This window comes from Notamacropus eugenii, chromosome 7, assembly GCF_028372415.1.
Source record: "Notamacropus eugenii isolate mMacEug1 chromosome 7, mMacEug1.pri_v2, whole genome shotgun sequence".
NCBI classification, from domain to species: Eukaryota; Metazoa; Chordata; class Mammalia; order Diprotodontia; family Macropodidae; genus Notamacropus; species Notamacropus eugenii.
The window spans coordinates 2,621,876-2,766,054 of record NC_092878.1 but is presented as its reverse complement, the minus strand read 5'-3'; the positions used below and the strand labels follow the sequence as shown (position 1 = coordinate 2,766,054).

At 40.4% G+C, this 144,179-nt stretch overlaps 2 protein-coding genes across 14 annotated transcripts; both read right to left on the bottom strand.

Annotated features, from left to right (window-relative positions):
* Positions 1-6,844: 6,844 nt before the first annotated feature.
* HDC (histidine decarboxylase) lies at positions 6,845-35,862 on the bottom strand. Its single transcript, XM_072622372.1, has 12 exons — positions 35,625-35,862; positions 31,654-31,826; positions 25,534-25,647; positions 24,459-24,581; positions 22,708-22,842; positions 20,368-20,511; positions 20,029-20,095; positions 18,289-18,451; positions 18,108-18,198; positions 13,995-14,093; positions 8,785-8,886; positions 6,845-7,767 (listed from the first exon to the last, which is right to left on the bottom strand). The coding sequence occupies exons 1-12, from the start codon at positions 35,650-35,652 to the stop codon at positions 7,000-7,002; spliced, it is 2,007 nt and encodes a 668-aa protein (XP_072478473.1). The 5' UTR covers positions 35,653-35,862; the 3' UTR covers positions 6,845-6,999.
* Positions 35,863-49,334: 13,472 nt separating this feature from the next.
* On the bottom strand, positions 49,335-130,296 carry GABPB1 (GA binding protein transcription factor subunit beta 1). 13 transcript variants are annotated; one of them, XM_072622805.1, is made up of 10 exons: positions 122,223-123,005; positions 100,914-105,524; positions 83,415-83,522; positions 80,905-81,072; positions 79,072-79,266; positions 77,996-78,143; positions 77,579-77,692; positions 56,089-56,274; positions 54,891-55,006; positions 49,335-51,016 (listed from the first exon to the last, which is right to left on the bottom strand). In XM_072622805.1, the coding sequence occupies exons 3-10, from the start codon at positions 83,520-83,522 to the stop codon at positions 50,864-50,866; spliced, it is 1,188 nt and encodes a 395-aa protein (XP_072478906.1). In that variant the 5' UTR covers positions 100,914-105,524; positions 122,223-123,005; the 3' UTR covers positions 49,335-50,863. The 13 variants fall into 13 exon arrangements, with proteins under 13 accessions (XP_072478906.1, XP_072478907.1, XP_072478900.1 ...); XM_072622806.1 differs by having other exon boundaries at positions 100,914-101,051; XM_072622799.1 differs by lacking the exon at positions 122,223-123,005 and adding an exon at positions 93,525-93,638 and having other exon boundaries at positions 100,914-110,079.
* Between the last annotated feature and the right edge of the window lie 13,883 nt (positions 130,297-144,179).

Here is a 144,179-nt window from a genome sequence, read left to right as displayed (position 1 = left end):
AATTAGTGTTCCGACTTTCCCACATCTTCTTCAACATTTATCATCTTCCTGTTTTGTCATGTTAGCCAATGTGATAGATGTGATGTGGTATCTCACAGTTGTTTTGATTTGCATCTCTCTAATCAATAGTTATTTAGAGCATTTTCTCATATGACTATAGATAGCTTTGATTTCTTCCTCTGAAAACCCTGTTCATATCCTTTGACCATTTATCAATTGGGGAATGACTTGTATTCTTGTACATTTGATTCAGTTCTCTATATATTTTAGAAATGAGGCCTTTATCATAGACAGTAGTTGCAAAATTTTTTTCCCAGTTTCCTGCTTTCCTCCTAATCTTGGTTGCATTGAGTTTGGTTGTGCAAAACTTTTCAATTTAATGTAATCAAAATTTTCCATTTTGCACTTCATAATGTTCTCTATCTCTTGTCTAGTCAAAAATTCTTCCGTTTTCCATGAATCTGATAAATACACTATTCCTTGTTCCACCAATTTGTTTTTTATACCTAGATCATGTACCCATTTGAACTTTATTCTTGTGTACAGTGTCAGGCATTGGTCTATGCCCAATTTCCGCCACACTCCAGTTTTTCCAGCAATTTTTGTCAAACAGTGTATTCTTATCCCAGAAGCTGGGATCCTTGGATTTATCAAACAGTAGATTGCTATATTCACTAACTACTGTGTCTTGGGTACCTAATCTATTCCACTGGTCTACCCTTCTGTTTCTTAGCCAGTACCAAGTGGTTTTGATGATCACTGCTTTATAATACAGTTTGAGATATGGTAAAGCTACACTACCTTCCCTAGCATTTCTTTTCATTGTTCTCTTGATATTCTTGACCTTTTGTTCTTCCAGATGAATTTTGATATTATTTTTTCTAGCTGTAGAAAATAATTGTCTGATAGTTTGATTGGAATGGCACTGAATAAGTAAATTAATTTAGGTAGAATTGTCACTTTTATTATATTGGCTCAGCCCACCCATGAGCAACTGATGTTTTCCCACTTACTTAGATCTGACTTTATTTGTATGAAAAGTGTTTTGTAATTGTGTTTGTATAGTCCCTGGCTTTGTTTTGACAGGTAGATTCCCAGATATTTTATAGTGTCTACCATAGCTTTAAATGGGATTTCTCTTTCTATCTCTTGCTGTTGGGCTTTGTTAGTAATATATAGAAGTGCAGATGATTTATCTGGGTTTATTTTGTAACCTGCAACTTTTCCAAAGTTGTTTATTATTTAAAATAGTTTTTTACTTGATTCTCTGGGATTCTCTAAGTATATCATCATATCATCTGCAAAAAGTGATAACTTAGTTTCTTCTTTGCCTATTCTAATTCCTTCAATTTAATTTTCTTCTCTTACTGATAAAGCTAACACATCTAGTACCATATTGAATAACAGTGGTGATAATGGACATCCTTGTTTCAAAGGGCATTCTTTTTCAAAGTTCCTATCTTACCAGGGTGGGGGTTCCTGTTTTCACTTTTTTTACCCCATAAACCAAATATAAAGGATCAAAAGTACCTTGACTAATAGTGTGAACTTTAAAAAGCCTGCAGACAGAGTTGATTTTTGCATCCAAGATTAGAGATGTGGGAGCTGGCACAAGCAGAGACTAGGATATTTTCACAGACAAGTGGTGATGCACTGTAATGCTGAGAGGTAATCATGATTCCCCAATAGCATGATACCCAAGGAGAGTGGGCAGCTAGGTGGTGCAGTGGATAGAGAGCACCAGTGCAGGAGTCAGGAGGACCTGAGTTCAAATCTCACCTCAGACACTTGACACTCACTAGCTGTGTGACCTTGGGCAAGTCACTTAACCCCATTTGCCTCAGTTTCCTCTTCTGTAAAATGAGTTGGAGAAGAAATGGCAAACCACTCCGGTATCTTTGCCAAGAAAACCCCAAATCGGGTCCTGAAGAGTTGAACATGACTGGTTGTTGTTGTGGTTATTGTGTTTGTCCTTCATTCTCGAAGAGGACTGTGACATCAAGATGATGACATGACTTGCACTTGACTTTGATTTGAGTGAGGGAGGGCTGTACAAGGTCACCAACATCACTTTCTTCTCCTGACCCATCTGGGTCCAGTGACCAGATATCCATCAGGATGACTGGAGATGGCCCAGGATGCAACGGGAGACCCTGGCCCTTTCAGACTAAGGTATTACAGCATTCTCTCTTTGAGTGAGATACACCCATTCAATGAATAGGCTTCTTTAAATAGTTGCTCAAGGGATGGCCCCTTTAATAAAAAAAAAAAATCAAACTGGGAGTAAAAGACCTTCAGGGTTCCTGGGTAAAAGAGAAACAATCATTATTTAGGAACTTGACTGAACAACAAAAATTTTTATTGGAATTTATATGCAAAGCATTTTATATGTATTTATTTTCATCTGGTCCTTCCAACAACCCTGTAAGACAGGTATTATTATCCTTCTTATAGGTGAGGAAACTGAGGCCAAAATGAGATAAAGTGACTTGTAAGTAGCTAAGACGGAATTCAAATGTACGTCTTCTTTACTCCTGTATTTTAGCCACTATGCTACCGAGGAACCAGGTAGGATTTGAGCCCTGACTTGGCCTGTGGGTGAAGAGGAAGATCCAGCAAGCCTGATCTCCCACTGCTGGTTTCCATTCAGGGGCTGCCTTTTGGCTCATCACACCACTCAGAAATAGCTGGGTAGGCTGCCTGACAACCATCAGTAGACAGGAAAGCAGGGTGCCCCACTTTTCCAGCATTATCCATGATCTGGGGTATCTATCCTTCAGGGAAGCAAGACCTGAGAAGCACTTCAGCCCGTGTGGAGAACCTTGCCTTCTTTAGGACAATTCTGCCATCACCCTGGGAATTTGAAGCTTTGTCTTTGATGTTGTGCAAAGTTTAATGAAGAGCTCAGATGGAGTGAATGAGCGTGGGTCCATGGTGCCCCTGAAAAGGCTGAAGCTTTGCAGCACCACCACCATCTCCCCAACTCTGACCACTGAATCAAAGACCACTGCTCTAGGAGAGCCATGCCTCAGTTCCCGCAAGAAAGATGAAATTTCAAGAACCATGATAATAGAGTAACAGACTGGAAATAAAGAGAGCCTAACACTGACTCAATCTCTGCTTCTGTCTCTCAAATAAGAGGGTTGAACAAGGTAGTTTACAGGGAACTTTCCTTCTCTGATGCCCTGATTCTATGAGATTTGGTCTTCTTTGAATTCTGTGTTAGCTCAGTCTCTATTTAATAATAAATTTAAGAAGAAGAATATATATATGTATTTAGTATATTTATATAGCACTTCAGTGCTTACAACGTGCCTAGCCTGTTACCTCATTTAATCCGCACAACAATCCTGGCAAGTATGTGCCATTATTATGATCATTATACAGATGAAGAAACTGGGACTAAGTCATTTAAGGTCACACTACTAGTGATCCTCTGAGACAGGATTGGAACTCAGATGGTAATAACTCCCAGTCTATTCCCAGCACCACCAAGCTGCCCTCAAGCTGATTGGGTCTTCCTCCGTTTCTTCCTTTGTAAAATGAAAGAACTGGACTTGACAATCTGTGAGATCCCTTCTAGTCCTATCATAAAATTTTGGTTGGGGAGGAGGGGTGGCTTCAAGGTCTCTGAGCCAGGGATGTGCTGGCAAATGTTGGATAACCAGCTCTCAAAAAGAAAAAACCTACCCTACTCAATTTCCCTGTCCTTAGAGAAAGAATTCTTGGTCCTCGGCATAGTTTATCACAGCCACATCCAACACTACAAAGCAATTTCCTGGCAGTCTTACATCTTGCTCTTCTGGAGATTCATTTCCATCTTGGCATGCAAAGGGGTCACCACTGACTCCATGCTTCTGTAGAGTTCCTGAATCCTGTTGTCCTTCCAGCCTCCTATGATAGAGTCTGAGTGGGGTGTCCCTTGTTTCCCACTTCATTCACATGAGTCAGGCCAAGACAAATGACCTGAGACTATCAAGGAGATGTTGCCAGAGGAACAGCTAACTCCATCTCACTTTGTACTTTAATGCCAAGCGTGGTCCTGAGAATGATCAGAAGGAGTGTGGTAGGGAGAGGAAAGAGCAGTGGATTTGGACATGGGAGACGTGTCAAATCACTTCCTACCTGTGTGACCTTGAGCATGTCATTTTACTTCTCTAGGGCCTAGGTTTCCTCATCTGTAAATTGAAAGGGTTGGACAAGATGACCTCTAAGTTCCCTTCCAGCTTAGATTGATGATTCAATAGATGCTAGGACCCTACTTTCAACTCTGCTACTCCTGAGCACTGGACAGAACACTTGTTTCAGCTTAATGCTAGCAGTAGCAAACATCTTGTAGTAATTACTATGTAGAACACTGGTACAGTGAAAGAAAGCCTGGATGTCTTTGGCATCTCTTAGGATTCATCACTCTTATCAAAGGATGATATATCTATGACTGGAAAAGATCTCAGAGGCCACCTCATTTGTTTTTTACAGATAAGGAAACAGGCTTAAGGACCAAGGTGGCTTGGTTAAGGTCCTAAGGAGTGTCAGGAGTAGAATTAGAACCCAGATCCTTTGACTCCGGAGCCAGACCTCTTGCCACTATATTGCCACCCTCCCACCCTCACCTTCCTTAGCATTTGATAGTTTTGCAAGTTTTACTTTTGATCTATTGATATTTCGGGAGAATCTAAACTCAAACCAAAGAAAATCCTGGCCTGTGTTCTATTGAAGATGATTGGATGCTGCTGCATCACTGGAAATCGAATCAAACTGAGTTGCGTCCTAAGCAGGAACAGTCTACACCACAAGGTCATTCAGCAGCTCAATAATCACAAAGGGGACCTTTTAGCTGAGACATGAAAATGTCCAAACTGGGACAGGGCTTGGGACCCACAGCTTCAGGGGCATGGGCACTGACTACGCTCTGGCTCCTCTGTCCTCTCCTCCTGGACTCACTAGAAATTAGCCAAGCCAAGCGTCCCTACTGTGACTGACAAGGACTGTGGAGTACCTGAATTTATATGTCCTCAGTGCTTGGTTAACTGGAGGCAGTCTAGGAAGTATCTGCTATGTGTTTATTTCAATTGCTGTAATGTATTATACTCTCCCTACAGCCACCTGGCTTCCTGCTACCAGTTAGCTCTCCCAATCCCTTCCCACTGTGGCCTGTACCACACCTGCACACCTCTCCTGACTGCGGAAAAAAAAACCTCCCGGTGGGTGTATTTGTTAACAAGACTTCCCTAAGGATGGAATACAGATTTGGAGCTAGAAGGGACCATAGGAGCCTTTAAATCTAGCTTCGTCACTTTATAGATGGGGAAACTGTGGTACAATATAGAGGTTGAGTGATTTGCCCAGAGTCATACAGCTAATAAGTCAGTCAGTAAACAATCATTTATTAAACACTTACTATATACCAGGCATGTTACTAAGCACTGGGGATACAAAGAAAGGCAAAAATGTCCTTCTTCTCAAGGAGTTGATATTCTAATGGGGAAGGCAACATGCAAACCACTGTGCACACAAGACACATTACAGAGAAAATGGGATGTCGGAGAGAAGGCCGTAGAAGGAGAGCAGGAAAGGCCTCTGCTGAAGGAAGCCAGGACACAAGGGAGAGCTTTCTAGGCATGGGGGGAAAGGCGTGGAATTGGAAGATGGTGTTTCATGAGTGAGAATTAAGCAAGAAAGCCAGAGTTGCTAGATCTTAGAGTTATGCGGAAAGGAGTAAAATGTAAGAAAAACGGAAAGGTAGGAATAGGCCTGGTTGTGAAGGGCTTTAAAAGCCAAATTTTCATTTAGAGAATTTTACATTTGATCCTGGAGGTAATAGGGAGCCACTGGAACTTCTTGAGCAGGAAAGTGACAAGGTCAGAGCTGCACGTTAGGAAGGTCACTTTGGCAGCCGAGTAGAAGATGGACCGGAATGGGGAGAGGCTTGGGGCAGGGAGGACCAACAAGCAATGCCACCATAGTTCAGGCATGAAGTGCTGAGGGCCTATTCCAGGGTGGCAGATGCATCAGAGGAAAGACGAGAATATATAGGGTGTCACAAAGGGAGAAACGCAGGAATTGGCAATCATTTGCATATGGAGGGTAAGAGAGAGAAAGGAGCCAAGGATGACCCCTAGACTGTGAGCCTTGGTGTTGAGGAGAGGGTTTGAGGAAGGGAGAAAGAAAATGAGCTCTCCTGGAGTGTGAATGCAGATCCAGGCAAACACACTCTTCTCACTTTATCTTTCGGTGCATTTTTTTCTTTTTATCCTTCTTTCATGACATGACTAATATGGAAATATGTTTTACATGACTGCACATATATAATCTATTTAAAATCCTTAGGGAGGTAGGGGAGGAGGGAGGGAAGAAGAAAATTTGGAACTCAAAAATATTTTAAACGGAATGTTAAAGGATGGCACGTACATAATCTATACCAAATTGCTTACCATCTTAGGGAGGAGGGAGGGAGAAAATTTGGAACTCAAAATTTTATTAAAAAACGAATGTTAAAAATTGTCCTTACATGTAACTGGAAAAATAAAATACTATTAAAAATGAATATTAAAATTGTCTTTATATGTAATTAGAAAAAATAAAATACTATAAAAAAAAGAAAATGAACTCTATTTGTACGTGCTGAGTTTAGGATGTCTGAGGGATGTCCAGTTCACATCTAGATGCAGAGAGAAATCTAGAAGGGGCATTGCTGGAGTAGTGCGGTTATTATACAGTGCAAACTCAAAGCACACATTTTCTGAAAGGGAAACATAAACCCAAAAGAGCCTGGAAAATGAGAGTTTCCATGGGCTTGGCTCAGTTTCAGCAATCGATAAAGTCACAAAAGAAACTGCTTCACTTCAGGGACAAGCACAGTTTATTTCTACATGCGATCTCATGCCACAAGCTGAACCACAGAAGCTGGGGGGAGACTGCCTAAAAAAGCTCACCTGGGCCCTCCTACTCCCTCTGCCCACCCGGCTGGAGGGCACTGATGCCAATGTGCTGGCTAGTTTAAACGATGGCTTGCAAGGGGCAGCAAGGCAGTTGGATCCCGCACTGGATGCTGCACTCAGGGAAGCTGGGGACGCTGTAAAACTTGATCAGCCTTTTGAAGGCACTTTTCTTCAGCAGCATCATCTCTTCGGGAAACCTCGAAAGAAGTTTAGCCCGGCCAGAGCCCCCGCTCTTCCCAGGGGCTTCAGCTGGCCCTTGCTGCTGCTGCCCCGCTGGCTCTCGAGAGCCACCCATTGGCACACTGTTGCAGCTGAGGGACCGGACAGTCTTCTTCTTATTCTGAACAGACAAGTAACTGAACAAAAAGGAAGATAACTTGTGCTTGGTGATCTCAGGACCCTCCTCCGAAAAGCAGTCATCAAGGGCATCCGCCTGATTGTCAAGAGGTTGGCTAGCTTCTCTTCTCACAGGCCTCACTCCCGCGTGCTGAGGCTGTGCCACTATCTTTCTGGACCCTGCCATCTCTTCTCGCATGTTCCCCTGGGCTTGAGGGGGCATGCCATTGACCACAGCTCTGAAACCACTGGTACCTGGGATGCTACTCCCATCCTGAGGAGCAGGCTGAGATGTGCAGTGCTGGCTCAGGATATGGGTGGCAGCGTCTCGGATGAGGTTCCAGTCTCGCAGTATATCCTCCCTGGTGGTAAACTGAGAAGTCACAGTAAAGCGGATAATAAACTTGTCCTGGATAATGGCTGGGATGAGGAAAAGGTATCCAGATTTAACAAGTTCTTTTAACACTCTTTCAGTTAGACAATTAGGACCCTGTTGGGCGATAAAGAAAAATGAAATCTATGTTAATGCACTGACACATTCCTAGAGGTACTTCTAACAGTTCTGTAACCCCCTTGTAAGGCAATGTGGCACAGGAAAAGAACAGAAGTTCTGTCTGGAGCCAGAGGAGCTGGGTTCAGATCCTTCCTTGAGTACTACCTGTGTGACCTAGGACGTCATTTAACTTACCTAAGCCCTGTTATGCTCAAAGACACTCCATCTCTCTGCTCCAGGCATTTTCTCTAGCCAGCCTCCATGCCTGGAATGCTCTCTCTCCTCCATTCCAATTCCTGATCTCCTTGACTTCTTCTCTTTGGTCGTTTCTCAATCATGTCTGACTCTTCATGACCCTATTTGGAGTTTTCTTGACAAAGATACTGGAGTGGTTTGCCATTTTCTTCTCTAGCTCATTTTACAGATGAGGAAACTGAGGTAAACAGGGCTAAGTGACTTGCCCAGGGTCACACAGCTAGTAAATGTCAGAGGTCAGATTTGAACTCAGGAAGATGGCCTCCAGACCCAGTGTTCTATCTACTGCACCACCTATCTCCCCTGGCTTCCTTTAAGTCCCATCTAAAATCTCACCTTCTAGAGCAAGCCTTTCCTAACCCCTCTTAATTCCAGTGCTTTCCCTCTTTTAATTATTGCCTTTTATCCTGTAGATAACTTGCTTTGTATATACGTTTGCCCTTTATAATTCTATAAATAATAAAGATTCGTCTCCCCCATTAGACTGTTCGATCTTCAAAGACAGAGACTATCTTTTGCCTCTTTTTGTATCAGTAACTCTTAGCCTAGTATATAGTATGTGCTTAACAATTGTTTATTGAATACTTTGGATGAATACTATCTATACTATAAACTGTGGAGGTTGAACCAGGTTCATATCTATAATTCTAAATATTCCCAGTGAAATTGTAATTGTGTTTCCAGAAAACTGAACCTCAGTCCTCACTTTGGCACATGGAATAAATTTGGTCAGTGGAGGGGTACTAAAGATAACGTTACCTTTAAGCGAAATACCACCAAGCCAAGATGTCTTTTGGCAGGAATTTCAAAGAGAGGGTCATTTCTGACCAAAGATTCAAAGTATTTGGCCATTTCTGTACCCTGGAATATCAAACAGAGAGGGCAGAAACAAGGTAAACATTTCAGGGAAACAAAAAAACACTTCATCAACTTTCACACAGTAATAGCTATTAGTTTGATCACCCTCCTGTACATTAAAATCACCTTACACAAACCCTATTTCCAGCCTCAGAAGCCTACGAAGTCCCCACCAAACACTGCATCCCAGGCTGCCATTTTGTCATAACTCTTGACCATTAGCCTTTTCCTCCAGAATCTCTTATTATCTCTCCCTTCTCCTCCAAATTCTGCCACCCTCTGCACCTGGAATACTTTTCCGATTCCTTGGACAATACAGTTGCAGTTTTGTGTGTTCTTACGTCTTTTTCATGCATGTACGGGCTAGATATCCTCTTACCTATTATGCTATAACATACTCAATTTAACACCCTCATCCATCCACTTACCCAGCCCTAGAATTTAGTATAATGCTTTAGCACAGGGAATCTCACCCTTTTCTATGTCATGGATCCCTTCAGCAATCTGCTACAGCCCATGAATCCCTTCTCAGAATAATGCTTTTAAAGGAATGAATAAAAAACTTTATTTCAGTTAGAGGTTAGTATAAATAAAGATGTAATTTTTTTCCCATCTAAGTTCATAGACACACACACATATATGTATGTATGTATGTATGTATGTATACATATGCATGTGCTGTGTATCCCGAACCTCTAGCTGAAATTTAGCATTTCCTCAATTAAGAATGCAGGCAATAAAACATTATTCTGAGAAGGGATCCGTAGGCTTCAGGAGACTTCCACACACACAAAATGAAAAACTCCTGTTTTAGAGGTTCACAGCATATACTACTGGTGAAGTAAGTCTGCAGCAAACTTCACCATGGATTTCTTTTTCTCTCTACCCCATCGTCATCCCATAACAGCCTGTTTTCTAATCTTTAGAAGCTTCTCTGACAAGAGAAGTGGATTTCTAACACATTGTTTTCAGTTGTTTCACACCCTAGGATTCATAGAAACATAGATTTAGAGCTGAAAAGGACCTCACTGAGGTCCATTCAACCAACCTCTTCATTTAACATTTAAGGAAACTGAGCCTGCAAGAGGTTATATGCCTGTATCAAGGTCATACAGTTAAGTTACTAGTAGGGTCAGGATGCAGACCAAGTTCCTCTGCTTCTTCTCCTAGCTTGTGACAGCCAAATCATTGTTAACTTTCTGCATGAGCTATTTCAAAATATGGATAAGGAATCATTAAGGTGCCTCTTCAAATAATTCAGAACTGTCTTTGGACTATATCCTTGACGATGTAGATTCTCCCCAAGTCTCCCTCTCCGCATCATTTAGAGTTCTGTTAGTACCAAGACTGTAACTGTTACACAGCTCTCTCAGACAGACTTCCCTTCCAGCTCTGGATTTATGCTCCCATGATCATATGCATCTGCCAATTCTGAAATAATATTTGTACCCAGCAACATTATTTTTGTTTTTGCACAAGACTCTATTGTAAAAGTACCCATTAATAAATGCAGGAACGAACACCTTTCTTACTCTAACCTGAGTTATTTAATTTCCTTCTCACTGTATTCTCCTGCACCACTCCCCCCACCTCCACAACAAAACAAAACAACCTACCACAAACCCTTCAAATGGTAGCAGTTGCTAGTTTTACAGGTTAGTGATTTAGAATGGAAAGCCACCTTGCTAAGGGATACTCCCATCAATCTGTAGGCTAAATGTTCTGGGGTCTTCTTTTCCTCATTGTAGTAGCAGCAGATGGGAGGAGACAGACTGTGTGCAGAGCTTCTAGTCTGTCCGGATTATATGTCAGATATAGGGTAAAAGGGCAGGTAGGGGAGGTGATGGGGTGGTGGGTAGCTGAGAATCAGGAAAGCCTAAATCTGAGGTCCTTTCTAGCTTGAAATCTGTGATATTTTTACTTTGAGTACAGCTAAGAGATAATAGCCTTGGCAAGAATCCTGAAGGTGAACGGGTACGGTACAGTCTTATCCTCCTTCCTCTCCCCTTGCCCCCAAACCCTTGTATCTGCCACACTTAGAACAGTGCCTGGCACATAGTAGGTACTGAACAAAAGCTTATTGACTGACTGAATGACACAAAGTAAAACAATGAAATGTTGATCTACGACTAAGTATTTATTGAGGACCCTTCCTCCCTGCTCCTCCCATAAAACATACATTCTGTCCTGCTCAGGATAAAAAACAAGCATTCATCCCAGTCCTGCCCTCTTGCAGAAATAGATCTAGCAGGGACCTTGAAACATTTAAGTAGTCAGCTGTGTGATCTTAGCTAAGGATAACAGGAGTTGAGAGAAGGATTGAACAGTCGGGGGACACTAATACAGAGGGTGGACCCGACAGACGGGTAAAATTTGGATCCATAAAGGCATGGAGAGAGATCATGCTGGGTAGGAGAAACAGCATGAGTAAGGGCACGCTGCCTGTTCTGATGTAACCCTTGTTCCAAAGCTTGTTGGTATGCCCAGGAAGGCCCCTACAGATCAGAACATTCATCTCTACCAATAAAGAGGGAGTTTCATACCAAGGGGCTTTGGGACAGGAGTTACACAGGGAATCATTACGGGGCAGGCCTGGCTTTAGGAAAAGGGGTTGGGATGAAATGATAAAGAGAATGGGCAGTTTGATGAAAGGCCTTGAATGTCTGGTGGAGGAGTTTGAACTTGAAGTGATACTGACTTTATGAAAGCAGTGATTTAGGGAAATGAATCAAGATGTACATGTTGATATGGGTATTTCCCACCTGAGCTATCAATATTATAGGATTATAGATTTAAAGCTGGAAGGGATCTTAGAGAGCATTGAATCCACCCCCTTCATTTTAGAGACAAGGAAAATGAAGCCAAGGGTTATTAAGCGACAGCTAGTAAGTGTGGGAGGCAAGATTTGATCTAAAGTCTTCCTGAATCTAAGGAATGGTTAGGTGGTATAGAGGATAGAAAGCCAGGCCTGAAGTCAGGAGGACTGGAGTTCAAATCTGTGATCCTGGGCAAGTCACTTAACCCTGTTTGCCTCAGTTTCCTCATCTGTAAAATGAGATGGAGAAGGAAATGACAAACTACTCCAGTATCTTTGCCAAGAAAACCCCAAATGGGGTCACAAAGAGTCAGATACAAAAACTGAAAGACTGAACAACTTCCTTAATCCAAGTCCACCAGGCTTTCCTGATTCTCAGCTACCCACCACCCCATCACCTCCCTTACCTCCCCTCTTACCCTGCATCTGACACATGATCCAGACAGACTAGAAGCTCTGCACATAGTCTGTCTCCTCCCATCTGCTGCTACTACAATAAGGAAAAAAAGAACCCAGAACATTTAGCCTACAGATTGATGGGAGTATCCCTTAGCAAGGTGGCTTTCCATTCTAAATCACTAACCTGTAAAACTAGCAACTGCTACCATTTGAAGGGTTTGTGGTAGGTTGTTTTGTTTTGTTGTGGAGGCGGGAGGACTGGTGCAGGAGAATACAGTGAGAAGGAAATTAAATACCTCCTGCATTTACCAACAGGTACTTTTACAATAGAGTCTTGTGCAAAAGTGCAAACAATACTGCAGGGTACAAATATTATTTCAGACTTGGCAGGTCATAGGATCATAGGACCACAAATCCAGAGCTGGAAGGGAAGCGTATCTGGGACAGTTGTATAACAAGCATGGCCCATAACCTTCGGATTCCCAGAGCCACAGGTTTAATTCTATTATCACATTATCCAAACTCAGTTCCCCTCCTCCCAGCCTCTTACTCCCTGTCTCTTGCAACAAACCAACCCAACCCAGACACCATGTGGCCTTTGTTTGGTGGTCAATAAGGCGCAGATGGGCAGATGGGAACAGCCCTCAGGAGAGTCTGTGACAAGAGGCAACTTGGCGCTGGGTATGGAAACAATTTGTCCACAACACTCACCAGAAGTCTGGGTGACAGAATGCTTCCTTTAATTTTCAGTACTGAGTTTCCCCTAATTTGATTAGGTATGGAAGGTACAAGACAGCAATTTTTTTGGTACCCCAAGTACAACTGTCATTTTTCTAAATGTCAATGCCCTTTGAAAATTTTATCAACAAGAAAAAGCAAAAAAAACCCAAAAAACCACAAGACCAAACATTCTAAAGGACTGTGTAAACAAACTAAAATTCTATTCTGATGCCACATGCTGCCATACAAGTGAGCCTAGGTGAATGAAAGGTATGCCAGTGGTACTCAACCTCCGAAGGGTCCTTCCAGGTTGGAAAATCTTTGAGTACAAGCCTACTCTTCGCTTTCCAAGAACCAATCTAGCTAAGATTAGAGAGGCTCACTGTTGGAATATTGCCTATAGCAACTGATAAAGATTATCTCCTGAGACACAGAAAGGCGCATCTGCATCATGGCAGGATCATACTGGCATGGATGAAATCTTAGCTCTTTTAATACACTGAAGAACAAACAACATGAGAGGAAATCTGGTGTACTTAGGAGACTAGATCTGGAGTCAGGAATCCTCCCTCTGACACACACTACAAGACCCAGGACTCAACCTCTCTGGAACTCAATGAACATCCTGGGACTTTCTAAACCATAGGGAGTGGATCTGCACCAATGAAAGATCTACCTCTCTTTTTGCTTTCATTTGTATCTCCAGGGCTGAGCACAGTGTCTGGCACATAGTAAGAGCTTCATAAATGCTTACTGAGTTGACTTGGGAGTTCCCACACTAGGAGATCTCATGAAAAGTGATACAGAAATTTCCGTCCATGCCATAATGCTGGAATTTCTAAACTACAGAAAACAGCCTACATTTTACATTTTAATTTTGTCATTGTTTCCTTAATTTGAAAAAAAAACTTAATTATAAAATTGTTGGGGATATGGTTCATTTGAATACTGTGTTTCCAAACTAAAAGAGGGAGAGAGAAAGAAAAGAGGAGAGGAGAGAGGAGAAAAAGAGACAGAGAGAGGGCTACATTGAAAAAACACATCTCAGCAGTCTTCCGACACGCCTTCTGGTTCAGCTACTTTAGTTTTCCTGGTCAGGTTGACCTACAGTCAATTTCTGATTTATTTCCATGTTAGAAAGTAATGCAACATAGAGCATCATTTATGACCGACATACATGTCTGACGTGGGCTTGGAGATTCTTCACCCCAAAGGAACGGATCACAAACCAGAGTTTGATAGAACGAAATCGCCGGCTAAGAGGAATCTGCCAGTGCTGAAAAGAAAAGAACAAGCCCCCAGGTCAGAAACAAAGGCGGCCACACCCTGGCATCAGCTGCCTTCCTGGGGCATTCACTATCACCATGACACCGGAGGCTGCTGCCTCCAGGGAGGAGGAGGAGGCTTAGCCATCCACAAAATGAACCCAAACAACCTCTCCCAGAGCACTGTGGGACTGAATCCCTCATGGCCAGTGCAAGTTGGGCCCTAGGAGCCAGGTGGAGACAGTCACTGAGACTTCTCTGAATGTCATTTTAAGGCCCCGTCCTGTTATTTTCTAAGAGCCTCTGGATTGGTGGGGCTTTGGGGGCTTTCATTCACCTCTCAGAGTCCCTCAAAGTCCCTAAGGGAATGAAGCTCAAAAGCCATAGTCTAATATTTTCTTATGTAAGATGATATATGTGGGGGAAAATATGTTGAAAAGTACAAAGTATTATACAAATACAAGATGAAATTGGGCTACATTAAATGGGGCAGCTGGGTGGCACAGTGGCTAGAGCACTGTGCCTTCCTGAGTTCAAATCTGGCCTCAGACACTTCCTAGCTGTGTGACCTGGGCACTTCACTCTGTTTGCCTCAGTTTCCTCATCTGTAAAATGAGCTTGAGAAGGGAATGATAAACCACTCCAGGGTCTTTGCCAAGAAAACCTCAAATGCGGCCACAAAGAGTCAAACGTGACTAAAAAAAGGCCGAATACAAAACAACAAACTTGAGATTGGACCTGTTGTTTAACTGATACCGGGAACTTCCAGATGAGGAAACCCTCTACCAAGGCAGAAGGGCACCTTCTCTGCGATTTACCACCTCAGAGAGCTGCCTGGGGACTGAGATGAAGTAACTTGCTCAGAGGCACTAGCGTATAATGGAAGCAATACCTGAACCCAGCTCCTCCTGACTCTGAGGCCATCCGTTGTGCCATGCTGCCTCCAAGATCAAATAATGATATTTAAATCTCTGTGTCTGGGCTTGTCATCAAAGAACTCTGCTCCTCAAGAACAGGAATAGTGTCATTTCTTTGCAATCCCTAGCACCTAGCACATTGCTTGGCACACAACAGGCGCTTAACAAATGCTGACTGGGCAGCTAGATGGCAGTGGCCTGGAGTCAGGAAAATCTGAGTTCAAATTCAGTCTTAGACACTTACTAGCTGTGTGACCCTGGGCAAGTCATTTAACTTTATCTGCCTCAGTTTCCTCATCTGTAAAATGATCTAGAGAAGACAATGGCAAACCACTCCAGTATCTTTGCCAAGAAAACCCCATAGATTCACAAAGAGTCTGATGTGACTAGATAACAAATGCTGACTGACGGATTACTCAACCCATTCCCCACAATGATTTTCCCTTTGGTCTCTCTTTGAAGTTAACTTTTCTTAAGGCTTCCAGATCCTTAGGACTTTAGCCTTCTGTGCTTTAGTTTGTCTTAGAGTTTACTAATAACACAGCAAACTGTCCTTACGATGGCCAAAATCAACATAGCTGAAAGTTCAAGGGTAGTCCCTCTAACCTAACAGGTCATTTAACAGGGAAGATACAGCAAACCAAATGGGTCAAAGGCCTCGAAAACATTTGCAGATCCTTTGATAAGTAACAAAGCAGCTATAGCTGGATCAATGGTTCCCAGGAAGCACCCTCCAACTAGCATCCATCTGTCCCTCATCTGATCCCCATTGCTTCCAAGAAAATATTTGTATTGTCAAATAGCAGTGGAAGTCTGCAAATATAATTACCCAATCCTATCCCAGTTTTCTCACCTTTGTCCCTGGCTCCTTATTTCCTAACAGGCAAGTGGTTATGACATCTCTGCTTTGATTTAGAATGCGCTTATCAAGGGCAGTCAATATTGGGGTTCTAAGGAAAATTCAGACACCATAAATTCTCTATCCAGGGGCAAGCCAGTAGAGGGAGACAGAGAACGAGACTAATCCAAAAGGCTAGCCTTTTCTAACAAGTAAAATTGATTCTTAAATCTCGTTTGTACAGGGATGAAGCGAACATTCCAATTTCCAAATGGGTACAGTTTGCTGTGCTGCTTTAATTTAACAGCCATAGAGATATAAAGGATGTTGACTTTGCTTTCTTCACAATAGGCTCTGCTCCAAGAGCATCCGAACTGTAACTAGGGCAAATTGAGTGGAGCTTTTTCCCAGGACATTAAAATAAACATTTATTTTTAAAGATTCTGCAACTTGCAAGTGTGTTAGTTGTATACTGAGATATCATCTTTGATCTTTCAGTAGCATGGAAACTAATAAAGCTAGCACCTAATTTGAGAGGACCCCATGGGTAGTTTAACTGGCATAGGGAATTTCCAATGAAAAAACTCCCTCTGTCAATGCATATTGGTACCTACTCTGCATTGCAGTCTTAGAAAATTGCCTGGTCTGCTCAGGTTCACATAATCAATACATGTCTGAGCCCAGGTCCTCCTGACTCCAAGGCAGAATTTATCCAGTGTTACATGCTGGATAACAAGAAAAATTACTTAAAATAGGAAGCTACTAAATGGTGACTTCCTCCCCTCAGCCCCTGACCTGACCCTACACTGCTCTCCTAGAGGTGACAATCTTCCTCATACCAACCTGGTGAAGTTGTAGGGTGGGATGTATAACTTTAAAAAGGGCAGCTAGGGGCTTTATAAAAGGCACTGACATGGAGAAATGGACTTCCCCTACTCCCTCCTCTGTGGTAATCTAGAACATGGTACAAGGGAAAAGATAATTGAGTTGGACACAGAGAACCTAAGTTCAAATTCTATCTACACAACTTACTACTTTGATTAAGTTACTAATGTTCTATGTTCCTGAGTCTTCTCACCTATTAAATGATGAGACTGGACTCAATAACCTCTAAGTTCCCTTGCCCATATAACCATTTTTGCTTCTGGTTTAAAAAAAATTCTAGTTGTAGTTCTGCCTGGGGTATCTCCCAACAGAGAAGCAGGGACACTGGCCTCTGTTTTCCTTCCATGAGTCAGGGTCCTGAACTTCCTCTCCTGCTCAGCTGAATTTATTTTTTACATTATTCTGATACCATAAACTATAAAACTACTCAGAGAGCAGGTACAGTGCTGTTTACCCTAAGTGTCATTTCAAGCTGACTGTCCTTGGCACCAACATTGCTAGTTAGAACTCTGACCAGCATGACAAATTTGTTGTTTTTAACCTGAAATTAGCCCATGCTGATTCAACAGGATGGTTCTACAAACAAATCTTGGAGCCTGGAGCATGGATGAACAGATGGTTTTACCAAGGCTATTCCAGGTCTAGCTCTTCTTTGGTTTGAGTTGTTATGGGGTTTTCTATACCCCTTGTGAAACACAAGCACTCTTACACCAAAGGTCACTGGCCTGTGACACTCTTTTATGGGTACAAATCATCCCCCAAAGGCTTAGCTATGGTGCCTGCAATTCATTACTGCCATAGTGCCATAGTCCCATGGTGAGTAATGGGGTTTTTTTGATGTCAGAATACTCAGCATCAATCTTAGGGTGATAAGATACACTCTGTGGTCCCAGGGAAGCAAACTCATTGGACCATTGACATAAAGATGCAACTCTGAGCCTGTCCATATTGATCTACTTCAGTTCAACCATCTGAGTTTAAAAAGGAGCTCAGGACATTAATGAAAGCACCTATGGTAAAAGGTAAAGAAAACAGCTGTATTTTGCCCTGATCTGGGAATAGGAGCTTCATCCTAGAAGGAAGCCTGAGTGCCCACTTTCATTAACTCACTAGAGCAGAGGGTGATAGAATCATAGATTTAGAGTTGTTAGTTGTGGGATTGAAGGCAAGTATAACCTAATATTTTAAAATAAATACACAAATTATATGTAAGAAGGAGCACGTTGAAAATACTCCCAATTTGCCAGTTCAGTGTGGGCAAGTGTATGTTACTGAGTGAACGAATGTCTAGAAACACAATCCACATGCAGGGTCTAAGTTCCCTCATGGAGAAAATGACAGTTGAACTAGATCTCTGAGGTTGCTTGTGGCTCTAGAATTCTTACCATAAAGTCCGTGGCTGCTCCAGAGTTGGCGTGCCTGAGGTAGACGGGATTCACACTGAAGGTCTGCTGCAACTTGTACTTGTCTTTGACCCTGTAGGTAGTAAAAATGGCCATTGCTGGCTGAGGCCTCTTCAGAGGCAAATAATGATGCTGCCTACGGGGCTTGGCAAGCTGCACTCACCAGAAACCAGTACAGTCAAAGTGAACCATCATCCACTTGGAAGGATTGAAAGTGAACGAATCTGCGTACTCAACACCCTTCAAAAACACTCGGAATTCAGGGCAGAGGAAAGCAGTTCCTGCATATGCAGCGTCAACATGGAGCCATAGGCCCTCACTAGCACCTGTTGAAGCAAAAACTTATGTGACTCCAAAAATTCTTGAAATAAGTTATCATGGGTAATTATGGGTAATGCTACTATCAATATGATCTGTTTCTAACTTCAGCTCAACCATCTGAATTAAAAGGGAGCACACAGCGCAGGGCTCAGGACAAGACAGTAATGAAATTACCTATGGAGAGAGATTAAAAAAATGGCAATTTTTTGCTCTGAGCTTGGAATAGGAGCATCATCCTAGAAAGAAGCCTGAGTGCCTAGTGTCTTCAGTTCACTGGGGCAGAGGGAGACAGGGTCATAGATTTCGATTTGGGATCTTGGAAGTCATCAGAGTCCTGGTTTCACAGAGGAGTTTAAGGATTTCTCTCTTCTGAGGTTTGGACTTGGCTGAAATTTGATCATGGTCCAAAGTGGAAAGTGGAGCCCAACATATGTGTTGACTAAGACATTTTCAATTTGGGTCTGAAGCCAGAAAAATAAAGAGAAGGGTGGCAGTAGGGTAGAGGAGACATGATGCCCTCCTTTTTCTTCTTTCAAGAAGAACTTGAAATCATCCCTGCTTGAATCCCAGGGAGAAGACAGCCTACTTCCTTACTTCTTCATTTGAAATAACCCATAAACCATCTCACTGGGGAAAGACACCTTTAAGCATGGTCAGGGAGCCTCCTGGCCTGGGTTAGGACCTCCCTGGCAATGCCTACCCAACTCAAACCATTGTTGGTAGGAAAGTGCTTTAAAATATCATGTCAATATGATTTTTATTATTGCGATGATCTGTTCCTCCATTCCAGGGAGCAGAGGGTTAACACATCGAGTGGACCCTAACTTAAAGCACAGGAGAAATGTTAGTTAGCCTTCTCTCAGACAATCAAATTCTGAAGTCCAAACAGTGACATTTGGAGTTCCTCTCACTTTGCTCCTTTCCGTTCTCCCTTCCACCTCTACCTTCCTCTCGAATTGGCTTCAAATGAAGATTTATTCACTGGAGGCCCCATATACCTTAACCACTGGGGTTGGGCTCACTCAGGTGGAGGCACAGAAGTCCCTGAGAAGGGAACAAGGTAGGACAAAGCTAAAATTTCGTTCCTTTCAGCAATATTCACTGAGAGAACAACAATACTGGCTAGTTTAGCTACCCTCTGTGATCCTTCTGCCCCATGTTAAACAGGTCTTGGCTGGTCAAGGACAGGGAGGAGTAAAGCAGTTCCGCACTGACTATATTTCAGAGGGCTGTAATTTTGTTGGTGTGTGTAACTCCCCTCACGAGTTGAGACCACAACCCCTCCAGACTTAAATCCATAGTCTTGGTGAATTGCTATAACTCCTCTCCTCCCCACCCCCACCCCATTCAAAATAAATAAATACCAGTAATGTCTCTCTGAATTTAAGTAAGCTGGGCCTTGGACAACATCCATACAATGTGTCACCAGGGCCATACTCAAAGTCTTCCCAGCTTGGTAAGATCTTTTAGATCTAGTACTCCGCTAGCACAGCCTCAAGGAATCCAAGGTGACCTCCAACTGGTTAACAAATGTAGAAAATCATTGGATAAATTGTCTTAGCCAGACAGGACATATACTTACAAATAGGCCCCAGCTCTGCCAAGCAGTCAAATGCACAGACACCAGTGGTCCCTAAGGTAGCACACACCTGAAAAGAAAACAAAGTTAGGTTACCGGGGTAGGGGAGCTCAACGTATGAATCTGATTTTTTTAAAATGAAGCTCTACCCACAAATATTAATCTACCGGCTACTCTAGCATCACCCATGAGACTCAAATATCATTTCCATTCCTTTTTTTAGCAAATCACCTACGTTCTCTCAACCAAAGCCCCTTCCCCACATTCATTTCCTTTCATTCAAAATCAATCAAAGTATTTCCCTTTCATTCTCACGAAGTACATCCATTCGTTCCCACTTACAAAAATCGGCACCAGGCCCCGTTTTCTATCCTCTTTAATAGCTTTCTCAAGAGTTTCACCACGGAGAGAGAAATTTTTATCCACGGGTAGGAATTTCATCTTCACAAGCGAAATCAGACCAGCCTTTTCAACTGAGGAATGGGCCTAAACAGAGGGGGAATAACACGAACTCCTGAAACTTGGCATTTACGTAAGATCACAGATTTAGAGTTGGAGGGGACCTTAGAGCCCATTTCATCCAAACCCCACCACACCCCATTTTGTAAATGAGGAAACAGAGAGTCCAGGAAGGTTAAATGACCTGTCTGAGGTCACACAGCTATAAAGCTGCAGATGAAGGATTTGAATGACTCCATAGCCACTCCTTTCCACTGGACTACTTTACATGTTGTATGTACTTTCTTTACATATTTATATATTCAACATATTTGGTTATATGTAAAGTGGCTCCATGGATTTCTGCAAAGGACTTTACATACTTTAGCTCATGTGAGCGTCACATCACACACTCCGAGGTAACTTTCAACTACTATTATACCCACTTTATAAACAAGGAAATGGGCTGAGAGAGTTTAAGGTCTTACAAGCATTAAGTGGATTTGAACCAACTCTAAATTAGGGACTTTCCTGGGACCAGCTCACAGCAGAGTTGTACAATAACACATACACGTAGTCCTTTAAGGTTTGCCAAACACTTCACATATGTTAACTCACTTGATCCTCACAGCAACTCTGTAAGGTAGGTGCTATTATCCCCATTTTACAGGTGAGGAAATTGAGACACAAGGAGGTCAAGTGACTAGTACAGAGTCACACTAAGAAACGTCTGAGGCAGGTTTTAAAGGGAATTAAATGCCAGTTCAGAACACAGAATCTTGGGAATGTCAAATATTGGCTTAAAAATTCATCTGGAGCCAGAATGATAACTTGGAATTTCTGTGCCTGGGACAAATTCAGTTGAGTACAGGATGAGTGATGAAGGGTGGAGTAGGGCAGAGGAAGAGAGGAGGAACAGGAATTGGCAAATTCTACGTATAAGCAAACCAGGAGACAAGAAAGGCCAACATCTGAGAGTCTAGTCTTCATCCTCCATGGAGGTTTTTCATAGAAAGGGTATGACAAGGACTCTAGAGCAAAGACAACCAGCTATGGCCCAATCCAAATCTTGCTGGTTGTTTTAATACATATTTTAAAATGTAAAAACCATTCTCAGCTCACAACAAAAACAGACAACTGACCAGAATTGACCCTCAGACCATAGTTTGCTGACCCCTGCCCTAAAAGTCTCGGTGTAAGTCAAGAGAAGACCATGAGGCAAAGTATAAAGATGACAGTCATGGTGGGAAGGAAGGATCCATTCTCTCCTCCAGATGTGGGCTCCCAAAAGCAAAGCCAACAATGCCATTGGGGCCTATACCCCAATGATGTCAGAAAAAGAAGGAAAAGATTCATATTCAAGATATATATAAGAACATTTTCTGTTGTAGCAAAGAACTAGAAACTAAGGGTGTGCCCATCTACTGGGGAATGGCTGAGCAAATATAGAATATGAATAAAATAGAATATTACTGTGTCATATGACAAAAAGTGACCAATGACAGTGTGACAGATTCAGAGAAACCAGGGAAGATTTATATGAATTATAGGGAGTGAAATAAGCAGAACCAGAATCATTTATTACAAAGACTACAACACTGTGAAGGAAAACAACTCTGTAAGGCCCACAACCCTTGATCAGTACAATGACCAACTAAGGCTCCACAAGACTCGTTTTGTATGGGGTTTTTTTTTGCTTATTTGTTTTTGGGGCAACTGAGATTAAGTGACTTGCCTAGCAACTGCTGAGGAAGACTGACTTTAAATCAGACAGATGATGGATGGGAGGTGCAGAATTAGACATCCATCTTCAGACATGACCAGCACGTGCATTTATTTTGCTTGACTGTAGGCATTTGTTTTGAGGGAAGGCTTTTCTTTTCATTTTTTTTGTCAGGGGAAAAGGATTACGGAGGAAAGAAGAGGGGAGTGACAGTGATTAAAGAAAAACTTAATAAACATTTTTAAAATACAGAGAAGAAAGAGGAAAATTCAGAAGTGGATAAAGACAAGCAAGGCAACGTTAGTGCTACCAGGTTAAATTTAATATATACTTTTTTAAAAAGCTGAATCTAATGGATACAAAGTTTCATGTACAATCCTCATTCCTTGGTATTCTTTTGTATATCAAAATATCTGTGTTTGTGGATATTTGTCACATTCATAATAGTCAAAAAGAAAAGTTATTTTTCCAAGTCCCATTCACTTCATGCTAGTTACCTCTCTCAGTATAAGAGCTCTCACCTGGTCTGAGGCGTAAGCAACAAGCCGAGAGTTCAGGGCAGATTCGTCCACATCTGGCTCAGACACTTTCATGTCCAGGATTTTGTTTTTTCTGGCTGCTAGCAAAGCTACCAAGGTGGATTCGCTGACCGTACTCTGTGAAGGAAGATAGGTCATCGCTGGCAGTCCCTTTTTTCCTCCCCTTCCAAATATTTCAGAATTTTTTTTAGTTTGTTGTTTTCTACAACTATCCCCAAGAAAGAGCACAGTCTCTGCCTCAGGCAGTTCCTCATTTCCTCACATCATTCTCCAATCTCGGTCATTTTTTCCTATTTGTCCCACATCCACAGGATACCAAGAACATGCTGAACCTGGATATCCCTCTTACTAATTTGCTAAATACACAAAGGAAAAATCGCAATGCCAAAGGGATCGTTTTGAAAGGCGTAGAAGATGAGAGGAGAACAACCGTGCCCTGGAAAGTAATGATTAAGTTTCCAGTGGCAGGGGGAGAGGGCAGCAAAGGGGTAGAGGGAGAACAAGAGGCGCGAAGAAGCACATGGAAACATATGAAAAATAAAAAAGACACAGCATAGAGCTGCAAGGGAAGCAGGAAAGTCCTTCACCCCAGCTCAGCTAATGACCTGTCTCATGATTCACTCCCCCTCTCAAGGGCTCCATCTCTCCATCTGTAAAATGGATATCTTCTCTCCTTCTCAGGTCAAAGCATATGTTAGCTAATCAGGAAGGATTAAACTATGCAAAGAAGTGAATTCCCATACTAAGGGAACATCTCCTTACATTTCATTCTCAGTTCTCATATATTTCCTCATTCAATGTTCATTTTCAGAGCTGTTTCTTAAAGTCCTCAAGTGAACGCTCTGCGTTGCCTCATGTCCCACAAAACATGTAGGCATTCAGACTTGGGGAGGACAACAGGGCCAGATTCGGATTCTCTCCAGCTGAACTGTGTCAAAACACTGATTTTTATCCTGGTGTCTTAAAAGGGTTGTTGTATCTCTGGATACTTCCCACATCAGCAGTTTAATACCCAGGCTCTAGCTCCATTATTTTTTAGTAAATTTTAGAACAAACTGAACCATTTAAGCAACTTTGGCTCAGTGGATCTTAGGAGATAGCAACACAGGCAAAGAACAGAAAGGCTACAAGCTTCTCTTGCTCCTTTCTCGCTTCTCTCCAGCTTTCTAGAAGCTGTGAATTCAGTTTTCTAAGTCACTTAATCTGCCATCTTCCCTTATCCAGTCTCACCATATGGGCAGGAAGGGGTTTGTGTCTGTGTGTGGTTTGGGGGAGGTGAGGAAGGGAAATAGAGGAAGTGAGGTTCATAAACTAAAAAGTCTAGATTGGAATGATTGTAGTAATAGGATGATTTATGGATTTTCTTTTAAGGAAAGAAGATAGGGAAAAGAAAAGGAGACAGGGATAAAGGAGAGGGCAGGAAAGCAACAAGAAGAGAGAAGAGGGGGAAGGAGAAATATGAAAGAGAAAAGGGTAGGATGAAAGGAAAAGAAAAGGAAAGGATGAAAGGGAAAGAGGATGAAGGGGAAAGGAGAAGGAAAAAAGGGGGATATAGGAAGAGGAAGAAGGAAAGGGAAAGAAGTTAGGAAAAGGAAAATAAAAAAGGACATATTATAGTGAGGGGGGCAGACGGGACATTGTTGTAGACAGCTAGGAAGGCAGATTCATCATTCTTTTCCTAAATCAGCATTTTTCAAATCCCAGATACAAAAGCACAGCATCGTCTTTGGCACCTGTAAGACACCTCCTCCCTGGCTACTTGGGTGGTGGTGTAAGAAGTGTTCAGGGAGGCCCAACATTTTCGCCAGCCAATCCATGACATTCATCTCGAGCTCAGTGCAGGCTGGGCTGGAGGCCTGAAAGAAAAAAGAAAAGTCAGAACTTCTATCCAACCTGCAAGGAATATTCCCACCCACCCATCCCTATCCCTTGAAACAAGCTGCAACTCTGCATAACCCCTAATCAAACTCCCCTCCTTTACCAGTGGGAAGCTGAGATCTCTGTGAGTAAGAGATGGGTAAGTGACAGGTCAGCCCCCAGGCTTTCTCCCACCTTCCACCCTTCTGCTCTCAGGCATGCAAAGGGAAAGGGAGAAGGGAGCTTCCTGGCAACTGATTATCTCTTGGTTAGAAGACAGCTAATTGCTTAGCCATGCTAGCCAGGGGTCACCAATTCCATCTGGCCTGCCTACAGAGAATATGCCTGAGGATGATTTAGATAAACATGCACTTTCCCAGCCAATCCCATAACAGCAGAACTGCAGAGTAGTGGGTATGTGTAACCAAAGCTTAAAGCTTGAAACTTTTAGGATGTAAAATAAAGTATCAATATATTCAGGAGGTAGAAAAATATGTTATTACTCATCTTACAGAAGGGGTTCTGAACCCTTTTTAAAATTATGAACCCCTTCTTCTAAAATGCATAAAATAAAATACATAGGATTACAAGGCAAAGCAATTATATTTAAAATAAAGCTGTCATTTTTCTCCCATCCATATAACTCCTTGAAATTTATCCACAGACTGTGGACCTCCGGGTTAAGAACCCTTGTAAGAAAGATAATATAGATAAGTTCAAGGGATATCAGGACACATTTTGGTATGATGACAAGTGACAAGTTGGGGGTGGTAGAATGACGATGCTTCTCCATAGCAGAAAGGATTACAATGCTCTCTCATAAGACATTCTTTGTGGCCATCGTCAGAGAAAGGAAACAGGAAAATCGGCCACTAGTCTGATGGAACAGCCATGATTCCTGTTCATGTTCCCCCTTCTAATACCAGCTTTCTCCCTGCTTCTGCTACTTACCCAGGTGAATCCTAAGCAGTTAATAGCATCTGCTAACATGTCTCCTAACAAAGACGGCCAGGAGGTCAGAGCTGGGAAGTAGGCATGCATATGGGGACTCTGCCAGTGGACCACCTGGGAGAGAACATGCAAAGGATGTCAGAGGAGCACTGCAGTCCAGGTTTCTTCCACAGTACAGTGCAAGGACTGGATAGGGACTCTGTTAACTCTTCCTAAGCAAAATCCAAAGAGCATTTTTCCTCCATCAATTCCAAAGTCATCTGAAACCTTTCATGTCCCCGAAAAGTCTCTGGTAAAACAGAAACAATCCTGTCCAGTCCAACCCAGAGAGAGACAGATATATGTGTGTATACATGAGAGGCAGCTTGGCATAACAGATGCGTCTTGAAGTCAGAGAGGCCTGGGAAACTTATACAAGCTGTGTGACCACGGGCAAATCAATTAACCTCTCTGAACCTTAGGAAATTCTCTAAGTTACAGACAGGTTAAAGTCTACTACTGATGTGGAGTTTCCACACCAAAGAAATTATTAATTATGTACATAACATAACAGCCTAGTTGCAATCCTTTTGCTTTACATTAGTAAGGTATATTTCTTGTGAACTGTGCCTTATTATACATCTCCCTACCTCATTATGGTATGTTTTAGAACCTCTGGATAAAATAGAAATTCCTCTCATTAACCTTCAAAGCTATTCACAACCTGGCCCATTTCTACCTTTCCAGTCTTTTGTATACATTATACTTCTCCATACATTCTATGATCTAGACATATATTGTTCCAGCCATAATATACCCCATGTCACCATACTACTAGTTGCACTAGTTTGCACTGCTAGTGGATACTCATGCCTAGAATGCACGCCCCCCCTCCACCTCCACTGGTGGAAAACCCTGGTTTTCTATAAGAATCGGTTCAAGTTTCACCTTTTACATAAAGTTTTCCTTATCACTACCACCACCATCCCCAGTTGCTAGTGTCCTTCCTCCCAAAACTGCCTTGTATTTATTTGTGTATATGCTGAATCCTCTGATAAAATGTAAACTCCTTGGGGACAAGAACCGTTACATTTTTCTCCAAACGCTCAGCACAGTGCCTGGCACACAGTAGGCATTTATTAAATGCTCATGGATTGACTGGCTGGTTGTAGCAGCACCATGGGGATGTGAAACAAATGGAAAGGGCATTAAGCAGACACACAGATGCCTTTGGGATTCCTGCATGTAATTCTCTGTGAATGACCCACAGGCACAGTGGTGTTACATTTGACATTTATATGGGGTTTTAGCTGCCCTGTGTCTTAAACTGTACAAATATAATTATTCCCATTTTTCAGAGAAGTTAAGCCGCTCACCAAACCTCACAATGAGAATGTGGTAGAGCCAATACGAAAAACAAAATCTTCTCATTCCAAGTTTGGTATCCTTTCTACTACACCATGAAAGGAGGAGTTGGACAAGACCAAAAAGGAATCATATGGCGGTTCTCTGTAATGTTTGTGTTTGCTTGTCTAGCTCCTTCACTCTCTCCAGTCTCCTCTTCCACTACTCCCCTCACCCTACCCGGATCTTCTGCTCCAGCCCAGTTTGATCTTGTCTGCAACCCTGACATTCTCACTCGTGCTGCTGTATCTTTGCTGGAGAGAGCCCCCAGATTTCTGCATCTACTTCTCTTCTACTCTCTCCTCTTCGTCTATCCAAAGTCAACTAATTTGTCAACAGCCAATTCAAATCCCTCCTCCTCAGTCCTTCTTTGATGATTCCAGTCTAGTCCCAACCACACTGACCTCCCTATCCCTTTCTAAACTCCTAGAGAACAATTTGTCTCTGTTGTCCCCTAAGCTCTAATAGCTTAAAACTAAACCAAGACTTTGGGAGCGTCCCAAATATCACAACATATATCCCGAACTTCCTAAAACACGGCTCCCTACACGCTTCCTTTCCTGTTGCCCCCAACAGTTAGCACTCTCTCCCTCTTAAAATTGCTTTGTACAGAGTTGGCATTTATTTACGTGCACGTTGTATTTGCCCTCCTTGAGGGCTCCTCCTCTTGTTTTCACTTTCTATTCCCAGGACACAGCCCCTGGTGGGCGCTTGATACAGTATTACTGAATGATAAACGTTTATTTAACTGAATCTCTTCTCTTTGCTAAATTAACCCTCAGTTTGTATAGCTACTTTTCTCTATAGGCCTTAAAATGATAATAATGGTAATAACTCACATTTATATATAGTGCTCATTATGTGCCTGGCACTGTGCTAGAGTCCAGTAAATAGTACAGTGCCTTGCACCCTGCAGTCAGGAAGACTCATTTTGAAACTTGCCTCAGAGATGTGCTCAGGGTCACACAGGTGGGACCAGAGGTGGGAATTTGACATCAGATCCTTTGACTCCATTGTCAGAAGTCCTCCTCCTATACCTCACACAGATCTTGTCTCCTTACTAGACCCTAAGCTCACTGAGAGAATGTATTTTATTACGCTTTATTCTCTACAGATGTCCATAACAGTGCAGTTCACATAGCAGGCATTTAATGAATTTTTGTTGGAGACAGGGATGGATGGATGGATGGATGGATGGATGGATGGATGGATAGATGATTCTAACCAAAGATATGCCTCTAAGAGTGCCAAGGAATCAAGGAACCATCGCCCTCAGATGGATTTTAAGAGGTTGGTTCAATCTTTACCATTCAAGGTTATGCCCTGTTCTTGAACAGTAACTGTTGACGGGTGCCCCCTCCCAACTGCTACCATCTACTGGCTATATCAAGACACATCTCACTAGATAAAGTATCTAATCCTGATGAGACTTTATCAGAAACAGACAGACACCTATTTCCTAAGATAAGCATCCTTGGCTCCGCCTGGCAACAACCACTGGGTTTCATTACATCAAATAAATCAGCTGTTTCCCCATCACTTTTTGACCGTTACTTTGCTTACTTCCTTTCTGGCAGGGAGGCAGGAGATGAAAGCTGCCAGATTACACTTAACGAGGGGGTCATCCTACAGAATGGAATCACGATCATTTCATCCAGAAAAAAGCTCCTTCTGATAAAGTTTCACTTGTGTTTTTTAAAAAATGGTATTTTGAAACTTGTTGGATGGTTTCAAAGCACTAGGATTATCAGAAGCTTCTTCCCTTCATTTCATTGCCATCACTCAGTTTTATTTTATAGGATTCCCTTTACTGCACTCTCTACTCTAGCCAGATGGACCACTAGCTGTTCCCAGTAAATACGCCATTTGTCACCACCCTCCTGTTGTATGGGCAGCCCCCCAAGTCTGAAAGGTACTCTTCCCCTCCAGCTGGACTTGAACTTAGCACCCTTCCCAGGACATCTCAGTTGCCACCCACTGATCTCCACTCCACCACCCACTTCAGCTATTAGCATTTGTAATTATTTTTATGCGCTTTGTATATTCCTTGTATTTACTTATCTGAGAACATATTCTCCTTCCCCATCCCACCCCAACCCCCACCACAGTAAAATGTAAACTCCCTGAGGGCAAGTACAATTTGTTAATAATCTCCAATGCCTTACTTTTGTAAATAAGGACTTTTACTAAAAGTAGGGACTTTTTGGGTCTCTATCTCTAGTACCCTTACACGCAGTAGGTGCTCTTTGTTTCTATGTTCAGCACCTTGAACATAATAGATTCTTTTTTTTTTTTTTTTTGCAGAAGGGAAGGCAAGGCAATTGGGGTTAAGTGACTTGCCCAAGGTCACACAGCTAGTAAATGTGTCAAGTATCTGAGGTCCTATTTGAATTCAAGTCCTCCTGACTCCAGGACCAGTGCTCTACTGACTGCGCCATCTAGCTGCCCCTAGATTCTTAATAAATGTTTAGGAAGTCGAATGGTTTTCCTGAGCCACATGGGATAATACTTGGATCCAAACATTCCATGTTGATAAAGCCATAGAGCCATAGAGTATTAGAGCTAGAAGAAATTTTGTTTTACAAATGAGGAAACCGAAACCCATTGGGCAGTGAAATAAAAAGTCAAGTTCACACAGTGAGTTACAAGTCTGCTGACTCCTAGTCCAATACACTTTCCACCACAGGAACTGGCCTCTATGCAGTTTAAGAAACGATCACACAACGAAGCTGAGGAACAGAAAGCGTAAGTGACTCACCCCTGGTAATACAGCAAGCGTCTGAGCAGAATTTAAACCCACATCTTAATGACTCCAAGACTAACACTACATGCTCCATATCACTGTGCCTCTCTCAAAAGAGAAAGCGCTTGAAAAGCACTTGCTTGCACACTGGTATAACACTCCATTTTTTGTTCTTGGAACATCCCAGTATCAGATGGTGACTTACTTGTGACTACTGAGATTAGTGCATTAGAACAGTGGTCTCCAAAGTGGGGCTAGGCTCCCTTGTGCAGTCTTAAGCCTGACCTCAAAAGTGTGTTATTAACCAATTGGAGAGGGGGAAGAGATATCTCAATCTACCTTCAGTACAACAGTCCTTGGACGTTGTCTCCAAACAATCACACCTATTCTTTTTACCCAACACTCCCCTAGTTTTCTCTTCCTCTCCTATAAGCTACCCACAACAGCTATGCTGGTGCCATTGGGAAAATTGTACATACACCTACCCACTGTTGTCAGATCACGTCCTTATGGGCTCTGCTTTGGAGATGATGACCAGTGAGTTAGATCCCTGCCTTCTCCCTATTTATTTTGGGTAGTACAGAGTAGGTCACGCAGATTGAGCAGGCGTGGATGGATTGCAGCTATTGTTACATTTTGATTCTCCCTAACCCTACCTCTTCCAAAACTTCTCTCTTACTATGAAGAATACCGCCATCCTTCTGGTTCATCTTCAGCTCCTAATTTTCACTCAGCCCATGTCTTCCTCAATTAGTTATCCCATTGCATCGGTCTGCCTCCCCATCCATCTCCCTCTCTCTGACACAGCCAGTTTCATCACCTCTCACCTGGACTATTGCAATAGATCTCCCTGCTTCTTCTCTTTCTCCATTCTAATCCTTGCTCCACTCAGATACCAAGTTTTTCTAAAGCACAGGTCTGATTATATCACTCAATAAAGTCTGAGGGCTCCAACGGATTCTGTAATCAAATATTTCATCTTGATATTCCTTTTTTAATCTGTATTTGGTTTTGTTTGTATTTGTTTTGTAATTACACAATTATATATTTAAATTTATTATTATATGTCATGTTTTTATAATAACATATAATACAACTTATGATTTATAAGTAAGTAAATATACACATATTGCAGATTTTGCTCAAAAATTTTTATTGAAAGGGATGTGAGATCAAGCAGTTTGGAGATCACTGTTTGAATGAAATAAAAAATCCAGGGTTTGCCACCCATAGGCCAGTTTGCTGCCCTCTATTCCACAGACACAGACTACATCCCTAACCCTGGTTCTATCACAAATATGTATTCTTTAAAAAAATAAATTAATATGGACTCTTGGACCCAAGGGAGATAGGCAAGAGAGTGTAAGATAGTGTGCTTCAGTAGGCAGTCTAACCCTGGACAAATTACTTTACTTCTTTGACCTTGGTTTCCTCACTTATAAAATGAGGGAATTGGACGAGATTAACTCCAAAGTCCTTCCAAATTCTAACATTTTCTTTTAGTATGTTGTAAAGTCTCTTCTTGCTTTGACATTCTGTGATTCTGTGGTAAAATAAAAGAACACTGACTGGATGGGGATTCAGATTCCAACTCTGTCACTTACTATCTGTGTGACTTTATGAAAACCACTTAACTTTTCATGGCCTCATTTCCCTCATCTACAAAATGAACAGTTTTCACTAGATAACCCCTGAGGCTCCTTCCTGCTCCAAAACTATGACTGAAGATGACAGAGATTATTAGCTGCCAATAATCTGTCCAGCTCAGTCCTGAAATCCAGTACCCTGAGTCACCCAGCTCAACAAGGCAAATGAAGCATGGATAGTCACTGTCAACACATCTGAAGTGCTGAAATTGTGTACACATTGTCCATCTTGAATTTCTAGAAAGTTCAAGTTTGGGATCACTCCACTCCAACCATCTGCTCCTACCTTAAAATCAGTACAACAAAATTGTCTGCCCCTTTCCCTTTGGCATTGTGTCCATTTCTTACCCCAGGCATAATGATTCTCTCAATGTCTCCAAAGATGGCATCCCAGCTGTCTGGCTCCACAGGGGCACTGTCAGGCAGCTGGCTTCTCATGTAACCTGGCTGCACATCAGGTGTAACCCGCCTCTCTCTCACAGTGCTCAGATATTGGAAAATGTAATCCACCATCTCCTTTCCTGAAAAGAGAGCAGAAGAGGGAGGCTACACTTGGTGACCTAAACAGTATTTTTTTATATCATCATCCAGGCCTCATCATACCTCTTTCTACCATCAAGAGCTTCATGGGGAGACACGCTAGAGAAGCAGACAAGAAAAAAAAAAGACGGAAGAGTGCTCCTAACCCCGTGGGACAGAAGATATCGCGTTTTTAGCTGACAATTTTTTCTTATTTTTTTATTATGGACTTTAGGCATACCAAATAAAATGGGCATTTCCACGTACTTAAATGGAACAGAAAGAACACTGTACATGAAAGTTTAGATCTCTACTCTATATGCTTGCTTTTCTTTTTAAGTACATAGTAAGTTTTACCTGTAACTTTCAATATCCATCCTACTTGCCTGCCATTCCTTTTAGCCAGCTCTTTACTCTAAATTTAAAAAAATGTTTCAATGATCCTCTTCTCTTTCTTCCTTTTTAAAAAGCTTATCCTTATTCCCCATTGGAAAATTGAAAAAGAAAAACAAATCTCATGTAACAAAAATGCAAAGCAAGGGTGAGTCAAAACAAACCCCTTCATTGGCAATGTCCAAAAATGTATGTCTTTTCTTTATTTTCGGATAGCAATGTGCTGAATTTTTTCAACAGTTCAGTCCACATGCCTTTCTCCCTTGAGGGAATATTTTCTGTGGGCCCAGTCACAAAGACCTTGCATTGATTCTGGACCACTTAAGAGAAAAAAAAATTCTGATGCAGAGTAAAGTAGAAACCATTTATACACTAAAAATTAAGAACCAGAAGAACAATTTACACAATAATAACTTGGCAAAGACAAACAATTATGTCTGATAAATGCAATGAATCCAGGACTGATGATGGCAAATGCTGCCCACCTTCTGACAGAGTCAGTGGATTAAAGATGTAGACTGAGACACACATTTTTGGACAGAGCCAATGTGGGGATTTGTTTTTCCTGACCAAATACATTTGTTGCAAGCATTTTGTTTTTCTTTTCTTTTTCCCTTAAAATTGAGAGAGTGGTATGGGAGGGAGAGGAAAAAAACTTGTTAGTTAAAAAAGAAAAAGAAAAATGCTTTAAAAGAAATACGAAAAAAAATAATCTCCCTCCTTCCCATTTCATAGAACCAACCACAAGCCATGTACTAACATAAAGTTTATACAGATTCAATTACAGAATACTTCTCAAAGAAACAAAGAATAATTTAAAATATGGAGCATATTCAGAGCTCATGACTGGTCTATGCAAATAAAATAAAAATGGCAATACTAGAATGTGATTAAGTTCATTTCTTCTCTGCTTTTATTGCCCTGAGGAGAAAGTTCAGAGTCCTGACTGCCATCTTTACCCAAAGTCATCTGAGAACAAATAACATGTAGAACAACAGCTGCACCAATTCCCACCCCCTCTCTCTCTCCCCCCTTCCTCTCTCTCTCTCTCTCTCTCTCTCTCTCTCTCTCTCTCTCTCTCTCTCTCTCTCTCTCTCCCCCTTCCTCTCTCTCTCTCTCTCCTCCCCCCCTCTCTCCCCCCTTCCTCTCTCTCCCTCTCTGTCTCTCTCTCCCCCTTCCTCTCTCTCTCTCTCTCTCTCTCTCTCTCTCTCCCCCCTTCCTCTCTCTCTCTCTCTCTCTCTCTCTCTCTCTCTCTCTCTCTCTCTCTCTCCCCCTTCCTCTCTCTCTCTCTCTCCTCCCCCCCTCTCTCCCCCCTTCCTCTCTCTCCCTCTCTGTCTCTCTCTCTCTCTTCTCTCTCTCTCTCTCCCTCTCTCTCTCTCTCTCCCCCTTCCTCTCTCTCTCTCTCTCTCTCTCTCTCCCCCCCCTCCCCCTTCCTCTCTCTCTCTCTCTCTCTGTCTCTCTCTCTCTCTCTCTCCCTCCCCCTTCCTCTCTCTCTCTCACACACACAGAGTTCTCTGACTACACTCCTCACTTTTGAAATTACAGTCATTTCTCTAAGTTCCCTGGAAGTAGATTTTAATTCTCTTATCTAAGAAGGGAAAAGAGTATATTTATTCAGCTTTCCAGAGGGTGGGGGGAAGAATTCCCCAAAGCTGAGTTTTCTGGGGCCCTGACAAATATTTCCTCTTTGCTCACCCTTATTTCTCCATGTCTGTTCCTAGTTTTCTACTTTCAAAAAGTTCTCACTGGTATAATGGTGTATATTATGCATATAATGTAATATTTAGTATAATGTCCATGAAAAATTCTCCTATGGTGGTCCTGGACAAAACTGTGAAACAGGCCAAGTTTATTCTTGGCACCTTCCCTACCTCCCCTTTCTATTTCCCTCAGTTCCTCTTAGAGGTACTCTTGCTGCCTGCCCCAGCCTCCTGAGAGCTCCCTCCCGTTCAGCACCACTTCCACAGGACTTCCCTTACTCTTTTGACATCTGAACGGATCCCCTTAGTCTCCCCTCATCTCCCATGGATTTTCTTCTCAGAACAAATGTCCACAGAGAGGCATGCTATGAGATAATTGTCTTTTTCTGAAAGAAACCTGTTAAAATGAGTTTAGACCAAGTTAGCATATTTCTATTCCTATGAGATATTTCAGCGGGGATTCCTTGGATCCAAAGGAATGACTCCCAAATAGTGGAATATCAGGCAATGAGGCAGATCAGTAAAGGAAAGGAGTGGGGTTGAGGCACTGGGGAAGGCTTTCTTAGAGCCCCATAAATTATGCAAGCCCTGAGGCAGTCATGCCATTCCTCTAGGAAGGCATCCTTAACCTGAGGCCCATTGAAGAGACAGACATAGACAGATGTGTGCATGCACATATACACACATGCATGTATACTGCACATACACTAATGTATATACATGTATATATACATATAGAATGCATACATACACATATATAACTATATTTCAATATAATTGTTTTCCTTTGAAATTTGAGGCATTTAAAAACATTATTCTGAGGAGTCCATAAGCTTCACCAGACTGCCAAAGGGTTCAATGACACAAGAAGGATGAAGAACTGGTCTTGGGGCAAGACTATACTTTGAGGAGAGAAGACAGTGAGATTGGCCCTGGGAATATACTTATATGTAGAATGAGAAGAAAGAGGAAATATTTTGTGTGGTTAAATATATATACATATATACACAAACTATATTCCCCCCATTTTTTGAGTATCTGGGATAAAATACAAATTCCTCTGCCTAGTATTCAAAGCTATTCACAACCTGGCCCATTTCTACCTTTCCAGTTCTTTGTACATATTATGCTCCATATATTCTACAATCTAGACATATGCTGCTCCAATTGTAATATACCCCACGTCTCCACTCAGGCCTTTGCACTAGCTTGTCCCCATGCCTAGAATGCACTTCTCCCTCACCTCCACCACTTGGAAACCCTGGTTTCCTTCAAGAATCAGTTAAGTCCCACCTTTTACAAGTTTTTTCTGACCACTACCACCACCAGCTGCCCTTCTTCCCAAGACTACCTTGTATTTATTTGTGTATATGTTGTCTCCCTGATAGAATGTAAACTCCTTCGGGTCAGGAACCATTACACTTTTTAGAATACTGAGCAAATAATTTTCTGTTTAGTTCATTTAGAATCTAAATCTTCCATTCTCTTTGGGAGCTGGAGAGCCAGTTATATTTGCCACAGTGAGGAGTATAGTGAAAGGAAAGAGAGAAAAAGAGAGAGTCCGATCCCACGTTACTTAGTCAAAAACAATACTGTACAACTGTAATTATACTTGCAAACTCCACTGCTGACCACTAGGAATCTGGGCTGCCCAGCAGATGACTCTAGGGGAAAGAGGCATACACAGTAATATACACAATCATTTACCTCTCTCTCGGTATTCCCTCAAGTCCATGATGTGTCCCTGAATCTTCAGTTTTGTCCCGATGTGCAGGGTCACTTGCAGGAGGCTCTGAGCAGGTGCAGTAGTACAGCTTCCTCAAGGGACTTTTCAGGTTTCTCATTCTCCAGGCAGCATTTATTCCTCCTTTATCTAAAGGACTCACGTCATAGGAGGCCACATCTCCTTCCCTCGGTATCAACCCCACCCCTCTGTCCCCTTCAAAATCTATTTGCGTGTCCTTCCAGACCTTTGATGCTTCTAGGTATATTTTTTTCCTTTCCAGTAATTTTTTCCTCTGACATTAAATAAACTCTTGCCCCACTCACCCCCCCTTCCCCATTCCACTCTCTTTTTGTAAGTAATGACCAGGATGCTGGCTTATCAAGATAAAAAGGAGTTTCTGAACTAACCAAATGATTAAAAACCAAATAGGGGCACAGTTTCCCAGTCAATGTGGGTGGACAGCCTCTCACATCATCCGGGCATGTGACTCTTATGGTCAACGGAATCTCAGTTGACAAAACATCATACAACCTTATCAATAGCCACCTGATCATTAATTTTATCACAAACTGGACCAGAAGAACATGTTGATTTCATTCATTCCATTACCCTCTTATTCTCAGCATGGAAATAGGCATCATATATTGGCACGATATATATCTGCTAACAAAGTTGTGATGGTAAAAGAACAACCTTTTCTCAAATTTACTCAAAGCTCAAACTGATTTTTGAAGTGTGGTATCTAGGAATGCTTTAGAAACCATTATACATATACATATATACATACATATTTTATATATATATGTTGTGCGTTTGAGAGTGATTTAGAAATTATAATAGCTTGAACACAAGTAAAAAAACCCAAAGTTTAGGAAAAATACACAAGATGGAACTCTTGGGTCCTCATCTCTGTTTGATATTGGAGGAGTAGCTGAGGCCTTTCCCCCAAACTGGCAACTTGTCTCAACTTTCCTATTGTCATCCAACAAATATTTTATGTACCAAGAATGAGCAAAGAACTGTTGGGCCCTAGAGAAGCAAGATACAATCCCTACCTTCCATTTTACAATCAAAGTGGAATGAACGGCCCCACCATTCTCCTAGTTACCCAGCTGCCTTACAACTTTCCATTCCTTTGTTGATTCTCTGTCCTTTATGCCTTACATCCAATTACCCAAATTCTTCCGATTCTTCCTTCCCCATGTCTCATTTGTCCCTTTCTTTCCAACCTTACCCTTGAATGTCTTCAGTAGCTGCCTATCCTCCTATTTCTCATCCACCCTACACACTATTAATTGAACAAATTTCTCAAGTTTTTACTGTGATTTTCCTTTTCCCAGCAGCATGCAGAGCTGTTGTGTTAAGTCAAACCTCACTCTGATGTTTTAGGATCTCTCTCAATTGGCCACCTCCCAACCCACCAATACCATCATCACCACATCCTTCTACGCTGCCTCTAGCGCTTCTTTATCACATCCTCCAAGCCAGCTAAAATAGTCTGCTTACTGTCCCCACTCTCATGATCTGATAAAATGGAGTAGAGTAGGATTTGTTTTCATGTTTTTCCCCTCTTGATGCAGTATCACAGTGGGAGTTCACACTGTGGGACTATACTGCTTCTTCTTAAGTCACTTCAGTAGTGTCTGTACTACTTTCCTATGCTCAATTTTTGTCAATTAGAAGACACTAACTCCTTCCCAAAATGCCCCAAAGCTCTTTTTTTCTTTTGCACTTATGTCTAACCAGTTTTTTCTCATTCTTTTTTTTTTTTTTACTGCATTTTGATCCTTACTTTTCCCCCTGTGAATATCACTGTTTTCTAGTTTTGCTGTTTTTCCCCATCTTATCAAGGTCACTTCCGACTTTGTATATATTTCCAGGGTATTTGCAATTCACCTAATTTAGTATCACCTCCATGTTCCATAAAAATGTTTTAAACTCCAGCAGGCCCCAGAATCAATCGTGAAAGATGAATCAATTGAATGCAATGAATATTTTTTAAGTAATTGCTGCATTCAGAGAACTGTGCTAGGTACGGACAAAGAACAGAACTTCAGACAAGATAATGTCCATAAGCTCATGCAGTTTACAGCCAAGTAGAGAAGTTTGACCATTTGATACTTTGATATAGGTGCTCTAATGGTACAAACCACACAAGCCTTTCTCCCTGTCCTTGCACAGATAACTAACAGCAGGTGAGCTCCTTCGAGTTTCTGATGTCTTCTTATCCTCAGTGCCTAACACAGTGGACACAGGATGCACTTAAAATTTTTTAATTATATTGTTAAGTGAATAAGGAAACTGTGAACAAAGTACTATGTTAATTCCTAGGTAGAAATGAAAAAAAAAAAGAGGAGGCTTCCTAGGAGAGCTGACATCTGAGTTGGATTCTAAAAGTTCTATGGAAATTAATGAGGTTGGGGTTGGGGGAAATAAACCACAGGGAGATGATGAGTAGACCATTGGACTGGAAAATAAAATGCATTGGGCTATAAAAAAGTAGAATGAGATAAGACTGGAAAGGCAGAGTGACATCACATTATGGAGAGCCTTGAACACCACACAAAGAAATCTTAACTTTATTTGGTTAGCATAGTAAAAAACAGCCATTGAAGGATGTTGAACAAAGAAGTGACATGTCCAGATCTGACTATGTGGCAGGGTTGTAAAAGCTAGACTGGAGCAGGGAGAGAGCAAAGGCAGGAGATCATTACGAAGCTATTTTAATAGTCCAAGTAAGTGACAAGAAGGGCCTGTGCTGGGTGTATGTATGTATATATGTGTGCATGTATATGTATGTATGTATGTATAGAGATATAGATATATATATGCACATGTATACATAATTTCTCCAGGCTAATAAAGAATCATTGTCAACCACTCTTTGGATTTTTACCTCAAATCAATTCATTCACATTAAGTCAAATAATCACTGAACTCCTAAATTAATAGGATTGTAGGATTTACAAGCAAGATCCTTTAAAGATCATATAGTCCAATTCTCACATTTTGTAGCTATGGAAAACTCTAAAAGTCAAAATCAAAGTTTCCTATTTTATCAAGGCAATCACTGAACCCTATCACACCTTTGCTCAGATCATGGCTACTTAATGGCCTTGGCCTGGAATTTAAAACATCTACAATCGAACTTCTCGTTACCATTCAAGGCCCATTTCATACCATTTCTCTTCATGGACTTCATGTTTTAGTTCTTCCCCCAAATAATCAGTCAGCAAACATTGCTACGTACCAAGCATTATGTTAAACACTAGGGAGACAAAGAAAAGCAAAAACGTTTTTCCCTGCCCTCAAGGAACTAACAACCTAATGGGGGAGAGAAGAGTGGATGGGAAGTCATCCCAGAGGACAAGTCACTGGGAGCTGAAGAACTAGAAAGACCTGCCAAAAAGGAGATGGGTTTGGAGTTGAATCCTGAAGGAAGCTGGCAAAGCTAAGAGGCAGACGTGAGGGGGCACAGGGTTCTAGGTAATGGGAGCCATAAAGGACAGAGGTGGAGCTTCACATACAGGCAGTAGGCCAGGGGAGTCAGATCACAGCATTTGTGGGAAGCCTGGGAAGAGAGAAGGGGTCAGCTTATAAAAGGCTTTAACTGCCTTTTTAACTGACTGCTAACTGGAGCTCACCGAGCAGTGGGGCGACACAGCCAGACCTGCATTTTAGAAAAATCACCTTGTTGGTTGAATGAAAGATGGATTGTAGCAGGGAGGCAAAGAGAGCAATTACCTGTTGCAAAAATTTAAGGGAATGGTGATAATGGTCTGTACTAAGGCGGTCGCTGTGTGCATGGAGAAAACAGGACATATATGAAAAATGTTGTAAAGGTAGAAACAAGATTTGACAACAGATTAGATTGTGGGGTGAGTTCAAGAGAGGTCAAGGCTGACAATGAGGTTGCATACCTGGATCACTGGGAGGATGGTGGTACCCTTGGCAGTAATAGGAAAATTGGGAAGAAGAAAGGGTTTAGAGGAGGGAGAGAAAATGAGTTCTTTAGACAAAATAAGTTTGAGATGCCCAAAAGGCAGTTGATGAAATGAGAGCTCAGGAGATGTACTAGGGCTAGATATACACATCTAAGACTCACTTCTTGCCTCTTTCTACCACCTCCCCTTAAAGTCTCAGGTCAATCCAAGAATCCATCCCACAGAGCTAGGAGACTGAAAGACTTGTCACCACCAGAAGCCCCTTCCTCCTTCACTACTCCTCACTTCTCTAGCTGCTTAACTTCCACAGGGATTAAATGAGATTTAAGCCAACAACTCTATACCTTCCAATGTGATGGAGAATCATCATCTGTCTACAGTCTTATAAGCTTTCCTATATACCCGGCTTCTATGTTCTGCAGTCCCCTAGCACTGTCACATGATCCACTGATGTCACATAAAGGTTTCTGAACTTCGTCATCCATGTTACAGCTACATTCTTGGACCCTTGGGTTTTGCCATCTTGCCTTTTTGTCTTGTATCCCCAGTACAAGCACAGTATTCAGCACATGGTAAATATTCAAATTTTTTTTATTCATTCATCTGAATAAAGATAACAGTTGAACACAGGTAGCTAATGAGTCACCAAGTAAGAGTATAAAGGAAGAAAACCAGAGAGCCCAGGACATCTCCTTGGGGGGGAGGGGCGGTACCCATACTTAATCTAGATGAAGGCCCATCATGGGATACTGAGAAGGTGCAATTAGACAGGCACGGGGAGAATCAGGAGAGAGCAGAGTTACAAAAACCTAAACAGAAGAAAGTACCCAGAGAGTAATGATGTCAAAGAATGAAGAGGGCTCAAACATACGAAAACTGAGAAAGGCCATTAATTTTTTTAAGGAAGAGTTCATTGATGAGGGAGGAGCCAAGACATCTACTCCTGGTAGAGTACCAGGAAGATGCTAGAAAACACAGGTTGATGCACAGAGGTCTTTAGACACTTGGGGCCAGGATCTACCTGGAAACAGTTGCATGGATCATTCAGTACTGGAATAAAAAGGGTCAAGACTGTGCACTCAGACCCACACAAAAAGGTCTGACCTTTTGTAGGATACAGAAAGAAGGGCTAACTGGCGACTCTGTTGCTCACTACCTAGTTCTGGGTCACAGATCCAGAACAGGCTTTGAAGAGAGGAGGAGCGTATAGGCTGCATATGGAACAAGAAGTAAGTTCAGAAATAAGCAGAAGCTGTGTAGCTCTGATCCCAAGAACTGAAAGAGGGTTTTAGTTCCAGCCTCCAGCCCAGTTGAAGCCTGGTGGAGAATAACTAGGGCAGGAAATCCAGAAGAGCTTACAGTTATGTCACACAGAACCAACGCAGCTTTCCAGTTTGATAATAGTAGTTGAGTCCAGCAGTGTACTGGATCTCCAATGAGGGGGAAGTCCACAGATATATTTGCTCAGACCCAAACCCAAGTCAGCAACTTTTGGATCTTAGTAATTGGGCTTTGCCCTAGATCAGACCACTTTGGGGGCACTCAAAGCTTACAAGCCACCATCCTGAGCTACCCTAAGATCCTGGAACAACACAATACTCAATGTCCTCAAGAAAGCAGTAGCAGCAGCAGTACTAAAGTGAACATACCAGACATCCCCTCCACAAATGCATAGCCCAGCCCTAACATAGTAAGGCTGGGATCACAAAGTTAGATGGGAGAATGAGCAAACAGACAAACAAAAAAAAGAATCCCAATACAAAGAGCTATTGTGGTGATAGAGATACTCAAAACACAAATGGAAAAGAGAATGACACCAAAACATTTGCAGCTAAAGCCTCAAAGGAAAACACACTTCAGGCACCACCAACTGTACTAAAATTCCTGAAAGATACAGCAACAGTTGTTTTTTTTTAATAAAGACTTTTAAATTGTTTTTATAAATAAAAGGAGAGCACTAGAGGGGAGAATCAGAAAAGAAATGAGAACTATAAAAGAATGGGAAAAAGAATTAACAGCTTGAACAAGAGTACGAAAATATTACTCAAACAAACTTCCTGAAAATTATATTAGACTGAATTGAATTCAAAGTCTCCATGAGACAACAAGAAATATATTTAAGTCAAAAGACTGAAAAAATAGAAGAAAAATTAAGGTATTTCATAGCAAAAACAACTGAAATGGAAAAAAATTAAGGAGAGAAAATTTAAGAATCAATGGGCTAACTGAAACCCATGACCAAAGAAAAAGACTAGACATCATAGTTGAAGGAATCATAAAAAAAAAAAACTAAGATCACTTAGAACCAGAAGTCAAAGTGAAAATAAAAAAATCCACTGATTGCCTCCTGAGACCCCAAAATTAAATTTTTTGAGAGCATTATAGTCAAATTCCAGAGTTTCCACATCAAAAGAAAAATACCACAACCATAAAGAAATAATTCAAGTATTAAGGAGCCACAGTTAGGATCACACAAGTTTTAGAAGTAATGAAGGAGTGAATAGCTTGGAATGTAATATTCCAGAAGACAAAATGTGTTTCCCATCAAGAATAACTTATCCAGCAAAACAATATAATCCAACAAAGCGGAAAAATGAATTATTAATGAAATAGATTTCTAAGCATTCCTGATTAAAAGACCAAAACTGAATAGACACCTTGAAATATAAATACAAGAGTCAAGAGAAACATAAAAAGACAAAGAGAAGCAAGTTTCATAAGATACTAAACAAGGATAAACTGTTTACCATCTAACGTGAGGAAATGATACACGTATCCCCTCAGGACACTGTCATCAAGGTTTTAAAAGATAATAACAAACACAACTGTGAATTCTTTCAGCACCCGAGGCACTGCTGCCTGACTTATCTTAGGTTTAGGATCCTAATGAATCATTTTTGTTCTGTCCTCGATTTGAAGATCATTCTCCTACGGCAAACTAAGAGTTGAGTTGTTCCATCTTCTCTGCATCATCCATTATCATCTTTTTGTCCTATTCCTTATCTGACATTCTTTCTTTCCCCCAACATGGTGCCAAGGGGAGGGAAGTGGGGGGAGCGTAGAGAGTGACAATGGTGCTTTTCCTCTAGCCTTCAGTCTACTACCTTGGATCCAGATCACTTGGAGTCAGTTTGAAATCCTATGTTAGACACTTAAGATATCTGTTTGACCCTAGGCTGTCTGAGCCTTGGTTTCCTCATCTGTAAAACTGGCATAATAATATCTGTAATACCTCCTTAGGTTTGTGGTGAGACATCAACAAGATATCACATGCAAAGCACTTTGCAGACTAAAAGCAACAGAAAATTCATAGCAGTTATATTGTGATAGGCACTAAAATATTGGTTGATTGGTTTTTGAGCTGGTGGAACAACAAACACAAAATACAGAAAAGCTTTGGGAGCTTAGTTGAGTTCAAAGTCATTTACCCTTCAGTCCTCCACTCGGAGATCTAAATGACAGTGGACAAAACTTCTGTCTTTTATCAGGAGGAAATAGAGTCAGTTCTTACAGAGTAGCTCTCTCTGCAAGGCTAAAAAAACCCCTACGTTTTAGTCGTGTGGCTTTCATAAGATAATTGCCATTTCGTGATAGCAATTTTGATAAGTGAAAGCAGTTTCAAATTTGGAACAGCAATTCTTAGATACAGAGATGATGATATGACATGGGCATAAGACATGAGATGAGAGAAAACGGATACATAAAATAACTTCCTTAATTGACTTAAAATTGGCATACAAACACAAAACTTATTAAGTGAATTATTTTTCTTTTAAAAGGTCAAGAGGCAAGTAAATTGAAATGGTAATTCAAACATATTCCATTGAACTCTACTCTAAAGGAGATAAGTTTTCTGATTTTATTATGTAGCACTTTTCATGGGTACCTATCACATACATTAGATCAAAACTATTTAAACAAAAAATTGAGCTCAGTGAGGCAGATTTCTAGTGACTAGGCCAACACTTACTCTGGAATTCATACAAGAGTCTCTTAATAAAAAACTTTTACACAAGCAAAAGAAAGTGAAAAAAATCAACAAACATCCAGGAAATTAATGTAGACAATCAAGCTGTTATTTCTTTCACCTTTTCTTTTAATGCTTTTTGGGACTTAAATTATTGAAAAATACCCTGAAAGTCCTCTCTTTATTTTAACTCATATATAGCACTACCAGGAATAAAAGTGGTTAAAATTTCAATGAAATTAACTGTCATTCATTATATTAAATAATTTTAAAGGGAGTCCTACACATCATATGTTAAGATTCTTTGAGGGGGATGAGGGAGAGGAGGAATAAAAGGAGAAGGGTTCCAAACCTGTAATTTGATTGATACAACCCAAGGAGTTTCCTTCACCAAGACACATCAGCAACTAATTTCTAATTCATAATTGAACAGAGTTGGCTTGGACCCATGATAGAACAGCTGTTATGTGTCAGAAAAAGGAAGTGAGCCCAGGTCTTTCTGACTCCAAGATGTCTTGACTCTATCCATTATACTATACCTCTCAAGACTATTAACAGTGTTAACTTTATATGACCTTTTCACGATGTATTTTGTATTATGGTCTCAGCATGACCGGGCAAAAAAATAAACAAGTCTTCTCCACATTGGAGTTAGAATTCTGATTTTGTGTCACAAGGAAATGTCAAAGTCTTTTTTAACCTACCCTGTAGAGAATTATCAACCTAATTAACTTAAATATACCTGATATCAAATTGAATCTATGGGTGGCAAGGTGTTCTCTCATCTAGTGTAGGAAGAGTAAATATGGCTCTCCTTCAGAGCTACAACAGGTATTAACTATCTATAATGAAATCCAAGAAGAGCAAATATTACTTACCAAAACAACAAATCTATCGGTGAGATCATTCCTCAATCCATCTATCTAGCCTAATGGAAGGAATATTTACTCACCGGAAATTGTATCAACAGCAAATCTTTTTTTGTTGTTGTTTGCTATATGAGCCTAACGCCCACTGCCTTGGGAACCTGCCCATGTGGAAATAAAAGGTTTCAAGAGCTGATTTATGGTTATAATGGAAAAAGTCTTCCTTGATGTGTGGCTTCATGTAGGGTCAGGGATGCTGAAGTGTTCAAGGCACTTAGAGTATGAAGAAACTCCACACTATTTTTCAGGAAATAGCTTTAGGACACTCATCCAGGAAACTTTCCTGGATTTCCTGGAGGAAAGTTTCCTGGATGGGTGTCCTAAAGGTATTTCCTGAAAAAGTGTGGACTTTCTTTCAATCAATGCACCTCCTTTCCATTGGGTCATTTTTGATTTTCAATGGGTAAGAGCACAGATGCTCATTTTGAGAAAGAGAAATTATAATGATGATAATAATAGCTAACATTTATATAGCACTGACTATGCTAAGTGTGTTACAATTAGAACCTCATTTGATCTTCACACGTCTTTGGCATCAAAAGTGACAATATTCTCATTATGTGGGATTTCCCAGCTTCTCAGATCTAGTTTGTTTTCCTATGATAATAATAAAAGTCACCAACATTTATATGGTGCCTTCAGTTTTAGAAAGTGCTTTACATCGGTCAAATCATTTAATCCTCACAACTTTGTGTGCTAAATGCCATTATGCCCTTATTTTACATACGAGGAAACTAAGGTTGAAAGAGTTTGTCACTGGAGGAGTCACACAACTACAAAGTATCCAAGACCAGATTAAGACCCAAGTCTTCCACACTCCAAGATCATATCTCTACTCTGCCACCTATGTCAAACGGGAAGTCCTTAAGAGACCAACTAGTCCAATCCACCCTAAAAAGGCATCCTTTCTATAGCATACCCAGTAAGTGTGGCAGATTCAAGGCAGTCAACATATGGAAAAGCCGCCCAACAATTACCAAAAATTCTATGAAAGTTTAATGGGTTGTTTGGGAGGTAGCGAGTTGCCTATCCCTCTGCTTGAACATCTTCAGCAATAGGGAACCAATGACCTCCGAATCACCCATCATACTTTAGGATGGTTTTGGCAATTGTGGGGAAACTTTTTCATAGGTTGCTTCTGCCTTGAATTTGCCCCTGTTATAAAATGTATCCATTGCATCCAGTTTTGCTCTTTGGCATGAACAAGTCTTGTACAGTACAGGTATAACAACAAGTACAGTAGGAAGCAGAGCACAGAGACCCTCAGAAACAGGAGTTGAGTCCTAGCTGCTCCTTTCCCTTGTTATGTGACCTTGAGAAACTCACTGTATACGTCTCATCATTGGTTTCCCTACCTGGAAAAAAAAGGGTGATTTCTTCTCAAGTTTGTTGCAAGAACTATTTGAAAAGAACAGGTGCACAAAACAGGAAAATGATCAGTGTTGGAGAAGATGTGGGAAAGTTGGAACACTAAAACATTGCTGTTGGAGCTGTGAGCTGATCCAACCATTCTGGAGAGCTGTTGGGAACCATGCCCAAAGGGCTATAAAAATGTGCATACCCTTTGACCCAGCAATATCATTTCTAGGGCTGTATCCCAGAGATCATCAAAATGAGAAAAGCCCCGACATGTACAAAAATATTTATAGCAGCTCTCTTTTGTGATGGTCAAAACTGGCAATGGAGGGGATACCCATCAACTGGTGTATGAATATAATGGAGTATTATTGTGCTATAAGAAATGATGAACAGACAGAAAAATCTGAAAAGATTTATGTGCTTTTGGGGACTTAAATTATTGAAAAAAAATTGATGCTCAGTGAAGTGTGCAGAACCAGGAGAACACTGTCCACAGTAACAGCCGCAGTGTGCCATGACTGGTTTTGATAGACTTAGCCCTTCTCAGCAATGCAAGGACCTAAAACAATCCCATGATGGAAAATGCCATCCACATTCAGAGAAATAACTATGCAGTCTGAATGCAGAGCGAAGCAAATTATTTTCTTTTTGTTGTGTTTTTTCTTTCTCATGGTTTCTCCCATGTTATAATTCTTCTATACGACGTAACTTCTGTGAAAATGCATTTAATTGGAATGTGTATGTAAAGCCTATGTCAGACTGCAGGCCATGGTGGGGAGGGAGGGAGGAAGAATAGGAAAAAATTCAAAACTTGTAGAAGTAAATGCTAAAAACTAAAAATTTTAGTTTTAAGAAAACAGGTGTACAAGTTCTTTGGAAAGATTTAAAAAGCTGTGGCAATGCAAGGAATTATTATTACTACAGTTACCAATCTTTGTGTACAGGTATTAGTTAATTCATTGTTATTTGCTCTATCTTTTCGATTAGTTGAAAGAACTGGGGATGTTTAGTTTGAAAGAAAGCAATGGGAGGAAGACATCTTTCTTCAAGTATTTAAAGGGCTCTATCGTAGAAGACCATCTAGATTTGTTCTTCGTTCTCCCTCTCGGAGGATGGGAAAGCAGAACTAAGAAAATGGATAAAAGCTGCGGAAAGAGAAAGCTAAATTTCAGCTCAATAGAAGGAAAAACAATTCTTAATAATGGCAATTATCCAGAAATAGCTCTCTTAGGAGGTGGTGAGTTCACCGTCAGTGGAAGTCTTCAAACAGAAGTTAGATGACCAATTGTCAGGGACGTTGTAGAAAGGATCTCTTTCAATGCACAAATTCTAGCTCCCTTTCTGCTAAGTATGGGAAGAGAGTTATGAAAAGTGAATAGCTTGTTAACAATGGAAGGCTCTGGAAGGAAACAGGGGACTATTCTGTCATTCAAGTAAAAAAAATGGCCATTGTGAATGAACTCCCACTACAAACAAATAAGCATCATTTACTAAGGAAGTGTAAAAATGTCTGCATCCCTGTGTATATTGTGACTCTTCTTTTCCCAAACATCCAGAGAAAACATCCTACTATTGTGTATAAGAAGAATGAACATGTGAAATCCTGGTCAGCTAGAAATGACTAACAATGCTGTAACCCCAATGCCTGCCCAATAGAGGGAAATGTAAAGAATCTCAACTCAATTCTTAAAAATATAAGAAACTTTAAATAAATAAAATCAGAATCCAAAAGGTGCTTCCTTACCTGGAAGTGAATACCACTGATTGTTGACCTCTCAACTGCAAGAAGATGGCTCAATCTATAGGCCACAACCATGATTAGGCCACAGGAAAAAAACTAGAAGTACGAAACTTCACAGCATTCACAAAAAAGAGAGACACAGTTTTGTTGAAGCCTGGTTAGGAGGCAAGGTTCTTATAGGCCAGCCTAAGGCACAGTGAAAAAAACAATCAGAACCACCTGACATTAAGTTTCAAATGTTCAAAACCCTACATGGATGCCTCTCCAAACAGGACTTTATCAAGCCTATTACACTAATGCCTATGGGAAAAAAAAAAACCAAAAACAGCCCACTCAAGGAATTCCCACACACATCAGACTCTAAATAAAAACAGAAACCCGACTTCACCACTGCTGACTGCCATTCTCTTCCCAAAGACCACTACGGCACAGGAAAAAGTAGGTAAGTTATCTCCCCCTCCTCCCCTACCTCCCTATGTTAAATGTTAAAACTAAAATAAGCGGAATAGCTAGCCTGGTGTACTTGGAATGACTTGGGTAGACTCTGCCACTTACCAACCAAATGACTGTGAACAAGTGAGTCACTGGAAATCTCTTGAGCCCCAGTTTCTTCCTATCTAGAAGAATACTACCATTAGCTACACTTCACGGAGTTGTGAAGCAAGTGCTTAGTAAGTTGTCGTTGCTGAGTTGCTCGGTCGTGTCCAACTCTTTACAACCCCATCTGGCATTTTTTTGGCAAGGATCCTGGAGTGGTTTGCCAATTCCTTCTCTAGTTCATCTATAGGTGAGGAACTGGGGTGAGCAAGGTTAAGAGATTTACCCAGGGTCACACAGCTAGTAAGTCTGTGAGACCAGATTTGAACTCAGAAAGATGGGTCTCTTCCACACTTCAGGCCTAGCCCTTTATCCACTACACCACCTAGTTGCCCCTAGTAAATATAAGGCACTATGTTAAAGATGAATGGTGGCCATTATTATAGGAGAAAATTCCATACCATGGCTTCAGTCTTTGAGATGAGTGCTCCCACAGAGCGTGTCTTAGAAGTACATATTCCAAAGCACCTGACTGCTATACCATGATTTTACTTCAAAAACAAATAACTGATTGTATGAACAAGTACTTGCAAAAAAAATTACAATCCTCACAATTGACTTTCCACTATCCTGACAGATCTGACACTACTGAAAATTGTTCAGTCATTTCAGTCATATCCAACTCTTTGTGACCCCATTAGAAGTCTTCTTGGCAAAGATACTGGAGTGGTTTGTCACTTCCTTCTCCAGTTCATTTTACAGATGAGGAAACTGAGACAAACAGGGTTAAGTGACTTGCCCCAGGAAACCCAGCTTGGAATTATCTTAGGTTGGATTTGAATTCAGGTCTTCCTGCCTCCAGGTCAAGCACTCTATTCACTGTGCCACCTAGCTGCTCCCTATTGAAAATATGGACTGGTATATACGGAATTATTATACACAATTTTAGGTAATATATAATACTAGACACGAGAAGAAGAGAAGCTGTAAGACCTCATTTATGAGGTTTGAATGACTCTGAAATTCACTCCAATCTAAAACCTTTTAAAAGTGCTTCTATAGAGCAACTAAACTTTTTTATTCATATTTCATAAATATTTTTATTAATAAATATACTGTAATTCCAGGAAAGGAACCACAACCTCCTGAGGAATGGACAGATCCAAGAAGTTACATACCTGGCATTTTTATGTGGGAGATTCTTTTAAGACACAATGTGAAAATTATACAGTATTTTAATAGAATAGATTATGATTCAGATATACAATAACATACAGCTTTTAACGTATGAAGATCAAAAGAGAATTAAGTCTACACTGAACATATGTGGAAAAAGATATTTAATTGTAAAATAGAAAAGTAGACCAGAGTACAGTTTTAAGGGTAATTTCTTTCTTATACAGTATAGGTTATCTAGAGGATTTTTAGGTTTAGATAAACATTTTCATAAAGCAGTGAAACAGAAAAGCAAAGCAAGAAAAAAAAGCCTGAACTTAAGTTTACCAGAAAAAAATCCAAAAGTGAACAATACAGTCAAAATTGAATCATTTGCCTATCATGGATTTAACAAGTTTTATGATAGAGCAAGTCACGGCATAGACAGTCTGCTTTTATAGTGAAAAGCAATAATGCTAGACAACAGTGGCATCCATGAAGTATGAAAAGTTCTTGTACTACATCCAAAAGAAAATGATTTTCCATAAGAACAGCCAAGACAACACTTGGCTCCTCTAGTTTCCTGGGGGGAAATGAGTCCTTGAGAATATTTCAGAAACCCACCTGTGTGGAGCTTTCCAAAAACATTATCCTACAATCCAGTGCCTGGAAATGTTTTCATGTGTAAGTCATGATAGAAGGCACTGAGTACAAAGTTTCAAGTCCCCTACGTGAAATTTTTAAAAGAGAGTACAGGGTTTGCAAACTTAAGTTACATTGCAAACGGCTACTTCCAAGAACACTGTCATTCCAATAGAACCAGCTGCTAGCTTACTTAATTTTAATGACCTATGGACTAGAAGTTTTTTCTTCCTAATAGCTTTCATCCTCTTTGCAAAAAAATACCTATGCAAGTGATGCACTTTGAAATTATAAAAACATGCAGAATATGTACAAACTGAAAATTTAAAAAATATTTGCTTCATATACAGGTAAATCTACTCAGATACAGTGGAAGTTAAACAAATATAAAAGTTTCACTTTCTAAAAAATGTTTTCGGATAATCTGAGACAACTACTTAAAGCTATACAAAGATTTCCTTAGAGAAATCTACTCTTTAGGTAGAGGCCTAGTTGATACCTATAGAAATTATTCCAGAATCAGTCCACCACATAATTATTATGCAATTATTTGGTCTAATCAACAAGGATCACCCTTAAAACTGTTCTGCTTCTGAGAAATGAAGATTCATACTAAAATCAAAAGGAATTCACAAAAACAGTGGCTTAGGATGTTTCTGGATCTCTTCAACCATCGTTTATCAACTCATCTTGGAACTGTAAAAAAAAAAAAAAAACAACAAAGCAACTATTTACAGAATTCAGTTTTAAATACTTTTCACACAACTTCTAAATTCATAGTTTATGTTACAAGAAAATTCCGAGCTCATGGCTTCATGGCTTAAGTCCAATTATCATCCGGCAAGTCTCTTTTGTCTGTTGGATTCCCAGGACTGCACTCGTTTGGGGCATACAGTTCAAGATTGTACTCTTTTCCTTGACTCAAGGTAAAATCAAACCACAGTTTCAATCACACTGCCTCCTTATTAGTCTGGAGACGGGTCATGGCCTCTAACTTCTGCCTGTAGGCCTCTGCTTCCTGCTCTTTCTTTAGAAGCTGCTGCCGATACTTCTGAGCTTCCCGATTTGCTTCATCCAGCTGTTTCTGAAGTGCTTCTCTCTCCTAAAAAAAAAAGTTCATCAATCTCTGTGCAAATGTTTAACATGTAAATGCAAAAGATCCAAAGCCCCAGAAATAAATACATCCAAACTAGGTTACCTAATCATTAGTGAGCACAGTACCAAGCACACCTTCACACAGATGGGCCTGATAATAGGTGGGGGTTTGGTCCAACTAAACTGATTTGACTCATAAGCAAATGCAAATGCAGGAATACTTCTCTTTTCTATCTCAATCAACAAATATTTGCTGAGCACTTACTGTGAGTTCAGTATTGTTCTAGGCCTCGTAGAAGACACAGAAGATATAAAGTGCTTACAATTTAGTTCGGGAGACAAGACTAGCAGAGATGAAAAAACAGGCCCCTGGTGAGGTATAGACTCTTGGTGCTTCAGAAGCTCAGGAGTTAAGGAGAGGATCTGTGCTACACTATGCCTACCCTACATAAAATGAGTGGGATTTGGAGAGGTACTAAGAGACAGGGAGGGGCATTCATAGTAGCCAAAAAATTGATAATTGTCCTTTACGTCACTCTTTAAGTGACATTTGCAATGCACTTTATAGACACATTATCTCACCTGTTCCATACCATGACCCTGTGATTTTTTAAAATGTCGTTACTTTGTGATTCAGACATGCACCAAACACACAGGTCCATTAATTTCTTCATAACTTTTCAGTACAAGTTTCTGAATGGTATAGTAGGGGAAAAAGCACTGGATGTGGAATCAAAGGACGGGTATTACTTTGATTACCCTTTGTTCTACAGCAAGTAGCACAATGCTTAGCATATAATAATGTTTTTCATTTCAATCATAATTGATTGAATAGCTGATAGGAAGTTAATAAGACAGCACCTACCTGTCCTTGATAAATTTAAGTCTCCTGGTCAAGATGAACTATATCCTTGGGTAATGAAAAAAATGACAGGTGTGATTGCTGAGCCAGTGGCAGTATTATTGGGAAGAACATGGAAAATAGGAGAAGGACCACTAATACTGAAGAACATGCCCATTTTCAAAAAAGGGAAGAAAACAAAGGCTTCCAACTTTGTCAGTGAATGTGCTTTTTATTCAAAGGAAAACTCTGGTATGGATCATTAAGGAAATGGCTAGTGAATGTCTAAACAGGGAACCAACAGTTACAAAAAGCCAACACAGGTTCAAGACCAATTCATTTCCTTTTCTGACAAGGTCACTAAACTTGTAGATGAGGAAGATGCTACAAATATAGTTCACTTATACATTAGTAAAACATCTGAATACATTAACTCATACTATTCTTGTGGAAAAGACAGAGATATAGAATACCAGCATAATAAGTTAGATGGATTCAGAGCTGATTGAATGGCTGGATTCAAAGAGTAGTGGTTAATGGTTAAAATCAATTTAGTAGCAAGTCTCCAGTAGGATGTTCCAGGGATTTGTTTTTGCTCCTGTGCTATCTGACATATCAACATGTTCGACGTTGCTATAGGTGGCATGCTCATCAAATTTTGAGAAGGCACAAAGCTAAGAAGGAGAAGCTAACACACTGGGTGATAGGGTCAGAATCCAAAAAGATCCTGACATACTGGGACGTTGGGCTGAATCAAATATGAAATTTAACAGGGATAAACATAAATTTTAAAGCTTGCATTTAAAATAATTTACTTAAAAAGTACAAGATAGGGGAGGCATGTTTAGAAGACAATTGGAAAGACTCAATGTGAACCAACAGTGTTATGTAGCAGGTAAAAAAGGTAATGACACCTTGGGCTCAGTAAGTCATGACTTCGGGAAACAAGGAAGGGACCGTGCCTGTTGCACTGTGTCCTATTCAGACCACATCTGCAGGACTGTCGTCAGTTCTGAGTGCCATTTTAAAAGCACACGGAAGAGGGCACCCAGGAGGATGAAGGGACCTGAGTCTATGTCATAGGAGAATTAATTGGCATTAGGGTTGTTTAGTCTGCAGAAGATTAATGTGGGACATAAAAGTATTTTCGAGTATTAAGGTCTATGAAACAGAAAAGGAAGTAGATTTGTTCTATCTGGCCTCAGAGGGCAGAACCAGGAGCTATGAGTAGAAGCTGGAAGAGACAAATTTAGGTTTAATATCAGGAAAAGCATCCTGACAATCAGAACTGGCCAGAATGGGAATGAGCTGCCTAGACAAGCGATGGGTCAGTCCTCACTCATTAGAGGTCTTCAAACAGAGAATGGATAATCATTTGACAGGTCTGCCATATTGAAGGATTCTTTTTGGGTATGGGTTTAACTAAATGGTCACTAAGAAGTCTTCCAATTCTTGAATTCCATGAATAATTGTGCGTGCCTTTGTGGGATATGTATGAGTGTGAGTGTGTGAGTGTGAGAGAGAGAGAGAAAGAGAGAGAGAGAGAGAGAGAGAGAGAGAGAGTGTGTGTGTGTGTGTGTGTGTGTGTGTGTGTATATGTGTACAAAGAATTGATACTAAGTAAATATGAAAATAATACCAGAATAGAATCTCAAAATTTATTCCATAGTTCTCATACCACTTTCCTTTAATATTGTTATATATTTTTCTTCGATTATATATAATATTTTCTTCGATACAAATTATAAGTTTTTCATTGATACAAATCAATTAAAAAATGACTTTGTTCATAAGTATCTAAAAGGTCTCAATGGACATTCACTCATAAACCTTGGGTTACTTCATATCACCTCCAAGTAACATTTAGGGTAAATATATTAACCTCGAAATGGGGGAATTTGAAATATGGAGAGTAAATAATTTCCCAAAGCCATTAAGTTTGTGACAAATAAAATCCTTCATTATCAATATCCTATTCAATGTTTTATGTACGCTAAGCTACAATGTCTCCTCTCTGTATTCAAAGGAAAGTTTTAAAAAATTAAAATCAGAATAATAATATTCATTTAAAGAGAAAATCAATATTATACTTCATTCTAAAATACCTCCAGGAAAAGTAACTTGCTGAAGTGAATGGAATTGTGTTAAATAAGAAAATCAGTCAGTTAAGAAAAAGGGTTTTTTATTAGAGAAAAAATAAAGATAGATCATGTAAACCGGCAATTTGTTATAACCACATACCTAATGAAAACTGCTCATTCATATAATTGATATGCATTATTCACAAAAATAAATCTGATATATACTATGTAATAAAAAGGCAGAAAATAATTATTTTAATAATCAGGACCCTTACATACCTATACCTTACCTAATAATATCTATTTTGAAGAAATAAAATAATCCCCTATTTGCGGCAGCTCGTTTACCTTCTCTAGGTCTCACTCTCCTCATCTGTAAAACCAGGAGGTTGGACCAGATGACCTCTAAGGTCCTCTCCTGCTCTAAATTCAATATCCTTTAAGATGAATTCTACTGCATAAACTTCTATACTGAAAGTAACTTATTTAATTCAGTTAAACAACTAGGTTAATCAAATGACTAGTGAATAATTGATCTGACAAAACTCAAGCTATCTTGGCTGTTCTCTCCAGAATTTCTCCAAAACAACGTGATAACCCACGGTGAGATGGCTCAAAGAAACCAGGGAAATATCCTGTGTGACAGGGAGAGACATCCCCTCTTGTTCACGCATGTCATGATGAATACATTTTGGATTATGAGGGAATTAATGAAGGGATGAAGTGTAGAAACCAAAGGCCACACCAAAGATCCTGTGCTAATCAACTATTGTAAATAAATTCTGTTGTAAAAAGGAAGGGCTAAATAAAGCACAGTAGAGACAGAATGACAATCTTATCAAACTTTACTTCATCGCAATAGAAAACATCCAGGGATACATATAAAAAAATAAGGAAATAAGAGACAGAGTTTACTTGTGACCACCCTAGTAAAACACACCGGGTAAAAGACTCCTTACTTCTATTTCTGCAGATTCCACCCGATTTTCTATAATTTCAATACATTGTCTCTTGACTGGTGGTTCTTCACTTATAACGGTTTCTTCAGCTATATCTGTTGCTGGTACTGTTAACACTGAAATGGAAGTAGCGCATGGTTGTTATTTTAGGGCACGTTAACCACAATATTAGTAAAAATAAAATTATTTTTAAAATTACTGAATAAATACCAAAACATTTACTCACACATTCTAGACTACACAGAAACATGCCTCAAAAGGCTGGGTTCCTGATTTAGTCTTTTACTTCCTGAATTTCCTTGTTCTCACTTACTGCAATGTACTTAGTAAAAATAAGAATGTTTTTTGTTGGAAGAAGAAAAAGAACTGGTGCCAGAGTCAGGAAAACATGGGTCCAAGTCCTAGCTCTGTCGTCAGTCAACAAATATTTACTGAGCACCAACTGCCTGCCAGACACTACAAAGAGCTGGGGACAGTCCCTGATCTCCTCAGACTAGACTTGTGACCCAGGGCAAGTCACGTAACCTCAGCACCTCCAGCAACTCTCCAGGATGGTTAAGAAGTCCACCTGTACTGGCAGAGGAAGATCCTCCCCGAGTGCTTCCTGGTCTGGCCTAAATAAAGAAATCTTCTACACCTAGAATCAGATCCTTCTCCTGGAGACGATTTCTCTAAACAGTCTAGGAAATTCATATCCAGCTACAGCCAACAGCTAACTGGTCTATGGCAAGTACTTAACCACAAAATGGACTTCTCTGCCACAAAGCACACTTCTGGGTTGACTCTTCCCTACTGTCAACATATATTCATTGAAAGAAAGGAAATTTTAAAATTACCATACAGAAGATGTAATTAGGATGTTAAAGCAGCAGAGTGCTAAACTTAGATTCAGGAAGACCTAACTTCCAATCTGGCCCCAAATACTTTTTACTAGCGAGGTGGTCCTGGGCAAGTCACTTAACCTCTGCCTGCCTTGGTTTCCTCATCTGTAAAATGAGGATAATAACAGTGTCTACTTCCTAGGGCTGTTGTGAGGAGTAAATGAAATAATATTTGTAAAGCACTTGGAAGAGTTTAAAGAGCTTATGTACAAACGTTAATAACCCACTGTCACCAAACCAGAAAAGAATACAGGGCAAGCAAAACTCCAACACCTGATTCCTGGAGCCACACCACCATTTCCCTCTTCATTCCTTACCTTGTTGTCCATCTGGCATGGTCACAATGATGGGCTGACCTATTCCGCTGGTTGGAATGGAGTGCAAATTACCAAGCTGAATTCCGTCGGTCACTATTGTGATGACTTGCTGACCCCCAGAACTAACAACTTGCTGAATCGCACCATCTACCGATTCTGCCGTCACCACCTCCTCAGTAGCCACGACTGGAGAAAGAATTCAAAAGGGTGTCAATAAACATCTAACCATCAGAAACTTAGAAAAAAAATAACTTCTTTTCAAAACCAGTGGTTTTCTTGCTATCAGATCACTTTGTTTAGATTTATATGAAGCACTTCATGGACAAAAACTTGTTCCCAAACGCAAAATACACAAATCAATTCCATTTCTAAGTGTTAACAGCTGAGATCAGAGAAGGCTTTTGAGAAAACACTGTCAGTACAATTTAAAGAATAAAAAGTACTTTATGAGCTTCCTCCAACCTCTGACAAAAGTTCAGTACTCGTCACCAGGGCCTTCCTTGTCACTAGCACTAAACTATTTTCTCACTCACTCACCATATGACTCCATCAGATGAAGGCTGTACCTCCCACCTCTGTGTCTGGGAAAGAATCTAACACACAGATTCGAATCAAGTGTAAAATGTCCAGTGACAGACTGTATATCTGTCACTTAATAAACAGCCTAGCTAAGTAGAAAGGCTTTTTACCAGGCTGTCATAAAGTCATGAAGGAGTTAGGAACTTCATCAGTGGAAAGAATACCTAAACCAATGGAATAATGAATCCTTAAAGGACTGAAGCCAATCAAAGAGCTAAGTCACAGGTACAGAGAAAGGGACTGAATCTGTGATTTCAAGGAAAAATCCTCTACCCATTCAGGTGGACAGCTTTGTAACTTTTAGTCCATACGAGCTGCCTGGAATACTGAAAGGTTGTACCTTGTCCAGGGTCAAACAGCCAAGATGTGTCAGATGACAGACTTGAACTCAGGTCTTCCTGACTTTGAGGTCAATCCTCTATCCACCACATCACACTGCTCTCTTAAATACGGAGTATACACTCTTTAGGGCAATAAGTAATTGCCCTAAATAATGTATCATTTCAAACTATAGCGCCACAGATAGAAATTTTACTCTAAGTATATGAAAAACAGTAGAACTACAGCAACTGTATTATCAATAGGCACGATAACCAAAAACTTAAAAGTACATGATCAATTTGGTGATTTACTTCCAAAAGACAGATATATCTTTAAAAACAAGTATCAACCAAAAAAAAAATTGTTACCAGACTCATTTAAGAGAACCAGCACATAAAACCATTTCCAAATAGATTTTCTTTTTCAGTGTCATGGGGCAAGATTTTATAAGAGACAAAACCTTGTGATAAACTGTGATACAGTTGGTCTGCAACATAAACTCCAAGTTGCTACTGTTTATAGCAGAATAGCATGGGTAATAACAGCTGAAGAATTTACTTCAGAAGAGAGGACCTCATATGCACTTCAAGGAAAGGAAAAAAGCAAGGTGCATTTCAACCCTGGTGTTCAAAGGAGTATCCATGGTAACAGGCTCAGCCCCAAATATGCTACTAGAGTATCTGACAACCATTAGGATTTAACTCACCAAAGATAAAACTCAAAATATTGAGTGCCTTTATAGTATGAGTTCTCTATTTTTATTTGCCCTTTAAACTACAATTAAGCTGTATCACAAAGCACTTCAGAATTTCAAGAAGAAATTCTTTTAAAAATAAAGTAATGAAATACAGGGCAGGAGTGGCCAGTTGTAAAGCTACTGAAGTTTTCATGTGCGTTTATTCATGCTTTGATTTCTTTTACATGCATATGAAAAAGGAATTTCCACTTTAGCTGGTTACAGAGAGGAAATATTTTAGAACGTCATTTTATTGGAAATTTCTGAGATCAGAAAACACACATGGAACAATTCATAAGCTTTCATCTTTGTAATTACTTATGCCACTATTTTCAATGATTGCCATTAAAATGGATACAATTCTTGCCTTTCATCTAAAGATCTTTGTTCCTTTGCAAATTGCCCTAAAAGGGATTGGAAAAAAAAAGCTACAGAATTTTTGTGTAACAAATCAAAGTGCTGCCTAGAAACAGAATAACAAATCAAAAATATGGAAAGTTATTTTTAAAAGTTGAAAAATAACTTTGTATAAACAAAATTAGAATTGAAAATTCAGGGGATGCTCATCAATAGGGAAATAGTTGAACAAGTTGTGCTATATGACTGATGGAACACTATTTTGCTGTAAGAAATGATGAGTATGATGCTTTTAGAAAAACCCAGAAAGACTTAAATGAATTAATGCAAAGTGAAGTGAGAAGAACTAGGAGAACACTATACACAGTAACAGCAATACTGTATGATGACCAAATGTGAATGACTTAGCTATTCTGAGGAATACAATGATCCAAGACAATTCCAAAGGATTTAGGATAAAAAATGTTATCCACTTTCAGGAAAACAAGTGATCTGAATACAGACTGAAGCATACTTTTTTTACTTTACTGTTCTTGGGGCTTTTTTTGGTCTGTTTCTTTTGCAATGTGGTTAATATGGAAATGTTTTGCATGACTCTACTATACAAACGATATCAAATTGCTTGACTTCTCAAGGAGGGGAATGGTGCAGGAGATGGGGAAGGAACTTGAAGCTCCCAATTTTTAAAAAACAAATATTAAAATATTTTTACATGCTATTGATAAATAAAATAAGAGAGAAAAATAAACAGATTAGATAGTCCTTTTGTTGCTTTTTTTGGAGGGGAGAAGTTTCAAAGTCAAGTCACACAACAAAAAAAGTCTAAAAATATAAACATTCACTAGCATGATTCAGTAATAAAAAGTATGAGTACCTAAAGCCAAAGACAGCCCAGGACTAGGCTAAGGAAACTAGATACACGGATTGATCCAGATACATGATTCTAAAGCTTGGTATCCCACATTAGAATATAAGTTCCATGAGCGTAGGGATTTCTTATTCTTTGTACTGTATCTCCAGCATTAGTAGGTGATTAAAAAATGCTTGTTGATTAACTGGTTATCTACATAACTGACATAGGATCTGAACTAAACAGCAACAAAACTAAAACAATGATCACCAAGGAAGAAGGAAAATTATGTCTTAAAATACTGCCAAGGGGGTGGAGTCAAGATAGCTACCTAGAAGCAGGGACCTGCTGGAGTTCTCCCCACAAATCCCTCAGAAAACCTGTAAAAAATGACTTGAAACAAATTGCAGAGCAGCAGAAGCCACAAAAGGACAGACTGAAGCAAATTTACAGCCCAATTCAATCTGGAAGATTGACAGGAAGGCTCTATCGCACCAGGCTGGGAGCAGAGCACAGCTGGCTCTGTGTGAACCAGGTACGGACAAAGCTGGAACAGGCCTTAGGGGACCGAATCACTAGTGGATGGGGCGGTTTTCAGACTTCACGATGCCAAAGATAGCTTCTAAGGTCAGTAGGAAGGGTCTCTTACCTGACTGAAAGGGGAGCAGGGTCTGGCCCTGGCCCTGGTCCCAGCCCCAGTAGCAGAACAGTGGCAGCCACTACTGACGGAGTGGCTGCTTCTGGAGCCCTACACTTAACAAAGAGCTCAAAAGTCAAGTAATCTGCTAGGAAAATGGGCAAATGGGAAAAACAAACAGACTACAGAGTCTTACTTTCTCAGTGAAGAGGCAATTTCTTATGTCATTGGAGACGAGGAAGACCGAAACATATAATTAGAAGAAGACAACAAAGCCAAAGCTCCTCCATCTAAAGCCTTCAAGGAAACTATAAATGACTCTCAGGCCATGGAAAAGCTCAAAGAGCATTTTGAAAATCAAGCAAGAAAAGTAGAGGAAAAACTGGGAAGAGAAATGAGAGTGAAAAACAACTCAAGGCTTGCTAAAGGAGACCCCAAAATGCTGAAGAAAATAACACCTTTAAAATTAGACTGACCCAAGTGGCAAAAGAGGTCCAAAAGGCCAACGAGGAGAAGAAGGCTTTAAAAAGCAGAATGGGCCAAATGGAAAAGGAGGTTCAAAAGCTCACTGAAGAAAATAATTCCTTAAAAATTAGAATGGAGCAAATGGAAGCTAATGGCTTTATGAGAAATCAGGAAATTAGGAACAAAACCAAGAAAATGAAAAAACAGAACACAATGTGAAGTATCTCAATGGAAAAACAACTGGCCTGGAAAACAGATCCTGAAGAGATAATTCAAAAACTACTGGACTACCTGAAAGCCATGATCAAAGAAGCTAGATATCATCTTCCAAGAAATTATCAAGGAAAACTGCCCAGATATTCCAGAACCAGATGGTAAAACAGAAACGGAAAAAAATCTACCAATCACCTCCTAAAAGAAATCCCAAAAGTAAAACTCCTAAAGAATATTGTAGCCAAATTCCAGGCCTCCCAGGTCAAGGAGAAAATATTACAAGCAAGCAGAAAGAAACAATTCAAGTACTGTGGAAACGCAATTAGGATAACACAGGATTTAGCAGCTTCTACAACAGGGATTGGAAGGCTTGTTACATGATATTCCAGAGGTCAAAGGAGGTAGGATTAAAACCAAGAATCACCTACCCAGCAAAACTGAGTATCATACTTCAGGAGAAAAAATAGAACTTCAATGAAATAGAGGACTTCCAAGCATTCCTGCTGAAAAGGCCAGAGTTGAACAGAAAATTTGACTTTCAAATACAAGAATCAAGAGAAGCTTGAAAAGATAAGCAAGGAAGAGAAGGGACTTATTAAAGTTAAACTGTTTACATTCCTACATGGAAAAATGATATTTGTAACTCATGAGACCTTTCTAAGTATTATAACAGTTGTAGGGAATATATGTGTGTATGTGTAGGGAGGGGGGCACAGGGCAAGCTTAAAGGATGATATTTGAAAGAAAAAATTAAGTGTTGAGGGAATGTACTAGGAGAAAAAGAGAGGGAGAGGCAAAATATAGTAAATTATCTCACATAAAAGAGGCAAGAAAGAGCTTTTACAATGGAGGGGAAGATGAGAGGGAATAAGTGAGGGTTCCTTTCATTGGATTTGGCTTCAGGAGGGGATAACAAACTCACTTCACTGGGTATGGAAGTTTATCTTACCCTACAGGAAAGCAGGGGGGAAGAGGAAAAGAAAAGGGGGATAATAGAAGGGACAGGAGATTGGGGGAAGGGGCAATCGGCAGGTCAAAGCAGAGAATAGAATAAACAGAAGGCAGGACAGGATATAGGGAAATATAGTTAGTCTTTCACAATATGACTGTTATGGAAGTGTTTCGGATGATTACACACATATAACCTATAACGAATTGTTTGCCTTCTTGATGAGGGTGGGTAGGGAGGGGGGAAAGGAGAGAATGTGGAACTCAAAGCTTTAAAAATGAATGTTAAAAATTTTTACATGCAACTAGGAAATGACATATAGGCAATGGGACACAGAAATCTATCTTGCCCTATAGGAAAATAGAAGGAAAGGGGATTGGGTGGGGTAGGGGGGTAGAAGGAAAGGTCAATTAGAGGAAAGGGTAATCAGAATACATAGTGTCCTAGGGTGGGAGAAGGGAGGAAGATGGGAAGAAAATTAGAAATACAAAATTTTATGGAAGTGAATGTTGAAAACTGGAAATATATTAATTTTTTTAAAATGAAATGATAAATGGATGAACTTCAGAAAAACCTGGAAAGACATATATATATATATATATATATATATATATATATATATATATATATATATATATATATATATATATATATACACACGTATATGTAAAACTTATATAAAGACTTATATGATGCTGAGTGAAGTGAGCAGAACCAGGAGAACATCATACACAGTAACAGTCACACTGTGCAAGGACTGTTTTTGATAGACAGCCCTCCACAGCAAGATGAGGACCCAAAACATTTCCAAAAGACTCATGATGCAAAATACCATCCACATCCAGAGGAAGAACTATGGAGTCAGAACGTAGAATGAAGCAGGCTATTTTCTCTTTCGTTATGTTTTTCCCATGGTTTCTCCCATTAGTTTTAATTCTTCTCTGCGACATGACTAATGTGAAAATGTGTTTAATAGGAATGTATGTGTAGAGCCCACATGAGACTGCATGCCATCTTGGGGAAGGAGGGGGGAAGGGAAGGTGAGAAAATTTGGAACTTATGGAAGTGACAGCTGAAAATTTAAAACAAATAAATTAATAATTTTTTTTAAATTGAAAAAAGACAATTAACAACAACCAAAAAATACTGCCAAGTATTAATTTTCTAACGAGAGCTCTAAGTTAATTCTCTAAACTTAACAGGCAGGGGAGAGGAAGAACTACCTGCAGTCATTTTACAATAACTGATAAAAGGCAACTCTCAATAACAGAGGAACTGAAGCAAGATGGTTTGGTAATTCCAAAGTCATACATACTGTCTCCGTAATGCATTTGGGCATTTAAATGTTAGTACTTAACTCTTCCCTACTGCTCATTCCAATTAGAAATAGAGCATTGCCTCTCACACTCTAGCAAAACGTTAGGCCAAAGCAAAGCATGTTACGGTGTGACAATAATGAAAATACTTATCATTTTAAAAGGTCCTTTTTCCCAATTGTGGCAAAAATGATAGTTCTATCAAGCAGCTAAACTAAAGCACAGTAGATGACAACATAATTAGTGAAAGCAAGGCTTCTCAGAGATAAACTTATCATTCAGATGATACACATGAAGTGATTTTACAGCATCAAAAGCTTTGCTAAATTTAAAATGACTTGTCTTCCATTCTTTATTCATTTCAAGTCCAAAAGAAGTGCGACTTCTCACCCCCGGAGGCCTCTGTTCCAGCCAAAGCTCCATTCTGCATTCTGCCTCCACAGTTCTTCCTGTGGGTGTGGATGGCATTGTGCATCACGAGTCGTTTGTCTGGCCGTGGAGGGCTTAGTCACTGCCCCTAGAACATACTTGGTACCTTCCTTTGATACGCATTTGGAAGGAAGCGAATAAAAACATTTGTACACACACACACACACACACACACACACACACACCATTTCCCTGGTTTGCACAAGTAAGTGTTGCTGCTGCTAATGAGATTTCTCTCTCAGTATGACACATCATCCCAGGCAGAGCTGCCAGCTGTTCACCACTGACTGCAAGAGGCAGTGACTACATAATGCTCACTCCTCACTAAGTAGCTCTTCCTTTTCTCTACTTTACTCTGTTTGCCTCTCACATCTTCCAAACCCAGATTAAGATGTATGGCTTTAGAGCTCCCAAAGTGCACTTAGTCGTGTTGTATAATGCTGGGGGAAGGAATCCACCAAAGGCATTTGAACCTGTAATTAGAAAGAAAATCCAACATACAAACTTCACCTCTCAGTCACCTGAAAATCACCTTTCTCTCTCACAAATCCAGTCTTAAACCTTCTAAGCAGCACTGCCCAGAATCTTAAGTAAGGCTGCTAGTTAACTTTGCCAGGGATCACTATTCTTTAGTTAGTCATTGTGACAACTGACAAGATTAATGAGGATTGTGGAGATGTCACTGGACAAAGGCATATATTCTAAAAACTTCATAACCGATCTTTTTTTTTTTTTAAGAAAAAATAATGAAGGAAAATGTGCAAATAACAATGTTACCAATGAACATCTTTCACCACAAAACTACAAATAGAGCTTTAACTAACTTACTAAAAATCTATTTCCAATTTGTGAATATTAGAGGAATACAGAAAGAGAATTTTATACCCCATCAATTAACCATCACACTTTATGTGCTGATGACTCTCAAACCTATACATCCAACTCCAGTACCTCTTTGGAGGTATATCACTCACTGCCTATTCAGTATTTGTAACTAGATGCCCCCTAATCCAAAACAGAACTCGGTATCTTCCCCTCAAACCCATCCCTCTTTCTGCCAAGGGAAGCTCCACCCTCACAGCCACTTCTGTTCACAACCTTGGTGTCATTCTCACCCCAAATATTTAATCAACTGCCAAACCTTGCTGCTTCTAACTCCAAAGCATCTCTCACCTCCATCCTTTTCTCCGTCTACACGTGACCCCTCTTGGCTATCTGGCCTCCTAACTGCCTCCTCACATTAAATCTCTCTCCTCACTCTACTCTATGACCGGCTACACCAACTGTGTAGGTCTGACCGTGTCACTGTTCAGTAAACTCTACTGATCCTCTGTTACTTCAAGGACCAAATCTAAAATCCTGTTTTGATCCTTTCTAACTTACTACCCTTTTACATTTGACACATTCTCTTTCATCGAGTGACTGACCTTGTTCTTTCCCACACATTACACTCCATCTGCTGTCTCTGTGACTTTGCATTAGTTATCCCCCATACCTAGAATACACTCTTCCTTATTTCGACCTTCTAAGATTCCTAGTTTCCTTCAAGGCTAAGCTCAAGAACCACCTTCTCCATGAAACCCTTCTTGATTCCTCAATTTGCCACCACCTTTTCCTCAAAAAGTACCTTGCATCTATTTTGTATATGCCCATATATGCAAATGTTGTCTCCCTGGGCTAGACTGTACGTTCCTTGAGGACAAGAACAGTTTCTCTTTGGTCTTTGTTATCTCCAGTGCCTCTCACTATGCCTGGCCCATAGAAAACACTTAAGAAATGCTTGTTAACTAATTATCTAGAAAGGTACACAGCCCTTAAAATCAACGCCAGTTACAAGCACAAAATTTTGCAGAACCTCAAACTGATTCAACCAGTTAAGTATCTCCTTTCCTATCCAATCTTACCTGACTACCTACTAGCTACTATTAATGTGAGTTCTGATATCCTATCACTTCCCAATACTGCACTACAAGTCTGTGTAATATTATCTAGACAAAGTAGACAAGAAGGACTACTATTCACAAAAGAAACACTTTACCTCTAACCCTATCCTTGGACATGTAAGCACCTGATCTGACTGTTAAAAAGGACACTCCAGGCACTACATGTTTGCCTTGGGACAACCAACCTGACCTATGAGTTACTCTATGATGAATCTTTTTGGCTTGCAGTGTATCTGTATTGGAAAGGCAACATCCTAAAGTATTCTCTAATATCTCCAATTTCATTTTTAGAATTATTCATGAGCATAAAGCATCAAGAATTCAAATAACTCAAATGGATCCACGAGCTCATCCATTTGGATGATCCTCTCACCACCGGACACTGTAACTCCTCTATTATCTTTCTTACACAACTCTTGCCCATGTCTTCCTACAAGTATATCACAAGGGGACTATTTAATATATCGGTGTCGTTACTCACTTCCTCCTAACATAAAGAGGATCTAAAGAGCCATACTCAGGCTGGGCACTGGTTATACCGGGCCCTGGTCACATGATCAGCCCAACCTCTTTTTCAATCACACATACATTTCTTTTACTCTAGCACTTCTTTTTAAAGGTCCTGATTTATATGATGTAGCTCACTCACCCTCACCACTTGCTTCTCCAATTGAGTTAGCCTATTTTTCAAGGTGTTATTTTCTTCAGCATTTTTTTGGGTCTCCTTTAGCAGGGAGCTGATCTGCTGTTCATGCTTTGACTTCATGTCTCTCATTTCTCTTCCCAGCTTTTCTTCCACCTCTCTAACTTGATTTTCTATGAGCCCTTCTATGGCCTGAGCCCATTGAGTGGGCTGGGATATAGAGGCCTTGACTTCTGTGTCTTTGCCTGATGGTAAGCATTGTTCTTCCTCATCAGAAAGGAAGGGAGGAAATGCCTGTTCCCCAAGAAAGTAACCTTCTATAGTCTTATTTATTTTCCCTTTTCTGGGCATTTTCCCAGCCAATGACTTGACCTCTGAATATTCTCACACCCGCCTTGCCTCCGGATCCTCCCAGCCCGCGCTTGGGGTCTGAGAATCAAATGCTGCTTGCCAGCCTCAGGGCTTTTGGAGGGGGCAGGGCTGCTATTCAGTGTGAGATTAAGTTCAGGTGCTCAGGTCGGGGCAGGGCCGCCTCACTGGCTCAGTTCCCTCAGGGGGTTTATGCAGAGACCTTCAACAATGGATCCAGGCTCCTGCCTGCTTGGGGAGCCCCGGTCTGCTCCCGTCTCCGCTGTTGCCTCCCAAAGGGGCCTGAGTTATGGGGGCACCCCACTCCCCTCTCGACCCGCCAAAGAGACCCTCTCACCGACCCCGTCACCTGTGGGTGGAGGGACCCGCGTGGCTGCTGGAGATTCTGTCCCTGAAGCCCGCTCAGATCTTTTCCTCTCGGTGCCGCAGCCGCGGCAGGGCTGCTCCCAGTCCCGGCGCCCAGTCCGTGGCGCGAAGGACCTTTTGCGAGAGGTTTGCAGGTCTCTCTGGAACAGAAATCTCCCTCGCTCCAATGTTCTGTGGCCTCTGGGTGCAGAATTCGCCGTGAGTTACTTTTTTGTAGATGTTCTGTGGGTTGTGGGTTCGGAGCTATGTGTATGTGCATCTTTCTACTCTGCCATCTTGGCTCTGCCCCCCACCACTTGCTTCTCCATTGATTTTCCTCTATGTGAAACTCATTTGCACTTCATCAGAGACTACTGTGCTCTATATTTTACACATGTTCCATATTTCCTTAATAACAACAGACAGCCTATTGATAATAAAAAGATGGGCTTTTATTCTTGGAAGAAAGTTTGAAGTCATTAAAAGATTTCTGACATTTCCTGAAGGCCATTCATCCTGCTCTTCCTCTGTTTAATTTTGTGCCAAATGCTTTGTCCATTTGTCCTGTCTGTCCCAAACATACATATTGATGGGAAAATTCTATAGGTTGTCCAATCAACTACATATCATAACCTGGAGAGAAGACAGTTTTCATCCATTTGATTTTCCTATGAAATTTCCTAAGATGAGAAAGTCATTGAACAAGTTTATTTCTGCTGTTCCATGTTGCTAGGAATAGCGAATGATTTTGATAGATGGGAGAAACTCTGGTGAAAAAAGGCTGAATACAAAACTTTTTTTAAAATTATCAACAAACAATTAGCATAGCAGGATTTTGTATCTTGAACAACTTTCAGTCAACTGTGTGATAAAAAAGGTGTGATCCACTAAAGAATACTGCCTGCAAAAACTAACCTGTTTATTACTAATATCCTTATTGAGAATGCTGAGCTCTCAATACATGTGCAGATAATGCTGCACAAATAAGTCAGTCGTCATCAGCGTCCTGTCAGGTAACTTTTCCAGTATTATTAACAACGTCCAAGTTTTTTTTCACTCCTTTGGTATCTCCCCATCCTTCAGACACACTACAAGTTAATTCCTCAATGCCCTTAAAATTGTGTTACCTTTCACACAGATCTCTACCCTGTACTACTGATCGAGCACATTTAGGGTTAGAGTTGCTTTTCTCATATCTGTTCTCCTAGTCCAATTTTTACCTCTTCTATAGGCACATTTGTGATATGATGCTACAGTCCTGTGCAAATAGCTCTATTACTTTGATGGTGAAGACAATTCATCATAAAAATCTTTTCCATTTTTCTTCCATTCATTATCCTTCATTTTGCTTAAATGGTTTTCTAACCAAGTTTTTTCTAAACTTCATTAATTCTCTGCTTTATATGACAAAACTGCTCCTAATCTTCTATCATCCTTCTTCACAAGGTTTTAGAAATGAGTTTATATTCTAAAAAAGAATTGTCTCTGAGTATCATCTCTCTCCATTTAGCAAGACAAGTGTCTTCTGACTAAAGTGCTTTTTAGGCTCTTTTGGTCTCCTTCACATGGCAATTGACTTTTATCAGTTAAACTGCCATAAGAAATTATTATAATCAGCGTCGACATCCTTACTACTATCCATTACCCATTTTTCATTTTCAATAACTTGTCTGAACAGATTAGGACTGAGTTGCTTCAACTGCATGAAACCAAAAAAAAAAAAAAAGGAGTCTAAAATACTACAACCCAAGTGACAAACAGGAATGAGGACCAGTATCGAAGTAAGTTTCCAATGTCAATGGGGAGAAAGGAGTGATGCTGAGAGATCACAGTGAAGCAGGAGCATGCACTGGAACTGAACAAGAGCACCAAACTGAGTGAGAGAGTGACAAATGGGGACTGGAAAGTCTGCTGAATGCTTCTAGATGACACTAAACCTTGTGCTAAATGACTTCTAGGCGGTCAATAGAACAGAATTGTAATTTTAAGTGTTAATTGTGAAATGTCAACACCTTTCTTGAGTTGAAAAGCATATATTCCCAAAGCCTAAAAGAAATGAGATAGGAATGAGACGTAAATCAAACCATGATAATGATGACAACGCTCTCCTCATGTAGTCCAACTGTGTTCACATTTCACAGTAATCTGAGTCTGTGGGAAATCTTGAATGTAATTATTTCAATCCTAAGTCCCACCTTCTGCTTCCACAATGATGGTAAGCTGAGTGATGGGGAAGGGACATAATAGAACAAAGATAATTCAATTTTCTCAACTGCCTAAAAACATTAATTTAACCAATTCCACAGTAAAATGTGCTATTTGCCCACCAATCATGTATACCACTGGAGAAAATTACGTTCATAATGGCCTTCTTGCTGCAAATGAAGCCAGAAAACAAAGAGCTTATAGCTAAATAAAAGAAAGAAGGCTTTCTTTCGAGAAGCGTATAATGCAGCTCATCACATCATTCACTCACAGAAAACAAATGCTTGGCCATCTCACCGTGCAACACTCACAATGTGCATGGATAAAAGGACCATGAAGTCAGTCATAGCTCACACACCAAAATCTACAGCAGAAGATCAAGAAGTCAAGAAAATCTGTTCAGAACTTAAGACCCTCCAAATAAAGCTGATGTTAACCTTGACACTGGATAATTAAAATGCAAACGTGAACAGAGAACGGGAGTATTTATAAGAAATAAAACAGGCTTATTCAGAATCTTCATGCCTGTTTATCATGAATACTTTCTTCAAAAAGTGAACTAGAAAGCACTGGGTATAGTAAACATTCAACATCACCAAAAAACAAACACAAACCAACCTCCAAAACTGACCAAGTCTTGTTATTAATATAGGAATTATTTAAGAATCAACTTTCTGAAAAAAATAAACTTTCTGAAATTTTACTCAAACATTTATTAAGAACCTAAAATGTGCAAGGTATTTGAGTACAATTACACAAAAACTGAAGAGTCCCTACACACAAGAAGATTACTATTGAGGAGGTACACTATATACACAAATAAGTACAGTACAAGGAAATAAGGCAAATAGGGAAACACAAAAGCTTCATGGAAGAGGCAGCTTCACCTAAGCCAAACCTTAAAGGAAAACAAGGACTCTAAAAGGCACAGATGGAGATGGAGGGCACTTCAGGAATGGACAATGGCTTAGAAGAATGCATGAAGACAGGTGATGAAGTGTCAAGTCCAGGGAACATCTAATCACTTTGGCTGGAATGGAGGGATCATGCAGGGGGAAGTGTATGAAATAACAAAAGGTCATTTTAAAGAAAAGACAAAAATGAAGAAAAAATGAAGACACATTATACAACTACAGAAACCCAACATGACCTATTTTCAATAAGCAGCTGAATTCTAAAAAAATGGGAAATGGAAAAAAAGTGGAGACAATGATGCAACATCATTTCTTTGAGAAGCTTAACTGAAGCAGAACAGCTGCCACAATGAGGAGGCCAAAGGAGCCCAGAAACCACCTTACCCAGGAAACACTCGATCTCCTTGCCAAGAGCAGAGACATGGCAGCCAAGGGCAATACCAGGCTAGAGTACAAGCTCATTTGCAAAATGATGGAAGACGACGACCAGTGTTGCCTCACAAAACAGCGAAAGACAGTTGAGGAGAAAACGTGCCTGTAGGGAGCTTGGCATGAGACCCAGCTAAGCCAGATCATCCGGAGAACATGTGTAGATGACACTGGAAGAAGGACAACAAATAGAAATGAAATGGAACAGATCTGCTGGCATCTCTATGGCGATCTAGTGTCATCAACAATGAAAACGGAACCACTGCATTTGTATTCCACCATCAAATACCACTGGCATTGGAGAAGATGAAGTCAGTCTGTCAGCTACTTGACTCTGGGGGCAAGTTCTTTCACCTCTCTGGGACTCAATTTTCTCATCTCTTAGGTTCCTATAGCTCTAAATCTGCGATTCTTTGACTTATGAAAAACAGCTAGACGAGATCAAATACATGCAGAAGAAATTCATGATGGAGATAATAACATTTTAAAGGTATTCAGACATCACTCTTCAAGAGCTTTCAGAGAAGGAATTTAAAGAAATAAAAAGTCATGGACAGTAGTAATAGTGGCTAGCATTTCTTATCCTCCTCCCCACCAAAAGTAACGGAAAAGATGTTAGCAACCATCGATCCATATATTACTTTCCCATCTTTATAAAAGAAGAGCACACCAGGAGCAAGCTAGTTACAGTACACACAGGAAAGGCATGGTAAGGACAGGCATGGACAGAAAAGGCAGCGGGCTGGCTCGGAGTGAGAGGAGCGACAATCGAAGGACAGATCAGATTCCAGGAAACATCTCTAGGACATGAGGCAGACTCTCCACGGAAAACTGACAGAATGACATGGACAAGACTCTCACAGAAGAACTGAACGGTTTGCAACCTACCCTAATGAAAGGAAAATACCCACCTATGAGGTCCTGGATCAACCAAAAAGAAAACATCCATTAAACAGAAAACATCCATTATTCTGTGCCAGGCACTCTGTATACAAAGATAAAACTGAAACAGTCTGTGGTCTCCTGAAGCTTCTATTCTATTAGAAGAGATACTATATGCATGTATAAATATATAAAACTATAAATAAGAGATAATTTGGGGGGAGGAGGCACTAGCAACTAGAGAAAATAAGGAAAATCTTCATGTAAGAGGTGGCATTTGAGCCGATCTGTAACAGAAACTGGGAATTCTAAGAGTTTAAGTTCAGGAGGGAGTTCATCCCAGGCTATGCAAAAGCATGGAGGAAGGTGGAATGTCGTATGTGAGGAACAACAAGAGAGCTCCACTGAAACACTGGTTATACGTTTGTGTGTGACTCACACTACTGAAATTGGGAAAGCAATGCAAGGTGGTACAGGATAGCCAGGAAAAAGAGAAGGCAGCACTAGCAGGTCAAAGGGCATGATTATGGCTACTTGGTATTAGCTAAAAACTACAGGAAAAATGGAGTTTATAAATACAATCTGACAAAGTCTTAGGAGAACCAAAATAAGGCAAAGTAAATTACAAGGAAACAAAGAAGCGTTTGTCAAGAAGTATAATCAACTGAAGGAAAAAACTTAACAGACTAAAAATGCAACATTGAAACTGGAAAATTATGAAACAGAAGTAGAAAAATTCTAATGATAATGAGTAAAGTAAAAAAGTTTTCAACAGTATTCTTAAATGGTTAATAATACACTGTCAACATGGTAAAGGGTCAGTTAATGATATATTGTCTCCCTCTACAAAGGGGCAGTTAAAAGCTAGAGCGTAGATTTTCAAGCTCTAGAATTTAGTAATATATTAAGCAATCTTGACTAGATATTCAAATACTCTCAAATGTAACTATGACCTCATTAACTCAGGAATTCTCTCCAACATGAGGACAGTCACCCATCCATTTCTGTCCACCTAGGACAGGCAGCTCTTGTCCACGTCCTCCAAAAATTTAACCATGGGGTAGAGAGGACGAAGTCCATCTAATACACTGCAGGCCTTCTTTGACTTCTCCCAATTATCAACAAGGTGGCTTTCCCCCTGTGTAACCCCTCACTATCCCAATCTGACCAACACAGTCTCTTCCTCTTAGATAATTTCTTGATGACATCCTTCACTCCTGTTCTATTTGTAGCACCTCACTGGCTCTGTGTTACAGTCTGTTCATACTCGCCATATGCTCCTCTTTGCAGGCCATGGTGTTCCCTGTCTCACTGCTCTAAAAGTATTAGTACTGAAAAGAATGGCCTTTACTTTCATTGGACACCTGAAACCATGTGTAAGTATGAATGTATGTATGAATGCATGTATTATGTATGTACGCACACACAAATGGGTGCTGAAATCTGAGCAACAGACATTCTTTATTATTTCCTGTGTGAACACACAGGCCAAAGCCCTTTAAGTGACTACTGTTTTCTTCCAGGAGGCTCTGCAGTGTTCTAGGGTTTAACGGCCATCAGCATATGCCTTCCACAAACAGGACCATCTGGTGAAAATCACCACTGATAATCACTCTTTGACCTGCATTCTGTTCTAGGTCTCCTCCATCACACTAGCAGATACTTTGGTGAGTATACCTCATCCTGTTTTATGCCTCACCTGGTATTTATTATCAGAAGATCAATGAAGAGGGTTCAATATTATATTTTCCAAATATACATATTTGGAAATAAAAATATAAATTATATTTTCCAAGTAAAACATAACTAATATTGATGTACAGTTAGGAGAAACCATCTTGTAATTTTTTTATCTAACCAAATGCTTTTTTAAATCAACAAACAGTAAGTACAATGAGATCTTATGTTTTCCACACCTTAAGTTAACCATGAAGTGGTAAGGATGTGATCCACTTTCAAACATTGCTTGGAAAAGCTTGTTCCTTCCTACACCTTCATCAAGGAAGCCCTAGATTCAGAGAGAGTTGAATCTCAGAAAGTTCTATTCTGATGCTTCACTTCCTGGTGGCAACGAGCCTGGATTCCCACAGAATACGCCCACAGCTCTGACAAGTTCTACCATGATGAAAAGCTTTCAAGAATGGCTCCAGAACGAGCATGCTTTCCCAAAACCAATGTACCTGACTATGGAGAGGCACATCATCAGCAAGCGGACTACCTGGTAACAAAGTTTTCTTGGCATAGAAACACTGAGAACAAGAAAGTGTCCCTCAGTCCCACAGTGCCAGCGGCAGAGCAGTAGGAAAGGCAACACAGAGTTCTAAGAATCACAGTTTTTAGACAATCAAACTTCAGTTTGACTTTTTCATTACTATTCAACTCTTTCAGCCTTCTCTAAGTCTTCATGACGCCGTCTGGGGTTTTCTTGGCTTTCCTTCTCTAGCTCATCCATCTATTTTTCTATCTATCTATTTGCAAATAAGGAAAATTGAAGCAAATAGCATTAAGTGACTTGCTAATAAATGTCTGAGGCCAGATTTCAGCTCACAAGATGAGTCTTCCTGATGCCAGGCCCAGCACTGTACCCACTGTGCCACTTATCTGACAAGTGATCTAAGTATGAGATCCAATAACTACTGAACAGACTCCCCACTGGAGACCATACAATTTTGATATTCTTGCTACAGAGTGTATCAAAAGAAAGAAGCTTCAAGTAGAAGAAGAGCTCACAGTGATGGAGAAGCAAAGAAAGGAGTTGGTGGACTGAGTTTCACTACACAACTATAGGAAAGAAGAAATTTTTTTTTGTGGGATATCGTCCTCACAAATTACAGTACTTAATGGAAATTATTTGCAGAAAAAACAACCATGAACATAATTCCAGTTTATGTACCACCAAAGGTCGATGAGGATGAAGTGGGAGAGAAATTCTACAAAGAACTTAGTAAGAGCCTTTCAAATTAAATCAACATACATTCTGGTACTTGATTTCAATGAAAATGTGAGAAAAGGTGAAGACGGTGAATTATATGGGAAAACGTAGCTCAAGAATGTGAGAAACAAAATATCTGTAGATATATAGTTCCTCACACCACTATGAGCATTTTCTTTAAAAAAAAAAACAAAACTGGTAGGCACCAGAGAGGGGGAGAACCCTGAAACTAACAGAGATGAAAAGAGTTCTCATTGATGTGGGAGTCACTCCTGGATCCGGCTGTTGTACATTGAGAACATCACCTCAATAGGGTAAAGACCAGAATTAGTAAAAATGAGAATAACGATAAAAAGACAATGGCACACAACTGAAATGACTTAACCCTGAATTATTTAAACATATAATTTAAAAAATCAGAAAGGAAGAAATGACATTGACACTGACTATAATAATTTCATTTAGAAGTTTAATGTAAATTGATTGGCATTACAAGGAGACCAAAAGAAGTTAAAAGGGGTATTACTCAGGAGACATCTGGTCTACTTGCCAACTGGAAAGAGATGGTTTTCCAAAGCAACAATGGGCTAGAATACAAAGTTGTTCATAAAATCTTTTGAAGAAGGATGACAGAAGAATATGAATAATGCCTTTGCATAAAGCAGAGGGAAGGAGTAGACAGTAAAACAAGCTTAAATAAAACTTGGCAAGGTATCCAGCCAAGCAGTCTTCTCAAGACCACTCAGGATAAAAACAGGACTACATACAAAGAAAAAGAAAAAGATCTGCAAAAAACATTTTTAACAAAATGTTTTTAATAGCAAGGATGATAGACTACCTGGACCTAATATTACAATCCTGGGATAGTTCACAGAAGCAACAGAAATGTCACTAAAGAGGACAAAGATGAGAAAACCAATCATGTTAGACAAAGTATGAGTGTACAGATAGACAGACAGACAGACATAGATATGTGTATGTGTGTATATACAGAGAGAGAGAGACATATCTACATAGATATAGATCCATAAATATATGTATGTGTGTGTGTGTTTATATATATACATATATATTCACACACATGCAAGGAGAGAGAGAAGTCTAGGCTGAGTATGATCCAATTGGAAGGACTTCTCTGAGAGATATAAGGCACTAAAAGAGGCAGGTATTTAACATATACAAGGTTTTTAATGAATAAGGTATTTGAAGTATGGAAAGATATTAAAGGAGAGGGGAAAAAAATCTAGGACCCTATTAATACTGAAAAATGTGCGCACCTATATGCCCATCCTTCCACCAATATCTAACTAATTAAAGTCACAAATATGGGGGGAAATATGTTACGTATGCTCTTACGAGTAATAAAAATGCACGCCAGATCTTCACATGGATAATTTTAAACTCCAATCAATCACACTCCACAGGAAGAAATGTAAAAATAGAAACAGGGATGGATAAAGGGAGTTCATATTAAGCTTGATGTTTAAGGTTATATAATAATATATACGTCACACAACTGAACATAGAATGAAGAGCATTTCCTACCTAAAATGACATAATTTACACATATACAGAGTAAAATTAACGCGAGAGAAAGTAAGCAACAAACTGTTCAAAGTAACCAGAAGGTTCAGCCTTTCCAAACTGACCTAGGCGTCTTTATTCCCAATACACCTGTCACAGCCACAAACTGGAAACGAAGTAGATGCCCCTCAACTGAGGGATGGCACGACAATGGTGCCAGAATGGAATGGACTGTCACCACGCTGTAAGGAACGATGCACATGATGAACACGGAAAGATCAACACAACCCTGCGGAGCAAAGTAAGCAAGGCCAAGAAAGCGACGCACACGGCAACTGCAACCACACAAATGGAAAGACTGGCACACCCCAAGCTCAGAAGTGAGCGTAACGGAGCCCAACGGCAAGGACCAAGCAGGACGTCCGTGACTGGACACGGGGCGGGGGGGGGGCGCTGCTACGCTGACAGTTGAGCTCCTCAGGCCGGCTCTCTGAGAGGAGGAGCAGGGATGCTTGCATAAGAACAGAAAGCATAAATGAATCCTATTTTTAAAAGCCACTCCAGGGTACAAGATTTTAAATATTTTTTGTACAGTGTTCTTCTATTACAACTTCAGCGTTTACACTCCAGTTGCTGAACCGAGTTTTTCTCAATCTACATGGGCAGGAACACTTCCGTGACCTTGTGTGGCTTCCATGCTCCCTAGACGAAGGCATTCCTGCACCTTAGGAGTCTCACAGTCAACGGCTACTTTTGGATTTCTCATTCAGAATTCAGCCACAAATGATGAAGGCTCTACTTTGTCCTCCTGATGGAATACTGCCATTTACTTCCACCTACACAGGCTCTTTTGACATACGCACATATACACATTAAACATTACTCACTCAGCACTTAATTCTCCATTAAATTAAGTTTTTAAAGTATGTTATACTGTAACTGTGGGAAAATGTTTCTTGTTCTTTTGTCAATCGTATGATCTCCATCATCTTGTCTTCACTCTTAGATAAGAAGGCATATTCCAATGCCATGAACATTTTCATTACTTACTTATTGATTCTCTCCAAGTTTTCCATGGATTTGGGCCCTTTCACGTAGTAACTATCAGAACCTAGGTTAGAGAATCAACTCCATTTGAGAAGTCAACAAGGAACCATCATAAAGTTTGCATGAATCTAAAATAATTGAAGAAGATATCTGTGGCTACAAATGCACTTATTTTCTATAGTTTCTCAGAACAACAATAAACTATGGTTTTTCTTTTGTGGATTATTTAAGAAGTAACTACTTTATTATTTAGTGTTATACTAATTTCCCAATTTTCAGAAACCCACACTCAAATACCTAGTCAATCAATAAGCACTTAATAACTGATACTGAGTGAAATAAAGAGCCAGGTAGAAATATGCATAATGACTCCAACACTGTAAGTTAAAAGATCACTAAAAGGAAACTGAAGTCGAGGACAAATGAAAGACCAAGGAGAGTCCTGGAAAACAAATAATGATGCATGTCTCCCTCTGGACATTAGAAAGGGAAGCATTTATGAAGACAGAATGCTGTATACTTTGTCAGATACTCCCTGTGCTTTTGCTGAACTGTTTTGCTTTGTTGCAAGAGGAATTCATAGTGGAAGACAGGATATAGGATGTGAACTTTTTTTATGATGGAAGGACAAAAGACACAAACAAAATCTTTTTTTTGAAAGAGTAAATGGACTTAAAAGTATTCAGTAGGTGAAACATAAAATAAACTACCATGGCTACTCCAAAGGTCAGGGACACTTTATTTCACTGGCACCTAAGTAACGTGCCCCAGCACCCTAGCAGCAGACAGTCTGCATGTGCTGTTCACCAGCCGCTGGCCAGCCTTCTGGTGATGAGCCTCCCAGATGTAGCTCATGCTGCTCTCCAGCAGACAGACAGACAGACAGAATGTACAGTATTTCTGCTCCCAAGAAGTGCTGATAACCACACCATGATGAGGCATTAGAGCAGAACTTCAGTGGAGTATCCCAACTCCAGCAGTTATTATGAATAGTAGAATAAGTTACTGTCCTTGGGAACAGGAAAGAAAGCAGTCCAATGTAATAGATAAAGAACTGGCCTCAAGGTCAAGCAGATGCGAGTTCAAAGTGAATATATGATCCTGGACAAGACAATTAACTTCTCAAGTGTTCAGGGAACTCTGAGCTGCAGAACAGTCACTGACCTGCACTGGGAGCAGGTGTTTCCTCACTGGGAGTTCTTACACTGATGGTATCATACGTCTAAACTCTACACTCCCCACTTACAAGAACAAAACCCTCAAAATTATTGGACAATCACCCTTTCATCTTTCGTGGTTTTGGTGCAGTCCTTTCTGGTCTCTTGAAGTGCTACAGCTCTGCAGAGTTACAATTGCCACAAATCACATCTGCTTTACTTAAAACCATAAAACTTGTTTCTCTAACCTGGGGTTTCTGAAGAATTGGACAACGGAGCAGAAGCTTCAGCTAAAGCAGCTAATGTAGCTAATACTGATGTTGATGAGTTTCCAAACTGAACGGCGGATACTCCCGTTTCATCTAGTAAAGGGGGAAAAGAAGAAGGTACATTAGTTCTTAAAAAACTTTAATCAAGCTTATAGCTTTGCACTATTCCCTCCTTTTGGATCAAACTGGGATTAAAAACTAAAATCTTAGTGCTCTGTCCAATGTCATCTTTATATTTCTTTTATCTGCCCAAATATTGTCGTATACCAAATATACCAAAAAAGAAAAATGCGGCTACTATGATCTTACCCTTATTGTCCAACAGCACTTCCTTAAAGTGGTGAATACCTACTAAAGCACAAAATCCCAACAGCTACCCTACATGCATCTCAATACCTGTTGCCTTGGATGAATTTTCTGAGGATACCAGACCTGTTAGGTTCACCACCCCTCCAGGTCCAATGATAAACTGTGGTGTTGCCGCATGGATCGTCACAGTGTCAGGGCTCTCTGGGTTGGTATTTATTTGGTTCTGCATTGCAATCTAGAGAACAAACCACAGCAGCTTTTTAGACAACTGTCAGAATAGCACAGGCCTTCAATATGACTCAAAAACTTTCCTTAAAGGGACTGTCGTTAACAAATTTACCATACTGAGTGCATGTCTGAATTTCAACTTCAGTCTGTTCTGTTAGGCAAAGCAAAAAATAATGACAGAAGAGAGAGCGATTAAGAGCAACGTCTGACACGGTCACCAAAACAGAGCAGAGATTTGGAGCCGTTAAGAAATTCATGACTACCCTGTGCAGGCCCTCCTGCTGTAAATTAGGGATCAGCAGAAAAACGACAGAGACACTAGCCAGCATTAAAAAACAAAAAAAGTCAAACTGAGTAAGGATAAGAGAGCAGAGAGGTCAAGGCAATGCCCAGAGAAGATCTTCATGACGAAAAGCAATCTGGAGCTACAGTGGCCGCTTCTCCCTAGAAAGGCAAAGGCCCTCAAAAGCTTTCTGAATGTGACAGAATCAGAAAGGGATATAAAGGCCAAGAGGACCCAGAAGCTAAAGAATGCTCAGTTCATTGGATAGATATTATTGTGACCGATGGAGCTACTTATTTTTGTTTGAAGTAAACACAACTCACTCTTATAAAAATCCCAAATTGGTATAAAATACCGCATCCAAATTGTAAAAGGAATTAAAAGAAAAAGCCAAGGGAATGGAAGCCCTAAAAAGGTTCAGGAACAATTTCATATCACATAAATTAATGATCAGTCCTTCTTTAGATATCGAAAGATAAGAGACTCCCTGAAATATGAAGAAATGAATAGGATGAATTAATTTGGGAATAAGAAGGAAACGAAAGGAAAAAGCCTCATTCAAAACATCTCAAAGGTAACAATCTAACAATTCACATTAGGATAAAAGCAAGTATTCTTCCGTAAGTTTTAGGATTAAAGGTAAAAAAGTTACCTGTAATATTTCTGCCAAATCTTCATTTCCATTGTCTATTGAAATATCCAAAGCAGTTTTACAAAATTTGCTTTGTGTGTGGACATCAGCACCATATTTGATTAACAGCTCTACCACCTCTTGATGGTTATGTTCTGTAGCCCAGTGCAGCGCGGTCATCTTCAGCATGTCTTTCGCATTGACATCAGCGCCATGCTACAAAATATTCCAAATCCAGAGATTAAAGTGTAAAATACAGTTCATATAAAAGATGAAATCATAACTGCTATACACATCTGCGAGCATGAATTTAACCAGCTTTCATTTATCATTACCCAGATCATCCAGATGTCTTACCACTCAGTCATTCTTGTGGTAGAATGACTTTTCTAATTGCTTTCCTTCTGATACCTAAAAAAGCCTGAATTATTCTGTTGAATTTTGTTGCTTTTGTTTTCCTGTTATCCGTTAGTAGGGGCATAAAAATTTAGGAAAGGGAGAACTGCAGGAGGCAGTAAAATCCTGCAAGTATTCCTACAAATTTCTTTTAATATTCTTAATAGGTCTAGGACTTATGTTTTCACAGATAAGTCATTCAGAAGACAAGATCAAAGACAAAAGAGTATCATTTTTGAATTTACCACTCCTGATTTCACACTTTCTCAGAGTTCTCTGAACTCTGTTCCAAAAGTTCTCTTTCTCAGTTTTCTCAATCTCTCTGAGGAGCTCTCAGACACTCAGAAAAATTCCTTTGAAAATTATTTTATTTCTTAAATTAAAAAAACTCACTCCTGCTTACGGCTATTTTTTCAATTATCAGTCTTAAAAGGATGTTAAACATATGCATGTACTCATATTTAAGACCAGAAGTCATTCTCCAATAGATAAGTAGTCAAAAGATACAAACAACCAGTTCTCAAAAGAAGTACTGTAAACGATTAAAAGCACATAAAAAAGACTCCAAATCACTAACAATAAAAGAACTGGAAATCAAAATGACCTTGAGGTTTTACCACACACCCTGCAAATTGGCCATGACGACAAGTCAAGATGGGAATTGTCAATACTGGAAGGGCTGCGGGAAGGAAAGCAAACTGGTATACTGCTAGTAGGACTGAGAATCAATCATCATTTTGGAAAGTATTCTGAAATTATGCCAACAAAGTGAACAAAACCACTTTGACCCAGAAACTTCATTACTGGGCCTATACCCCAGGGAGGCTATTCATAAGAAGAAAGCTCCTATATACTCCAAAATATTTATAGAAGCACTTTTTGTGACAGCAAAGAATTGGAATCAAAAAAATCAAAATCAAAATCACAAAACTGTGGCGCATGAGTGTGACAGAACACTCCTGTGCTGTCAGGAATGGGGAACGTGACCAATACGGACTTGCATGAAGTGATACAGCACATACAGGGACTACCACGACATAACCTGAAAGAAAACCACGCACACACAAAAACTATAAAGACCATTCACGGCATGAAAGATGAGAAGACACTTCCAACTCCGCACTCTGCGAAGGTGGGAGGGCCACAAAGGCCACACGTATGTTCAGATTTTTTTGAAGGATTCATTAGGTATGCTGTTTTCCTGTTCCTGTCTTTAAAAAATATCATCTCTTACATGGGATGACTCTTTGGGAGGGGAAAGAGATGAACTGGGGTAAACTAAAGTGATTTTTAAAAAATAAGTTTTTGCTGATTTTTTTTTAATAAGAAAACAGTACTTTTCAGAACCTAAGAATGTAGCAGAGAAAAGTTCAGTTCTAAGAGAGAGCTTTTCTTTCCACAAGCTGTGAGTATTACAGGTTTAGGTTTACTTTCAAAGTCTGGAAATAACAAACAAACCTTAAGCAAAACCTCTACTATGCTGGCGTGGCCTTCAGAGGCTGCCATGTGTAACGGAGTTCGGTCCACTTTAGTCCTGGCATCGCGGCTCACACCAGCTCGGAGTAACACTTCTGTGGTGGAATAGTGCCCATACTGTGCTGCCAGATGAAGCGGAGAGGTACCCAACTAAAATTCAAAACAAATGTAATACTGAAACTCTGATTTTCTAGTGTCATTATACACCTACTCTGTATTAAATTATAACTTTCTTAACAGGAACTCAAAACACTTTGGTAGATATCCTATTTATCTTTAAAATATTCCTATCCTGTAAAAAGAAAATTCAATAACCAATATCTCATTTTTTCCCACTTAAAAGTATTTTTCCCAATTCCATGTCAAGATAGTTTTCAACGTTCATTTTATCCAAATTTTTCTCTTTTCCCTCCCTTCCTTCCCCCCTCCCCAAGACAGCAGGCAATCTGATACAGCTATACATGTAGAACCATGTTAAACATATTTCCACATTAGTCATGTTGTGAAAGAAGAATCAGAACAAAAAAGAAAAGCCACAAGAAAGAAAAAACAAAAAAAGCTTCAATCTGCATTCAGACTCCAGGGTTCTTTCTCTGGCGGGGGACAGGATTGTCCATCACAAGTCTTTGGGAATTGTCTTGGATCATCGTCAAGCTAACAAGAGCTAAGTCTATCACAGTTGGTCATCGTGCAACGTTGCTGTTACGATGCACAATGTTCTCCTGGGTCGGCTCACGTTACTCAGCATCATTCATGTAAATCTCTCCAGGTTTTTCTGAATCTGCCTGCTCATAAGTATTCCATTACATTTATGGATCACAACTTGTTTAGCCTTTCCCCAATAAATGGGCATTCCCTCAATTTCAAATTATTTGTCAACACAAAAAGAGCTGCCATAAATATTTTTATAAATATAGGTCCTTTTCCCTTTCTCATGATCTCTTTGGGTGGTATTGCTAGATCAAAGAGTATGCACAGTTTGATATCCTCTGGGCACAGTTCCAAACTGCTCTCCAGAATACTTGGATCAGTTCACCACTCCACCAACAAAGATTAGTGTCCCAATCTTCCCATATCTTCTCAAATATTTATCATTTTCCTTTTCTGTCACATTAGCTAATCTGACAGGCATGAGGCAGTACCTCAGAGTTGTTTTAATTTGCATTTCTCTAATCAATAGTGATTTAGAGTATTTTTTTATATGACCAATATAATTTCTTCATCTGAAAACTACCTGTTCATATGCTTTGACCATTCGTTAACTGAAGAATGACTTGGACTCTTATAAATTTCACTTAGTTCTTTATATATTTGAGAAATGAGTCCTTTATCAGAATCACTGGCTATAAAAATTGTTTCCCAGCTTTCTGCTTTCCTTCTAATCTTGGTGGCACTGGCTTTGTCTGTGCAAAAACTTTTTAATTTAATGTAATCAAAATTACACGTTTCTTAATGCTCTCCATCTCTTGTTTGTCATAAATTCTCCCCTTCTTCATAGATCTGACAGGTAGTCTACTCCGTGCTCTCCGAATCTGCTTATGGTGTCATAACCTTTTAGTCTAAATCATGCACCCATTTCAACTTTATCCTGGTGTAGGACGCCAAAGAAAAAGAAAACGAAGGCTGAGAAAGATTACCTGTCCGACCTGTGATTTTATAGTCAGTGAGAGAGCCAGAAATAATCCTGACTTCTATTCCACATGATCTACCCACTAAACCCCTACCTATTTAATAAAGTTCACTGTAAAGTTTTAATATAGCAAAAACTTATTAGCTTACTAGCACATGCAAAATTTAAAGGGTGCAAACTGGGGGTGATATTTTAGGTGAATCTGTAAGAGAAACATGGCAAACAAAGCCAATAGTAATTCAGAGTACTGTCAACGTACAAAGCAGCACAGGAAGGATGAGAGATCACAAATGGTACTGATTCACAAAACAGCAAAAAAAAAAAAAAAAAAAAAAAAGTTGAAAGGCTTAGAAATTTAAAAGAAAAATCTTTAGACAAATAGGCTATTCCAGTAACATAATCTAACTGCTCATGACTCCCATATGCTCAAATTCTAACAGATAGTCATAATGCAATTATACAAGTTAACTTGTAAAATTCCTCCAACCAAAAAATGATTAACTTTCAACTCTAAGAATATTAAAATGGATCTGTGATCTCATGTGGAGGCTCTTTCCAACAAAAGAACTCACAATCCATCCTGTCACCCAACAAGTTTGGGGTTGATGGGGTCCTAATGGGCTGGGCTCTCCTTTCCTCGAGAGCTTTTAAAACTGCCAGAGTAATTAATGTTTAGATTAATACCAGTCAATTAATGTCAGAGTAATATGAATGTTATCTCTTGTTTTTGCCACATGTTCATAACCAGCCATTATGAATAAATTCATAATGTGATTAAGTTAATTAATCAAACTGATAAATTGCTATTCAAAAATAAAGTAAAATTCACAAGGTATTTTTAAAATTTTAAACTTTTATTTACCCAATCTGTAGTAAAAGGAGCTCCATTTGCCATCAAAATCCGAACTTCATCATCTTGACCTGCTCGTGCTGCTTCTAAAAGCTTCTTTCCCAAATCTACCAGGGACATCTAGGCAAAAATCAAGGAAAAAAAAGTTCAATGCTAAATCTTAACTTAAAATTTAAAATGCATGAACATCAGTTTTTCCTTCCTGGTTCTACAATTAATTCAATTCTCAATTCTCTACTCCATACGAAAGAAAAAGTATATAGCTAATCTATCACTAAAGACAAAGCAAAATCAATATTTACTTTTAAAATATATTTCGACAAGGACAGATCCACCTTCCTATTTATGGTTTGCTTAGGATAATATGAAAATCAGTTTGTAATTCATGCACATACAAACACTACAAGGTAGGAAAAAGTAAGCTAGACTGCAAGAAAAAAATGGGTCTGAATTAAAAACGGATACCAGATATTAAGGTTGATTATAGTACATTCATCCGTAGGTCCTAATTTTCAGAAATGCTACTTATGTGCGGCACTAGAAATTTTCCTCTGATATTGATATTGCTCAAAAGGAAGGCTCTTATGCATTTACAATTACAGCGGGTTATTCTGAACCCTAAAGGAGATCGTGATCTGCATACGTGTGATCCACTTGTTAAAATTCTTCCAGGAAAGGACTAGATACTAGCTATACCAGATATTTAAGTAACCGAAGAAGAATCAGAAATCATTCTTTTAAAGATTTTACTGAAGCCTTTTGTTTTCTTACAATGTAATCATTCCTCCCCTGAAACAAAGAAAAAAGGAAGTGAAACCAGACGACACAAACATCTCCAAAGGTGTGTTCAACACGCTGCACCTTAAGTCAATGTTTCACTCTGCTCCTGGGACCAAGGCTGGCAACTGTAATCCGCCTGAGGGGAGGACCACATCAGCATTGCTTGTGCTACTGCTACTTTTCAGTAAGTTCTCTTGGTCCTATTTTCTTCACTTTGAACAGTTCATACAAGTCCTTCCATATTTCTCTGAACTCCTCATTTCTGTTTCCAAGTGCAATATAATCAATGGATTATTGGAATCCATTCGTTAAACTGTCAGTAAACGTTGAACAATGATAACAATAATGAGTATAGGGAACAGTCAGAGAAGATGCCAGGAGATAAGAGAGCCTCTGGTTTGTTTCACTTTCCTCACATATAAAAGGGGATAAAAACAGCACCTGTCTCCCCAGGTTGTTGTGAGAATCTGATGAGATCCCCATAATGTGTTTGGCGTATTGTCTGAATCGTTAGTAAGTGGGAATAAATATACCATAATGTGTTCAGGCTTTGACCCATTAATGGGCATGCGCTTTGTTTCCAGAATATTTTCTTACACATGGGATCTTTCTTTTTTGTGTCTGATATCTTGGGCAGGGCAGAAAAGAAGTTAGGCAATGAGAGGCGAAGGGCAGAAACTTTCACACAGCCATCCTCTCCAGCACTGTCTGTACTTTTTCTTGTCTCCTAGAAGGGGAGTGGACATACTCTCCCTTTAAGTCTACACAATCAAAATTTTCTGCCCAATTCAAATAATAGTGGGAGTAGAAAATCAACCCCCAGGTCATTCTCCCTTCATTCTCAAGGACTTTTAGCACATGGCTCACCATATACCTCCCCTCAATCCCTGTCCTTATACTAAGGGACCTAAATACATGCAAAGATACTTCTTCAAGTTCCCTAACTTCTCAATTCTTCAGCCTCCTTAAATGCCATGACCTATTCCTTCACTCCACCTCAGTCCTAAGTAGAGTAGATCACACAACAGATCTCACCAATACCCATAATTGTTCTCCTCTCTAATTAAAACTCAGACATTCCCCTAGCTGACCGCAACCTCTTATCATTTCACCTCTCCCTATGTCTCACTCCTCCTAAACCCCATTTTTCATCCTCACTGAGACTTCCTTCTAACCCCTCAGTACTTTCTGAGGCCATTATCCCTGCTCTAACATCTCTTTCCTCCACCTCTTATCTCAACCCAAATAATTAGCTGTTTTACCTCTACTTTCTGCTTCTAAATCCCTTTCCACTTACTTCCAGCTGAATCTCAACCCCAGATCTACCTCCTCAATTACTGGACAAAGCTGGAGGAAGTCCCACAATCATGCTGACTGCGCCCTCACATCAGCAGGACAGTTCTTTTATTTCTCCACAACTGATTTCCTATTTCACATCCCCACAGAAATTCCTCAAGTCTCACCCACACCTTCCCCCCTCTCGCTCTCCTTCCCTCCCTCCTTTACTGCCCCCACTGCCCTATCCAGAACCTTGACTCTTACTTTACCAAAAAAACTGACGCCATCTAAAACTAACTCTTCTCCACTCTCTTCGTATCAGAACACCTTGCTATCATCTTCCACACCCTCCTCCTTTCCTCTAGTCTCTGAGAGTGGATGTTCCTTCTTCTGACCACGGCCAGCTCTACCCTCACGTCTCCTTGACATCGCCCCTCCATCTCCAGCAGACTACATCCTTAACCATCCTCTTCCTCCTTCTCTCTGATGCCCAACCTTGTATATTCCTTCCCTTTCTCAGATAAACACCTTGAAAACAACTGTCCATCCTTGCTGCCTCCACCTCCCCTCCTCTCCCTACTCCTTTGCAATGTGGCTTGCAATCACATTACTAAACTGGAACAGTTCTCTCCAAAGTTAATAACAATCTATTAAGCAAATTTAAGCAAATTTTCTCAATCCTAAATCCTCCTCGATTCAGCCACTACATCTGACACTATTGGCCACTCTCTCCTCTGTGGGTTCCTGGATGCCAACACTTTCTGATTCTGCTCCTACCTGCCAGACGGCTCCTTCTTAGCTTCATTATTCACACCACTCTGTAACTGTGGGTGTTCCCTAAACACCCAGGTCCTCTACTCTTTTCCTTCTACATATTCTTTTAATAACCTCATTAGCTCCCATGGAATTAAATGCTTCCTTCTTAGAGGTGGATGAACTATCCTGCTGGTAAATCCTGTGGAGTTCTCATTTTTTATGGATTTCCCCATCATTTTCATCAAACCAGTCTTGATGTTTGCGAGTGTTCTGACCCAGATGAGCAGATGCAGTGCTGTACACCAAATCTCTGAGAGCTGCCCCCTCCTTTTCTGCTCCACTGCTGCCAACTGTGTGTTGGCTCAGCTTTCCCTCCAAGTCAGCAACAAACTGCTCATGCACAGAAAAGAGCTCTAATTTGTTGACATTAACTTTTCTGGTAGTCATTTTGCCTTGAAGGTGGTACTTTTGATGACTGTGAATATTTAGCTTGGAAAGGATAAGTATGTGATCAGTCCAGCACTCTGCACCACACTGCCTTTGTCACTCTCACATCTTGTCTGTCTCTTCTCCTTACAATCACATAGTCTGTTAGATGCTAGTCTTTGCTGTGAGGGCCCACCCATGAAGTTTTATTGTATTTAGGTAAATGGAAAACAGTGTTGATGATGAGGTCATGCAATGCACAAGTATTCAGTAGTAAATGACCACTGCTGTTGCTGTTTCCAACTCCATTCCTCCCCAGGACTCCCTGCCAAGTCTTGTCTAAGCCTACTCTGGCATCAAAGTCACCCAGAACAATAAGCTTGTCCTCTTTTGGCACACTGATGATAAGGGACTCTAGGACTTCATAAAACTTTTCTTTGACCTCACTGACTATGGTGGCATGGCGTTTTCCTGCAAGCGGCCATTGCATTGTCATGACCCTGTCATTCACTCCTTTTAGCACGCATACCAGCTTGCTGACCAGATTAGTTTTGATTGCAAAAACTATGCCAGCTTCACGGCACTCCCCTTCACTGTAGCCACTCCAGAAAAATGTGCAATTTAATTTCATCAAAAGTAAAGTACAAGTAAACCTCAAAGAGATGCAGGATTCCTGGCTCAGTAAGAAGGGATGTGAAATTCAGCTTTATGTTGATAGAAACGATCCAAAGCACTTTTATGATTCCCTGAAAGCTATTTATGGACCAAAAACCTACAGTGCATCACTACTACTCAGTGCTGAGGGAGCCATATTGATTAGTGATAAGGACATGATCTTAGAGAGATGGGCTGAACGCTTCCATAGTGTTCTCAGCAGACCATCATCAATCGATGCTGAGGCCATTTACCTTTTACCTCAAGTGGAAGTCAATCCCTCCTAAGCTGAACTTCCAACTGAAGAAGAGGTTGTGAGGGCCATTTAGGCTCCTTTCATGTGGCAAAGCACTTGGTGCTGATTATATTCCAGTTGAGATTTACAAAAGCTGACTGAAATTTTCCAGGTTACATGACAAGAGGAGGCTATCCCCCAGGAGTTCAAGGATGCCTCCATCGTCCATCTCTATAAGGGTAAAGGGAATAGATTGTCCTGCGACAATCACGGGGGGATCTCTCTCTCAGCCACTGCTGAAAAAATTCTTGCTAGAATTAATAGGTTGATCCTTCACCTAGAGGATGGTCATATACCTGAGAGCCAGTGTGGCTTCAGAAAGGGCTGAGGAACAGTCGATATGGTGTTTGCTGCCCGACAACTCCAGGAGAAATGCCAGGAGCAGAACAGAGGTCTGTACACAATGTTTGTAGATCTGACCAAGGTCTTTGACACTGTTAGTTGTGAGGGCTTATGGAAAATGTCAAAATTTGGTTGTCCAGAGAAGTTCATCAGTATTGTGCGTCAATTGTCTGGGTTCTGGATAGTGGACAATGCTCTCGTGCCTTCCCACTCACCAGTGGAGTGAAACAGGGCTGTGTGTTTGCTCCCATGCTTTTTAGCATCATGTTTTCAGCCATGTTGTCAAATGCTTTCAATGAGGATGAACATGGCATCAAGGTCAGCCACCATACTGACGGTAAATTCTTCAACCTGAAAAGCCTCCAAGCCAAGACCAAAATGGAGGGAGTGTTGGTACATGATTTTCTGTTTACAGATGATTGTGCACTCAACGCAGCCTCTGAAGCTGAGATGCAACAAAGTATGAAACAAGTCTCTGCTGCCTGTGCAGATTTTGGCCTAATTTTTGGCTAATTAATTAGTTTCCATGGGATTTAACTACTACTACCTCTATGCAGATTCTCATATCTATACATCCAGCCTAAGTGTTTCCCCTGAATTCCAGTCCTGTATCACCAATGGTCTACTGGATATTTCAAATGACATATTTGATAAGAGTACTGGACCTGGAGTCAGGAAGACCTAAGTTCAAATCTAGCTTCAGACACCAATTAGTGGATAGGGTAGTGTCTGCTTGTTTCCTCGTCTATAATAGGAGGAGATGAATAGCTTCTATCCCCCAGGACTGTTGTGAGGATCCAATATGATATTACTTGCAAAATGCTTTACCAACCTTCAAGTGCTATATAAATGCTTGTTATTGTCATAAACTGAACACGTCAGTCAATAAACTTTCATTAAGTGCTTACTATGTGCCAGGGACTGTGCTCAACAACAGAATGTGTCCAAAACTGAATTGTCTTTCCCCCCAACCCTGAAAGGCATCATCCACTTTCAGCCTATGTTGGTAACCTGCTCGTCCTGCCTCACCCCACATATCCAATCAGTGGCCAGATCCTGACTTCTCTCACATTTGACCCCTTGTCTCCACTCATATAATAACTAGCTCTGTTCAGCCCCTCATCAAATCTCCCCTAAATTACTCTAAGTTCCTTAAGTCTATCTCCATTCTAGGTAATTTTAGTGAAGCATAGATCTATTCATGTGATTTTCCTAGTCAAATTCTAGAACTTTCTAAGTGCTTCTAAGATAAACTATGAACTTCTCTGTTTACTTTTTAAAGCCCTGGCCTACCTTTCCAGAATCATCAGATATTATCCCCTTCCCATACTCTACTATCCGGTCAAACTGGCCTGCTGTCTTTTATCCCACTTGACATTCCATCTCCCATGCCCATGCTTTTGTACTGGTCATCCCCCATGCCTTGAAAGCATTTATTCTTTAACTCCATGTACACCCACAAAGTCTCTCTTTCCTTTACGACACAGCTCAAGCACCATCTTCTGCATGGGGCCTTTCTTCACCTTCCCAATTGCTAGTGTCGCACAACTATTTTGTATTGAACCACTTTCTATATGTTTGTATTTATTCACTTCAGATTTATGCTACATATGTACTTACTGTCTGTTAGAATGTAAGCTCTTTACGAGTTGGAATTGTTTCAGCCTTTTTACTCGTATCTCTAGCACCCTCATGCTTAATAAATACTTACTAATTGGATTGGTATGAGAAAAAATGTACCCTGCCTGGTATACACATAAAACATGGAATAAAAAAAGAAAACATTTATTCTTCAAGAATATATAAAAATTAAAATTTAAAGAACATTTAAAAATTTAAATCAAAATCACATGTCACATTGCTATAAAAACTAGCAAACTACAAACTCATAAACTGAAATTTACTGCAAGCTGCCACACAGGTAAAATGGAATGTATTTAAAATTAAGTGCTCACTAAGTGAACTGCTTACCGTTTTTCAACAGGTTAAATTTCTATAATTTTTATGAGATCTTGTTCACTTGAAAAATAAATTCATTATTATCAGCAATAATAATAGCAGTTAGCATTTCTGTAATGTCTACTATGTGCTAAAACCCTGTGCCAAGAGTTTTACAATTATCATTTCATTTGCTCCTCAAAATAACCCTAGGAGGTAAGCGCTATTTATCTCTCTTTTACAGATGAGGAAACTGAGGCTAACAGCAGTTAGGTCACACAACTGGAATGTTTCTGAGGTCATACTGGAACTCAGGTCTTCCTGACTCCAGGCCTGGCACTCTATCCCACTGTGCCCTCTAGCTGCCTAGAAAGAAAATATAAGGGTTTTTTTTCAACTTGTTTGGTAAAATATACATGTACATCATTTAGTTTTCTTGCAATTAAAGCATAACTAAAAATTTAAAAATATATTTTATTACAATAAAATTATACACTAAAATATAACTTTATTCAAAAAAAGCTACCCTTTTCAAACAACTGATTTTAAAAAGTTGTGGCTTTACTTTCATGCTATCAAACTTCTGAAGCGAACATCTGTACAATCAGAAATACTCAGAAATGCTTAGTTCCTGGAATGAGTTTGCAAATCATTACTTAGAACTGTTCACGCATTCATCATGAAATATATATGCATTTTAAGAATTAGATTAAAATTTAATTATGTTCAGTTCTTAATACGTAATTAGTTGTTCTGTACTAAATCAGAGTCTACATTGCCTGATAACTCTTAACATCATTTTTTTCTTTGAAATTCACTAGTTCCATAAGGAAAATTTTTTAAAAATCAACAGATATTGAAAGACAAGACAAAAACACATGCAACATACTCATGCCCTGGTCCCTCTTCCAGACCAGTTGGCCCAAGTAAACTTAACCAGTTTCTAATGGGATGGAGTGGTTAAAGGGTATGATCCTTTTAAGAACTTTCCTCATATTTTTCAAAAGTGTTTTCTTAGTCACAGCTCTAGGAACACGATATTAGTGGGACCATTTCTCTTTATAGCTCCTCCAACATTGACTTTCCTATCCCAAATTAGTCAATTTAATGGGTAAAAAAATAAAACCTTAAAATTATTTAATTTTTCCCTTTTTTATTAATGAGCTGGGGCATGTCTAATGGTTGTTGATGCCTTAAAAAGAAAGGCAAACTATCAATTCCCCATATATCTTGGATATCAAAATTCTCTTAGAAATACATAATTTGAAGACTTCCTCCTGAAAACTTTTACTCTATTTACATTTGTTTAATTCATGAGAAAGCGTTTAAATTTTATAGAATCCAAATTATTCTATCCTTTATTTGGTTACTGTTTATTACCCCAACCAAAGATCTGAAAGATCTTCATTCCTCCCATTCTCTTCTACCATTTTGTTTGTGTGAAGGTTTTGGGATGTCATCTTTTAAGACTGCTTTTTGCATGATGGTGTATAAAATTTTGGTTTAAGTCTATTTTCCGCCCCATTACTTTCCAGTTTTTCTAGCAATTTTTGTTGAATAGTAAGTCCTTCCCCTAATAGTTTGTATTCTTGAATTTATGACAAACTGGGCTACTAGGTTGTGTTCTACAGCTTGCCTATGACCTGTTCCCTTCCATTTATCTGCTTTTTAACTAGTATCAAATTGTTTTTCTAATTATTGCCTCAAAATACAGTTTAAGATCTGGTACTGCTGTGCTCCTTTCATTCCCATTTTTCCTTTTTATTTCCCTTGAAATCTTAAGTGTTTCCCTCAAAAAAAAAATCTATTTTATTATGATTTTGTATAGTTCTATAAAGCAACCAATTCCTTTGCAGTTTTCAGATAGCATTCTAAAAATCCTATTAGAAGAAGTTATTCCAGGGCAAGAGAGACTATTCTGGAAGACAAGTATCAAGAAAAGGGTTGGTGGAGAGGTTAAAGTCCTGGAATGTGTGTGTGTACATCCATACTGTATATTTTCATGTGTACTTAAGTGATGGTTATCCACAAATGAAAAAGAGTGCCACAAGAATTTTTATCCAGGGTTGTATAATAGTCCATATATAGGAGGAAATAAAAAACTGAGATATATTATTTAAAACAGTTTTTGAGTTCAAGATATACGTATCTTAAATGGGAGAAAGGTCTCACATTGGAAGACTGTTCAAGGAAGTTTCTCTCAGTTATAATTAAATCCTGAAAAAACATTAAGGGAGGAGGGACCAAAGGGACTTTATTATGTGTGGGAGGGAAAAAAAAAATACCTGGACTTGAATTTGTTCTAGAAGTATATTTCTTTAAGGGTAAGTGGAGAAGGGAAAATTAATCCCAAATAGAGTTTGCCTGATTGGAGTGACCTCATCCTATATGAACAGGTGCTCTTCAACAAACAGGTATGTGAGCTGGCAATTTGACAATTGGTATCTCCTAATTATGTTCTGGACTAGATAAATAACAAAATTAGTTTGTATTTCCTTACCGCAGACAAATGGAACAGATAAAAGTGGGAATAGAAAGGAGAAACCACTTTGAAATTTAAAACTTCTAACTTGTCTCACAAAAATTATTAATCCACCCATACATGGGATGGGCAGCTAGGGGGCACAGTGGATAGAATGTGAGGTATCTTTAGCCTTAGTTGTGTGACCCTGGGCAAGTCACTTAATCCTGTTAACCTCAGTTACTCATCTCTAAAATGAGCAGGAGAAGGAAATGGTAAACACTCCAGTATTTCCAGCAAGAAAAGCCCAAATGGGGTCATGAAGACTGAGACGCTGAAGCAACTCAACAACAACGTTCATGTGACCAGCAATTAGGTGAACAGTGAGACTGATGGCTCGCACATGCTCTTGTCTGAGAAGACTGAGGGAAAGAATTAAGCAATCTGGAGATACTGGGTCACATCTGAAGTCTAAAGCAGTACACAAATGTGACCCAGAGCCACCTGAGCCAATTCACTGAGCAGCCTACAAAGGCACAAAGTCTATATACTGAGCATGAGGTAATTCTGTCGGTTTGGTTTTTAAATGCCATGAACACATGCTTTTTTTATTTGCAGCAGTAGGCTAATGTTACTGCAGATAGACAAATGAAAGTGATAATTTGGAAATGAAAACAAGGGTTCTGTTAAACTGTCACATGACCAGAAAAAAAACCATGAAAAGTATATCTAAAACGTGGTCATCTGCTACAGCTTTCTGAAAAAACAAGCTGATTTGACAGTGGTAGAATTCATAAACCTGACCATTAGGTAACCCACCAGGTAACTCTCATCAGCTATGACTTTTATTTTTAAAAAAAAAGGCCAATCAATGAAATGCGAATTAAGTCAGCCCAAGTTTACTGCAGATCTCGACTGCTAAAGATTTCTAGTACAATCCTAACTGTTCAATACATTACAGCAGTTGGCAATAAATAGTTTACACGGCATAAAGTGGCAGGTTGCATTCTGCATTGAAACTGAGTAACTGAAAAAGCATTTAACTTTGGTTTAAACACATAAGTCAAATCTCATTTGTGCACAACTATTACTGGCTACAAGTAATAAAGGCTTTATGTTATCTATTACTATGCTTTCCTTCAAGAATTCTAAATAAATTTAATAAATATTTTAATTTTTAAAATTCGATTACCTTTTACTATGACTTATGGGCTGAATTCTGATATTTTTGAACAACAATTCAAACGATGTGTAAATACAGCAATCTAATTTTGCTTAGTAGCTCCTTACACGCTGGGAGGGCCATCTGGTGGAAATTGAAATAACTGTCAACTAAATTTTAAGTGTAAAATGTAGACTCTCATGTACAATAAAATCAGAACAAATTATCTGAATTTATATGCATATCCATATAAAAACAGGCTATTTTTACAATGTCATTCAATCAGTTATTTACTGACCTATTTTATGCAAAGTTTTATTAGGGCCTAAGAAGGGATACCAAGCGTTCAAGTCATCAACAAACCTTTATTAAGCACTTTTTCTATGAAGGGAGAACAAAGTCAGTCAGGCAATCAATAAGCATTTAATAAGTGCCTACTATATATATGCCAGTCACTAGGCTAAGTGGTAGGGATACAAAATGAGGCAAAAGAGTCCCAAACAAAAAGCAAACATGTTACAAACAAGCTATATGCAGGAGAAATGGAAAATAATGAAAAGATGGATGTGTGTCCGTCCTTCGTTGCCGAAGACCATGCCATCAGAGACATGTTGACACGATTGGCAGTTGGCTTTGTTTTGAGTGAGGGAAGGCTGTGCAGGTCACCAGCTTCACTTCTCCAGAGCCATCTGAATCCAGTGACCAGATATTCATCAGGGTGACTGCCGATGGCCCAGGATGAGGCAACTGGGGTTAAGTGACTTGCCCAAGGTCACACAGCTAATGAGTGTCAAGTGTCTGAGATGAGATTTGAACTCAGGTCCTCCTGACCACCCAGCTGCCCTCAATCAAAAGATGGAAGGCACCAGAAGTAAGAAGACTTTGCACAGAAATGGAATTTTAATAGAGACATGATACTGGGTACGAGCAGCCCTACCACCAACAGAGCATATAATCTCTTGGGATTTTGTTAGATGCTCCTGAAGAGATGCTGTGGCCAAAACATTCATTACACTGTCGCTAACCTGGTAACAAATCTCTTCAGACTGAAGCATCTATGTTGCCCTGAGACAATCGACATAAAAGTGAGTTTTCAACCCCATAGGTTCCTAAGTCAACTGAAAAGTCTATTTAGTGAACAATGTAGCTGAATTATAATACTGACTGTGTCATTTCAAGTCCAGCAAACCACTTGTTAAACTGCAGTTTCTATAGTAAAGTGCATTACAGGAATTCCTAAATTGTCTTTAACTTAGATCCCTGGACTTCTAGCTCCAGAATGTCACTGACGGCAAGAAAGATCCTCACATACAAAAAGAAATGTTCATGGCAGTGTGACTTATAAGAATCAAAGTCTGGTCCAGACAGCTGGGCAATGGCAATGTGAATGTAACAGACTATCAACCTGCTGCAAAGAATGCCAGAGAAACATGGGAAGACTGGTCTAAGGCGACACAGGGAAGAAAGCAGAGCCAAAAAGGGAAAACAAAATCACAATAAAAAACCACAACGTTGATGTTAGAGCCATACTTGTCAACGCTGAAGAGCTCACCACACCCTTCTGTAAACAAAAAATAAGCTGGCTTGGTTTTTCAGGAAATGTACCTTCTGAGAGGTTTCATTTGGTTATTGTTTGTGAAGAATCTGGCACCTCAAAGTAAGATGCACCTGAGGTGGTGGTGGTCGTTCAGTAACGTCAGACTACATGATCTCATGTACTTTGTCCATAGGGTTTTCTTGGCAAATATACTAAAGTGGTTAGCCATTTTCTTCTCCAGTGTGTCCTCATTTTACAGATGAAGCACCGAGACAAATAGGGGCTATGTGACTTGCCCAGGGTCACAAACCTAGTAAGTGTTTGAGACTGGACTTCAGCTAAGATTTTCTTGACTCCTGATGCACCACCTAGTTGTCCTGTATCTAAGACAGCTTCCCTCATAACGCAGTTTGTTTTTCTTTTGTAAAATCCTTTTAAATTTAGCTATTTTAAAAGTACTTTTTAAAAAGGAACTGCATTATGAATTCCAGTTCAAGATGCCACAAACACTTCTCCCACACATATACCAAAGAAATGGAAACCTTGGGTTCTACACAGTAACTCTAGCAATCAGAGTAGGTTGCAGATATTCCTAAGCACCAGTAACTTGTCAATAACTCTGTGTATCCTCATTAGAGAAGATCTCATAATACAAAACAACAAGTTCCTTTCTCTCTAGGTCAGTCACTTCCAGGGCATTCTGAATAAAAGGACCACAAGTAGCTGACAAAAAGTACTGGGAGGTTTTGGGGGTAAATCTGCGCGCAGCTTCTCCAGGTAGCTTTTGTGAGGAGTCAACAGTCATGCGAATGTATAAACTCTGGTCTTAAGTTTCAAGTAAACGAACATCCTGCTAGAGGAGGGAGCAGCCCAGGGTCCGTGAGCTGGGGCAAATGACCTAGCAGAGTAACAGGTGGTCTAAAATAACGTGCCTAGAATAAGTAGTGTGGAGTTAGAGGAGAAGGCAAACACTAACATTTACCTTCCTTAAATGCCACTTTCATCGTGCCTTTTCTACCCTCAAAAAACTTCCAGTTCCCTAAATGACAACCTCATTAAGTTCAGACCTTTAAAGCCCAACTCCAATGCTCCCCCATCTGCCACCTCTACTGTGGACCTCTCAAACCTCCGATCACACTGCATTTGTCCAGTAACGCTGTGTATCAAGGTCACCTGTGTCACAATCTTTTCCCCTCTGCTAGAAACATAAGCAGCCTGGGGGTAGGGATGGTGTCTTAACTGTACTTTTTATCTTCCTCAGCACCTCCTTTATGGTGCTGTCCTTGGTATGGTATTAACAGAAGATAACTGCTACTCCTATGTTTCCCTTCCTTTTCCTAATCATGAAATTCATGACTAGTTTTTAAAAAATATTTTGACAAGTACATTTCAATATCATTGATTTCCTTTGTATTTTATTTTGTGCCTTTAAAAACAGTACTTAGGCTTCACCAAGCTGACACAAAATAATAAAGAACCCCTGCTCTAGTCCATCCCTTTTCCAATATATCCTAAATACCCTAATCAGAAGAGATTCCCTAATGTACTACTATCATGTTCTATATACTCCAAACTCTGGAGGGCTCTTCACTCTCTAGTCCTGACAGTCAAGGTCATCCACAATTGGGCACACTATTCTCCTACATACACTCTATGCTCAAATTGAACTTTTTCTGAACCTGGGTCCACTAGAAATTTATGCCTAACCTCAACTAGGACTTTGCCGTCACATAGTAATCCCTTTATTCATCTCCTTTAGACTGACACAATCATCACAGGAAATCTATCCCTTCTCCATTTTCCTCAAGTCTGCAACTTCTGTGGACAGGCCCAGGTCAGCAATGCTGAATTCCCTGACCAGGTGCACTTCTGATTCCCCAGACTTTGTCTCCATCACCAGGCAGGTAGGGACCTTCTCTCATTCCCCACCCCTACAACCTCTTCAAATCCCTTTTCAAGTACAGTCTGCTACCATTAGGATGTAAGCTTCTTGAGGGCAAGGATGGTCTTCCTCTTAACTGGCATTAATATCCCCAGAGCTAAGTATAGAGTCTGGCATTCTTGCTGCCTACCACCTCAATTCCAATCCCATCTCCAAGCTGTCTCATGTATCAGATGACCCTGCTTCCCAGATTCCTTAAAAGATTAAGGCCAATTATCCAAGAGAAGTTCATGTTCAAGAACATAAACAGTCTCAAAAGAAAAAATGCAAACTATCAAAAACTACATGAAAGATTGCTCTGTCAATAGTAAGAGAATGACAGTTTAGACAATTCTGAGGTTCCCTCATGCCCATCACAGCGATACAGATTGGAGAAGCTATGGGGAAACAGACACACCAAAAATTGAGCTGGTCTGACTATTCTGAAAAACAATTTAGAATTTTCCAAGGTTCCTGAACTCTTTGTACCCTTTAACTCGGTCATCAAACTTCAGGGCGTTTCCCTAACCTGCAAGGAAGTCTATGACAAGAAGACATTCAAAAAATATTCATAGCAGCACTATTAGTAGGATCAAAACAAGACCAAAAACCACCTAACCACAAAATGGGGCCCCATCAATTAGGGAAGGGCTAAGGAAATTGGAGCACATGAATGTAATGGAATATGACTGAGCTGTAAGAAATTAGAAATATAAGGAATCTACAGAAACATGGGGAAATTCTACGAATACTGCAGAGCAAGGATACAGATAACATATGGAATATGACAACAAAAATAATACTAAAAATGTTGCAGAACTCAACTCAACTCAGCGTTGGGGTAACTCATCCTGATTCCAGAAAACTCACGATGAAACATTCAGCAGAAAGGCAGACTACTGCATGTAATGCCATACACAGTCTGGCTCCAATTTTTGAGAATTCAATGGGGGGTGTACATTGGAAAACAATCCTGAGGTTTTTAAAGAATGGGGCAAGGCCAATGCACATCACTACGGTGAATTTCCCTTTCTCCACATTTCAGAATTCCTCTTCACTTACCCTCTTTACTTTCCCTCTGGTCTCCAAGGACTATCACACCAAGGTGAACCCTTTCATTTTGTCCTGGATCCCACTCCTTCTGGGACCTTGCTCTAGCAACTCCACCTCCCCCTTCCCACTCCACTGCCTGGCTCCTTGCCTTCAACAAGTTTGCTCAGAATGCACACATGGTTTGGGGGGGGGGGATTCTTTCACTTCCTCCTGCTACAAATCCTCTCTACACTTTTCTCCCCTTCCTTTCACTGTCAAACTTCTAGCAAAAAGAGTTTACATTTGCTGCCTCTGCTTCTTTATCATACATTTTATTCCTTAACCAAATGCAATTTCGCTTTTAGTATATTATTAAAACCCCATCACTCCAAAATTACTAATCACCTCTTCCTGATCAAATGCAAAGGCTTTTTATTCCCTAATATTCTTCCCACTCAGAATAACATGACGACACTGTCTTTTATCACTCTAAGCACTCTAGCTTCCTTTGCTGACTTCTCTTCCTCCAGCACCAAAAACCTTCCTCAAGTTTGTGTCCCTGGTGTGTGTACGTGTGCGTGTGTGTCTGTCTGTCTGTCAGTCTGTCTCTCCCTCCTGACCTTATCCGCTCACTTGCCTTCAATTATTGCTTCCAACCAAATATAGGATGGCTCTATTTCCAAACCCCAATGTCTCCTCTGTTTCCCATTACTTGCTGGACACTTACTTAGATTGCTACTTAGAATGATGTGCTACACCCTCAAACAACTGAGCTCAAACTTCTTCAAGCAGCTAGGTGGCACAGAGGATAGAGCACTAGGCCTGGCAGACAAGCAGATTCCTCTTTCTGAGTCCTCACAACTTCACAAAACTTCCATGTTACATGCATGTGGAACCCAAAGCCAGAACAAGAGTTCACAGTTCTTACAGACGTTTGCATATCTATGACAGCAGGACAAAGGAGGGAGGAAGCATCGGAATCTCCACCTAAAGAGGCATTGCATGGGAGGGGAAAGGCACAGGAAAGGCATAAAGGACAAACCTCGCCTGAAGGAGAGGCGAAAGCCACATTCTTTTCTCTTGGGACCTGCTAGATATTGAAGATATGGTGGCCTCCTTATCTACAAGTGTCCCAGCTGCACAAGCCTAGGACAAACTATCTGGCACCTTTCTTGACTCCCAAGGACACACAGGGAATCAAGTTTGTCAGCTTGGGGAGAGGGAGGGCAGAAGGTGGCAAGTTCTGCACATTCAGGATCACCTGCATATTCTGAGTCCAGTTTTCTGAAAAATATGGCAACTCAAGAAGTTGAGGGGACCCCTTAATAGTCCTTCACAGTTCAAATCTGGCCTCAGACCTTGCTAGGTGTGTGACCCTAGGCAAATTACTTCACCCTCTTTGTCTCAGCTTCTTCCTCTGTAAAATGGCTGGAGAAGAAAATGGCGAACTTTAGTATCTTGGCCAAGAAAACCCCCAATGGGATCATGAAGAGTCAGACACAACTGAAAAAGACTGAACAACTTTCTTGCAAAACTCAATCCCACCATTTTCCCAGTCTCCCTCACTGGAAATCTGTCATCTTCAACTTTCCCCTCTGCCTTGGCTCTGACACTGGCCATATCCTCTTGATCTACGTTCAAAACATCTGTCATCTTTCTACTCACACTGCCACATTAGGCTCTCATTACTTCTCATCTAGACTACCCCAACAGTTTCTCCCAATTCTCCTTTCTCTAGTCAATTCATCTTTTATGAATCTTACTGATTCACAAAAATAATCTATGAATGCCCCTACTCAAAAACCTTCTAGTAGTTCCCCAGGGCCCTCAAAATAAAATAAAAACTCCCATTTAATATGATGCTTTGAGGTAAGTAGTACAAGTGGTATTATTCCCATTTTACAAAAAAAAAGGAAATGGAGGCTCAGACAGGTTAAGTAAGTTGCCCCTGGTTACAAAATAAATTCCAGTCTCAGGGCTCTAATCTAATGATCTTATTAGATCATTCCCCAGGGGTGGGGAACCTGTGTCCTGGGGGCCACATATGATCCTGTAGGTCTTCAAGTACAGTCCTCTGACTGAATCCAAACTTCACAGAACAAATCCCCTTAATAAAAAGATTTGTTCTGTAAAACTCCGACTCAGTCAAAAGGCTGCACTCCCGACCTAGAAGGCCACATGTGGCCTTGAGGGAGAAGGCTCCCCATCCATGGTCAACAATGACAGGAAGGCTAAGGTTCTTTCTACTACCCTACCCTTGTCTCCTTCATTCAGTATTCATATTCTTCTGTAATCTATTTCAATGCATTTATTTCTGTCACAGGTTACTTTAAGGTCTTAACAAAGATATGGCAGCCCCCTTGTTAGAAGAGAATCATGAAGGCTTGACTTTGTTCTGCCAAATCAAATCTTGTTTTTTAAACACCATGCAAGAAAAGATTTTACTTTCTCTATATCTCAGTCAACTATAAACTATGAATATGAAGAAGTGATTGCCTACAGAAATTAGTAAGTAACATTCTTTTTCCTTCTCATGTTTTTATCATGTATAACCCAGATGAGAATTAGGTATATGGTTCAATGGTTGCTGGTCTTCTCAATTACGTTTTTTAATAATAATTGTGATCTTCTCTACTCTTTTATAATCTTCCTCTCTTAGAGATATCCTGGAAATCTGACCCCCAACTTCCTCTAAAACTCCATCATTCTCAGCACAGGCTTCTTTTTAGATACACTCTTCCCAAATGCCATTCCCATTTCTTGACACTGTACAATGTATACTCAAGTGATGGAATGTATTTATGATCACTCTCCTAACACAGATGAAGAAAACACACTTAAGTTGACAGTAAATTCCTAGTCAAGCTGTTAACGCTTTAAGATATTAACAATCAATCACAAGCTTCTACTAACCAATCACAATACATACCAGGTACTGTGCTATTTTGTTAGCTGATGAACTTTAAAAATGTGACTTCTTGATTTTCAGGACAAAATTTCAGAAGGCTCTGATAAACTATTTTAGGAAACTGACATTTGTAAGCAGTTCTGATCACTTTGTAAAAATCTGCAAAAAAAGCAAAAACTGAATTAAATGAGACTTTATGGTTTTATGCTTCAGTATTTTGCTGTCTTTGGAGACTTTATTTTCATATACAACTTCTCACATTATCTATTTGTCCTCAGTTTCTTCATCTCTAAAATGAGGGAGTCAGGCTAAATACATCTAAGGTCCTTTCTATTTCTAAACTCCATGATAAATGACTTCTAGTTGATATCAGGTCAGAAATCCCTGAGGTTATCTACTCACATCATCAGTTTCAATGGACCAAGAAAATTTCTGGTCAGTTCTGGGGCTTCCTCTGACAAAGTGGAAAGCTATGAACATGGCACAATTCTGTAAGACTAGGAAGTTCAGTATGGTCCAGGATTATCAAAAGTGCTTGTAAACCTGCCATCTCCTCCCCATCCCAGTGATTCTGAACTCCTGGCTGTGATAGTTCAAATCTTGTTCTCCTTCCCCCACTAAAGGCTCTCTCATTCCTATCTGCCTCAATCCCACCAACATCCCATTCTAAAGCTCACCACTTCCCACTGTGCTTTTAGAATATCTGTTCCATAAGTAACAAATCTGTAAACCTTTTTCATCCTTTCCATCTTTTATACTAGAAGAGACCTGATTTCCTTTTGGTGACATAGTCCTGGTTACCACTTCTACAGCATTTGGTTGCAGTTTCATTTATACCCTAACTCAGGTTGAAGTGGGGAGTTTAAATACTCCTTGCTCCCCACTACTACTTCCAAGCTCTCCCTCTACCACCATCATTTGGCAGTGTCTCCTCCTACTGCACATTTATGACCCCATCAAGATAATGGTAGCTGTCACTGACTAAACTCCAGGGCACTCTCCTTCCTTCAAAAAGTTCAATGCCTGGTTGACAGTCTTTAGGGGCATTCCAATGAACACACTGATAAACTCCTCAAGTAACTTCACATTTCCTCAACTTAATTATTTCCATGCTACCTCAGTCACACACAGAGACGGTCAGAGCTTCGATTCTGTCATCACCTACAAGTGTTCTACTTCAAGGTTGGTGAATTCTGAAATTCTGTAATTCATGAACAAACTGCTCGGCCCTGTACATTCTGAGCACAACCTCCGATGACTTTCTCAGTCGGTCGCTCCTACGCTGACTACCTTCTCTTCCCTTCCCCATCCTGAACCTTCAAAGAACCACTTCACTTCCACACTGTCTTCTTCTCTTGAATAACCCATCAGCCAAACGTCAGCCTAGCATTGTTCCCACCATCCACTGCTTTCTCTCCTACTCACGTCCTGCTCAGCAAAGCTGGAGAAAAATCACAAAACCCTGCTCACTGGGTTCCCTCCAAATGTGTTATGCAGTCTCAACTGGGGCCTCACTGTAGCAAGACAATCCTTTCACACACTTCCCTGACTCTCTGTACCATTCACCGCAGCAACTCTTCCAAACCTTTTCATGCCTCTTCAAACCTACCATGACTTCCCCATCCCCACCCTCTCAACTAATAACCTTGCTTCATATTTCACGGGGAAAAAAATAAACCTTTTCTCCCCTCCTCTTATTTCTACCCCACTCATAGGCCTTCCCTCAGCCCTGAAGAGGTGGCCCTTCCCCTTGCCAAAGCAAACCCTTCTACATGTACCCTTGATCACATCTGTTCCCACCTTCTCTAACAGACTGATTTTCTGTCATTTCTACTCTCTCTCATCCTCAAATTCTCCCTATCTACTGGCTTGCTACTGCCTACAAACACATCTATGTCTCAAATTTTCTCAAAAAAAAAAAAAACACCTCCAAAAAACCCTTACTTGATCTAAGCATCCCTGATAGCTATAATCCTCTATCTCCTCCCTTATGTAGCTAAACTTGAGAAGACCACCTATATTAAGTGCCTCTACTTCATGTCCTCTCACTCTCTTCTAAACTCTGCAGTCTAGCTCATTATTCAGCTGAAACAGCTCTCCCTAAAGTTACTATTGCCAAATTGAATGGCTTTTTCTTAATTCTCATCCTTCTTGACTTCTTTATAGCCTTTGCCAGTGTCAATCATCCTCTTCTCCTTGAGACTCTTTTCTCTTTAGGTTTTCTTAACACTATACTCTCTCCCAGTTCTCCTACCTGTCTGATTGCTCCTTCTCAGTTTCCTTTGCTGGGTATTCATGCAAGTCACATCCACTATCCATGGATGTCCCTAGGGTTCTGTGCTGGACCCTATTTTCTTCTGTCTTCATATTATTTCAAATGTTGTTCTCATCAGTTCCCATGGATTCAATCATTACATCTTTGAAGATGATTCTCTGATCTTAGCAGTCCTAACGTCTATCCTGGCCTCCAGTCTCACGCCTCTAACTATTAGCCATCTCAAACTGGACATCTCATAAACATCCTGAAATCAACATATCCAAAGCTGAGTTCATTATGTTTACCCCCCAAGCCTTCCCCTCTTCTTGACTTTTTGACTCTTCTACTACTGTCAAGAGCATTATCATCCTTCCAGTCGCTCAGGGCTGTAATCTATGTGTCATTCTTCACTCCTCACTGTCTCTCCTCCTCCATATCCAAATCAGTTGCCCTTCTACCTTAGGAACATCTCCTTTTCTTCTCTGTCACTGTGCAGGCCCACACTATCTCATGCTAGGGTTATTGTAAAAGTGTTCTGATAGATCATCCTGCCTCATCCTTCCACTCCAATCCATTCTCCATTCAGTCGTCAAATTAATCTTCCTAAAGTAAAGATCTGACCATGTCACTACCCTATTCAATAAAATCCTGTTTGGCTTTTAAAGCCCTTCATAACCGGTCCCCTTTCTACTTTTCTGTTTTTCCAGTACCTTACTACACACACACACACACACACACACACACACACACACACACACACACACACACTTCCATCCAGTGATACTGATCTTCTTCCTTCCATATGAAACTCCAATCTTCTGTCTCACCATTTCCATTGGCTGTCCCACATGCTTGGAATTTTCTTCCTCTTCATCTCTGCTTTATGATTTCCCTGAAGTCTCAGCTAAAATCCCACCTTCTATAAGAAGCCTTTTCCAATCCTCATTAATGTTCATGCCTTCCTTCTGTGATCATCTCTAAGTAATCTGTTGTACATTTTGTTAGCATACAGTTATTTGCACGTTGTCTCCATCATTAGATTGTAAGCTTCTGAAGAGCATTCCTTTCTTTGTATTCCTAGAGTTTAAACTATAGTGCCTGACACATAGTAGGAACTTAATAAATGCTTGCACGTTCATCTGCCAAACTGGAACTCAAATCAGGGTGTTGGAATATAGAACATTCAGGGACACTGCCAACGGGAGTGACTTACACAAAAACCAATCTGAATTTTAAAGGTGTTGATACATGAGAGATCAGCAACTTTCGAAGAAAAGAGGCGTTTTTACAGTAGTTTTACAATATACCTTTTTGAAGATCATGAGATATATGTACAGTTATGTAGACTTTTTAACACTGACACCAGAAAATATTGTGTAACTTTATCTGTGCTAGGTTTACACATTTTTGTTAGTTTATTTAATTTGTAAAATTAAAGCCTGACTGAATCTGTGAGCTCAACGAAGTGAGCATTCTTCCCAGTGACATAAATGACAATCCATTCACATCTTCAATCTGTGAACATTTCTTCACAAAGTTCTCCCCAGGGGGTCCCCTCTAAGATGAAAGGGGCTTTCTTCTTGACAAAAGGATACCAAGAATACTTGAGTTGTCATCCTTCATTCTCTCTGTGGAACCAACCCATCTTCTTCCTCTTCTTTTTCTTTTTTTTTTAGTTATACATTTCTTTGATATATAACTTTATAAAGATTCTCTTGTATAATTCCTTCTTCATAACATACTGCACCTTGCTCCTGTACATCATACACCCTTCTACTACCTTCTAGGTGATTCCTCAAAATCTATAGAGTTCCATGATTTGTGGCCATACATACTGGAAGAATATTGGTGTTACATGAAGACACTTGGGGGTTGTCATTAAAAGAATTTAAAACAACTTGCCCAGGACAATCCAGACTGCTCTCTTCCTCTAAATCAGGCCTGCACAACAAAGAGCCCATGGGCTGCCAGTAAAAACTGTAGCAGATGTAAAAGAAAGAAAAGATGTAAGGAGTGCACCCCACTTAACTCATCCTCTACTGGTCACTGTGGTATCCATCATGTATTTGGTGGGTGGCTTGCCACTGCTCTCGCCTTCCTGTCTGTCACATGACCCAAGGCAACCAACCATTGTCAGTTTGTCTCTAACCTGAGGAGGAATTTCATGATAGATAAAAAATCTTAATAAATGTAATTGATATTAATTGAAATTTCCCTTTTTAAAATATAGTTTATTTGCAAAATAGTTATCATTAATTATACCTTTACTTGCAGAGTGAGTTTAGAACATTTTAATTTTGGTCCCGACTGCCAAGTTGTGCAGGGCTGCTCTAATTCATTTCTGAGCCAGCATACCGTTAACGGTCAGTACATATCTGAAACACATACATCAATGGGAAGCTCTACTTCTTATCCGTCCAATTCTAAATCATTTATTTAGACAAAAAGAACTCTTCATACCCTTGGTTTTTTCCCAGGATAGTGTTTGGCTGAACTCATTTAAGCAACAGTAGATCTCATTTAGGGAGATCTACAATGTTAGGATCTCACCAAAGTTCAGAATTCCCCTCTGCTCCATGATAGTAGCAGACATACATCTCCCTATTTTATGTCTCATTTGATATTAATAATCAAAGGTTGCCAAGAAAGACTATTTCTACTGTATCTTTCAAGTAATCTCAAAACATTTCTTAAAGAAAAGCCTTGGAGCAAGGGAGGGAAGGCTTTGTTCTATCAAATAAAATGTTTTTGGAGCCAACAAACATTGAGCACAATGGGACCTTGTATTTTCTACATCTTTCAATCAAATATGTTTCAGTAAAGTTGTGGTCAACTGCGTGATATCACTTGCAAAAGGCTGCTTGTTTCCTTCTAATACCCTCACCATATATCATCAGATAAAAGTTAATACTCTAAAGCAGAAAGACCAACTAACGAGTTTCCAAAAACCCCTTGTATCAAAGACCTGTGACCTCTGACAGGAATGCTCAAGACAATAGGAAATGAATCAGAGCATATTTTCAGTAATATAGCTGACAATGAATGACTTTGTGGAACAATTCATCATTGCCAAACTCTTTAGAATTCTGTGCCCAAGACCTTGCAGAGTTCAGCAAACAAGACTTCTCCAGGGACAACAAGATATAAGAGAATACAAAGACATACATGGAACCCACTCAATAATACTAGATACCCAACAGTCACAATAATTTTTGTTAAAAAGGGTCACATCTGGTCCTCTGTCCTCCTCCTTCATGGATAACAGTACTACAAGTGTAATATAATAGGCCGGCCTAGAACAGGAGACAAGAAATCCTGTCTGTATCTGTTGAGATGCCCTAGTCTCAAGGTGAAAGAGATGCTAACAACTTCCTCAGGGCTACTAGAAGCAATTGCTACATTACTGCCCCCCATAGCATAACATGGCCTTCTTTGTTACCCTAAAACTTACAATCTACAATGTGCCCTAGTATTTTAAAAAAGCACCACAAACTGTCTTTTTGGAAGATACCGTCATTTGGGAAAACCAAGATACAAAAGTAAGAACTATGGGATAAAAGAAAGCAAAAGTACAAAGGCATGGAATAGGAGAAAGCTCGAGGGGAGAGGGAAAAAGCATTTTAAAGTGCCTACTATGGGGCAGGCACTGTGCTAAGTGCTTTACAAATATTTCATTTGATCCAGTAGGAGCTGTGATTCACCCCATTTTATAGATGAAGAGACTGAAGTGAATCTGCCTATGGTCACACAGCTAGTAAGCATCTGAGGCTGAATTTGAATTCAGATCTTCCTGACTCCATATCCAACATTCTATCCACTGTGCCACCTAACTGCCTAGAGAACATGACAGTAATAAGCCATGTGGGAAAGCAGAGGGTGGGAATGTCAAACGGCAGTGATTAAGAAGAAGAAGTCTGTAGGCAGCAACCTAGACAGGGCTCTGTGCTTCAGTGAGTGACACAGAAACTGCATCATGGGGGAAAGGAACAGCATGTGAACTAATCTAGATTTTTTAAGCTGAGCCCCTTGTAGCTTGAGAGAAAAGTCAACATAGAGGCACAAGTATTCATTTACTTTAGTTAGAAGAGTAACATGTATGTATTTAAAAGCTGTTAACCACTATACTGGATGAATTCTCAAAACTATCCCAATCCCAAATTGTAGGATTATCTATAAAATACAGTATTACTTAGCACAATGTAATTACAATTACTTAGCACATAGCAAACATTTTTTTTAAATGCTTGATTACTACCTTCTTTAGCTATAGTCCAGCATGGTTAGTGAAGACATTAATATGCCTCCAGAAAATTTCACATTTGAAGTCAATATGGTCTCTGTGAAATCCATTTGCATGCCCCCTCAATTCCATCTTGAACATAGCTTCCAAAATAATTTCTAAAATAAACCTTTTTTCATATTACTATAGTACTTAGGACTGCACTAACACTCCTTTTGTCATATAAACTAAGTCCAAACTCAACCTGGCAACTAAGGTCTTCTATCAATAGGCCCCATCATCTCTCACTTCTTTCCAATAGGGAAAATCTCCTCTAATTAAATCCTTACACCCCACGATGCCATGAGTCTAAATCCTATTCTTAGTTCAAAGTCCATTTTAAGATATCTGCTTTTCACTGAAAGCCTTCCCTCAATCACCTCTACCCCACAATAATCTTTCCCTTTACAACTGTGACCAATTGAATGACAAACCACAATTTCAAAGGACTCATCATGAAACCTAAGATCCTCAGAAAACAGAGTGAAGCATTGTCTTTCTTTCCTCCTTCTCAACGAAGGAATTGGTTTTTGCTTGAGTATTCGTATGTTTAATGAATTTTGTTTTCTTATCTTCTCAGTGGATGGGGAAAGGGAAGATAGAGGGCAGAGAATTCAGAAATAAAATTGAATTTTTTAAAACCTCCATTCCTTAAATATGCAACCTATATTTATCCTTAGTATTGGCTTTAAATAAGTTGGTTATAAACTCCATGTGGACAAAGCTCAGGGCATATTCTTTCATATATTCAAAATGCCTTGTTTGAATCAAGGCAAAGTGTTGGATATGTACTATATAAATGGTTGTTGAACTGAAGCTATTTTATATACTACGATCACATCTTTCACCACATGGGTATATGATGGATTTATGACCAACACTGACTAAAGCAAAGTCTTACCAGACAGTCTTTCTCAAGGTACAAAAATAAATTCTCATTTCTCACCTGGCTGTACTACTTTTGGACTTATCTGACTTTTCCACCATACCCCCAAGTTGGGTGCCTTCTCTATCCTCCTCCTCTCTGTCTTCTCCTCTTTCTGGCTTCTTTTTGTGTACTCTCTTCCCGAATTAGACTATAAACTCCTTGAGGGCAAAGATTCCTTTTTTTATACTTGCATCCCCAGCACTTAGCATAGTCCTTGGAACGTAGTAGGTATTTAATAAGTGTTTCTTCACTGACTAAACCAAGCAAAAGACAATAAATGAGATGGCAAATGAATACTTCAAATTTAACCTTTAAAAAAAAAATACCCATGGAGATAATACATTTAAAGCTAAAAAGGGTTTCAGAAGTCATGCAAAACTATGCACTCTCATTTTACCACCGAAGAAACTGAGGCCCAATTAGGATTTATTCAAGGTCAACCAGGACTGGAAGAGTTAGAAAATGAAGCCGGTCCTCTGACTCTGTATTTGGTGCCTTCACACTCAAACTTCTATTTATACAACCTCAGAAAAAGAGTAGTCACATGTGAGTACAAGTCAGTCTTTCTAGGGATTAGATTTATTTCTTTGCATCTTCTCACAAGCTAGAAACCCTATAAAAGCAACATGTCTAAATTAGCCAGAAGCTACAAATTCCAATTTTACAAAGAAATTCAACAACAAACAAAACCTTAAAACTATAAACATCATAGAATCAGCTAGTGTCTGGGTTTGAAGACACGCCAACCAACTCACTATGTTACAGTGATCCCTCAATATGTGTGATGGCTTCCCCCAAATCAGGTCACCCTGATGTTAATCTGAAACTGCTAAAAAGACTTAGGTTTACACCTTACACTTATTATTTTCAGAAACAATGTCAAAACGTCCCTAAGTCATACTGTCTAAAGAAATATAATAATTTTGATTATAACTTCAGTGTTCTGTCTCTCTACTGAAAAGTCATTTTCTTTTCCATCCTTAATTCTGGTTTCTTTGAAAAATCTGATAGTAAATGTGAACTAAACTAAAACTGTGCTAATAAATTTGGCTAAAAGTTCCTACTCCACAAGTGACCTATGAAAACATTAAAATATGTCACCTTAATTACATATACTATTAGTATGTTTGCTATATATGTGTCTTACACATTCTGTTTATGGTCTGATTGTACATACCAGTCTACTCATCAATTTAAGATCATAATCTCATTCAATCAAAATTATGTAAACTCTTTAATATCCAGTATACCTTTAGTACCTATGCACCCTGTGGGCATAAAATCTGCATTAGTCATGATTGCTTAAATAATATTGTTATAAACATATCCAACTCAGATAATGGTCCAGTATCAAAAGCAAACTGACAGTTAATAAAAACCTCCCTTAGTTAAGTTGTTAAGAGGGCTTTCTGGCCAAGACTGTGAAATCAGAAGTTCAAAATGAGTCATGCCCTTCAAAAAACCCTCCAAAAACAACAAAGATTAATATTAAAGGGAAGAAAATGTTTAAAAACAAAAGACAGTAAGAAGAAATCAAAATAGAAAATGAGCATGGTGAAGTATATTAATACTACTTTAAAAAAATGAAGCCAAAATGGCCAAAATAATACAAACAAGGCAAATGGGGAAAAGCAACACAGTATTTCCTAAGAGATTTCCTCAAATGGATAAATTGAGAAAGAATTAAAACAGAAAAGAAAAAACACAAGTACAAATAAAAAAGTTCTTGTAGAGAATTTTTTAAAAAGTAGTGAAAACCAAAATTAGAACTAAAAGACAGTAAAATGATTGAAAAAGGGGAAATGAATAACTATGATAGAAAATATAAAAGTCAAAAAAATTAATATTAAAAAAACCAAGCAGACTTACTAAAGTAGAAAATAAAACCGCCAACAATGCAAGATTGGAAAAAGAAGCTTGGAAAATAAATTGCTAAAAAGATTTTGAAAACATAGAAACTCAAATGAAAAACCATGAGAATGGGTAAAAATGCAATAACTGAAGAGATGACAAACGAATTAACCAAAACTCTGAACACTATTTCAAAAACTGTTCCAGGAAACTTTCTAGAATTAACAAAGAAAAGTGATGATAAGCAAATAAAAGAATGCACAGGATTCTCCAGGGAGAATCCAAGATTAAACTCTCCTAAACACATCACAGTAAAACTCTAACATTACAATGACAAGGAAAAGCCCTAGCAAGTTGCAAGAAGGCAGCTAGCTGAAAGAGGAAAAGGAACTCTCTGACTTGACGACAGGATTGCAGAGCAAAGATCACTCTCTACTTAGAAGGGTGAAAAATGAAAAGCAGGGCCTGTTTATCCTTAACCTCCAAAAGACCCAGTGGGGATTGTAGAATGTGTAGAGCCAGCAATCTTTACTCTAGAATGGGGAAGAGATGAAAGAATTTTCCTTATTCTGAACCAGCACTAAGAAGACAGAAAAGGCCTTAAAAAAAAAAAACACCACCTAGGTCATCCTTTTGTGTGTCAGCTGAGTGTGATGTAGGTTTCTCTAACAAAAATTACAAAAGGAGGGATTAAGGGGAGAGGTGGTATTACAACAACGCAATATGGCTAAGGTAAAAACTGCAGCAGCACAGGACAGTGCCAGGCTGATGGAGAAGCACCATACAACAGTACCAGGTAGAGAGGAATGGTAGAAGGTAGAGCCACAGTGGGTGATGGCTAAAGGTGCAGGACGGAGTTAAAACAGCAAGGAAGCTCTAAGAATACATCAAGGCAGCTGCAAAAGAAAAAGGAAAATTGTCGGGAGATAGAAATATAAGCCATGTTCTGGTCACAACACAACTCTCCTTTGTGGAGTGATGCTGCATGTATCCCCTTCCCTACTGGTGTGGGAATGTGTGGGAGATTCTACCCCTAAACGTATTACGGAGGGAAAGGATGGAAGATTGACAAGGATCCCACAGACTGACGTCCCATTACTTACTTTGCTGTCCTATTCCAATTCAGTGTTTTGCAACTGATCTATACTTCTAACTCGGGCTATTGGAAGAGAATGCACTGGATGGTGATTTAAGTTTTAATCTGTTCTGCTATAATACTTGTTTCAAAAACACGAATTGGTTCCAGTATGATTGACATATTGTGAAATAATATTTTGAGCACAACATGAATTTCAAGTTTGCTTCCAGACATCTTCCTGGAGAAACTACACAGGAATGCAGAAAACTGAACCACTTCACAATAACTCATAAGCTGCGATCAAACCAATGCCAAATTCTATCGGCAATCTTCAGGTTTTTATCAAGGTAAAGTGCCACATTTATTACGTAATCTTCTGGTACAGTAGGGAACTGTGAGTAGAAAAAAGGCTGGTCCACCCCACAGACACACACATTTTCTGCCAAGAGCGTAGCCTGTTCAGCTTATGAAAGACTTTGCCAGTCTAGCCCCACAGGAATGGGGGCACAGGCAAGCAACAGGCAAAGGCCCACCATTTATTATAATATTCATTTATTACCCATCTAATATATATAAAACTGTGTTCCTACATTTATTGGGTTACTATCCTTTTTGAAATGTGTCATTGACAAGTTTTTGCATTCCTAACCCCATTTTTCCCATCAGCTCTGGGGTTTTTAATTCCACCATTTTGCCTAGCATTGTGCTTCTTGTGAACACATTTGTCAAGTTATAGCAGGACTGCACATACTTATGATTACTCAAAACATCCCACAATAAACCAAGGATAGCTACAAGTTCCACAGTTAAACATGAGATAATTTGTCCCACCCACAGCCCTGGGGAAAAAAGATCCCTGCGGATCTTACAAGATAGTTTGTTGGATATAACAATTGTGAGGATAGAACCAAATAATTTTTTAATTATATTTTTCAATCAACAAAAACCCTCTCTCCTTCTGATAGCAACCCTTCCCCACACCACACCCACACCCACACACCCCATAGGAGAATGAAAGGAAAACAAAATCCTCACTGCAAACATACAGTCAAGCAAAACAAATTTCCACACTGGTCATGTCCAAAAATATACATATATGTCTTACTCTGGGATCTAAGTCCTTCATCTATCAAGAAATGGGTAGTTTATTTCAACATTAGCCATCTAGAATTTTAGTTGAGTCATTACACTAATCAGAGTTCAGTGTTGCTTGTCTTTGTCATATTGTTGTCCTGGTAACCGTAACCCTAACCCTAACCCTAAATGCACACATATCATTCTCCCAGTTTGGTTGACTCGCTAAGTCTTCCCAGGTATCACTGAAAACATCCCTTTCATGTCTTGTAGAACAATATTGTTCCATCATACTTATATATCATAACGTCTCCAATAATCTCTAATTCCCCCTTGGATTCTTGTTCTTTGCCACCTCAAAGAGTTTTCCTGTAGCATGAAATGTATTTCTATATCCAGCTGTGTATGTGTGTGTGCGTGCATGTGTATGCGCATGTGAGGTTTGTGTCAGAACCGCTCTATTCCACTCCCTGCTTCTTTTTTGTACAGATGTCTACTTGTACAGCCTGATTACGTGTGATAACTTTCCCTAATTTTCCTTTCCCTTCCCCATTCCCAATGAATTCCTCTTCTCTTATCTTAAGATCATTAAGACAACAGAACCAATTCAGGTCTTCTGTCTAATTAGATTCCCTCTGTGATCCCTGATGTTGAAAGAATTCAACAGGATACATGTATCATCTTCTTACATTAGAATGTAAGCAATTTATCTGTTTATTTCCCTATGATTGTTTATTCAGGTTTACCTTTTTATGTTTCTCTTAACTCAAGTTTGAACTTCCAAGTTTCTTCCCAGTTCTGATCTTTTCTTCAGCAATGCTTGTATGTCTTCTATTTCATTTAAGATTCACTTTTCCAATGGGAAAAGGCCCCACATGTACAAAAACATTTACAGCAGCTCTTTTTGTGGTGGCTAAGAACTGAAAATTGAGGGGGATGCCTATCAACTGGGACATGGCTGAACAAGTTGTGGTATACGGATATAAAGGAATACTATGATGCTGTAAGAAATGACGAGCAGGTAGACTTCAGAAAAACCTGGAAAGGCTTATGTTAACTGATGCTGAGAGAAGTGAGCAGAACCAGGGCAACACTGTAACAGCAACAGTCACATTGTGAGACGACTGACGTTGACAGACTGCAATTCCAGGACCTAAAACAATTCCAAGAGCCTCAGGATGGAAAATTCCATCCACACCCAGAGGAAAGAATATGGAGTCTGAATCAGATCAAGGGATACTATTTGTTCTCTTTTCTGTTTTGTTTTTTCTTTCTCATGGGTTCGTCTTGTTCATGCTAATTCTTCTATTCAACATGACTAATGTGAAAATATTTTTAATAGGAATGTATATGTAGAGCCTATATCAGATTTCATGCTCATCTTGGGAAGGTAGGTGGAGAAAATTTAAAACAGGGAAGCGAATGTTGAAAACTAAAAATAAATTATTTTTTTAAAAAGATCCATTTTTCCCCCTCTGCAATCATACTTAATTTTGCTGGGTAAGTGATTCTTGACTGTAAGCCTATATCCTTTGCCTTCTAGAATATCATATTCTAAGCTCTCCACTTCTTGATAGTGGTGGCTGCTAAATCATGTATAATACAGCTCCTCACTGCTTGAATTCTTTCTTTGCTACTTGACATACTCTTTTCCTTTGACCTGAGAGCTCTGATTTCAGCTATATTCTTGAGAAGTGTCAGACTGGAATTTTTATCAGGTAGCAACTGATAGATTCTTTCTATTTCTACTTTTTCCTCTGGTTCTAAGAGATCAGGGCAGTTTCCTTTTTACAATTTACTAAAATCTTTCTAGGCTCTTTCATTGGCCATGGTATTCAGGTAGCCCAATGACTATTAAATGTTTTCTCCTTGATCTGTTTCGCAGGTCTCTTGTTTTTGCTTTGATTTCAGAGCATATTCATACCTCACATTTTCTTCCTTCGATTTCATTTCAGTATTTGTTTGTTTTATGGAGTCATTAGGTTTCTATTTTATTCCATTTTAATTTTTAGAGAGTTTGTTACTTGAGCAAGGTGTTGTATCTCGTGCCAAGTTGTTAATTCCATTTCCATTTCTTTCTGCCACAACTCATTTCTTTTGCATTTTCCTCTAGTACTCTCATTTCATTTATAAAAACATATCAAAGTCTTTAAAAAAAAAAATTTCTTGCTTCTACTTCTTCCAGGAATTCCAGTTAAATTTGTACCCAACCTGTATTTTCCTTTGAGGCTTTAGCTCATGCAAAGTATAACAAGAATAGCAGGATCACTGAATTGGGAGTGTGTGGAAGGAGGCAATGCATAGGACAACTGTAAAGGTAAGAATGCACCAGATTTTGAAGGGCTTTAAAAGACACAGGACTAAATATCTGATCCTAGAGGCAATATGGAAGCACTGGAGTTAACTGGGAAAGGGATCCTACGGTCAGACCTGCACTTAGGAAGGTCACTTTGGCATGGAAGTGCATAAGGTAGATTACAGTCCATCATGTCTTTTTACATTTCCCTTTGAAACATTTACAACTGAGTCTTTGGCGCTTATGGCGTTCCAAGATTTTTAATCTAATTTGTATGTATTTTCAAGACGAATCAAGTTGGCCACGTTTTCTTCCCCTCCTAGCTGCTCTGATGCTCTGGATTTCCCCATAACACAGTTGCCTTATCACTCTGGAACATTCCTTTCCCGAGCCAGCCTCCTTTTCCCAAGTAAGTTACTTCAGAGGGCTTCCATTTTGGGGCCAAGTCACAGGTTTCTTTCCGCTCCAGGAAGCACATATTTAATTTTGCCACTATTCTCCCAGTAAGTACCTGCTTTCATCTGCCTTTCCCATTTTTCAGCTACCTTTCAAGTGTCATCTTCCTCTTTAGGGCAGGGGCAGTCATTCTTTTTGCCTGACTCATGGTAAATGCTTCCTTAATGCTTGTGACCTCATTTTGCCTTATATGCCTGCATGTGGCCTATTAGGAAATTCAACTGCAAGTTATTACAGATTTTTCATCTATTTCGTTTTTTATTATTAGGCCAATCTCTTTTAAATAATCATGGATTCCACTGGAAAGGAGCCAGATTTTCTGGAACTTGCAATCAGTACAATAATCACCTACAAAAGGGGATGATATGGAAGACCTATCTTGAGTCTCTTTTCCACTTGGACCTTGGTCATGTCACTCTTTGGGACAAAGCAAACATCTACATAAAGAATAAAAAATAGTACTTAGGAAAACAAGGAAACAGTGGCTACATAAGACTCCTAGCTGCTTTATGCCTCACTTGAAAATAATCAGCCATTGAATGGTTATTACCTTTATGGCTGTATTCTTCAAAGAATCTTGTATGATCTTACTACATCATAAAAGACTCCTTGAGGGAACAGATTGAAGATTACATTTTGCTCTAGTGAGTCCTAAATATTTTTTCAAAAAAATCTGCACACAATAAACACAGCAGCATCTTGTACGCTCTGGATCTTACAGCAAACTGTAACTGTAAAGGTGAGGTTTTCTTTAGAATGTCTGCCAAAGCCTGCTCTCCCCTTCTCATGTTTCCATTGAGGACACCCTGGATACACATGCAGATTTCTCCTGTGAAGATTTTTACTAATGAATAGCACATAAGGTGGTAGTTACTGGTATTCACTTCATCCTTCGAGGGGAGCAAGGATTACTTTATCCATAATTTTTTCCCAATATTCTGTAATCTTACCCTCTCTGAGATATCTTGCAAAGCAATCCACAGTGCTTTCAAGACTGTCTCCTCCAGCACAGACTTCCTCTATGTACCTGGTCTTATCCAACCACCTCTCCTTAATCTGCCTTCTCAAGAATCATTTCTCCTTCTTCGTTTGGCACTTTGGTGCATGAGATGTTCAAATACAAATGTGATAGCCCTACAAAGCGATAAATTTGCTCTATTTTATGTCTACTTGTTGTTCTCCTGGTATGGGAGGTATGGTGAGAGGGTTTAGTTTATCTGAAAAAAAGATCTTAGTGGCTACAAGATCAATGAGTCAACCAAGGTGAGATGACAGTCAAAAAGGCTAATACTACATCAAGTCACACTGAAAGGACCTGTTTACAGTAATACGGAGGTGACTGACCTGTTATACTCCACTCTATTTGAAAAATAATGTTCAGATCTAGAGACTACAATAGGAAAGATATTGATAAATTGGAGAATATCCAGAGACGAATAACCAAGATGGTAAAAAGGGATTTGAGCCTATGCCATATGAGGAACAAGTGAAGGAAATAGGAAAATTTGGGAGGGGAAGAGACAAAAAGAAAACCAGGGTGTAAGGGAAAGCATAGGGAAGATGCTGGCTCAAGTATATGAAGGCAAAGTAGAACCAAGAGAACTTGGAAAATTATACACACACACAGAGACACACACACACTCTGTACAATGACTACAACATAAATAAAAGGAAAAATAAAATGAAATGGAATGCTGTGCAATCCTAACAGCCAATACTGACTGAAGAAAAGAAACGTACCTCCCTGGCCAAACCCCACCAGATCTAAAACTACATTACAAAGCAGCAACCATCAAAACTATTTGGTACTGGCTAAGAAACAGAGTGGCGGATCACTGGAATAGACCATGTTCACAAGGCAAAGTAGTAAATGACTACAGTAATTCACTGTTTGATAAACCCAAAGACTCCAGATTCTGGGATAAAAACTCATTATCTGACAAAAACTGCTGGGAAAACTGGCAGTAACTAGACATCAACCAACATCTCACACCACATACCAAATGGTTACATGATTTAGACATAAAGGGTGATACATCATAAATCAAGAGATTAAGGAATAGTCAGATAACTAAGATCAATAGAGAAGGGAAGAATTTATGACCAAACAGGAGATAAAGGAACATTATGAAATGGATAAATTTGATTACATTAAATTTAAAAGGTTTTACTTAAACAAAGCCAATGCAACCAAGATTAGAAGAAAAGCAGAAGGGTGGGAAAAAATTTTACAGCAAGTGTTACTGAAAAAGGCCTCATTTCTCAAACATAGAGAACTGAGTCAAATTTATAAAAATATGAGTCATTCCCCAACTGATAAATGGTCAAAGGATATGAACAGCTAGTTTTCAGATAAAGAAATTAAAGCTACCTATAGTCATATAAAAAAATGTTCTAAATAATTATTGATTAGAGAAATGCAAATTAAAACAACTCTGAGGTACCACCTCACACCTATCAGATTGGCTAACATGACAAAAAAGGAAAATGATAAATGCTGGAGGAGATTTGGAAAAATTGGAACACTAATGCATTATTGGTGGGCTTGTGAAAAGTAATGTAACCATTCTGGAGAGAACTGCGGAACTACGCACAAAAGGCTACAAATTGTGCATATACTCTCCGGCTGTGCAATACTGCGTATGCTGTCACAGGTCAAACTTGACGTCAGTTATTTTGGTTTAACTGTTGTTTTTTCTTTGTTATAGGGGAAGGCTCTTCGCAGGAGGGGATGAAGAAGAGGGAAAGAGAGTTCTATGTAAAAGTGACTATAATGATAAAATATTCATACCCTAAAAAAAGGTGACCAAAAGAATGTCAAATAATAAAACTTAAATAAAAAGTCCACAAAGGGATATCATGTAGAAGGATTAACCCTGTTTGGTTTGGCCCTAGAGGGAAGAACAAGGGGCAATGGGCAAGAAGCTGGAATGACCCAACCTGGGGATTGATGTCAGGGTTATAGCAATCAGAGCTACCCAAAAATTCAAAGCTGCCTTAGGAAGTGGTGGATTCTCCCTCATTGGGGAACTTGAAGCAAACCCTAGATCAGAGGCCCTTAACCAAGAGCCCATTAACTTGGTTTTTATTTTTTTTAAGTAAAAATTTTAAATGAATTCTTTGATATAGTTGATTTTCTCTGTAACCTTATGTATTTTATTTTATGCATTTAGAAACATCATTCTGAGAAGGGATCTACTGGATTCATTACACTGCAAAAGAAACCCAGGACACAGAGAAAGTTAAGAACTCTGGTTCTAGGTGATCATTTATCTGCCCCGTTGTAGGAAGGATTCTTTTGGGGGGAAGGCTTGATCTATGTCCCTTGAAGTCTTTTTACAATTCTAAAATTCTATGATTCATCTCTAAATGCTCCTAGGATGACATGATTTGTTTTGAGTCTCATTCCAAGTTTTCTTTAAATTTGTTTTCACTTTCATTGCTTTTCACTGTTTTGTAAGGCAATGCTAATTGTAATAATTGAACACCTTCCTCTACAGTTTTACAAATGAGTCTGAATTCTAAACTAATGTTATCCTTGGCTGTCTATCATCTCTCTACTTGGAAAGATCAAGTGTTGTTTACAACAGGGAATTCTGGGTTCTTTAGACTCCTAATGGTGATGGTTTTAAATCTGTTAAAATTTTTACAGAAATCATGACTATTAAGGACAACGGCTTTTTCTTTTTCCATTTTCTACTCTGAGGAATCAACAGATAATTTGATGTTGAAGTGTTGAAACTACAGAAGGTAGAAGAGTAGATTAGGAAAAGTCTTTGCTGACCCCAACCTTTCTTTTAATTGACAAAATAGGCAGAATACACAAGTATCATCTCAAAGTAGGACTGATCATAAAGTGATCTAAAATAGACACAGAATCATATATCTAAAAGATGGACAAGACCATATAATCCAATCCTCTCATTTTACAAATGAGGAAACTGAGCCCCTGAGATGTTACTTACCCAAGATCATATGAGGGAAGGGGGTAGAGAAGGAAGGACAACAAGGTCTGAATCCACTTCTTCCAACTACAAATTTTGCTCTCTTCGCACTGCTATGGGGTTTTTTTCTGCCTATTTTATAAATCCATGAAATTTAAAATAACTTGAAAACTATGACTTTAATTATGAACAAAATATCACAGCACAGTCAAACCTCAGTTAACTATAATCTTGGCTAGAATCCAGTTTTTAAGGAAAAGTATTGATTCAGCAGAAAAGTTCATACAAGTACCTTAAGCTAAAAGCAAAAACAAACCAAAAAAACCCAACTTCTAGAACATTACAGATTCAAACCCAAGCTCCTACTTCTTAATTATTATACAATAATCATTATATTCAGAAACATTTCTCTGATATACTACCAAATCCAGGAATCAAAGATTCAATTATTTAGGAAAATAGACTAATGTATTTTTAAAAGATTTCCAACATATGATCAAGCAAAAAGGATTTTTCTGCTTAGTTTTCAATTAAAATGAAAACTCCATCTCTTTTCTAAGAAAATGATGGTTAATTAAGGTTTTACTATAATGACCATGTTGGGTCTCAATTCCTATTTCAAAGGAATGTGCTGAGGAAAAATTATGTTACCTATGTATTAACTGGTTTAAAAAAAAAAGGTATACCCAAACTTCATCAATGAAGCATATTATCCTGATGTGTGAAAGTATTAAGCCTAAGAAAGTCTAATGAAACCTAGTAGGTGTAAAAAACCCTTTGTAATGACAAGTCAAGAGATAAAGGCATTAGCCCCCTTACTATTTGTGCTCTGAAGAAATAAAACTAGAGTTAAGCAAGAGTTTAGATTTTGTTCCTAAAATTACTTACAACTGTCCATGAAGTTGGGAATCAGAAGACCTACGTCCTCTACCAGATGTGAAATACGACGGACAGTAGAATGAAGACTCCTAGAGGGCAAACATGCTTTTGTTTGGTTCCCGGTGCCTTTTAACAGCACCTGAAACATAGTGCCTGCTTAATAAATAAATGCTTGTTGAACTGTAACTGCCTCTCGCACATTTCTTCATTTAAGTGGATGAATTAGATTTGCTCAAGGTTATGTCTAGTGCTAAGATCTGTAATTCTAGGAAGAGAAGAAACTTTCTCAAAGCTAATTGCCAATGAGCTGAAAATAAATGTACCGCTCCACCAATCACTGAATGATTATGTGAATGGATTAAGTTTTATCAGCAATATTTACCAAATTCCCGTTGTTTCAGGCGTTCAGCACTACTGGTAAGTATAGTTTTGCTTTAAACAACTTAAAATCTAAAGAGGATGATAGTTAAGAAATGATGAACAACTTTAAAAAATTTAACAAATACAATGTTAACTACGATACTCAGGGCTCTAACCACGTTGGCAGAAATTTCCCCATTTGAAGAAGCACAGGGCTCACCCACAAGCTGTGAGCTCATTTCTGGCTTCCTTACTCCCTTTTCAGAACCCCTAAGTACAAGATTTCTGCATCAGGTCTTAGAAAGCTGTACTGACTTCAGGGTGACAAACCTAAACTCTGCATGTGTCTTTTTTCAAAAAGTGTGTCAGTTAATGAAAAGGAAATGTGCAATAATAGTGAGACTGACTAAAGGGGTTCTGTGCTAAGCAATCAGTTTTTTTGAATGGATCCTGTCATCTCATTTGTATTTCCTCCGTAAGTGAACAAAGTAACCCACTCACCTATACCTTCTCAACACAGTGCAATTCTTACCTATCATCTCCCATCTCTTTATTTTCTTTGACATTTTATTGGTATCACGCAGAAATACTCAGACTGTTCATCTCTCATCCCTACACTACTGCTTCATGACCACACCACATCTTTTTCATAGTACTCACGGCACTTCAAGTTCTAAATTATGGTTAGAAAGAACTTCCTATACACTGAATTACTTTTAAAATAATCTTTAAAAAACCACTGTTCACGTGCAGATTAGACTCTCATTAAACCACTTTTTATTCATAGACAAAGCCACTCTTTCCCACAGAAGTGAGATCCAATGTACACTTCAAGGTAATTCTAACAGGTATCCACTAGATTCCACACACAACCAGACACCAGGCTTTTAAAGTAAGTTCAGGACGAACAAAGTGAAATTTCTGAACTCTAAATCCGTACCTCACACATTAAGAATCCGCCTCACACTATAAAACCGTGCACACCCTTTGGCCCAGAAAAGCCATGACTAGGCCTGTACCCCAAAGAGATCAAAGCGCCTTCTTGTGGTGGCACAGAACTGGAAACAGAGGGGCTGCCCCTCCACGGGGGAATGCCTGGGAACACTACCGGGCCGTAAGACGTGATGAGCAGGCGGCTTTCTAGGAACCGATGAGAAGAGAAGGGAGACAAGCCAAGCCAACGTTGCCCTCAGACCAAGCGTGGGCGCCCTGGCCATTCTCGAGCAGGGCGATGACCCCTAGCAATCCCAAAGGGCCTGCAGAGGAAGGCCCGGGGTCTGAGCGGGGCTCAAGCAGCGCCTTAACCTGGCTTCTCCTGAGGGGTTTGGTCTCTTCTCTTTCACGACCTGACTAGCAAGGAAACGTTTTGCGTGACTGCACAAGTGCAACCTCCATCAAGCTGCCTGCCTCCTCCGGTGGGGCAAGAGAGGGAGCTTGGAACCTGAAAACCGGGAAAATGCTAAAAACACTGGCATATGTGACTGAGAAAGATGGAGTGTTTCTACAAGAATCTGCCCGGCGCTGCTGGATGTCCCTCCTGAGAGAGGGCAGGCCACGCGCCTCCTGCTGACGGGGGTCCCGGGGCCCTGTCCCTCATCATCACCGCCTGCTGGGCTAAGGAGGAGCCTCAACGTGGTCCGGACCCTCAGCCCGGCATCACAAGCCCCGTGCCACGGTTCGGTCTGCTTAGGGGCCGCCAAAGGCCCAACTCCAAGGGGCACTCAACGGCCCAGCTCCGGGGGTACCAAGGGGCACTGAAGGGCCCGGCTCCGGGCACCCTCTGCCCATTCCTGCCCGCTCACGGACCCGCACCTGGAAGCCGTCTCGGGCACCCCTGGGGTCCCTCTCACTGAGATGGGCTCTGCCGGGCACCGGGCCCCACCCCACAGCAGGGGTCTGCGCACGGCCCGCGCTCTACATCAGAATACCTAAAAAACTGCTTCTGCAGCCGTCCACGCAATCCAGAAGCTGGAGCGTCAGGGCAGTGTAGACAGACTGCGGCAGCTGGAACAGACTCCGCGAATCCGGGGGAACAAACGCACCCTTCCGGCCCGACATCACCGCGGGGTCAGGACCCAGCAATTCGACACCGGGCGGCCCCTGCGCGGACGCCAAATGCCCTCCGCGATCCGGATACGGCGCGGAAGCAGCGCAGGGACGGCGGTGTGATCGCGGCGTCTACAGGGGCATCTTCGGCTCCAAAGCGAGCCTCCGTCAGGCCGGCGTGAGGCTGGGGCGGTGCGCGGAGGCGCTCCGTCTACGCGGGCTCCGTCTGTCTACGCGGGCTCCGTCTGTCTACACGGGCTCCGTCTACGCGGGGTCCCCGGCGCACTCACGCACGCCTCGGGTCGCTCTCCTCCACCTCTTCACAGCCCGACCGCTTCTCCTCTCATTTCAATGGAAGGCCCGGGGCCTCCCCGCGCCCACCGCCCGCAACTTCAACTTCGGAACACCTGCGGCGGCTCCGGCGAGGTCCCAGCGCGGCCTCTGCCCTTCCTCCGCACACACCACCGACAGTTACTGCGCCATTTTCCGGAGAGGGGGCGCGATGAAGTCAGCCCGCGTCCCTCGGCCCCCCTCCGATCGGAGGAGCCCTATGGGGGGGTCAGGGGGCAGCGGGGGCTCCCCCGGCCTCCGCTCGTCCTCACCCCCGTTTTTAATCACAAACGCTCCCGTACCAACAGGTTAAACCGACACGGATTGAGCCTGGGCCCCCGACCAGGGGAGCGCAGCACGGCTGCCCCCCTCCCCCCCGCCCCGAGTGGCTGCTCCTGGCCCCGCGCGGCTCCCTCGGCCGCGGCCCCCGGACGGGGCTGCGTCCCCCGGAGGCCCAGGCCCAGGCCCTCCGGGGCGGCCGCTCTCGGCTCCCCCGACCCCTCGGGAGGCCCGGCCCGGCGGGGGAGCTGTCAGTCGGGCCTTCCCGCACGGGGGGCGGGGGGAGGGGAGAGGAGGGGAGAGCTAGAGGCGAACAAAGAGGCCCCGCGGGCCCGGGAGAGCGGGGCCGAGGCCGCGCCCGCGCCCGCCGCACCCCCGCCGCCCTCGTTCCCACGGCGGGTGCGCCGGGCTCGGAACCGGCCCGCCGGACGGGGAGGGAGGAGAAGAGCGGGTCCGCCGGGGCCGGGGAGGGGGCGGCGGCCGCCACCATGTCCGCCCGCCCCTCCCCAGAAGCGGGGAGCCGGGCGGACAAAGCGCGGCGGCGCGGGCGGGCGGCCCCGACCGACCCCCGCCCCCCACCGACCCCCGCGGAATAAGCGGGGCCAGGAGCCCCGGAAACCCGGCGCCTTAATGCAATAAACAGGAAATCGCGGGGATGATCTGGGTTCCGGGGGAAGTGGAATTATTTTTTACCAGCGAAGAGATCAACTTCCACATCCGGTGGTAACAGGGCCCTGCACAGACCCGCACTGACCTGGAAAAGCTTCGGGAGCGGCGGCGGGGGAGCGGCGGGAGAGGCGGCGGGCCCCGAGGCACTGGTACCCGGCCGGGCTGGCGCGGCCCCGCTCTCAACGAAGCGCTTCACAGCCACCGGGCGCTATTTTCCGAAAATGCCGCGTCTGGTCGGCGCCCAAAAGCCCCACCGAAAAGTCCCCCGTGCTTCTCGCGGAGGGACACATGGTGTGCGAGTGAGTCGAGCTCCCAGCATCCCTCCCTCTGCCCTCGCCGCGCTCGGCCTGCCTCCCCTCCCCCCGCCGCTTTTTTTTCTTTTTTTCTGCCGCCCTCCCGGCCCAAGCTGCCTTTCCCGCGCCCTAACCCCTGACCCGGCGGGAGAGAGAGGGGATGGCGGTTGTGATGTGTAACGGAGGAGAGGGAACTAGGCCATTTCAAGGTTTTCTGCCACACAAAGAAACCGGCGGAATGATCTGCTCGTGACGAACGCGAGTCCCGGCCGGGACTGCGCCTGCGCGCCGCGAGGGGGGGCGGCGACTTGTCCATGTGGACGCTGGGCCCGAGCGCAGGCAGTTCCTGCTCCTTCCCGCCCGTTTTCGTTTCTCCGTGAATTGAAAAAAACCAACAACCGGCGGAGCCTGTCTGACCTTTATTTGCCTGTGGTGGGACCCGAGATCCGTCTGCGCCCCCAGGGCCTGCGTGTTTGGAAGGGAGATGGGGGAGGGCCAACTGCCCAGTACAACTCTGGGAGACTTGGGGGGCAGGGAGAAGGAGGGGGTGTCGTGTTACTGGGGGAGCGCCCGTGGGAAGAACTGGCTGGTGCGGTCGGGGCCAGGCCGACCGAAAGAAAGGTAACTGCACGGTGACCGGACTTTCCAGGACGGAGCGTCCAGCCCTGGCTGAGACACGTGGGCCGAGGGGTCCCCTGGGCCTCCCGGATGTAGAAGAAGCCACCAGAAGCTTGGCTTAGAAGCGTTTGTCCCTCCTTGCAAGCCCCGAGACGGCTTAGTGCCGAGGCGCCGGCCTCTGAAGGCCGAGATGACCTAGTCCGGGCGCGGAGCCGAGCGGGGCTGCGTGAGCCTGGGCCAGTCACTTACCGGTTTGCGGTCAGCCGCTCCCTGCTGACTCGTAACATTGTAGCAGTGTGTGTCTGGGGGGGGGATTCACGTACGCCCCGGAGCCTCCGGAGCAGCTGCCAGGCTGAACTGGTTGAGGGATTTTCTCATCAGGCTTAAGTGTTTTAATTCACAGATATTTGAATTCAGTTAATTTATATTTACAACCTCCTGCCCTATTTGGAAAAGGGAAAAGTTGGCAGCTCCACTGGTTTTGTTTTCTGGCTGTAGAGTCTGGCACGATCTGAACATCGAGGCAGGAAAGTTGGCTCTGTCCTTTGGACCTTTCGGGGTGATACAGCACACCTGATTTAAATACTTGTCACAGAGCCCTGAATTTTCTGGCATTAAAATTTGTTGTCGTTCAGTTCTGTTGGACTCTTTGTGACCCCGTTAGGGCTTTCCTTAGCAAAGATACTGGAGTGGTTCGCTGTTCCCTTCTGCTGACGAGGAACTGAGGCAAACTGGGTTAAGTGGGCTGCCCAGGGCCACGCAGCCAGTAAGTATCTGAGGCTGGACCTGAACTGCAGGCCCAGCACTCTATCCACTGGGCCACCGAGCTGCCTGACGTAAAAACGTGCACATCCATACGAACTGTGCCCCCCTTCATCTGCCCTCCCAATCTTTTACAGTAATCAAGCATTCGTTGAGTGCTCGCTCTGTGGCAAGTACTGCTAAGCACTGGGACTACATAGACATAAAGGCCGACCTCAGAGTGTACCTTGTAAAGGAAGGGACTCCATGTAAGTAGGTGCATGGAAGGTAACCTGGGAAATGAAAGCTCTAATAGATGGAAGAACCAAGAAAGGCTGTCTGCAGAAGATGGGATTGAAAAGTCTTGGCATGAGCAGATCTTGCAAATGCACTGAGAGAGGATGTCCTATTTGAGGGACTGCTCATAGGCCAACGTAACTGGATCATAGTGTTCTGGCAGAGGAGTAAAGTCTAAGAAAACTGGAAAGGCCAGAAGGGAGGAGGTTAGAAAGAGTTTTACATGCTAACCTTAGTCATTTCAGCATGTGCATCCGTGCCAGACCAGTCACTACTGCTCTCAAGGAGTTTACTTTCCCTAAATCTGCTTATTTCTGCTTTTACAGAATGTATGTGATACAGACTTAGCAAGTTCTTGTTTACCTTTTTTAAATTGGCATACCCAAAAAGAAGTAAATTGTAATTTTAATTGTGAGTGTTGGGTGTTTCCCTACCACTTGAGATCTTATAGCTAATAAGAGACTTGACAGGTTTGTTCATTAACATTCACTTTTTTTACATGGTTTTTGAGAAAGGGCTAACAGACTTTTTTTCATTTAAAAATATGAAGGGACAAGGAGACATAAAGGTTAGTAACAAAACTAAAAATAATATTTGTGTAAGAAAAATTCAGTGCTCATAGGAAACAATGAAAAGGACTAAATTAACAATTGAATGAAAAAGTTTTCAAGAAAATAGAAGAGTGAGTAATAAACCACAATTTTGCAACCTGGGCGTGGCTGCCTTCCTGGAAATACTTTTTAAAATCCATGAAAGATTTTTTAAAACTAAATTAAACATCAACGGCCAAAAATTCAAAAACTGATCAAGTGAAATGGCAAGAGTATATGTTTATGGTTTGAAGTTTTGATGAGCATATAATATGCAAGAGAAATATGCTAGCAGTGACAGATTGGGTGCTATTAAATGGGATAGTATTGGGGAAAGGGTGAAGTTTTATGAAAGAAGTAGGTGGCAGAATACATAATCACGTAATGTGAATGAAAAAACATTTACCACCTGGTTATGCTTTTATTAAAGAGAAAATAAGCATTTATTAGGCACCTACCGTGTACCAAGCACTTTGATAAATGCTAAACAAAGACAAGTGAAAGAATTTCTGTCCTCAAGGATCATTGATCTAGAACTGGAAGAAACCTCAGAGGTCAAGTCCAACTCTCTCAGGTTTGGAGAGATTGAATGACTGACTGAGGATCATACATCCAGTGTCTGAGGAGGCATTTGACCCAAGGTCACAAAGGCATTAAGTGATAGGCAGGATTTGAACTAAGCTCCAGTGCAAGGGCCCCTCCCAACATGCCTCCATGCTCTTATATTCCTGTTATACAGTCTATCCCTACATTCTTTTGGGAGAGACATGTACATATATGTTAAAAATTGGATAAGGTGATTTGAGAGGAAAGGTCCCAAGCACCTGTGGAATTCAGGAAAGGCCTTGTGTGTAGGTTGTACTCAAACTGAGTCTTAAAAGGGACTAGGGACTCGGAGCCAGAAGTGAGGAGGGAGTGAGGTCTAGGAACGGGGATGGCCAATGCAAAGGCACAGAAGTGAGAAATGGATTGCTATTATTAATAACTGTCCTCTATTCTTTATATGTGACAGTACATCTCATTAGCTGCCCATCTTCCACGCCTGAAATCCATACTCACCTCACTTGCACTTTATAGACTTCCTCCTTCAAGATGAAGTTCAGAAATCTCATATTTGTAGCCTTGCCCCACGACCACCAATAACTGCTAGTGCCCTCCTTCCCAACAGACTTGTAATTAACTATTTTGTACTTATATAGAGAGAGAGAGATGAGGAAACTGAAGCCTGAGTACTTACTCTCATGTGTCCTTCTTGTCTCCCCTGTTCCAATGTGAGCTTTCTGGTAGAGAGTTTCATTCTTTGTAACCCTTCCGTAGAGTCGTCACTTAATAAATACTTGTTCGAAGCCTTGAATTCACACCTCATCAGTGCTGCCTCTGGGGCTTTTTTGATTAAATTTGGTACCAAAGGAACAAAGTTTCATCTTTTGGTAATGTGAATTCATTCAGTATTTTAGTCTCTTTTTGTATCTTGTATGTTTCTGTCCCTTTGGGTTTTTTCTTTTTAATTTATGGGATAAAACAAGCATTTTCATAACATAGTACAATAAAAAGATGATTGTACATGAAATTGCAAATCTACTATGCAGAATTTGCTATTTCTTTCAAATATACAACAAAATTGTCATGTAAATTTTTTTTTCTCTTTTTCTCTATCCCTTTGGGTTTCTATATGGACCTGTCAGCCTTCTAGGAGCTCTGTTTTAATTTTGTTTGTTTGCCTGACCACTTCAGAATCCACATCTTTGCCTCATATAAGCAAAGCCTTTTGATCTGTGTCGCGCTGTGAGAAGTGCCCTGGCTCTGAAATCAGAAGGAGGAGCCATCTAGTCCCTCTTTCTAAGTTTTTTTCTAGGTGACTTTGGCAAGTTACTTAGCTTCCCTATATCGGTTCCCTCATCAAGCCTACATTTTCCTTTTTCATCTCCCCATTGTTTCTGATTCTGCCCTTTGGGGATACACAGAACAAGTTGAATCTCCTTTCCACATTACATAACTATACTGTATTCCCTGAGTCTTCTCTGCCTGCTGGACACCCCTAGGTCTTTCAGCCCCTGGTTGTTCTCTTCTGGATACTCTTCAGTATAGCAACATCTTTCTTAAACACAGTAGACAATCAACAAACGTTTAATTAAGCACTGTATATTAAGGACCATGCTAGGTGCCAGAGATGCAAAAACATATACACATATATATGCATGTATGTATGTTCATATAAATACATGTATGTATAAGTGTCTGTATATAAAATTAAGGGGGAGAAAGGTTACCTTCAGCCAAGAGAATCATGCCTGAAATACTCTTCCCTCCTCCCTTTTGGCTTCCCTTTAAATCCCAGCTAAATCTTTTCCTCACCCTTTTTAATTCCAGTGCTTTCCCTCTTAATTCCTAATTGTCCTATACCCAGCTAGCTTTGTATATTTGCTTGTTGTCTCCCCCTTTAGATTGGGAGCTTCTGGAGGGCAGGGACTGCCTTTTGACTTTTGTATCCCCAGGCACTTAGTAATACATGTTGATTGACTTTGAAAGCCAGGTTTAGGTATACCTAATTCGGCAGGCTATGAAGAGTCATTCGTTGACTGACTACCCAGTGATCCATCAGCTTTCAAAGGTTCAATGATCTACCCAGGTGATTATTTTCTTTTTTTTTTCTTTTTTGCTAGGCGGTGTAGGCAGTAACCCTATCTCTGCCTCCATCAATACTTAAATCCATTGTACCCTTGCCCTATCAGAGATCCAAATCAACAAATATTTATTAAGCATCTACTGTGTGCCAGGCATTGCATTGAGTGCTAGGGAGGCCAAGATAGGCAGAAGACCATCCCTGCCCACAAGGAGATTACAATCTAATGGTAACGATCTAAAAATCAAACCCCAACCTTGAATTTCTCCCATGTCCACAGCAGTAAGATGCAAACAAGAGTGAATAAATGCAGCATGTCCCAATAGTCTTAGTGTGATTTTAAGCTACTAAAGATTTGGGATACCCTGGATAAACTATTTTGAAAATTTAAAAACCAAAAGCTTAAAGCTGCACCAAGACTTTGGGGAACCTGAATAAACGTATTTGAAAACTTCAAAATGCTACGTAAATGTCAAGTTATTGTTTGTTTTATATACAATTTACTTTATGTAGCACTTTAAGGATGTGACAATAATTCTTTGAGGTAGATAATATAAGTATTATTACATCAACTAAAGAAAAATGACGAAACAGAGGGTTAATTGACTTGTTCCCTTCACAGCTGCTAAGAGCCTGAGCCAGGATTTAAACCCGTCTTCTGGCTCCAAATCTAGGACCCTTTCAACCTGTCTGTTTGTAACCTATGTTTCCAGTTTTATTCACATTATTCCATTACATACAATCAATACTCCAGCCAAATTGGATCATATCGCCTATTTATACCCCTATATTCACACAAATTCTCTTCCAATTCCCTCCCCAGCTCTCTGAAATTCCTTGCTTTCATTAATGGCCTTATCTTGTTTTCTTAAAGGTCATGGTCTTAAAGCAGAAAAGATTCAGGTCAACGGGAAATTGAAGCCATAAATTCACATAGGTAGTGATTGACAGCCAGGATTCAAACCCAGCCCCTCCGAGTCAAAATACAACACTCTTTCCATTGCCTTCCCTCATACTTTCACTGAATGCAATCTTTCTCTCTTCAAATAGTAACCTAGCATTTTGTCTTAACTTCTCTTTTGTGAATATTATTGTGGTGTAAGAAATTATATTTGTGAGAAATACAGAGAACCATAGAAAGAACTATAGGAACTGATGCAGAATGAAATAAGTGGACCGCGAAAACAATTTACACATTAACTACGACAAGGCAAATGGAAAAAATAACATTAAAAAATTAAAATAAATGTAACAAAATTATCAAGATCAAACAGAACTCAAATGAAGACGTGTAATACATCACTCTCAACCTTTTCCCTTTGTGGGATATTATACACTGTACCTGTTTTTAGACTTTTTCAATGTATTGATCAGTTATGCTGATTTTTTTTTCCTCTAAGAAAAATAGTTTTTGTCATATGACAGCTCTCTAGGAGTGGGAAGGGAAGAGATACTTGGGATAACTAGTGATGTAAGAAACAGAAAAATATCAATAAAAACATTTTTAAAGCACTGTAAAAATGCTATCATTATTACCTGCTAATTACCTTACAGATATAAGTATTTACATACTTCTCTCTACTGTAGGATTTAATGAACAATGGACCCTGAACTTAGATTAAACTCAGATAAGTTCAATAGTTTAAAATTTTGAAAAAAGTAAACTCAAACTTCTCCCAAGGGCCACCTCACTCTGAATATCTTCTTTTCCTTAAAAGATCAAAAGGGAAACTCAAGCCATATGTATACCTGTGGATAGATTAGTTCCTGTTAATATTCTTGAGAGTCAAAAACAGCTAGCAGCTATAGCCGTCTGTTGGACTGAGCTGTGAACACGATACACTTGAGCAGCTGTGGTTTTCTAGTTAGCAATAGTTAACACCTTATGCAGAAAACTTACTGTGGATGAGATGGTATTAGCATTGGGCAAATAGTTATCCCAGAACCTAACATCAATTTTTATCTGCCAGGTCTTAGGCAGTGGCCATGTCTCAAAAGAAAAAGCCCAAAACCTTTAGCTGAATCACATAGGGCTAATCAATGAAATTGGCCCCAGAATGGTCATATTTTTGAGTGACTGCCTAGTTTCCTTTTTGCTACCTGTGAAGTGACAAGTACTGGACCAATGATTCCTCCTAAATAAGGAAGCCAATGCAAGTTAGCTCTCTGAAGTTTAGCCTTAAGAGAGCTGCCTAGAGCACTGAGAGGGTAACTGTCTTGCCCTAGTATGTGTCAGAAGCAGATTTGAGCCCGGGTCTTCCTGACTTCCAGCTCAGCTCTCTATTCCCTATGCCACACCAGCCCACTTCTCTATTTCCTGTGCCACACTACCTCTTTGAGCTGAAAGATAACCAAATAATGTGACCAGGAATCCACGCTTCTACTTCAGGCAGGTAACTGAGAGGTTCATCTCATCTGTAAAAGCCGTGATTCCCAATTCTGGATGGACAGCACCACCTATTGTGCTGTCCCTCTACCCCTTTTGTGGATACATCTAGTTGTTCTTGTGGTAAGAAAGAAAAGGTTAGAAGTAATAGTCTAAAGGGGAACCACCATGTGATGGGGGAATGCTATTTACAGCTTTGAACCTAAAAGCTAAAACTGGAAGTGAAAATTGGAGGGAGGAATTACAGGGTTCAGAGAAACTTTATAGAAACTCTGGTTCTTGTACTTGGATGCTCAACTTTGTGGTCTGCAGCAACTGCTACTTTTTTTATGCTGCTACACCCAAGTTCCTGCTACTGTCCTTTCCCTTGGCTCCCTCCAACATCCAGGAGAATCCTAAATGTCCTTCAGAAGCTAAAAAACTGAACCCTGTTCCTTGGGTCATCAGTGCTGTGCTAACCACAAAACCGGCCATAATTCCAACTCCCAGGATGCCATGGCGCTCTCTATCTCCTGCCCAAAATGTGCTCCTTCCTCAACTTTGTCTCAGAATCTGTGTCTTCAAGATGCAGCTCAAGCACCATCTTCTTACAGGAAGCCTTTCCTGGTCCCCATAATTGCAGTGTCTTCCCTCCCAAATTGACTTGTATTTATTCTGTATGTTGCTGTAATGGGAGCAGGGGGATGTATACTGGGGACCCCATCCTCAGAGCATGCACAACATGCTCTCCTGCTGCCAGCCCCTGTGGAAGAAACTAAGGAACCTGTTTCTGGAAAGGTATGATAATGTCATAGGAGGCAGTGATTATCGACTACTGTTTCTAGAAATTTATCAGTGAAGAGGGGGAGGATTAAAACCAGAAGGGTAAGAGAGTCAAAGTAAGGTTTTTAGGGGGTTTTTTGTTTTATCATAAGAGGGATCTGAGCATGTTTATAGTCAGAGTTGGAATATTCTGTTGGATTGGGAAAGGGAGGAGGGAATGATCATCAGAGAAGCAATATCCTGGGAGGAGGGGATGGATCAAAGACATTCCTGGATGGATGAGCACTGTAAGAAAGAGGGCCATTTCATCTTCTGAGACTGGAGAAAAGAACAGATGAGTTGAAAAAAAGTTTTTGGTTTTACTTTTTTGTTTTTCCATACAGAGGGTATGGTCAGGAGTAAGGCAGCCCAAACTGACAGGGCTGAAGCATCAGGTCTTTGTCGAAGGTGTTTCATTATACACGATGTTATACATCTCCATTGATGTCTTTTTGTGAGATTTGAAAGAGGTATCCTTGGCCCAACTTCCACATTAAGAATGAGGGCAGCTAAGTGGTGCAGTGGATAGAGCACCAGTGCAGGAGTCAGAAGGACCTGAGTTCAAATCTCACCTCAGACACTTGACACTCACCAGCTCTGTGACCTTGGGCAAGTCACTTAATCCCACATGCCTCATCCTGGGTCATCTCCAGTCATCCTGATGAATATCTGGTCACTGGATTCAGATGGCTCTAGAGGAGAGCTGGTGACCTGCACAGCCCTCCCTCACTCAAAACAAAGTCAAGTGCAAGTCACATCATCATTTTTCTGATGGCATGGTCTTCTTCGGCAACGAAGGACAAACACACGTTAAGAATGACTTTGTCATTTAGGGATCATTGAGTTGTGGCTAATGTATATCTGATGAGTACACAGGCCTCTGCAGGGAAGATTCTGTGGCCCCCAAAATCCCAAGGGGGGATCCAGATGGGCCTGGAAATAACAGCAGAGTGGTGAGAATACCTTGATCAAGAGAGGTCCTGGACAATGCTTGGTACCAAGACCAAGTGGATGCGGTCCTGAACCAAGCCAATGTGCTACAAGGGATAAAACCATATTATGAAGGAGAAAACCTTGCCCTCCCTTAGGTTTATGAGTGAGGAATTCAACTCTCTGTTAACCCTCAGTTCTTTCCACTTTCAGAGTCTGTCCTCTAAGACTGCAGGATTGTAGAGGTCCCTGAAGGAGGTGGGCTTCATCATTTGGTGAGGGAGAATGGACTTTGATGGACATCTTTTGTGTTTTGCATTTTCCAAGGGTTTCAACTCATTCCAATTCCACAAACATTTATTAATCTCCTACTATCTGCAAAGCACTATACTAGCTGCTAAGGATATAAAGACAAAAACAGACAAGAAAAAAAAGCAACAGCCCCCGACCTCAAGGAGCTTACTGGGAGGATAAAACGTACACAGATTTAAATTCGAAGTATATACAAAGTAATTTCAAGAGGGAGCAAGGACTAATAGCTAGGATAATCACCTTGCAGGAAGTGGAACCTGTGGTGTGCTTTGAAGGAAACTTGGGATTCTAAGAGGTGATGAGGAGGAAGAAATTCATTCCAGACATGGGGGAACCACCTATTCGAATCACAGATACATGAGATAGAAATTTGTGTGGAGAGAACAGCTAGCAGCCCAGTTTGATTGGAATAAGGAACATGTAAAGAGGAGCAAGATAACCTAACGAGGATGTCAAAGGTTAGGGGGTAGATATATTTTGGAGGGCTTTCAATGCCAAGTACCAAATCTTGGATCTTATGCTAGAGCCATTTTCAAATCTTCCAGCAAAGTAGGAAATGGGATCACCCATTGAAAGAGGAGTAAGGGGATGCAGAGGGGAATGCAAGGAAAGTGGAGAAAGTCTGCAGGTGAGGGCCAGACAAAGTTGGGGACACAGGCTATGGATGTTTTCTGGAATTTTCCTACCAATATTCAGCTGTATGAAATAAGAGTCATCAAAGACAAGTAGTGGGAATGAACTATGTCCATGTCGGAGTTGGAAGGCCCTGATGACCTTTCCTGTCATTGATCATTTCCTCCATTTTAAGGAAGGCCTCTAAGCTCAGTTATGTTCACTCCTTTGGTCCTCTCTAGGCCCCACTCCTGACACTACAGCCTTCTTTCTCTATTATATTATAGCCACATTCCATACTGTGCCCCAGTAGCCTTCTCATCTTGGAAGATTCCGCCGTTCCTGCAGCCTTCTTACATAGGAAGATCCCTCTTACCCCAGAGACTCCTTCCTGTAATTGATCATTTCTTCCAAAACATCCATTTGAAGAAAGGTCAACCATATTCCCTCCATTCCTCTCTGGATCCTGCTCTTAACTCTCTAGACTTATTTTTCTGCTATATCCCTACATGGCTACCCCCACTCTTTTCAGCAACCTTTTATATATTCTCTTTTCCCATTAGAATATAAACTCCTTGAGGGAAGAGACTGATTTCATTTTTCCTTCTGATTATATCCCCAGTGCTTGTCACAGTGCCTGGAACAGTCAACATTTAATAAATGCTAGTTGGCTTGACTTTTCAAGTGAAAATTTTTATTTTTAGTTTTTTTCCAATTGCATGTAATAAAAATTTTAACTTTTTTTTAAATTTTGAGTTCCAAATTCTCTAACCACCCCCCCACCTCTCCTCCCTCCTTGAGAAGGCAATCTGATATAGATTATACACATGCAGTCATGCAAAACACATTTCCATATTAGTCATCTTGTAAAAGAAAACACAGATTCCCCCCACCCCCAAAAAAAAACACAAGAGAAATAAATTTTTTAAAAAGTAGACTTAGATCTGCATTCAGAATCCATCAGTTCTTTCTCTGGAAGTGGCTAGCATTTTCCAACCTAACTCCTTCAGAATTTTCTTAGATCTTTATATTACTGAGAGTAGCAAAGTCAGTCACATTTGGTCACCCTACAATATAGCTGCTATTGTGTACAATGTTCTCCTGGTTCTGCTCACCTCCCTTGAATGAAGGTCTATTTGAACATGTAGAAAAAACTCAAAGTGTGTGTGTGTGTGTGTGTGTGTGTGTGTGTGTGTGTGTGTGTGTGTGTTGTGTGTCTCAGTGTTGGGGAAGTGGTAATGATGAAGCCCTTGAAGGCAGTGGTGTCCCTCATTTTCAGTTGCCAGGAAAGAGATATAGAAATCCTGTACCTAACCACCGTTTGGTGTTCTCTTCTCATTCTCTAAAATTTAATAATTAAACACTCAATTCTGATACCTGATCCACACAATTAGAGGGTTAGCATTGCTTTCCCCCATCCCCTAGGACCTTGTAAAGTTAGCTGTACATGGCAATTGAGGCAATCTCCAACGTTATAGTTTTAGCCAAGGCCTCTCAAAGCAAAGCTAAACGTAACCAAAACCCGTGGAGCAGGTAGGAAAGAACAGATCAACCAAAGGAAGGCTACTGAGCTGGCCCAACAAAAGGGATCACGCAGCTCTGTCTTATAATCATCATTCCTTCCTATTCCCTTCCTCAAAGACCACATTATTCAGATAGTTAATTCAGGGTTTACATAAACCTTGTTCAGACAGCCTAAGGAATTGATATCAACACCCCTTCCTTTCCTATTGTTTCTCTGTATCTATATAACTAAAGAGTGCAAAGATTAAAAACTATGAAACTAAAAAGAGCATCAAAGACCACAAAGAATCTGTGAAAGGGATCCTCTACTAGGTGGAAAGAATACACTATATTAAAAAGTACATCATTTAGATATCCCAAGGCATAAGGTGCATAAGGGTCTAGATTTTGTCAGCTTTTTTGCATTTATCAAAAACTAATTTACCTCCTACATGAATACAAAAAAAAAAATAGAATGCCCCACAGTCACCTCAAATTATGTTCACAACTGAACTAGCTCATCTGCTTTTTAAAAAGATTCTCCTTCCCAATTCTGTCTCAACCAGTGGTAGATAGCATTCATTGTACTTCTGAAGAAACTGAGGCTCAGTGATGTAACCAGTCACACAGGTTAGTAACTGAAGGAGCCTGGATTTGAGCCTAGACCCTCTGATCCAGCACCAATTCCCCACCATCCTGTTGTCTTAAGTAATCAGAACTTTCCAAGTAAGCAGAGTAAAGCAATAGTGGAGGAGGAACTATAATTCATAGACCTCTCTCCTTTTGTTTTCTCTCCTTTTAAGGGAGGGCAGGTTGAAGTGAGAGCAGGGAGGGAAGTAGATCTGTGATTTCATTAGTATAGGGAGCTCCAGATGAGGAAAATCCCTTTTATACCTGACTCCAAGGCCCCCTTTCTAACCAATAGGCTCCTCAGTTACCCCTTAAAACCAAGCCTTAAGACTTGCACATAGCTTTTCTGCTAGATCATGAAGATGAACAAGCAGCCAGTTTCTAAATTTGAATTAAAGCATCAGAGTGAGCTCATCTACCTGCTTAATTGCCAATATAATCCTTTCCAGAAAGACTTCTAGCTGAGTCTGTAGGGTTTTGCTTAATTGTTTCCTTTTGTTTTAAGGGGAGGGCTCAATGGGGGCTGAGGGGAAAGGAGATACATGTCAGGAAATAACTTACAAAAACAAAAGGCATTAGTAACACTTAAAAATCATTTGTAATGTGATTTTTCAATGGCAAATATGAACTCTGAAGAAGCACACATTTTAATGGGGTAGACAACATGTAAATTTCATGTATGTGTGCTAAATATATGTAAGTATGTAGATGCACACATGTAATGTAAATGAAATGTAATCTCAGAGAGAAGGAACTGAGGTGAGTGGGGTGAGAACAAAAAAAGATCTCCTGCAGTGGGGATTTGAGTTGAATTTTGAAGGAAAGCTAGGGGTGCAAGAGGAAGAGGGAGAACATTTACCTCTATGGCTATGGAGGTAGCCAGAGAAAATTTGAGGCCCATGTCTTTGACTTTACTCCCCTCTACAAACTCTATCATCTAGTTATACTGTCCTATTCCTTGAACATTGCACTCCATCTCTGAACTTCATACATTTTCACCATTTATCCTCAATGCCTAGAATACTCTCCCTTCTCATAGAGTTCATGGAGGGAAGTAAAGTATAAGAAAACTGGAAAGGGGATAGGCCATAAAAAGCTTTAAAAGTCAGAAGATTTTACATTTGAGCCTGGATATAGTACAGAGCCACTGGAATTTACTGAGGCAAATTTACTGCTTCTCTTTAGAAAAATCACTTTGACAGCTGAGTAGAAGATGGTTTGGAGAAAGAGAGACTTGAGACAGAAAGTAAGAAAATTATTGAAATGGTCCAGGAGTGGGGGAATAAGAGCTCGTAATAGGGTTGTGACTATGTGAATGGACAAAAGGGAATTACATGAAAGATGGTGTGAAGGTAAGAAGGAGAAAGTTGAACCACAGATGCTGAGATGACTGGCAGTGAGGAGTCAATCATGACACTGAAGTCATGTGCCTGGGTGACTGGAAAGATGATGGTGCCTTGTAATGGTAATTTAAATGGGAAGATCTTTCCCATCCATTAATAGGCCCATGTGACCTGCCTGGGTAACGTCAAGTCTAAGTAACATGGAGCTTGTGGTGGGAGGAGTTTGCTGAACAGGTGGAGCAGGAAGGGGTGGAGCAAGAAGTGAGTTGGAGCAGTCAGAGCAGTGAAAGAGAGAGTAGGCAACAACTAGCATGAGTGGCAGAGCTGTTTGTGATTTTGTTTAAGGGAGACTGTTTGTGATTTGTCTAAGGGAGCTGGTTTGTGGGAAACCTAACAGAGGGAAGGCTTGGGGATGGTAGTGCCCCTTGCATTGCTATTGTATATAGATTTCTTTGTTGCTATGATGGATTTGGTTTTCTAGTGTTGGGATGCAGCTTTTTGATGTTTGAATAAATGTTTTGATTCTATCTTCCATGTAGATAGTCTGTTACATTTTGTGATTCAGAACTGATTCATAGCCACTGCAGGTGCTGTGAATATCTCATTGGCACTACCTACCCATAAAAGAAAAAAAAATTAGGAAGAAGGGCATGTTTTAGAGAAAAGATAATGAGGTCTGTTTTGGGTCTGTTGAGTTTTGGATGCCTACAGGACATCCAGTTTGAGATAGCTAAATTGGTGATTTAAGACTAGAGCTATGGAGAGAGAGTAGGGCTGGATTTATATATCTAGGAATGACATGTAAGAAGATGATAGTAGAAAACATTAGAGATGCCAAAGTGGGAGAAGAGAGGGGGCCCAAGACAAACCCCTGGGGTCATCCACAGTTAATAAGCACTAACTGAAGGAAGATGCTACAAAGGATTCTGAGAAGGAGCAGTCAAACAAAAAGGAAAACCAGGAGAAAATAGTGTCACAAAAACCTGGAGAGAAGAGCATATCAAAGAGAAGAAAGTGATGGACAGTTTCAAATGCTTCAGAGAGATCAAGAAGGGTGAAGACTGAGAAAAGGTCCATAGTCTTGGCAATTAAGAGATCGTTGCTACCTTTGGAAAGAATGATTTCAGTTAAATAATGTGATTAGAAGCCAGATTATAGAGGATTTAGAATTAAGAGAAGAAGAAATAAAAGTAGCAAGTGTGGACAGCTTTTTCAAGCAATTAACTGAAAAGAGGAATATAAATATAGGATAATAGCTAGTGACATGGGTATATTTGTAAGCAGCAGGGAAGGAGCTAGGAGTCAAAGAGAGACTGAAGAAAAAGAATGTATGGATGGTAGTTGGGGCAATTTGCTGGAGGAGATGGGAAAGTATGGAATTTAAAATATCCATAGAAGGGTTTGCCTTAGCAAGAAGGAGGGCTGCCTCTTGATTAGAGATAGAAGTGAAGGAAGGAATATGGGGAAAGTTATGTGAGTGATATAAGAAAAGAAAGAAGGGAGAAGAGAGGCCCTGCATCCAATATCCACCTCTGTGTGTGTGTGTGTGTGTGTGTGTGTGTGTGTGTGTGTATGTGTGTGTAGGAAGTGATGTCCTCAGCATGAGAATAGGAGGGAGTGGGTATTGTGGGAGGCTTCAGGATGGACAAAAAGATTCAGAGTAGATGCGATGGTGAGTAGGATATCAAATTAATTAGGTTTTGGGGGTTTGTTTGTTTGTTTGTTTTTACAGCTTAGTGAGTAGCACAGCAGAGAGAGTGCCAGGCCTGGGGTCAGGAAGATCCGAGTTCCAATGTGGCTTCAGATGCTCACTAGCTGTGTGACCCTGGGCAAGTCACGTAACCCTGTTTGTCTCAGTTTCTTAATCTGTAAAATGAACTGAAAGAAATGGTTAAACCACTCTAATATCTCTGCTAAGAAAACCCCAAATGGGGTCACAGAGTCAGACATGACTGAAAACAACTAAATAACAACAGTATAATTAGAGAGATATAAAAGAATTGCTTTGGTGCATTGAGGGCCCAGTTGAGTTAATGTAACATAAATTTGTAAGTGCAGTGAATCAGCAAAATTTTGTGATTTTTCTATAACAAGTGAAGAAGATGGAAGAAGGTAGATGATGGGAATAATTCAAGGTTGGAGTTTGGCAAGGCATGATTTTTGGATCTTGGATAGGATGAGGAGGCAACAGATTCAAATGTAGAGGATAGGGATGTGAGCTGATTGAACAAGGGTGGAGAAAGGTTAGAAAGGAGTAAGTTACAGCCTGGGGAAGAATTGAGAAGTGGCAGGACTGGAGGTCACAGTGAGGACACAGATCAGATTTGGGGGTTGTAAGACATAGGGAAAGAGAATTATAAAAGATTATGATCACATGAGAAAATTTGAGAGTTGATGAACCTAGAAGTAGGTCACTTGTAGGTAATGGGCAGATCAAGAGTATGATCATCTCCATGTGTAGCTAGGGGTAGAATGGAGGAATAGGTGATGGGAAATTTGCAGACGGAGGAAACCTGAAGTTGGAGCCTATACTCTTTTCATCGTACCCTATTTCAGACATGAAAAGACTAAGTTCTCACTTCATTCATAAAGTTACAAAAACTTTAAAATGTTTTCCTGTTAAAAATGAATTGGAATAATTGAGATCTACTTGATTCTATTTAAAGTGGGACTTTCATAGGTGACTTTCTCCAAGTTGTTTGAGATGTAGGATGTCTTGAGTTACAAGTGCACGTGTTCAGTGTGTCATGCTTAACATTTTGCAAATATCTTAAAATAGAGGAAGAAGAGATGCAGAATAATTTAATGTATTCTTAAACATCTTTAGTAGAAGAGTGCTTTTCTGTGAACTCCTATCGAAGTTTCTAAAATCACTTTTATGGCATTTCAGTCAAACAAGCATTTACAGAGTACCTACCACATAGTTTGTAAGAGGCAGCATAGGGTAATGGAGACAAGAGTAGGCCTGGAGCTGAGAAGAGCCATATCCATATCCTCCTCCGGACATCAACTGGCTGTACAATTATGCTGTATGTGCTTCAGACAGCTCCCTGGGATTTACTTACTAGAGTCTTAGAGGGAGTGGTACAGTGGATAGAGTGACAGAACTGAAGTCAGGAAGACCCAGGTTCAAATTCTGCCTCAGACACTAGCTGTGTGACCTGGGCAAATTACTTAACCCTGTTTGCTCATCTGTAAAATGAGCTAGAAAGAAGGAAATAGCAAACCACTCCAGTATCGTTGCCAAGAAAACCCTAAATGGGGTCATGAGAGTTGTACACTCAACTAAAATGACTTAACAACAATGAAAGAAGCAGATCCATATTGATGGAACAAATTGCCATACCAGGAGGCCTCCTTACTGATGATATCAGATTTCCTTGATGTATTTGTATGCAGTATACTTAACTTTGCTAGGCCTTTGGAAGTACAAAAGTGTCCTTACCTATCTGGGAAGACAGCCAGTAGATATTATTTGAATTTTTATCATATATAAACTCTGGGCTAGGCACTGTGATATGTCTTATTTTAATGGAAGACCTAGTGAAAGAGCAGGATATCAGATGTTTATAGAAAACTTTGTTTTTTAATAAGTCATCCATTTGCACATGTTTGGGCAGGGCTGGTCAACTCTGCATGAGAGACAAGAAGGTGAATGTCAGTTTCTCAGAGGCTGCTGTTGGCACAGTGGATAGAGCACTGGGCTGTGGGTCAGAAAAACCTGAATTCAAATCCAGTCTCAGACAAGAACTAGCTGTGTGACCCTAGGCAAGTCATTTAGCCTCTGTCTGTCTCAGTTTCCTCAAATGTAAAATGGGGATAATAATACCTTCCTTTGAGGGCTGTTGAAGGGATCCAATATTTGCAAAGTGCTTAGTGCAATGCCTGGCATATAGTAAGTGCTATGTCCATGCTTATTCCCTGTTTTTATTCTCTTCCTCTCAATAGGAAAACAATGAGGTACAGTAGAAAGATGACTAGATATGGAGTGAGAATTTGGGTTTGCAACTCAGCTTTGCTACTTAGTACTTGTATGACCTTACACAAGTCCCCTTAATTTCTCTGGACCCTAGTTTCCTCATCCATAAAATGTGGGCATGGAACTAGATTATCGGTAAGGTTCTTTCTAGCTTTAAGTCTTTATTTGTATATTCCTGTTTCTTATTACATAAATCACTTCCAATGATCACCAGAAATTTGACACACTGACATCCCCTCCCCTCCCCCAACTCAGAAGGCCTATACCTTAGCCCTTGATAACAGTACAAGAAAAAGATCTCCAGCCTAACTGCATGACAGATAAAATTTGGATGAAATTTACAACTATGGGAAAAGAATATTTTATAATTTTTAATTATCACCCTTCGGGGCACAAGTTTGGGGCAGATTCAGGTAAAGTTTTCAAATCACCAATATTTAAATTATGAAATAAAGATTCTCCTAATTGTTTAATATTTTAATGATATGATGAAAATAATTTGATCTGAAATTTTCATGTTCCCAGACATGGGAATTATAATTATAGGGAAGGAGTGTGATACCATGGAAAGAGTCATGTACTGGGTGTCAGAAGCCCTGGACTCCACCTTTGCCTCTGCCATTTACTAGCCAGCTTTGTGGGATTGAATCTCTCTCAACCTCAGTTTTCCTTACCTATGAAATGAAGTCTCTTGATTAGATGGTCTCTAAAATCCCTTCTATTTCTATTTCTTTGCTTCTGTACCCTCAGAAATTTATTTTATCAGGATCTTTCATATCAAAAGATGTTGCTATTACAATGTTCCTATCAGAATCTAAAACAATCAGTCTTTTCATACCCTGTATACCTAAAGACTGTCTTGTATATGTAGTTTCAGCCATAAGGTCTGTCTCTTGCCTTTTCGTCTTGCTATCTCATAGTTTTCTTATCACTTGTGCTCCAGATACATCACTCTTTAACTAGTGCTGTATGATAGTTGGATCTGTGTATTGTAACTGTTTACTGGTACTTTTCATCTAACCTATCTTATTGTGACAATAAGGGAATGTCACAACCCCTGAGAAGGGATTGGCTGGCCATAGACTTCCTTGGGATTTGTAGTTCTTCTCCATCTGGAAACTAACTTGCTGGGGAGAGTAGGGAGCAGCTTGTATTTGCTACATCAGTGGGTCCCTCCTTTAAGACCTTAAGAAATGACCTCTTTCTAAATGGACAAGCTAGGAGGTATGTGCGACTGTGTGTGTCTTATCTTAGGTGCTCACCTGAGGAGAATAAGCCAGCTGAGAAGAAAAGGCAGGTCTTATCCTGCCCCGTGTATTCTTTCTGATGAAAAATACATTTGCTCAATTTAAATTTATTTCTTTAATAATATTTTATTTTTCCCACTTACATATAGACAATTTTTAATATTTACCTTAAAAATACTTTTGAATTCCAAACGTTTTCATTCCCTCCCTCAACTCCCCCCTCCCTGAGTAAGCAATTTGATATAAGTTATGCATGTTTAATCATGCAAAACATATTACCATATTGGTCATGTCATGTAAGAAGACACAAACCCAAAGAAAAAAACACCAAAAAAAAAAAAGAAAAAAGTGAAAAACAATATACTTCAATCTGCATTCAGGTCCTATCAGTTCTGTCTCTAGAAGTGGATAGCATTTTTCCTCATGAGTCCTTTGGAATTATCTTGGATCACTGTGTTGCTGAGAATAAGCCATTCACAATGCATGATGGTACAGTTTTGCTGTTACTGTATACAGTGTTCTCCTGGTTCTGCCCACTTCACGTTGCATCGGTTTGTGGAAGTCTTTCCAAGTAAAGTTATTTCTTTTAAACACCTGTGGTCAAATTTGCCTTTATGCTGCTGAGTGTTCCTTTGTTTGTAGCATGAAGGCACAATGGGAGCCACAGAGGAGAAAGGGACCTTTCCTAGTGCCAGTCTGGGGGTTCAACCTCCAGTTGATTGTTAGAGACGTAAGCATGAGCCATTTTATAAGTAAGTGCAGAATCACTATAAATATACTCCCTGGGTTGAAAGAAATCTCAAGATTTGGCTTTTTCCCAGTTTCCCCTTTAGAACCTACCTACCCACAGACATCATGATATAATCTGTTTGGACAATAAAACACTTATGTTTGGGTAACCCAAACATTTCCAGTAAACTAAATTTTGCTCCAACTCCAAGGAGGTGAGGAGTCAAACTCGGCATAGATATGTAGGTAAGTGAGGCAGAAAGCCTCACCTCTCCCTAAATGTTAGGAATGTTCCCAACTGGGGGCTTGGGGCAACTGTGATTGAACTTATAACTCTATCCTGCTTGCATATGAGAGCCCTTCAAACACATGAAGGCATCTATCATGCGACATTTGTTACAGGCCCAAACTGGGGTCTGGGATCCAACCACAGAGTTTTACCTTGAGTTATCTTCCCACACTCACTTAGCCCTGGTCAGAGATAATGAAAGGGATCGAAACTGTGATTTCACTGACCAAGGGGTTTTCAGAAATAATGACAGCTTACATTTACATGGTGCTTCACTGCTAGATAGTGCTTATTGTGCACTATCTAATTTGACTTTCACAGTAACTTGTGGGGAAATATGAGGACCCGTTTTATGGATGAAGAAACTGAGGTTTACAGAGTTTCAGTGATTTGCCCAAGGAGTCAGAGCCTCTTGTCACAGCATCAGGAAACAAGGGGTTAAGCTGCCTGACAACCAAATCACGGACCAGCAGAGGGCAGATGAGCTGTGGCTATCTGGGTTCCACAGGCTGGGAGGGCAGGAGCAATGGGGACAAATCGGCAGCTTTGTGAGGAGCTACATTTGCGGTGGGTTCTGTGATCCCTGAGAGAGTTGGCTGAGTGCAGAGGAGACTGCTAGGAGACAGCAGTAATTAAGG

What these genes read in the sequence shown, in the direction of transcription:
- HDC (XM_072622372.1), bottom strand. Translation starts at nt 35,652, where the DNA reads ATGGACTTGAGGGAATACCGAGAGAGAG. An exon ending in GGCAGAGCTGGGGCCTATTT is followed by an intron (nt 18,452 to 20,028) that starts GTAAGTATATGT and finishes TTGCTTCAACAG; the next exon opens with GTGCTAGTGAGGGCCTATGG. An exon ending in GAGCAGCCACGGACTTTATG is followed by an intron (nt 14,094 to 18,107) that starts GTAAGAATTCTA and finishes TTTTCTTTTCAG; the next exon opens with CACTGGCAGATTCCTCTTAG.
- GABPB1 (XM_072622803.1), bottom strand. Translation starts at nt 83,522, where the DNA reads ATGTCCCTGGTAGATTTGGGAAAGAAGCTTTTAGAAGCAGCACGAGCA. An exon ending in ATTTGGCAGAAATATTACAG is followed by an intron (nt 78,144 to 79,071) that starts GTAACTTTTTTA and finishes TTTGTTCTCTAG; the next exon opens with ATTGCAATGCAGAACCAAAT. An exon ending in CATGCCAGATGGACAACAAG is followed by an intron (nt 55,007 to 56,088) that starts GTAAGGAATGAA and finishes CTTCCATTTCAG; the next exon opens with TGTTAACAGTACCAGCAACA.